The sequence below is a fragment of the Phaseolus vulgaris genome, chromosome 9 (assembly GCF_000499845.2).
Source record: "Phaseolus vulgaris cultivar G19833 chromosome 9, P. vulgaris v2.0, whole genome shotgun sequence".
Taxonomy (NCBI): domain Eukaryota; kingdom Viridiplantae; phylum Streptophyta; class Magnoliopsida; order Fabales; family Fabaceae; genus Phaseolus; species Phaseolus vulgaris.
The window spans coordinates 37,638,267-37,782,445 of record NC_023751.2 but is presented as its reverse complement, the minus strand read 5'-3'; the positions used below and the strand labels follow the sequence as shown (position 1 = coordinate 37,782,445).

The window sequence follows — 144,179 nt, the reverse complement described above, 5'->3', positions numbered from 1 at the left end:
TGAAGTACGCATTTGTGTTCTTATTTATCTGTGCATGTGGAGTCATTGCAACTCCTCCAGAGGATCCAATTCGGTGTGCTTCAAACAACAAAAACTGCACCATCACCAACACCTATGGCATCTTCCCTGACCGGAGCCTTTGCCGCGCCGCCGAGGTTATCTACCCCACCTCGGAGGAGGAGCTCGTGTCCGCGGTGGCCTCAGCTTCCAAGAACAAAAGAAAAGTGAAAGCCGCGACGCGCTTTTCCCACAGCATAACGAAGCTGGCTTGTCCTGACGGCGAAAACGGGTTGCTGATAAGCACGAAGAATCTGAACAAGATACTGAAGATCGATGCGAAGAAAGGGACGATGACTGTGCAGAGTGGCGCGTCGCTGAGACAGATCATCTCCGCGGCTGGTGAGGCTGGTTTGGCCCTGCCTTATGCTCCGTACTGGTGGGGTTTAACCATTGGTGGACTCATGGGAACTGGTGCTCATGGAAGCACGTTGTGGGGGAAAGGAAGTGCGGTTCATGAGTATGTGGTGGAGTTAAGAATTGTTACTCCTGCTGGAGAAGAAGATGGTTATGCTAAGGTTCGCACCCTTAACCAATCTCACTCCTCTCTCGATGCAGCCAGAGTTTCCCTCGGAGTTCTTGGAGTTCTTTCCCAGGTATATACGTATTCCTTTTTCCTTAATATCATTTTAGTCTGTGAGACTTTTAAAAAATTATCGTTAAAAGATTAGAATATTTCACTCTTTAATTTTAATTATAACCTATCTAGCATAGATACGGTTACAGACACAGAGATACGTATAATATCTAAAATGTAAGATACGAGGACACAGATCTATATATTATATAATACGAGAACACGGATTTATATATTATATAATTTTAAATTATATAAATTGAAAATAAATATTTATGTGCAAAAGTATGTTTCATATTCTTTTGGGAGCAGGAAGATATTTTTCATGACTAGTTCAAAAGAATTTGTTTCTTATTTTTATAATCATAATAAAAATTTATACAATAAATTTAAGTTTTTAGAAAATTATTGTATTTATACCTTTTAAAATTGTGTTAGAACCGTATTAGAATTTTAAAAAATTCAACAAATATTTTTTGAATTGAACACTTCACCGATAAATGTCCTATGAGTGTCGACACCGATACGTGTATCCGACACGGATATGTTTATTTAAGATATGTGTCCGAGCCTCATAGATTATAACACAATATTACGAAATTGAATTAAGTTTAAAGTTTATTTCTTAATATGTTATTAAAATCATTCTAATTACTATACCGTTATCGAATTATTTATAACATATCTTTTCATATACAAATTATTAGATCACTCTTTATATATGTTTTTACGTACGAATTAGTAATAGGATGTGGTGAGAGTTTAAAAAATCTTCAAATCTCAAAAAATCCAACTAGTAATTTTTTTTGAAGTAACCACGTGAATGCCAAGTCAAATCTTTCTAATTAAATATTTTCACCTGTAAGAAATAAAAAAGCCTTTCTCATCTTGAAATAATGCAGTGCAGATCAAGCCAAGAATTTCACCCTCCACCTCCCAAATAAATAAGATACAAGGGTGACCTTCAAAACATGATATATAATTATTTACATTTTACTAGTTGAATTAAAAAGACATATTTTAACTTAAAAAATATATATTAAAAAATAAAATTTAAATCTAATTCAATTAAAATTATTCTAATTTCTAATCGATATAGAAGAATATAACTAAGATAAAATTTTATTTTTTTCAAACATATATGAACTCTTATTATGTCCAAAGTAAAGTGTGTTAGGTATTCTACAGATACCAGTTTAGTTTGATCTACACTTTTATACAGGTTACCCTAAAATTGGAGCCTCTCTTCAAGCGATCTGTTACGTATGTGAGCAAAGATGATTCGGATTTAGGAGATGAAGTTGTTAGTTTTGGAAGAAAACATGAGTTTGGTGATGTAACATGGTACCCAAGTCAACAAAAAGCTGTCTATAGAATTGATGACCGTGTGTCTGTTAATACCTCTGGAAATGGCTTATACGATTTCTTCCCATTTCGTTCCACACTCTCAGCAGCATTAGCCATTGTTAGATCTACAGGTTCCATTCTTATTTTTTCTATTCTTCCATAATCAATATTAAACAACAATTCAGATATGTTTAATATTTCATAATATAAAATATAACAGAGACAGTGCATGCATGTTTGAATATGTACGTGCATATGAATACAAAAGAGAGAAAGGACAACTTAACAGTCAAATATGTTGTTGTTTATAGTAGTTGTTTTTTCACATTTTGGTTTAACAGAGGAACTTCAAGAAGCAACACGTGATGCTAATGGGAAGTGCCTTGGTGCTAAGTTGATAACTGCAACTCTGTCAGGCATTGGTTATGGATTGACTAACAATGGTACTCATTTTTCTTTTTCACCATTCTTTTTTTTTTGTTTGTTTTTGAGTAAAGTAAAATGGCAATTAATTTGGACTCAGAAATGAAAAAACTTTCAAATTCAACAAAAAAAAATTTGATTGGCCAAAAAAAAATGAATTAAATTGAACTGATACCTCAACTCTAACTCTTATATAAAGTTAAGTCAGTCAAAATCTATCTTAAAAAAAAACCTTACATAGATCAGAACACATAAAATTGAGGGTCATGACTAATGAACGTAAACAATCCCACAAATCAACATAAACTCCTACCCTTTTCTAATAGATGCATACCAAAGATTTAAAACATCCGTCAAAATATGAAAAACTTACCCCATAGTCTTTGAAATTCACCCATGATCATACCTTCACTTGCAACATAGAAAAAAATTTCAATATAATCTATACTACCACTTTTAAAAATCTTCTTATTCTTATGTTTTCACAATTTCGCTACCATAGCTACCCACACACAACCCCATATCTTATTAAAACTTTTATTCATCCTACTAATCTTAAAACTTCAAATTCAATAATATTAATAATTTTTTATCAATGAAGAATAAATATAATTAAAGACACACTTCACAAGTGTCCAAACCCTTCAACCCTTGTCCAAACCCTTCTACCCTTGTACAATAAGATTCAACAATATTAATCTATTTGTTTAAACATATGATGTAGGTGTCTTTCTTGGGTATCCTATTGTTGGATTTAGCAACAGGATGCAAGCATCAGGAACATGTTTAGATAGTTTAAACGATGGATTGATCACAGCATGTCCATGGGATTCCAGAATAAAAGGAGAGTTCTTTCACCAAACTGCGTTTAGCATTTCCCTGTCTGTAGTAAAAAACTTCATTGAAGATGTGCAAAAGCTTGTCGAGTTGGAGCCAAAGGCACTGTGTGGCTTAGAAACAGCAAATGGAATCCTTATGCGCTATGTCACAGCTTCCAGTGCATACCTTGGAAAATCAGAAGATGGTGTGGATTTTGACATCACCTACTATCGCAGTAAAGATCCATTGGCTCCTAGGCTTTTCCAAGATATACTTGAAGAGATAGAACAAATTGGGTTGTTCAAATATGGAGGATCACCCCACTGGGGTAAAAATAGAAACTTAGCATTTCTAGGAGTAATAAAGAAATATGATAATGCAGAGAAATTTTTGAAGGTTAAAGAGGAGTTTGATCCAGAAGGGGTTTTCTCGAGCCAGTGGACAGACCAAATGCTTGGACTTAAAGAAGGGGTGACAGTATCTAAGAATGGGTGTGCAATGGAAGGGTTGTGCATTTGCTCACAAGATAGTCACTGTGCACCAAAGAAGGGTTACTTATGCAGGCCAGGGAGAATTTATAAGGAAGCAAGGGTTTGTACTAATGATGCTGAGAGAACCAGAGAAGTAGATGATGTGAAGGATGAACTCTGAAGCACTATAGATCATTTGTTGCTTTTAATACTACTTCTGCTTCAAAAGTTTTCAATTTCCAAAACAAAATTCTTACTTCCTCCTTCAAGAGTGATGTCTGTCATTTAATTTGTTATCAGTTCTAGTTTATTCAGTTTACATTATAATTTACCTACTAAGGTTTTAATGACATGAATCACAAAAAACATCCACAGTATTTAATGGCAAAGAAGCAGAGTTGACAACACTTGGTTTCAGTCTATACACATGTTATAAGACATATTCACTGGTATGATATGATACAAGAATAAAGTCCTTCACGTTTTATTTGTTATACCAACTTCGACATTTTCTTTGTTATACAGACTTGAGCTTTCATTTGTGCTCACTCAGGATTCACTCTTATAAAATATTAAGTAAAAATTAATTTTAAAGATAATAAATAATTAATTATTATTTGACTAAATTAAATAATATTTTAGAAACTAAAAAAAATATTGATATCTAAGGTTTTTTTTTACTATCTTGTTTTTTTTTTTTACCAAAATGGAGTCACTGTCAAAAAAATTACGGACAAGTCGTGCTAACTTGACACGACTTTATATGTAGAAGTCATGCCAAGTTGACACGACTTTGTCACGTCAGTCTGAAGTCATGTTAACTTGGCATGACTTTTGCTACGTCAACCTGAAATCGTGTCAAGTTGCCATGACTTTATCCATGTCATATTTTTTTAATTTTTTTGTTTGTTTTTAAATATATATATATATATATATATATATATATTAGAATTAGTTAATTATAATTAAAATTATGAGTTATGTAATATTTGAAATTAATTTGATAAATAATTTTTTTATGAATGAACAAATACTTATGTAAAGAAAATGAGTAAATTAATAATCAAACTTGAAATTGAATTTTATTATCAAGCTTGTTTGTGCGGACAATTGCTTCTATTGTGACCTTCGGTTCTGCAATTCTTTGTTTATTTAGAATTGAATAATCTATTTCATTGATTAAATTGGACCTCATAAGCTTGGAATTAATATATATATATATATATATATATATATATATATATATATATGACGTGGACAAAGTCGTGCTAAGTTGGTATGACTTCAGGGGTTGACGTGGCAAAAGTCGTGCCAAGTTGGCATGACTTGCCCAAATTTGTAATTTTTTTTAAAGCGACACCATTTTGGTAAAAAGGGAAAAAAAAAGACCTTATGATGATCAAAACCCCGATATCTAAATTAGTTTCTATGATTGATAAATATTTTATAAATTAGTATCTAATTAACTACAAATTATTTAGATTCTAAAGTTGATAGTTAAAACCTGGATAACTAATTAGATACAAATTTAGAAACTATTTATTAATAATATAAAGTAATTTAGTTACTAATATTTTTTTTAATCTCTAAAATAATATCTAATTTAATCACTATAATAATTAATTTTTTTTGTGTTTAAAATTAGTTTATATTTAATAATTTTTTTTATAGTGATTCTCACTATAAATTTACTTAAATTTGCCAAACAAAAGAGGTCAAAATTCTGCTTAATCTGATTGTGAGCCATACTAGATATCCTTGTCCATTTATGACAAAGGCAAGGAAATGAGTATAGATATAAGCCTAAGATTATCTCTTGTAGCACACTATTGAGTTTCAATGTATCTTTCTACCTTCCTTTTTCCATCTCCACAGTTTGGAATCTCCTATTTTCTTGTATATTTGAATAAAGATAAAGAAAACAATGGGAGAATTAATAAAATAAATTATATTAATACAAGTAAAATTACTAACAAAATATATTCACCAAAATATTAGAAAGTGGTTATAAAAGATCTTTTTATTAATAGATATGGATTTTTTTTACATTGACATGTTTGCAAATGTTTCAAAATTGTAAAAGCACTTCATATTTTTTTTATCTAACATATAGATTATCTTTTTCCCTTTTTAAAACACTCACCTCACATGTTATTTGACAAAACTAATATAAAATATAAAAAATTATATTGTAATTTTTTTTTTCTTTCTATATTTTTTTTCATGTTCCAACTTACCATAACTGTAACTAATAATTTAAATTTTCGACCTATAACTAATAAATTTTGGCTAAAAAACATTTGTTTTAAATTTTAACTATTTTTAATTTTTGTTAACTTATTGATATATAGATAACATGAATTTAAGTTTCTTTACTGTCTAAACGAAACTTTATTGTCATAATGGAGAATTATTCACTCTCCCTAAACTTTTACCTAAAAATTATTAATCCATATACTGAAAATGTTAGTGAAGATATATTATATATGAGCTAATATACATTTGTCAATAACTTGTGATGATATAATTTTACTATTTTAATAACTTGTAATTATAAGCATTAGGCTAGTTTTTCAATTGTAGTTTAATATTTTGTAATTAGGTATAAATAACAATATAAACTTAGCTTGAAATTAAAAACATTTAGGAAATAAAGGATGGGAGCAAAACCACAATATAATAATATTCTCAGTAGTAATTTGATATTGTATTGGATCGTCCGAGTCAACTACAACGAGTCGATCAGGAATTTGACCATTCAATCAATAAATCACAATGAAAAGGTCACATGACGACACGTGACCAATCGACCCATGACGATAAGCTATGGGTTGACCAAGTCGGCAGGGTTAATTCACGGTTAAAGGTTGTTTAACACAACCCTAAACATGAACCAACCCCCTAATCTGGCCCACTAACAAAGACCCATTAAGGTAATATAAATAGCACAAACTCCAAGAAACAAGTACGTCATTATTTACAGTACTCTGACATCTGAGTGCGAACACCCTAACTGACTTGAGCGTTGGAGTGTCTTTTGCAGGTACAATCCCAGCCTGTGAGACCAGACGACCGAGGGGAGGAAGGCAAAGCAGGAAGTCAGCAGTGGTAGTGACCGACCGAAGGGAGTGGAAGAACAATTGTTCTCTAGACCCCAACACACGTTCGAGAACAAATATTATTAATAAAAAAAATATTTGTGAAGCATAAAGTGAAATACAAAGAAAAAAAATTAATTAAAATTGGGATTAAGTCGAGGAAATTATCAGTTCTAAAATTTTAAATTTAAAAGATTTTTACCTTCTTAATTATTTGTGGCTGTATTAACATTTATTTATTTATTTTATCTTCACATTTATTCTGTTTATTTATTTGTAATGACTTGATGCATCTTTAAATTTGTTTTTATAGACATTACTAAAATTCTTTTTTTTTCCAAAACATACAAACATGAATTTCCTTCAACCATTTCCATGATTGATCGAACAAAATTAAAAAAAAAAACATGCTAAGTGTAGGAAATACTAGAATAAATATTAGTTTTATTTTCACATGAAAATAAGACACTGCTATAAAAAATCATATTAGAAATTTGTTTATGAGAGTGTGAGTGAAATCACATGAATATGTAAAATGTATGGTAATGTGAAAATTGTATTAGTTCACCAATAGAAATGAGACTTCACTTGCATAAGAATAGGAGACAAGTTACTTTAAATATTACATCACATAGATGTGATTGTATTCATATAGGTGAGAGAGACATATCAAAAGGAAAAACACATGTGAGAAAGTCCTCCATGAATGTGGGGGAATTATCATCACAAAATTGGTTTTCTTTAAGTTTTAAAAGAACTTAGATTTTTATATGTCTAACACACTTCAAAATTAACTTTACACCAACAAAATTAATTCATTAGTTAGTTTTCAAACTCAAATTCCATAGATAAACTTAAAACTTAAAAGTACACTAAAAACTTCTCATCTCCTAAAAAGATAAATTAATCAAATAATAACATATAAGAATAAATGAGATGGTTATAAAGATGAAAAGAATAATAATAATAATATGAATATATACTAAAAAAAAATTATTAAATAGAAATCAATTTTTTTTTTAAAAATTAATTGTTATATTAACTAAATTAAAGATCATTTTAAAAACTATTTATTTATTTATTTTTAAATTAGTTTCTATTATTGATAAATAGTTTCTAAACAAAGTTTTTGTTGTCAAATTTAGAATATAAATAATTGGTAGTTAAAATCTTGGTAACTAATTAGATATCAATTTAAAAACTATTTATCAATAATAAAAATTAATTTATAAATTAATATTTTTTTAGTTTATAAAATGATTTTTAATTTAATCACTATATTGCAACTAATTATTTTTTTCTCTAAAATTGATTTTTATTTAATGATTTTTTTTAATGATAAGATTGAAAAGATTGAAGTACTAGAAAGTGGGAAAAAAAATGTTACATTAGTAAGACAGTTTGAAATTAAATTTGTAAAATAGAAGAATTTGGAGAAAGTTAATGTTGTAGTTTTTTTTATGCTTGTAATCCAAGACTATTATGTATAAAAATGATATAGTTTTAAGTTTTATGATGTCAAATATTTATTTTAAAAAGTTATATTATGATATTTAAATTTTATTCTATTAAATTACTCATATTTCCTATTTTTGTTTAAATTATAGCTTTTCCTGTTAATTTAAAAAATATTGTTGTTATATAATTATATTCATTTTAATATATATAAATGTACATGTAAATGTGATAAATTGTTTGCAGATTCAAAACAATATTAGGGTTACCTTTATTTTCAACTGAATCGGGCATCTTTTGATCATATGTACAATTTTTTTAATCAAAATATATTATGATCTATATAAAAAAAAACTAAAATCTCTCTATTTTCTACAAGTGAATAGAAGAATTGAATTCCTAATTATAATTTCAAATATTGCTTAATTGGTAATTTAAAAAATACTGATTTGTTAATGTATAAAATATTCTTTGGTGAACATTTTTTTTATAATAATGGTAATAAGGAAAATTTAAATTTAAGCTAGGGTAAGGACAATATCCAAAGGTGATAATTGAGTATAAAAACACGTGGGGATTGATGAATGGAGGGAGAGAGCGGGTGCAAATGAATAAAGTGAGAACGACCTTTTGATATTATTGACTATTAGGGGAATCTGAAAAGAGAGGGTTTGGCAGATAAACACATACACACATCTCAGTCTTTGTCTCTCTTTCTCTGTGTACAGGAAGAAGAAGAAGAAGAATCACAGAACCGAAACCCACCCAGAAGCAAATCCGAAAACCCTTCATTTATTAGCACTGGTACGCCATAAAAAATTCCTCCTTTTTTCATTTCCATCATAAATATGCCTCTTTTTCTTCGCCCCACTTCTTGTTTCGATCCCATCCTAACCATTCCCATAACGCCATTTTTGGCCTCCCAATCTACCAACAAACCATCTTTCTCTTTGGTATGTCACAAATCTCTGCCCTATATTCCTTGTCTTATCCTCTTCCACTCACATCGGAGGGTTTAACCCTACCCTAACCTTTCAGGGTTTTCTTTTTCACCCTAGATTTGCATGTCTGCTTCTTTTTCTCGTTTAATTTTAATAGCTGATTCAATTTCTTGCCATTCCTCTGTCCCAACATTGAACAAACACGATTTTGTCTGCATAGAGATTTCGATGAGAATATTTAAACTTGCCTATTGCCATTTTCATAGTGTAGAACTATAACTGGAATAGGTCAAGAATGGAATGAATAATTAGGTCTGAAATTCCCCCAATTAGGAGGGAAAGGAAATGAAGGGGAAGTCCCCAGTACTCATCCTCAATTTTGTCATTGATTTACAAGTGGAATGGATAGGTCTGGTAGAGTTGGTCAGTACTATCATCCATTTATCCTCGTTTGTTTCAATGATCTTGCTGCCGGTGGGAACATATGTCATCCAGATCCTCAAGGACCAGGTCTACCATTGCCTCTTCTTGTTGATTGGAATCACCAGTGGTTTGGAGGGCTGAGACAGAGGTTCCCAGTTCTGAGAAGACAAACATGGATGAGAGAGAGATAGGGTTTCTGCATCTTGCATATAAATCAGAGAGAATGAATGAGCTGGAATTTCCAAAAGTTGGCCGGGATTATTGAGTAGTTTATTTTGTTTTTCTACTCTTAAATTGGAGGAATTAGGGTTTTAGAGGGTTTTAAAATTCTCCAAGCCCTTTTCTTTCCCTCATTTTAAAATGCTCCCAACCAATATAAATCTTCCTCAAATGCCTTCCCTTCCCTTCCAAATTTTCCTCTCAAACACGACTCTTAGGATCTCAATTCAGTTGCCCACTGGTCAAATGAAAGAAATTTAGTAGTAATTTATTTTGTTTTTCTACTAATGTCTCAAATTGGAGGAATTAGGGTTTTAGAGGGTTTTAAAAATTCTCCAAACCCTTTTCTTTCCCCCATTTTAAAATGCTCCCAGCCAATATAAATCTCCCTCCAATGCCTTCCCTTCACTTCCATATTTTTTCTCTCAAAGATGACCCTTAGGTTCTCAATTCAGTTACTTACTGGTCAAATGAAAGAAATTTAGTCATGTTGCTGGGTGGTATATGTGGTTCTGCATGGCATTATGCCTCTGTATGCCTCCACTCTAACTTTCCTAGCAAAAAAAATTCCCCTCTGAAAAAGCAATTACCTAAACCTGGTGTCCTATAAATCCTAAAGTTCTGTACAGATTTTGTGATTAATTTGTGAACCTGCAGGTAGTCAGCTGTTCATGACAAAAGTCTGATCCAATCATGTCAGAAGGTGCAGAAATTGATGAGCGAGTGGACCTTGATGAGGAAAATTTTATGGAAGAGATGGATGATGATGTTGAAGAACAAATAGATGATGATGGAGTGGATGGAGGTGAAGATGAAAATGCTGAAGGTAGTGTTGAGGAACATGATGAATATGAGGATTCAACAGCAGAGGTTGGTGGGAAGGACCATTTACCTGAAGCAGAAAAAAGTGACATTGCCACTGAATTTGGTGATGATGATCAAAAACCGTCTTTCATTGATGAAGATGAGAAAGAGAAGCATGACGAACTTCTTGCCCTTCCACCTCATGGTTCGGAAGTCTTTATTGGTGGACTTCCTCGGGATGTATGTGAAGATGATTTAAGGGATTTGTGCGAGCCGGTGGGTGATATTCTTGAGGTGAGCCTTCATAAATTGATGTAATGATATTATAAACTTGTCCTTTCTGCAGGTGGGAACATTTGCTAAAAGATTTTTATTTGTTGTTTCTTTTCAGGTGCGATTAATGAAAGACAGGGACACTGGAGAAAACAAGGGTTATGCCTTTGTTGCTTTTAAAACAAAAGAGGTAGCACAAAAGGCAATAGAGGAGATACATAGCAGGGAATTTAAGGTATTTATGTACTCCCTGGAAATCTTGTTGTCTATATTTTATTTTCAAGACAGATTTCAATTAAGAATCTAATTTTGGTGAATGGTTTAAAAATTATTCACGATTTCAGGGGAAAACATTGAGGTGTTCACTTTCTGAAACCAAACACAGATTATTCATTGGTAATGTTCCAAAAACTTGGACGGAAGATGACTTTAGGAAAGTCATTGAAGGAGTTGGTCCTGGAGTTGAAAACATCGAGCTCATAAAGGTGCAGTCTCGGGTGGCTGTGCTACTAGCTTACATTAAACTTTTGGCAGGCCTAATGTTTTATTCCTACTCCTTTTGTTTTTATCAGGACCCTCAAAATCCAAGTAGGAATCGTGGATTTGCTTTTGTTTTGTATTACAATAATGCATGTGCTGATTATTCACGGCAAAAGATGTCAAGTGCAAGCTTTAAGCTGGATGGTAATACCCCCACTGTCACATGGGCAGATCCGAAGAACTCTCCTGATCATTCTGCTTCTTCGCAGGTAATTTCCAGAATTAAGGTGGAATGCAAATTAAGAGTTTCTTATTGCTTTTTCTATCATTGCATCAAGGGTTTGATTGGACATGTATCCCTTCTCCGCAATCTTTTCCTCCTTTTCCTTTTCACGCTGCAGAGCCCAATCCTATGGTTATTTTCAAGTTTCTTTATGCTTTTGACATGGATCTCAGCATATAGGAAAACCTATTTGCTGTTGGAGAAATTAATTGTGATTTAGGTGTTTTGATTTTTCGAGCTGCATTTTCAAACTGTGAATTTGAGCAAGTTGTATCATTTCCTCCAAAAGAAAAAAAAAAGGGGGAAAAACTGGCTCTCAACATTTTTTTATGGGTTAGAAAAAGGTTGATGGGGAGATAAGTTTACCTTATTTCAAGGTCAGGGCTTGTCACAATTTACAAGTCTTGCTGAGGACATACAGTTACAACAGTTGGTTTGCTGGAGAGGATTAGTTAAATATATGGAGGTAGTAAGGGTAGGGAGGGTCATTCAGGAATATAAATTTGGAGAGAATTTCATAAGTGCTCAGTTGTAAGGGACAGTCATTTGAGAAGGGAAACACTTGGCAAAGAATATTTCTGTGCTTGTGTCTGTTAATTTCATTCAACTAATATAAATCATCTTAACTTTTACTCATTTCTTCAGATATTCCTATTGGATATATTTTCCATGTGTTGACTGTCAGAATCTTCAAAATCATCTGCATATTTTATATTCAGGATTGGTTTGCAACTGCCTTAGGTGTTAAACTTTGACTTCAGCTTATGCCTTTTCTTATTAAGTCTCTGTCTCGGTTTGGAATTTAGATTATTGTTCCCGCAATATGGTGGCCCAAAGAATTCCAATATGCTTTAGTAAGTACCATAGTGGTGTAAGAGTAAGATTAAGTTTACCTATACACTTGTTAAAGACTTCTAAGAATTATGCATCTTGGTCATTGCTGTTTCTCATTCTCATGGCTTGTGTTATTAATGCCTAGGTTGTAATGTCTATTGTTCAGGTTGCTAGGAGCTATTACCACTTGTTTAGTTGGTTAATTTGGTTGTTAGTTAAGTACTGGCAATTATGAAGCTAGCCTTCTGGCACATATAAGCTCATCAATGTTTCTGTAAGCATAACATTGACCCTTTCAATCACTTTGGGTTTCTTATCATATCCCTTCTATCTCAAATTTTTCTGGTTCGTGCCATGTGTCTGAATCTTTCCTTGGCATGGAAATGAACAGATATCAGAAACATTTAAGTGTCTTTACTTACTCTCTAGATTCTGGACCATCATTTTTGGTGAAATTAATATGACTGACACTTACAGAAAGCTGGTTTGTTTAAAAAAGGGATTGATGTTGATCGTCGAAAGCATCATAAATGTTGATATGCGGTGGTTATTTTTTATTTTTTTGATCAGCACTAAAAAATAAATTGATATGCGGTGGTTATATTGATGTGTTTTTTAGGGTGTGAGCCTACGGGAACTAATTAGGTAATTGAAGTTTTGCTTTCAAACATTTTTGTATTTGGCATTTTCAGGTAAAAGCTCTGTACGTCAAAAACATACCAGAAAATGTTACCACTGACCAACTGAAGGAACTATTCCGTCGTCATGGCGAAGTAACAAAAGTGGTCATGCCACCTGGCAAAGCTGGAGGGAAACGTGATTTTGGTTTCATTCATTATGCAGAGAGGTCAAGTGCATTGAAAGCTGTAAAAGAGACTGAGAAATATGAAATTGATGGTACTTATTTTATACTATTGTTATAAATAAACGAAATTGTCCCTTCAAGTTTATCTCTTTTTCTCTTTCTTTAATTGAATTTCTCTGGAAAAAAAGGAATAAGGAGTATCCTGCATAAAAATCATTAACAAGTGTCAGTTATCACTTGTCAGTAAAAGAAGTTCTTTGAATGTTCTTAGTGTGTTCACTTAAACTTGTTTAATGTATTTGAACTGCAGGACAACTACTTGAAGTTGTTCTTGCCAAACCTCAAGCTGATAAAAAACCAGATGGAGGGTATGGCTACAATCCTGGACTGCATTCAAACCATCTTCCTCATCCTGCATATGGTAACTTTTCTGGAAATCCTTATGGCTCTTTAGGGGCTGGATATGGTGTTGGTGGTGGTTATCAACAGGTATTGACTGAGTCACAGTGTATATTTATAACTGACGTGTTTGTTTGTTTGTTTTATTCTTTGTTCTAATCTGCTTGGATATTGTGGGTTCTTGTGTACTTTTGTGCAGCCAATGATATATGGTAGGGGTCCAATGCCGGCAGGAATGCAAATGGTTCCAATGGTGTTACCAGACGGTCGAATTGGCTATGTCCTGTAAGTTTGTACAATTCATTTAAATGGTTTCGTTTCCTTATATTTGATATTAACCCATGTACGAATGATATCTAATGATTATTAATATACGATACATTTTATTTAGATAAATTTATTATGTAGAAATACTAATAAAAACATGCTCTTAAATTTAAATCATGTTATAAATTTATATGATGGCTTATTTGTTAATGTCAATTTAATTTTAAATTGCATTGCCAATTATGCACAATAGTAATTTAACATAGTAATGGAAATAGTCATATTTACCCAATATTTATTTTAAATTAGTGATGTTGTAGAAAAAGCATATTAATTTATCATTACTATGAAATGCTGTCTTATTTTCTTTTACTTCATGTATGATTTTCAATCTTAATATAAAATTACGTCCATGTTTGTAAATATAAATCATAAGTTTGTGTCGTATGTTATGGAGTAATGTTTATTTAGTATTGAATTGAAATGTGAAAATTGGCAAAATAAGTGATCTTGATGATGCTGATATGGTGCAGTCAACAACCTGGTGTACAAGCGCCACCTAGCAGACCTCGCAGAATTGAACGGAGTAATGGTCCAAGTGGGCAGCCAGGGAGAGGAGGAGGAGGAGGAGGAGGAGGAGGAGGTAGTGGCAATGATGAAGGCAATCGTAGTAGAAGGTATCGACCCTATTAGGGATAGAAGACAGATTAATGCGATCTGTCTTTTGCCCCCAAACTGTCTTTTGGTGGTGAAGGGGACTTTGGGAATCAGGGACCTGTTATTCATTTGCTATACATTCACAGAATCCCTTAACAAATCTCTATCCCATGAAAGGGAAAAAAAGAAGAAAAATATAAAGAGAAAGTTAGGATTAGGACCAGTAATATTCTATTTAACTTTTTAATGTTGGTGTCTACTGCTGTTAGATGAGTCACAGCAGAGTAATTGCCATATTTTCAGCTTGTAATGCTTGGAATTTTTTATTGACAGCCAGTAGAAAATTGTGTTAATTTGGCTTCAGAAAAACTTAACCGGTTTTGTGGCCATTTTCATAACTGAAACGCTCCTTATATGTTAGTGGCAGTTTTGTGAGCTTAAATGGAGTAGCACTTTTAGTAGTGTTAATCAATCCTTACTTCACTACAGAAAAGAGACCCAGGTCTGTGCCATTTATAAAATGCATTCGATCTAATTCAAACCATGTAAAATGAAAGAATGAAATAAACACAACTAATTCAAGGAAAAACACATACGAGAAAAATGGACAACTGAAGGATTAGGGCGTTTGGCTTGTTTTCACGAATGTGCATTGATCGCCGCCGAAATTCAAGTAATTTCTTAAATCTTATTTATATTGTTACCCTTTATTGTTTAGGTGAAGGGCTAAATCTGCTGACATCTGAGAGCGTTGATCCCTAGAAGAAATAAGCATCGAGGTGGAAAGTCGATGCATAATTTTTTGGTTTTGCTGCATCAATCAAATGCCAGCATTTAGTTCCTATAGTCCAAATTCCCATCTTTGACTTTTTAAACAAAGCCAACGAAGATTTTGCGCTTTCTAACCATTATTTATAGCCCCTGCTTTTGCATGGATACTGTAAAAGATTTCTCAAACATTGAAAATCATTGTATGTTATTAGCTCGTGCTATTCATTAACCACTACATGGTTGCTTGCAAAGCTGGTATTGTTGAATGCTACAATTTATTTCATTCATACATAAAAAATGGATTGATCACGAGAAAATTTTCAGAGATGAGGCCCCGACCCCACTAGAATAGGTTCACCGGCTTTCATTTTGTTGACGAGGGGGAAGATAGCTCAATCTTAAAGGGCAGATTGTGGTAATGGTGTCAACGAGGATTAAGCATTTTGAAGTGCAGAGTTCTGCTCATTCCCTCTGATACTCGATCATTAATACACTGCAAACTTTTTATTTAAACGCCATAATCTAACTGCAGCACCCTGCAAACTTATCAGGCAATTTTGAAATTCAACTGTGATCACCGGCAGAATATTCAAGGTAGCAAAACAGCATGATACCAGTTCAGTGTCTTTCTTTTGCAATTATCAAATGAATGATTTAAGGAGTCAATTTCAGTATTTTATGGTGAACTGATCAAAAGTCTTTTTTAGCATATAGTATAGGAATATGCAACTGTTAGAGAGGTTATTGTTTTACAGTTGAAGTTAGTTACAAGTGATCTTTCTTTCCTTTGTTGTGCTGCTCTGTCCATATATATATGAGCTTTCTAAGAGTAGACACCGTTTCTTGTTAGTTTGAAAAACAACACACACAGTACCACAGCTGTTCAGTTGTATCAACTAATTCCTAAATGCTACTGCTAGCAAATAGTAATGCATTCTGTCAACTTAGCAATAATAAAAGTTCTGTGAATGATGCAAGTTATGGTAACCTAATAAGCAATACCGGTTCCTACAGAAGATACATTACAGCAGAACCAGAACAATCTGTCCAAAAGATTTGAAAATGAAATGACATTTTCCTTCCCCTACGTGCTAATGTCTTGCGAAAAAAGCTAACCAGTCAACTCAAACATATAAGATTGGCTTCTTACCCCACCAGAACAATGTTGTTTAATGGAATTTCATCATTTTCTTTTGATTATAATTTACAACTATTAAAAAGGATTAAGTTTAATTCAACTTTACGGGAGTTTTACACCTACTACTTATATAATAAAATATTTTTATCTTTATCTGGTGTAACATCATCAACAACACAGCAAGTTAAGAATATAATTGAAAAATGGTTCAGTGTCGCCCCCAGAAGACAAAATAAACTTTGATGTATATATTAAAGGATCAAGCGTCTAATACGGATCATTAAGTGATTCTGTTGAGTATCAAACATCCATCACAACACAACTATTGAACTCTATTAACACAACCTCTTTGCTAGTGGAAAAAAACCAGGCAAGCATGAAAAACCAAATCCAAACCTAATCATCTTCAGCTTATCAGTATGCAATTTAAATATGCCATTATCATTAAAACTAAAAATTCCAAAATAATATTCTTCCAACTTGCTAATTCATTGCTACTCCATCCATTTAGTATAATACTGAAAACCCAAGTTCCAATCTTCAAGCAAAATTAAGCAACCATTTAAAACCAAACTATGCTAAATTATTACCAGAGGAAAAAAATAAATATACCTTGATGTAAACAATAAATAGTGGAATCAAATGGTATCTGAAAGCTCCCGAAGACGTTTATCCAAGTCCTCCAATTTAGCAGCCCAATTTGCATTTATGGACAGTGGACGAACGTTGGTGTAATCCACAGCAGTTTGTCCGGTGAGAGTGCCCACAGAGGATTCGTCCCTCCGATGCTCCTTCTTATTCTTCCCGTGCTTCTTCTTCTTCCCAGCACTCGCTCTCTGCAGTGCCCAAAGGATATCTGACCCACTCATATCTCCTTGTTCTGTTAGTTTCGGAATTGGAGTCGAATTGGAACGGAGAGTTCCCACAAGGTTGTGCCCCAAATTCCCACCCCTTTCGTTGGCGGTGGCGGAGACGCCGTGGCTCCGCCTCCATGAGGTGGCGGAGACGGAGGGAACAAGAGGCTTGTGAAAGGGGGTAGCGTGGTTTGGGCAAAACCACATCTTTTTTTTCCTTCTTCTCTTTTACTTACACTTCTTCCTTTTTAATTATATTATTTTATAAAAAAAAAATGTTTACAAATATAAAATAATCTAATGTTGCTTTCTTTTGAAGTGAACTTGGTTGACATTTAAAATATATTATAGTTACTAAGATTTGGATTAAATATATTAATTTTAATATTTTAAAATATATTAAATGATTTTTTGATAAAAAAAATCAATATGTTGAATAGGCTTAATCACTAATATGTTAAGAAAATAATGTTTTTCAAATTGTTTTTTAGCTCGATTCTTAATTAATATAAAATTATTGATTGTAGGAGTGTTATAAAATTTGAATATTACATCACTATTTAAATTTAAGAAAGAGTTAAATTTATAGAAATAAAAAATATTTTTAAAAATTAAAACATAAATAATAAATAAGTTCAATATTCATTTGATTTAAAGGTTACATATTTTCACATGTATTTAGTGAACTTGATTTCGAATTCCTTCTAACAGCTTAATAATATATAAATATTATATTTGAAAAAATGACAATACAATTTTGAATCTAATGTGGATGTCTTGTTTTGCAATGAGAGAGCTCTTTCAATCACTTTCTTGCTATTTGTGGTTTATAGAATGCCAATTGTCTATATGTCTTTAGTTCATAACAAGAATGAGTGTTATTTATTTTGTTCTTAAAGATCGAATGCTTTTGCCTTTTAGTGTTTATATTTGAAAATTATTTATTTTAGTTTCATACATATTTTTAATTTGTTTTAGTTCTTACATTTTTAATCTGATTTTGTTTTTACAGTTTTGAACAATTGGAACTAAAGCACGTTAAAAAAATTGTGTTTGGATGAAAATGAGTGATGTATAAAAAATAAAACATAGAAATTATGAAATATAGAAACTAAATGAACAATTAAATTTCAAAACAAAGAAGGAAAAAATAAAATATACAATAATGCTATAATATTCATATGAAAATTGAATACTCTACCGTTCGACATCTTCGTTTCTCGGCTCAATACATGCCAGAGAACACTGATCACTTGGACAATCGATTTGCAATTATCTCGACCTTTTGGCCTTGAAAAATCTGCGAGTTGATGTTGTAAAAAACACCTTGTGAATATTATCATTTGCCAATATATTTTAAAGATTAAATCATTGAATAACTCAACTATATGGATGAAAGGAAATATCAAAATCCAAAGGAAGTCCAATACTATTCATCATCTACTACTAAGTCCATCATATATATGTATAAATAGAGCATTCAATGGATAGGAAAAAGATAAGTAAACATAACATTAATAACTCACTTGGACACATAAAAGTTGACTTGAGTGTCGGGAAATATTTTTGCATGTTTTTGTCCCCACACTGTATTTCGAAAAGACATTGACGGGAAGACCGAGAATATTTCAAATCGAACATATGAGAGCAGATTGAAAATACTACAAGCTGAATATAATAGAGAAGATCGAAAGGAGGAGGTCGAGCGAACACATGAGCACAAAGCACAACATAAGTTGATTGGTATGGAGTAGTTTTAATGGATTCTTTAAGAGATATTGATGTTGATAGGTCTTCACGAGATTCTCTTCAAAAGTAAACAAAAGAGACATTATCTTGAAAGTAGAATAAATATTTATAATATTAAAAATGTACCATATGATGCTTCAAATCACATATCTCTGTCGTATGTCCAAAAGTTAGCTTATCATACAAAGATATGTATACAAGATGTGTTGCGTTGGTTAGTCAGATAAAATACTTACGTTTCTTGAGATTTGATGCTTAAAAAAATCACATTTTATATTTTGTTATAAAACAGTTAATCAAAATTAAATGTGACTTATTAGACTCTAACATGTCATCTGATAGTTTTGAAAACATTCAACAATATATTTTTATTAATATCTAAATAATAGTTAAAAGAAGATAACTCAAATATTAGAAAATAGCAATCTCAAAGGGTCGTGGTTGATAACATTTTGTGTGGCCTTTGCGGGGTGAAAGAGGAGACAACAAAGCATTTGGTATTTGAATGCATAATTGTTTGGCTTGTTTGAAATCTTTGCTATGCTTAGTTAGGGCTGAAATCGATAGACCATATTGCTTATGCCTCACATTTCTTGCACTTTAAGTTGATTGGTGCTCCTACATCTGTTAATTTAGTTTTTGGAAATGTATGGATTGTTTTGGTAAATGAAGTTTGACGACATTGGAATAAACACAGTGATCGATCATTATTAAATCTCTTCTATGGCTCAATTGAAAGTTTGGTCTTGAGTTACCTCCAAAGTTCCTTCAACCTGTTTTTCCTTTTTAGATTGGAGTATAGACCCTCTGGTACATATGTTTTCGATTAAAAACAAGTGATTTGTTTTAAGTTGATTAGGTGCTTATTTCGCTGTTTGCAAAGGATGTCGTTTCTGTTATGTTGAGCTAATTGTTAAGTGTTCATGATGTATAAGGATTGAACCACCTTTAAAGTGCCACATATTTTTTATTTTTTTACCAATAAAAAAAAAAAAGCAATCCCAACTTAGACTTCATTGAATTTTTCTTTATTGATTGCAAATAATTTCACTAATAAAAAGTTGATTACAATTATTTTCATTTTCAATTTTGGGTAACAAAGAGTTAGACCAAATTAGTTAGTTTGTTTTTAAATTACGTTTATAAGAGTATGTTGGACGATTGACAACCCTAAAATTTGAGTTAGAATTTTAAATAAGGAATAAAGCTGTGATTTAATTTACCCTAATAGCGGATTGCGTCTACCTAGGGAAATATTAATCAATGCAAAGATATTTGGATTTGCAGTAAGAATGTCAAACTACTAGACACTATTTTTGTTAAGAAATTTGTAATTAATGATCACGTAACACAAATCAGGATGACAACTAATCCCATTAGTATTATCCAACTGTCATCATGCAAGGATAATACGTTATTCATATATAATTTTTTAAGTTAGAAGAAAAAATATACAAGAGAAATAATTCTCACGTTATTCTGTCAAATTTTCCTCTATTTCTTAATCTTTTAGTTTTTTTTAGTTTTTTTTAACCATATAGTGATCGGATTCGTATGACACTTAGATATCCAACACCCGATTAAAACCGATCAAAATCTTTTCATCCAAATAGAGAACTAATGAGTTTTTTTTTAACCATACATCATACATCATATCCCTATAACACTTGGAGATTCGACACCCGATTAAGACCGCCTGAAACCTTTTTATCCAAACAGAAAATTAATGAGACTAATCAATGATCAAACACTAGATAATATATCTTTAATTATGATATAAATCCTTAATCTGACCCAATAACAAATGTGCATAATAACCATATAATTAACACAATTTTCAAGAATTAAGTACGTCGTCATCTAATACTAATAACACCAGTGCCAAATACCAAAGTTTTATTTGATCATTGAAATGTTTTTTGCAAGTACCATCCGAACCTAAAATTTACAGAGACGGAAAGCAGAAAAACGAGAGAAGTACGATGAGATCATTCAAATAACAAGGAAAAAAAAGTAGATTGACCAATCAACCGAAAATAAACACCATACAAAACCACAATGTTGTTTTCTAAGATGTGGAAGTGTAGTGTGTAGAAATGTGTTTAATTGGAATGTTTTAAATTTAAGATTAGAGATAGAAAAGATGAAGGCAATGAAGAAATTGAAGTAATAATAGTTGATGAAGTAAATAATGAAGATTGTGTTGATGGATAGACATTAATTAAGAAGTGGTGGGAAGATTAAGATGAAGGGGATAGTTGTGGATGGAATCGTCCCAGGGGTTGCCACGCCATTCAGTTAACTCCGGGATGTCCCGCACGGCCTTCCACACGGCGCTGTTGCACTTGAAACCCGACCCGAATGCGATCTGCCAGACCCGGTCCCCCTTCGCGACCCGACCCTTCGCCTCCGTGTACGCAAGCTCGTACCAGAGGGAGCTGCTCGAGGTGTTGCCGAAGCGGTGGAGCGTCATTCTGGATGGCTCCATGTGCCACTCGCTCAGCTGCAGATTCTTCTGCAACTCGTCCAACACCGCTCTTCCACCGGCGTGGATGCAGAAGTGCTCGAACGCCAGCTTGAAGTCCGGAATGTACGGCTTCACCCCCGACATCTTCAGCACCTTCCTCCGAACCAGCGACAGGAAAAACATCAACTGCTCCGAGTATGGCAGAACCATCGGCCCCAAGGTTGTTATGTTTGTCTTCAGAGCATCCCCTGCCACAGCCATTAACTCCCTCGCCAAACACACCCCTATTTTTCCGGTATCGTCCTCTTTCTGATAGACGCAGTTGTAGTTCTTGTCGTCGGCACCCTTGTGCGTTCGGACGGTGTGGAGCAGCTGGTACTTCGATCGGGACCGATCGGAAGGCTTGTTAGAGAGGAGGACGGCGGCGCCGCCCATTCGGAAAATGCAGTTACAGAGGAGCATGGAGCGGTCGTTGCCGAAGTACCAATTGAGGGTTATGTTCTCGGTGCTGAGAACCAGCGCGTAGGAGTTGGGGTTGGCTTTGAGAAGGTCCTTGGCGAGGTCAACGGAAATGAGCCCCGCACTGCATCCCATGCCGCCGAGGTTGTAGCTCTTGATGTTGCTCCTGAGCTTGTAGTGGTTCACAATCATGGCGGAGAGAGAAGGGGTAGGGTTGAACAAACTACAATTCACCACCAGAATGTCAATGTCCTTCGGCTCAACGCCCGTTTTCGCGAAAAGCGCGTCCAACGCCCCGAACATCACCTCCTCTGCCTCCAACCGCGCCTCGCTCATGCAGAGATTCGGCGGCCGGGAAGTGATTCCCCTGGGTAGGTAAGTCTCGTCGCCCAAACCCGCTCTCGTCGAAATCTTCCTCTGAAACTGAAGAGACTCTTCCTCGAAACCCCCGCTCTCTTCGGTCATCTTCAGGAACGACTCCACCGAGATTTTCCGCTCCTTCTCCGGCTTGTAGCACGCGAAGTCCACCAGATACACCGCGCCGGAGCGCTTCCACCGGAAGAGAGCGGCGAGGGAAAGGATTGCCGCGAAAGCCGCCGCCACGGTCTCGGCGTCGAGCTGGTGCGAGCAGAGTTTGGAGAGTTTGAGACCGGTGAGGGAGAAGCTGAGAGAAAGGGTGATGGCCAGCATCACAATGCTGGCTGCATTGCATGAGTAACCGTATCCCAGTCCCAGCTTCACGTACTTTATCTTCACCGACTGAAGAAAATCGGGTAGACGGCGGCGGATTCTGATGACGGCGGAAGAGGAGTCCTTGAAGTTCATCTCCGCCGTCAATCTCTCCTTGTCCATGTCTATGGTGTCGCCACCCATGGTTTGAATTTGGTGATGCAGAGGAAGTGTTGTGTTGTGTTGTGTGTTTTGTTTGATGTGGAAGTGATGGGTTTTCGTTGGCTTATAAAGCCGAGACTAGAGGGGTGTGGTGTTAGGAGGAAGCTGAACCATTATTGCACTTTCGGAAAAAAACAAAATCCAAATCCTCAAACAGTCTTCAACAAACATAAACATACTACCTTCATTCTCATCACTTTTCTTCATCTTCTTAATTAATCTTGTGCTGGTAGTTTTGAAAAGGGTTAATATATAGCTCAACAACTTTCTCAAACCAAACTCTCTTTTAAAACAAACCAATCTATTTTAACTTCAACCTGGGTTTTTGCTAATAAATATGTCTATTAATAGCAAATAATTACACATTCCATTGGATAGGCAAATTTCACTTTTCATCATATATTCTCCAATCAAAGAGTTAATATAACAACTCCAATTTTTTTATATAATCACGTTACAATTTCTAACTCAACTTCATAAAATCGAAATCGAAGACCGCTAATGTGTGAATGTGGTCCGATAAAAGGCTGATAACGGATGACCTGATAAACCTAACAAACATTCATTAAGATAGACTCGAAATGACTCTGATACTATATTATAAAATAGACTTTAAACTTAACTCAACTCTATAAAACTGACTAATAAGATAAAATATGCCTCCACTTATATATAATAAAATATTCACATCTCTAATCGATATAGAATTTCCAAAATTATATATATTTATTTCTATAAACTCGTTAACGCTCTTTTTACATTAGGAACTGTATGTATGAAAGTATGATTTTCTTTCTCCAAATAATGGGGGCTGTCATCACGTGTGTCTGTTTTGCTCTTTCTCCATTTGTTTTTACAATAAAATCTTTGCCGTATGCATTTGATTCAAACTTGATGCTCTTAACACGCAAATATGAACCAAAAGAAGAGAGAAAAAGAAAGAAAAAAGAAATTGATGTCTATTTTTGGGTGCATATATTGTATTGGCCAGTGTAGGAGATGGCGAAATTTGGAAAAGTGATGGAAAACTGGTAGTCGTTGGTGGCTAGTCATCATGGAACAATTAATGGTATTCTGCTAACTTGTCAAAACCTCAACCCCATTTCAAAACTTCTAAATAATCATCAACCATGATTTGCATGAAAATCATTGCTATTACCTCTACTTATCCATATTTACTTAATTACGTGCAGTGTTTTTTCTTGGGTTATGGAGCTTATGGATAATTTCTTTGTTGTGCACGTTTTTCTTCTTCTAAATTACTATAACTCAATCATGCAACAAACCACACAAGTTGGAAGAAGTTGGGGAACAGTAATAGAAAGTAGCTTATCTAAAATCATTCAACTGTTAAAGCCAGGAGTGGGAGTTATGAGTTTGGTAATGGACGGTGGATTTCAGAAACTGTTTGACTTTTTCAAGTAAAATTGGATTGAAATGACCCATTATCTCTATCTAAGTTGGTGGAGAAGTCATTTTAGGCCAACAAAAAAAAATTCGAAATTACATAATCACCCACTAAAAAAAATCATTGAGACAAAAAAATAATTGATACAGTAGTGCATTCATACAGTAGAGTATACTTCGTTAATTTCTATGTTGTTCATTCTTATCAGTTTAATGTTACCTTTGTTGATGTCTATGTTCTGTGGTTGAAATTTCTGACACACCATTGTCTAGAGATCATTTGTTTTTACACTTGGTGTTTCATTGATGAAGATCCTTATCCATTGGAAAACCATGGACCCTAACAAAACGTGGATTACATGCTAAAGCCATGCATATAAGGTGCATGTAGTTCACCGACCTTCTTCAACTCTTTTATTGTTTTTTTATTTGGTTGACCACAAACCATGTACTTTGAAGCTGTGAGTTTTGCAACCACAAATAATGGTGTTTATAATATCAAACCATATCATAAACTTTAAGATCTAAGAGAACACACTCTAATAAAGGAGAATACAATAATGGGGAGATATTGTGTCTTTCTTAAATGTTTACTTAATATGTACAAACACTTGTATTAAATAATTATTAATTTTAGAGACAAAAGATAATATCTACCAACATTAATAAAAAATCATTAAACATAAATAAATTAATTTTATAGACAAAAAATAGTTAGTCACTACATTAATTAAATTAGATATTATTTTAGATACCACAAATTATTGATATCTAAATTTATTTTTATTATTAATAAATAATCTTTAAATTGATGTCTAATTAGCTTATTAGTGTTTTAGTTACCAATTAATTATAGCTAACAAATTTTAGTTACCTACTTTATAATCTAATTAGTTGGTAGCTAAAACATTAATAAGCTAATTAGCCATCAATTTAAAGATTATTTATTAATAATAAAAATAAATTTAGATATTGTGGTCTCTAAAATAATATCTAAATTAATGCAATGATTAATTATTTTTGTTTTTAAAATTAAATTTTATTTAATTGATTTTCTTGTAGTGAAAATGATCTCTATTTAAATATACTTTCCAAATTAAATTTAAATTTGATTTTCATTATTTATATATCGTAAATTGATGTTAGTTTTTGAGATCTCCAACAAAATTACAAAAAATTATATTTTTCTACATCTTAATTTTTTTTTAAATATTAATAAATAAAAATTATATTTAAAATTGACACTCCAATAGTTTTTTTTCAAGCTTCTTGAGTTGTGGGTCCAGTTTTCTTTCTTGATACAATATCTCTAATTCTTGAAAGAAGGAAGCCAAGATTTGGAAACTGGTCCCTAGAGAGTGAAGGGTAAGGCTATCTCCAACTTTCAGAGTTTGAAATCTTATTTGAATTCATCACATTATTTTTCATATTTTCCTATAGTTTTTAATTCACTATAAAAGTTTGATTAAATCCACACTTCAAAAATAGATTTAAAAAGAAATGTTTAAACTTGATGGGTGTATGATTCCTATATGGAGAAAAACAAGTTATCTTTGAAGATGGTGGGTTGGTTGGAGGAATGTGACAGTTTGAAATGTGCAAGTTGATAATGGTCCCCAATAACATAAATGAAATACAACAAAGCTTCATAAGCACATGGCAATGGAGTTAGCAAGTGAGATTAAAACTTTTGGGTCACAATGTCCATAGCTTCATATATGAATTGTCATTCTCCAACTATAAACTAATTCAATCAATGTGTATCAAAATAATGACAATCATAATCATGAGCTACACCTTCTCTTGCCCAATTAACTACTCACATGCAATCATTATTTTTTTTAATCACCTTTTTGTTATTAGGGTGTGAAACTCAATCCATTTATATATTATACTCAATTCAAAATATTTTTATTCTCTCAACCTTTTATATATACATATATTATAATGGAATTATGATATTCACTAGTTAACCAAAATTAATGTTAACCATAATTAGAATGTAATATTGTGATATTATAAAAATATATAGATACTAAAAAGTAAAAATAAAAATAAAAATAAAATGTCAACTTATATTATATAATTAAGTAGATAAACATCTAAATCATTCGAATACTATTCAGATGACACCTACATAGTTAAGACTAGTAAACACTTATAATGAAAAAATAAAAAATATGATAATTACAGGATCAACCTACTTTCAAGATAACTCAAAATTGAGCAAGTGACTCAAATTCAATTTTATCCAAATTTTTAGTATATATTTTTAACTTAATGTGATTCAAAGTTGTGATTGTTGTAAGTTTAAAGTGCACCAATTATCCTTCAAATTATAATTTAATTATATTACTTAATTAGTTGTGTCTTGATTTATTAACTATAACTTTTTTATTAACATTTGATTTAAAATTGGTATTAAAACTAAAGTTATTAGTCTCATTCTCAATTAAAATAATTATTAAAAAAATATATTATAAAATGCATCAATTATACTCTTATTATGAATTATAATTTTTAATTTAATAATAAATGTTCGATCCAACCATAATAAGTTAAGTTGGTTCATAAATATCTAAATTCCCCTATGTTAAAAAATATTGAATTTAAGAAAAAAAAATTAAAAACAAAGAAAAATATATTTAAAAAGTAAATAACATTCTATAAATCAAGTAATTAAAAATTATAAGAAAAAATTATCATGAATGTAATGTGAATAAATTAACACATAATTCACTACTCTAACAGAAAACTCTAATGTAGCTTCCAAAATTTAGAGTTGGCTAAACTAACTGTAATGCGACACAATATATTTATATTTTTTTAATAATGTATAATGCGTCAAATTGTGTATATAAAAATTATTTCAAAAGAATATTAGAATTGACTTAATCCACTCTAATAATACTAAATATGTTTTGTTCAATGAATTAGTATTAATGTAATTGATATTATTATATTATTTATTTTTATTAATAAATATTTTTAAGCATCGTTCTAACCAACACTATTCTTAATTTTTGCAAAAAAAAAAGTGTGTTGGTGTTAATTAATTGAATATTATTTTATTTTGACTTCTTAAAAATTAATGAAAATATTATGGTTATTGAGACAAATATAATATATCTATTTATTTAATTTAGTGTCTTTGTCTCAAATTTAAAAATTACAAATCTATTCAATTTAATATTTATCTCAATATAAGTTTAGCCGACATTAGTATTATCTAATATCAAAAACTCAACGTAAAGAAAATCATGAATAATTTTATCAACACAAGATATTCGATAATCACAATTTTACGTAGTCTATTTGTCATTTGTGTAAGCTTTCCGTCAATATTAAGTCCAAATTTTCTTTGTAAGAATTCCAATTTCATTAGTGATCTTCTTGAGTTATTGACAATATAGATGTGAAAGTGAAAATGATTTATATAAAAAAATAGGAATATATAGTATTTTTTTTAAGAGTTGAAAATTTAATTAGTCACTTAATTTCGTCACTCTAATAATAAATAATAAACAAAATAAATGAATCAACTTGACACAATTTATTTATTTATTAAAATTACACATTTCAATGAGTTTCAGTAATTAAGATCCTTAACAAATTATAGAAAATATTGTAAAAAATGTGAAGAAGAGTATTGCATACTTTTATGGTTAGAATTATGTGCAGTAGTTTTAATAAACACAGATAACCCAAATCTAAGTGCAAGTATTATACACACTCTAAGATAATCCTACTTCTACTAATTTCTCCCTATTTACATTCTACTCTAAGATGAAGAAACAACATCATTTAACCATATAGACTCTGCTTTTCTCAACCAGACACTTCCAAGGATTTTGCAAAGCACTAGTGTTCCATGAACTGCAGGATGATAATGGCACTAGAAACAGAACACAACCGAGTTATGAATTAATGAAACAAATCATTGAAGAAGTGACCCTATTAAAGAAATGTTACATTAAATACCTTAAAGCTTCATTTTTTTCCTTCAGTATGCCACACAATGTCTTGCAACCCTGACGAGAAGATTTTGAAGAACTGCATATATAAACCAAAGAGGGTGTCATCATATTTTACTTGAAAAGCAAAGGAATGTAGTACTTAGTAGGAACTTTCACATGCCTTATGAAACTCTAGTGTATCACCCCCTGTCTTTCTCAGCTCCACCATGTGCACTGAGGGAGCCACTTCGAAAACCTGAGGACAAACACAATCAATTCGGGTCAGAGAACCTTGGAAAGAAGGCCAACGAAAATCTATTATCATATGTTCTTCTCACACATTGTGATTAAAAGGTTGAACCACTGGACGTTAAGCTTAATTCAATCTTATAAGATGAGGTTTGCACTTACTTATATATTATTAAATATTTCAATCTCTGATCGACGTGAAATTTCTCCAACAAATACGTAAGATTATACATTATGGTGATCGATAGATAGACTTTAAATATTTCTAATACCATATTAAAAAATGAGCTATAAACTAATTCAACCTTATAAAATCAATCGGCTTTTAAGGTTTGTATAGGTTCTAAATGACTTTGATACTATATTAAGAAGTGAACTTTAAACTTAGTGAACTTTAAAGTTAACTCAACCTAATAAAATCAGCTTATAAGATAAGATCTACACCCACTTATAAATTATGAAATGTTATTATCTCTAATCGTGAAATTTCGAACAAAATTACTTCAATTTATGTTCAAAATATTATTAGATACTTTAGAGTCAATATGCTACGGTTAGGCAAAAGTTGATCCAGAGTTGGAATCAAATAATTATTGTAAAAAAGTGTACTGCCTTTAGATCTCCCGTTGTCATATAAATTACTGTCACTTTAAAGCCAGACTAAAAGTCATGTCAGACCAGAATTGATCAATTTCTGTGAAATGAGATGATTTAGGTAAAGAAAACTGGAATCATTCATAACCAATTTGTGGTCTTGTGACTACGGATTCAGATCTTTTATCTTATCTCCTAATTGAATGTTAATAACTCATCAGAATGAAAGAAGTTATTGGCATTTAAGAGGGAGAGACAAATTTTTGTTCTGACCTGCCCTCCTTTAATCAGAGACAAGAAAAAGGGACAGAAAATTTGTCATATGACCACAAGCAACAAACAGAAACAAAAAAAGCTTTTTCCTAAATAAATGTTTCAGTACCTCAGTAGCCACTGAAAGGTGACCCTTCCTCCCATTGTGGTCACCTTGCAGCTTCATCTGCAGTATTTAAATATAAGTAACAATACTCTACAGCACTACAAAGTAACAGCTCTTAGGAAATAGACAATACAGACCAATGTGAAATGCATAGTAAAATTGAAGAGAATCACTGTTACCTTATAATTTTTCTTTTGTACAATAAACCCCAGTGGCTTGGCTGCTTCCTCGATTTTGCACATAATTTCATTTGCAGGGCACTGTGAAGTAAAACAGGTTTCTTGCTGCACTTCATCCTACAGGGTCGAGACACAAAAATCAGAAGAAACAACAAGCATCAACCAGAAGGAATAACATTTTATCGTCCTCTTCATGCAATGAACAAACTACTACCTTGAATTTAGATCTGATTAAGAAATAGAACACAAATTTATCCTGTACCGGTTAGGACGACCGGATGGAATGCGGTCGCCGAACAACGTGAGAGTACCCTAAGAAGATTAGCAAGACTAATCAACAACTAAATACTAGATAATACATTCTTAATCACGGTCCATATCCTTAATCTGATCCAATAACAAATGATCCATGATAATCATATAAATAGACAAAAATTTCAAGAATCAGGTACGTCATCATTTATTACTAAATACGTCGAGTGCCGAATACCGAAATCTCACTTGAACATCGGAATGCCTTTTGTAGGTACCATCAAAGTCTGGAGTACACGGAGACGAGGAGTAAAGAGGCGGAAAGAGTGCAAGGAGTTCATTCGAAGGGAGAAAGAATTGACCGACATCGTAGTCCACAAATTATCACAGGTGGTTAGTTAAATTTCATGGAAACTGACAGCTGGTGATTTTAAAACAACATTAAAAAAAGCTAAGAGATGCATAAAAACGTCAACATGACCAAAGAACAAAGCATTCTGACATACCGTTTGCATCTCGAGCAAGTTGTCAAGATTGAAACTTTGTGATCTAGAAATGAACTCAAAAGCATTAATGTGGACGGGTTTCACTTTCTTTTCTGTCCCTAGATTTTTCTACAAACCAAAGTGAATGAATAAGCAGCAGAATTTCCACATGGATGAAAGAAGAAGTTGACTACAAACGTTGGCTAAAAATGAGTACATTAGACTCGTTGAAAGCGACGGCTACATCATCTAAACTTAGGTCCTCTTCCTCACTGAAACATGTTGGTTTGTATCCTTTCTTGAACCACTCGTCTTTTAAGAGCTCAGGAATTTTTATCCTCTGCAAAAAAGCAAACAAAAGAACTTGAAGGGTACATTACAGGAAGCAATTGGCTACAAACAGAATCATAAAAATACAATAGAAATGGCCCAATAGGAAATGAAACAAACATTCAAAGCTAACCGTTCGAGGGTTTGGGTCTAGAATGCGTTTCAGCAGTGCCTTTGCCTGTGGTGGAAACCATGATGGACAAGAGAATTCTGCCTTGATAATCTGAAATATCAGAGTATTCATATGTTGAAAACCATTCACCAAATTACAAACTGATTGAAATTGAACAATTTTAAAATTGTATAGATCAAATTACAATTGTAAACTGGTCTCTTTTTGAAGTTTTTGAAGTTCTGAAGTAATGTTTTCCCAAATATAATAGTGTTTATAGATTTGGACTTGTATAAATAATGATACATTCTCATGTCATAGGTAATAAAAATCTCAAATCACTCACTTTCCTGAACAGAGCCATATGAGTTGGGCCATCAAAGGGCAAGAACCCAGCCATAAGTACAAAGAGAATGACTCCACAAGACCAGATGTCAGATGTTGAACCAGCATAGCCTCTATTATGAATCACCTGATACAAATGGCACATAACATATACCATTTACTGCAAGTTTGAGGGACTTAAGACCAATGTAGTTTACAATGTCATTCACCATGTCAAGAGTTAAGTCCTAAAGTAGATACCTCAGGAGCAACATAATGTGGGGTTCCACATGCAGTGTGGAGCAGTTCATCGTCCTGCATTATATAAGAATTTGAGGAAAGTGAGGCCAAAGGTCACATGCAAGTGAATCTAAACTAAATAGCTGAAGTGAAAAGTAAAATCAGATATTTTCAAAGCACCAAGCTATTTCTTCTACAAAACAATCAAAACCTGAAAACTTGACTGATATAAGCCTTGTAACTATTTATGATCTGCACACGAATCATGCGAGGTATGTAAATTCTAAGAGAAACAATCACAGCACCATTTATGGATTGTCAAGAATTCTAGTGAGACCTGAGATGCTATTAAGATTAAAGATTTTTTTTTGTAACTTTGGATAGTGTCTAAGTAAAAGGACAAATAACATGAAACGTGCATCAACTTAGTATGGAAGAAATTATCTTACTTTCTGCGAGTACGTACTCAATCCAAAATCTGAAACTTTAAGAACACTGTTCGAGTCCAGAAGAAGATTCTCAGGCTGCAAAATACAATGAAGATGACCATAAAATAATTAAAATCCTGATGAATCCTATATCAATCTATATTTAAAAGTAACGGTGCTTGAGAGAGAAGATTAAGGAGTTGAAAGACCTTCAGATCTCTGTGATACACGCCTCTACTATGGCAGTAGTCAACAGCATTAATAAGTTGTTGGAAATAAGTTCTAGCTTCATCTTCTTTAAGTCTCCCCTTTGCAGCCTAGAAATCAAAGAAGCATTCCAAGAATTATATGTATCAAATCCAGAAATATTTTTTTATTGCTAATAAAAAATAAATAAATAAAAACTATTTTCGAAGTGTTACTATACTTATACATAATTATACATATGGAACATCTAGTCCACAATTATCCAAACAAAAACAATAATCCCTCGTAACAGTAGAAAGAAACATTTTTTCAATCTAGAATAAATCACTTGTTTTTAATCAAAAATATGCAAAACAAATGATCAAGACACCAATCTAAAAAGGAGAAATAAACTGAAGGAATTTTCGAAGTAACCCAAGAACAGACTTTCAGTTGAATCAAATTTCGAAATTCATTTTTCTTTTAAAAATATGTTTATTCCGATGTTGTTAAATATCACTTAACAAAACAATTCAGAAATTTTCAAAAACACCAAACACATTAAAGTACATGAATGTGAGAAATGATAACACCAAATAATAAAAAAAAGACCAACATAGGTATCTAAAAAAATAGAGTAAATAAGACTTACTATTTTGTCAAATAGCTCTCCCCCATCAAGTAACTCCAGAACAATGTAAATCTTTGTTTTGCTAGCCATCACCTATCCTTTAATAAAGGACATATATTGACTGAATAAAGTGATGCAGTGGATTCAAAGAATGAGAAAACATTAGTTACATTATATCCACCATTTGCAACTCATGTAATCTAGCTAATTACAATATATATGCCTATCTATCTATGTTTAGAAGCACACATTTTTACATGAGAAGCGTGATAAAACTCTAGTTGAAAATCAGTTTCATAGAAAGAGTTTTCAGAAGAGCCAAAAACGTTAATTAAAGAAAAAAAAGAGAGTGGTGTGTGGTTACAAGTTGCTTTCTAAAGAGACTAAAGTTCCCTCAGGACCATGGAATGATTTGTATTAATTAACGTTGAACAGTTTATCAACTAAACCAGATCAGTTGTGGAAGTTCATAGTGAGTTCAACAATTTAGAATCCGATTTACAAAAATCATCAATTTTCACATGAACTTGTTGTGTCAGCATGGTTGTATGTAGTGATGATTCCATCTAACTTTGAAATTACAGAAACTGTTTGAAACTTTTAGCTATTTCGACAGTATCACGTGTAGAGTAAGTTTCATTGGATAGTGTGACGCTTTTTGTTCTTTTTGTATTCATGCACATGCTCTTTGGAGTCACCATATTTAGTATTTTTTTAAGTACTTTACGAGTACTTTTTATATTATATTATTTATCAGAAACACTAGAAACACGTTCTTTTAAGAAAAAAAAATTGATTAAAATTTATTACAAAACTAATAATCTCGTAAATTTTACATTTTATTTCATAAATCTCTTTCGTGGTTTCATAGCTTTTAATAAATTTTAATTAATAAAAAATATACTAAAAATAGTTTGTTAAAGAAATGTTCTCTCAACACACCTATTTATTATTTTTATATTTTTTCTATTTTTTTCTAGTTAAGTGTATAATAAATTTGAGGTGTGGAGTACACAGATAATTTTTATATTACTTTAGAAAAAAAAATAGGATGAGTTTGAGAGAGTTACAAAACTAAATCATTTTAATAATTGAGCATATATAATTAATTTATTATAATCAAAATCAATTTTTGTTGGATTAAGCTTACTAAAAATTTATTTTAAGATAAATAGTTTTTTTTGGATGCAATAAAAAAAATCAATGTTTACACAAAGAAAAAAAACACTTGTTGACAAAATCATAAGATATAAATTTTAAGATTGAGGAAATCAAGTTATTCTTTAGAAAAAAAATTACTTAATTTCAGTTACTATTTAAATCATCCAACTTATTCTATAAACATAATTGAAAAATGAATTTTATAATTTTGAATGAATTTAATTAATGAAAAACTAGATGTTTTTTTGTTATAAGAAAAAAAAATAATAAATATGATTTATAAGAAAAATAATATCATCTAGGAAGACATTTTTAACAACAATAGAAAAAAACTAGATGTTAAAAGAGATAATATACAAAGAAGTGTTTTTTTAATGAACAATAATAAATAAATAAGAATCACTTCAGGATAGTCCAACCCTTATACAGAAAAATATGAGATCAATCACGTAATATACTTACGAAGGAGTGTATAATATAAGAGTATGGTGTAGGGTAGTGACCTCAAATATTTTAGCAACGTTTGGGTGATTGATGAGTTTCATGGTTGATATTTCTCGCTGGAGCTGTTCCATCATGTTGTGGCGGAGGACATGTTTACGGTCCAGGATTTTGATGGCAACCTTGTTCCCGCTCTTCACGTTTCTCGCCAACTTCACCTTCGCAAAGCTTCCCTCTCCGATCGTTTTTCCCAACTCGTATTTCCCAACCACCATCCCATCTTTTGCTACCTTCACACTCATTTTTCTCTCTTCCTATGCTCTTTTCTTATCCCTTTCCTCATCTGTTATTTATGTGTACATGAAGCTCCTACGTGTTTAATCAGTTGCTTGAAACTTGGAATGATTGCACTTGGTTTTGTCTTAGTGGTGAGAAGCTGAGAGTACCAATGGGGTGCAAGCAAAGGAGATATGTATGGGGGAAAAAAGGGTAAAGGGAAAAGTGCAGAAGGTCCCACTGAACAGGTTGTGTCTCTCACTCATTCACTCTGGGTTTTCCCTCAACGCGATAATTCCACGTTTGAAAGTGTGTGTGATTTCATTTAAGAAATTAAATTAAATTAAATCAGAAATAAAAAGCATCTTATTGTTAAGAAACACAATCATATTTAGAAATGACAAGGTGGATTTGAAAAGATTATCTCACTAGTTTTGCTTAAAACATGGTTCTAGTTAGTTAATTAAATTTTTTCTAAATTTACACAAGAAAACATCGATTTTGTATGAGCCACGGACGCAAAAGTTAAAAACGGATGGAAGCAAAAGGCAAGTAGCGGGGTCAGAAAGATGAACGCATCTTGAAAAGGACGCAACACGCAGAATCTAGATGGACGCAAAACGGACGCATATGTTTGGATAAAACCAACACATAATTTAAATTTCGCTTATGCGTCGGCTAGGTCCACGCAAAATTATATCAGATATTGACGCAAATTTAAAAAAAAAACTAGTGTGGGCCATGACCGACGCATAAAGGGAAGAAATAAAAAAAACAATTTAATTTGTTTTCTAGCCAATTTAATAATAGCCAAATGTGTATGTGTATAATGGGAGATCTTTGTGCAACATTTTTTTTTATCAGCAATGAATAAATTGAATTAAAAGGGATATTTCAGGGGTATCCCAACCCATATACAAAAACCCAAGGCTACTCCTCCTTACTCTTTGTGCAACTATGTATTTCATATATGACTTCACTGTAAACTATTTCAAATTTGATGGAAGGGGTTAATATTGAGATAGATGGAATATGTTGAAACAAGAGGCATAAGTTTTGGGTTGAAGTTTTGGGACCTATAATGCTTGTTGTCAAAGTATGGATGCATGACTCATATATGAGTGTAGGTGATGTATCACTGTCAAAATGAATTGCATAAATGAAGCATATAAACCAAGGAACTACATGACAACATGAGTATTACAAAGGAGAACCAACTTAATCAACCACTTCTTATTTTTAAATGTAATCTCAATAATTGAATGTGGGGTTTAAAAACATGTTCACTATTATTAAAATATATTACGTGTGTTGTTGGCTTCATATGATGTGTAAGCTATGAAGAATTATTAGAACATACATTATATCTGAAAGATAAGTTTAATATGAGGACAAAAGTAAGGAGCTTGTGTTGTCATGTATATACGACTTTTTTTTTAATTTAATTTTATTTCTTATTGTTAATAAAAAGACGACTTTTTTTTAAAAGGATTGAAACATTTTATGTACTTCTTTCTATATTTAAATGATTTTGTTGATAAAAAAAGTTAACATTATTTTGTTGATAAAAAAGGTTAACTTAATGTTCACTTAAAATTGAATGATGATCTAAATGAATTACACACATTATCATCAATACATCATCAATATGTTATGTTACCTAATTATCTAATATTTTTTTATATCAAATTATTGCAAATTTATGTTTTGCTCCTAAGAAAAAAATAACTCTAACCATGCTCATTTTTAGAATTGGTGCAAAAGTCTCCAAGTAGTCACTCCATATATTTGAGTGAATCATTTTTTCCACCAGTCTACCCTTGTACCTTTCAATAGTTCCATTAGCTTTGTATTTTTCTGTATAAATTCATTTGCATCCATGTTTTTACTAGGTGGTAGAGTGACTAACTTTCAAGTATTATTCTTCTTTGATGCCTCCATTTCTGAATCCATGGTCTATTTCCATTTCCTATCAATTAATGACCCAAATAAAAAGAATTTATAATTGTAGTGTTTAGACTTTTGAGAGAGGTTTTACATGAAGGAGAGAATTTTTCAAATGATAAATAGTATGTTAAAGGATAAACAAGTTTAGTCACAACTCTAGTTCTTTTTATATTGGAAGATCTAAGTTCTCTCCTATTGGCTCGTTACAAGAAAATTTATCATGGTTAGTGGAATTAAAGTTTATAAGTTCATATATATTTACTTTTTACAGTGGTAAACGATTGAACTCTTGGACATGTTTAGATCCTGGAATAACTTTTTCCTCTATAGGTGTATTCAACATCATGTGATCTAATAGAATCGCTCTAGGAAGATACCACTCTTTCCCTCTCAACAATTTCAGTTTCAATGGTATTATTCTTAGGAAATATAAAATCATTCAGAGGCTCATCATCTTCTCTTAAATCCTCCTCTAAAGACGAGGATGGTAACTTGTTTATTGAAAATGGTATCTCTTAAGACAATTTTTTTGAAACAAGGATGAAAACACTTATACCCTTTTTTACTCTAATAAAATACATTTAAGTGTTTTTTCTTTATCAGCAATGAATAAATAAAATTAAAGAGGATACTTCAGGGGTATCCCAACCCATATACAAAACCAGAAGTGGACTTCCTAAGTCATCCACAAACGAAACTCTCCTTTATGGTTGGGGTAGACCAACCTTAAAGTGAGAAAATCATCCCCAACAAAAAATAACCAACATCGGCGACCACCGACTACACATGTTGACCTTGTATAACTACAACAACCTCCGACTACACACAACCGGCGATCATGTTGACCTTTGCATACCTACGGCGACCACCGACTACACATATGGAGAACGCCGTTTCATCAATAGGCGATCATGTTGACAGAGCGCCGCTTCATCAACCGGCGATCATGTTGACATTTTCATACCTACGGCGACCACCGACTACACACATGGAGATCGACCGGCGATCATGTTGACCTTGTATAGCTACAACAACCTCTGACTACACACAACCGGCGATCATGTTGACCTTTGCATACCTACGGCGACCACCGACTACACATATGGGGAACGTCGTTTCATCGCTCGGCGATCATGTTGATAGAACGCCGCTTCATCAACCGGCGATCATGTTGACCTTTGCATACCTACATTTAAGTGTTCTTGGATCAAGTTTTACCCTATGCTGTTTATGAACATGGATAATTTTGGAGGATTATTTTGAAAGAGAAGTGCTCTAATTTATTCTAAAAGATGTCCATTTTTTTATTTAGAAATTCCATTTTGTTGGGGTGTATAAACAAATGAGGATTCATGAATTATCCCTTCATTTTGAAAAAAAATATTCTAATTTATGATTAAAATAATATTTAGCATTATCATGCTTAAATTTCTTAATATCCACACCAAATTGATTTTTAATTAGTGATATAAATTGCATAACAACAAAACTAACCTCATATTATTTTTTTTGAGAAAAGTCGTGTTACCTTTGTAATTATCAAAAAAGTAATAAATCATTTAGTTCCTGAAATATTTGAATTATTAAAGGGACCCCACACATTAGTATGAATTAGATAAACTCAATTAGAACTTATTTTATTTTAAGTAGGAAAACTTATTTTATTTTAAGTAGGAGAAAACATAACATAACATGTTTGTCAATTCACAAACCTCACAATAAAGATTTTGCATATTTGAATTCAATTCCTTAAAAAAAAAGGGAAATAAAAGTTTTTATAACAAGAAATGAAGGATGTCTAAAACAACAATCATAGAACTAAATCTTTTCATGATTGTGTATATATTGAGGATTTAGTCATAAAAAAATATTATTTTTTATAAGTAAAGAATTAAATGAAATTAAAAGGGATATTTTAGGAGTTTTTTTACCATTGTGGGATTATTTTTTTTGCTTTATTACCAAAATGGGATTCGTTTAAAAAATATACAAAAATGAGGCAAGTCGTGCCAACTTGCCATGACTTCATATGTAGAAGTTGTGCCAAATTGTCACGACTTTGACACGTCAATTTGAAGTCGTGCCAATTTGGCACGACTTTATTATAAATTTTATTATAAATTATTATTAATATTAAGAAAATTATTATAATTATTATAATTTTTTAAAGATTATTTTTATTTTTATTATCATAAATATCATTATTAATTTAATTAATAATATTATTATATAACTCTTAATTCACATTTTGACGGATAAACAAAAATATTATATATTTTTTTTATTTTTCATATCTATATAAAATCATTTAGTAATTGAGCATAAATTAATATCATCGATAAAATTCATCAATAATTAAAAATTATCGATTACCACAAATTAATCGGTAATTTTCTGTAAATAAATTAATAATTTCTTCAAGATATATTTTTTCTGATTTCTTATATAATTTTTTTTATCTATGATAGTTTATGTATTGTCAACTACTCTTTGTATTTTGATTTTATTCCTTCTTCCTATTTCTTTATTTGTGGTAGTTGAACAATTAATAGATACACGTATTCAAGATTCATTAAGATTGAAGTCATAAGAGCAAATTAGGAAAAAGAATAATGAAAGTAGATATAATTTTCAAAATGAGATAATTTATTTTTGAACAAATTGCAATGATAAAACTGTAGATGATTTGGTAGGGAAGGAGAACTTTTTATCCTTAAAAAACGTCTTTTATAAATTTCAACAGAAATAATGATTATGCTGTCATGTCCTTAACAATCATACGAGATTGTATAAGTAGTAAAAAAAGTTTAAGGGAATTTTTTCTAAAAATATTTCACAATACTTAACAAAATTGACAACTTCTTACTAGCTAGATTAATTTAATTAATTTACGAATGATGGTTGTTTTGTTAAAGAGATTAAATAATTTGTAAGGATCAATGTTAAAATTGAAAAAAAAAACTAAAACTAATTAATAAAGGAATTCAATAAAATTTCCTAAAATCTTATTAAAAAAATAAAAGAATATGTACTTCAAATTAGTTGAGAAGAATTTGAAAAAAAAATTAAATAATATTTGTAACAGCGTTTTTTTAAACACAAACACAGAGACATCACACACGGTTTCTTTCTTTTCTTTCTTCCTTATCTCCATTTCTCTCTAGATTTCTCCCTTCTCTCTTAATTTTCTCTCTCAATCTTCATCTATTTTAGAATCTGATCGGAACGCTGGCGAGTTAAGGAAAATTTCTATCCGATCAGATTTTCAAACAGAGTAAATTCATTTTTACTCTAAAAATCTTTTGTTATATATTTTTCCTTAGAATTTAGTCATCAATCTTGGTGGGGTCAGTTAAGAAGTTTAATCTTCTCAACTTATTCTATTATATACTGAATTTTTATTCTATTTGGATAACTTGCATTAGGCCCATAAATCTTGAAGCTTATCCAGACTGTGAGGAATAAAAATTCTAGAAGTTGCTTGGAAAGCAAACAATTATGGTAAGAGAAACTAAATTTAATTTTTAATAGCACCCTAGGATAGAAGATCTGAATAAGGAAGGGACGTGGTCCCAATATTCAATTTCTCTTGCAGGGATGTTGTGTGTTTATATATTGTGTTGTTTGTTTATATATTATTTAAATTTGTAAACATATTAGATTTTGATGGTTTAATATTCAATGTTGTTTTTTTATGTTAATTACGCTTTTGAATGTTGTGGATCGTGTTTGGAATGATATTGTATGATGAAATGATGTGGAATTGAATTCATACATTTGGGATAATGTATGGACTGATGTTTGCTGTGTATTAAGTATTGATGCCTATATGGTAACAAAGATATCTGAGCTTCACTGATGATCTAAGTCACATAGACTAAGATATCAGGTAGTCTGATGGGGGTTCATGCACACCGTGACATATGAAATGCACAACTTGAGTTGTATTGAACTTACCCTGATCCTTTCTATTGGATTCGCTGGTAATCTTTGGATCAGGTGTTAGTCTCTGGTAGGACTTACTTAATACGATTCTTCCAGAAGATGTGGTTTGTTGAATATTCTGGATGTGTAGATCCACGTGAGATTTATGTGATTGTTTTATGTTAGAATTTGAAGAAAATTGAATAATTGAGAAATTGATCATGTAATTTGATTTTCTCTTTTAATTTAATTACGTATATTATAAAATTTTATTTTCACTAGCTTACTCTTGTTTTTCGTGTTGTGTTTGAATTGCGATGACGGTACTATGTACACGAGCAGATGATCATACAGGTACAGGAGAGTCTTAAAGGTTTCAGAGTTTTATTCTGAACTACGAATATGTAAATATTTGTATTTCTATAAGTCATAATCTTGTAATAGAAATATTTTGCAAAACTCTAAGTTTGTATAGAAATAAGTAGAACATGTATTTAAATAGTTAGATGTTTTTCGGGGTATTGCAAGTTTTACTTTTATTTGTTTCATAATATATTAATCTGCAGTAATTTACAATTTCTATTTAATCTTAGTTTTATTAAATTTTCTTAAAATCATTTTAACTTAATTAATCGAGTCTTTAAGTTGGTTTTCAAGCTCTTGCCAATTTATACACTTTTAAAAATAGAGTGTGTTAAAAAATAATCATTATAAGAGAATTTTCAACAGATGAATTTATTCTGTAAACTGAATAATAGAAACCTAATATTCTGAATCCGAAATTGAAAGCATGTAAAGAAGAAGAAGAAGATATATATTGGGATTAAGATAATAGATATATTAAATAGACCATAAGAGTGATAACTCTACATTATTTATGGGTTTAGGGTTTATAACACAACAGAACATGAACATGTAGTAGATCATGCATGTTGCCCCTTTTATCAAACACAGATAAAATAACTAGTAATAACGTGGAACATAGTGGTTGTTTTTTGAGGCATTGAAGCCACCCTTGATAGTGCCACCGTTACCGTTACCGTTGAAAGTACCAGAATTATTGAAAACCTGTTCATCGAAGTGCTCAGAGTGGTTAATCCTGTTACGATTCCCAGCATTTTGGCCACTGTTGATGGTTGCACCCTTGAAGTCCTGGGGGCCACTGCCATGGTTGTTGAAGGCGTTTGAAGTACCATTGTTTGATGAGCCTTTCCCTGCTTGCTCAGCCTGAATCAGTTCCATGATTCTCTGCATCAAGTCTCCCATTCTGATGATGATCTTCTCTCTGCAACTCAACTTGTTTTGTGAATGGCCTTAGGGTTACCTTCTAACTCACCCAAGTATATATACATGCAAGCAGAGGAATCCAATTCTTTTCTGGTTTATGCAAAGTTATGGTAATATCACATTTTAGCAATTTGTGCCTCAACTAGATGGAGAATATATCCATTAATATCAAGTGTTGCAAAGAGAATATATCCATTTCGAATTCTACTCCTTTTGCAACTTGTCTTTAGATTGTTTGTTTCAAACTATTGGATAGACTAACTTTAATTAGGATAAATACAATAAAAAGTTTAAAATCTTTTTTTTTTTTTTATGGATCAAAAGAATAATATATATATATATATATATATATATATATATATATATAAAAGAAGTACTTATAATATATTTCTAGTTTGAATTGAATTGGGGATTGTTTATGTTTGTCGGTTGTTTTTTTATATTCATCTCTGAAATATTCTTATTAATTTTAATTTATTATTTATTGATAAAAAAAAATTCTCAGATACTATTCTCAATTTTTGAGAATTCTCTATGGTTGGCTTTGTATAATCTTGAAATATCTTAATTTAATTTTTTCATTTTTCTGATAAAAAAAGAAGTTGAAAACTAGAAAATCTTCGATTATATAAATCCAACACACAATTTGATACTTATGATATGTCTCTTATCTACAAAATACTGAAGAAAATAAGAGTATTTGGTGAACATAACCATGCTTTGAATGGAGCATATTTATAGATATTGCAGCAAAATTACTTTGTTGAATACAAGTTGTAACAATAGTAATAATACTTACAGAAATTTGTTGAGGAAAATTAGGAAGATAATTTTTTTTATAGGACAAAGAACAATTTTGGGACCGGAGACTTGATTTATAATTCGAGTATTAGGTCCTATTGCTGCTACCCATATTTGGAAAATACATATGCTTATTGCTGGTAGCATATGTATGTTTATAGTTTTAATTTTTTATTTATACAATTTTTTAACTTTTTTATATGGGTTGTGTATCTGTGTGGATGTCAGGGTCAGAGTAATGTTGATCCACGTCGATACACAATTGTCTTCGTGCCAGCAGCTACCTAATTCTCCAAGTCCTTCTTCTTTCCTACGCTCGTTCGTCCGGTCGGCGGGGTACCTGCGATTGCACTCTGACGCTCAAGTCAGTGCTAGTGTTTAGTTTAGTCTATCTGATATTATGAAAACGTACCTTTCCCCCTTTCAGAAGTTCCTTTTATAGGTTGACTTGGGCTTTGGTTCGTGTGGGCCAGGTAACCGGTTACTAAAAACATGCGTAGTGGTCCTTATGTTTAGTGTAGTGGCTTCCTGATATTAAGGAAGTGCTTCTCGAAGTGTCTCTAACTTATTCAACGCTAGTTGTAACCGTTTCCTTGCCACATATTTACTATATTAGATTATTTTAATGTATAGATTCGATCGTCCGGGGCCGATCGGTACACCTGCCCCCCAGGCTCGAGGACATGATTGGCCGAAGAGTCGTATAAGATGGACGAGACTTTCAAGACAGTGCTTGATAGCTGGCACATTAAATGTGTAGCAGAGACGTGACGTTTGGCAGAGCCATCATATTAGTATATACTGCTTCATCCAATGACTTCAACGGTGGGGATTTCGTGCCGTTTCGAATGCCAGATGGGTTTAGCCGTTGGATCATCTTTGATCCAATGGTGCTGGATGATTGATGGGGAAATTTTTCTCTCACTTCCTTGCCTATAAATAACACTTCATTTGCACGTAGAAGGGTTTACAAGCTTCTTCTACTATCTGAATTTCGCGCTATCTGCTCCGAGTGCCGAGTTCACTACAAGTTAGTCTCGTCGTCGAGTTTGCTTTAGTCAAGGTTAGTAATGTCATCCTCTGTAGAGTCTTCCTATAGTGTGGATTCATCCTTGACTCGTACTTCCTTTTGTTAGAAAAGATGGCTTTAAACTAGAGGGGGGGGGGTGGTGAATTGTTTAAAAGAGTTTTCGCAAACTTTTCTAAGCTAGAATGAATTTATCTTAGAAACCAATTGATTCAGCAATTCAGTTAGCCAAAACAGCAAGCAAAAGCTGTAATACCAGAAAAACAATCGGTTGTTTACACCAGTCAAACAACAAATAAACTGAATTTAAAGAGTTAGAAATAGAGAGATTGTACACAGTTGTTTATACTGGTTCACTCCAAACCAGAGCTACATCCAGTCTTCTCAGAAACCCTGAGGATATCCACTAAGCAATCACCACTTGATCACTTACACAATAACCAAGAGAATGACCTTGAACACCTCAAGAAACACACTCTCCTTGGCCAACACTAAGATTGCTGATCTTGAACACCTCAAGAACACACAACCAATCTCAGCAAACACAGAAACGAAATGTTCAACAGATTACAAAGATTACACTTGTTACAGATGAATATCTGAAATCAATACAAGTAGAATCCTATTCCAGCACCTTGATCAATCGCAAACTCTTAAGCAATCTCAGCACTTTGAAAAACTCTTTAGAAAAACTTTGTCAAAAGATTCTTAATTCTTAAATCTGTTTTTCTGAATTTATACAAAGATATAGTTTGTTATCAAATCTTAACAAACTCTTAAATTGCTTTAAAAGATTGGTCAAAGCATTTAATGACTGGAGCGTATTCAGTTAAATCATTTAAAGCTCAGTCAAACACAAAACAGTTTTTCTGTTATGGTTCCAAAACAAACAATCGGTTGTTTCCTCGAATCAATCGGTTGGTTTGGTACTTAATAGTTTCAACCATTCAAAAACAGTTTTCAATCTTTCTCAAAACACCTAAGTATAAACAATCAGTTGTTTCGACAAAACAATCGGTTGTTTCAACTTAGTTTGAAAAACATTTTACTTTGATAAGGATTGAGATGCTAATTGCTTGAGATTTAATACAAGGGTGGATTACAACATATAAACTACCCCAGAACAAAGCTTAAACCAACACAGCAACAACAAGCAAAGCAGAGGCTTCAACATCCTTCAAAGGATTTGGATTCTTCAAAACATTGAACATCACAAGGTTCAACACCTTTGGTAGTGCAAGTCAGTCATCGGACGACCCAAGCTATGATTGGATTGATCCGTCCGTCCTTAAAATTCCTACTAAAATTAGGTCTGCTGATGATTTGGATGAGTTCTTTTTTGTAAATAAGAACTTTCTAGAGTCTGACTGTCCGACTGAGGCATTGGCCGTGGACTTTTGCGGCGTAACCGATCGTGTATGTCACGATCGGGAGAATGCGCCGCACGACTTTTACTTTGTGTATAGCACATTCTTTTCTCACCTGAACATAACTTTTCCCTTCGACGATTTTACCATGAGAGTCCTTCGGATTCTTAATGTCGCACCTACCCAGTTGCATCCAAATTCGTGAGCAATTTTGCAAGCCTTCCGAATCTTGGGCCAAATATTTGGCCTTAACCCCACCCCCGAGTCGTTCCTGTATTATTATAATACCCACTCGACTACTCCTGTGGGCTGGTTGTCATTGTCCAGTCTGCCCGGGAATGTACGTTTTGCTGCTTTTACCACTTCCTATAAAAATTTTAAGGAATATTATTTTAAAGTTTTCGTTGAGCCGGACGGTCGAGACCTTTTTTATAATGCCGATGGAACCACCAAATTCCCTTTCCATTGGACTGAGAAACCTACCCCCCTTGACAACCGATTTTGGAAATCTTTATCCTCTTTCAACAAAGAAATATTGTTGATTGTAAACCAGTTGCCATGTAGACTTCCTACTCGAAAATTGATAGCTTTGTATGGGTCGTCCAAGAAATGGGAAGATCTAAATGGTACAAGTTTATTTGCTTTCGGTCATTCTGCTATTAGTTTTTAATGTAGTTTAATTTTACATGTGTTTTGCAGATATCATTTTCAAGATGGATCTGAGTTTGAGCAAGTTCATGAAGAGCCTGAAGAGGCAGGCTGAGGAGCGCAAAATCTCTATTGTTGTTGGGGTTGCGCCTCAACCGACCGCTATAGAAACTGTGTCGCCCGAGACCACTGTCGTTGCTCCGGTCGTGAGCAAGAAGAGAGGACGTTCGTTAAAGGCGCAACGACCGGAGGTGGGTACCTCATCCGGTAGGCCAATAAGTATGTTGGGTTTAGGGATGAGGATCGCTCCCACTATGCAATTTGATCTTCGACCGGAGGACGAAGGTATCTTGGCAGTTGTTCCCACTCTAGATTTGATTGAAGAGATGGTGGAACTCCAGTGCCGGGCGGTAGTGGTAAGTCGGGCTATTGGTGACGAACTCAAGAGGGCTGAGTCGGTCGTGATTCCCAAACTGAAACCCCAGCTTAACGAATCGACCCTCTCCTTGAAAAATGCCTTGGAGGCTGCTGACAAATGCCAAGAGCAGAGGCAGAGGGAGAATCGGCTGGCTTGTGAAGAACAAGAGGCCCTAAAGGCCACGCTAGGTGATGGTCGAACGGGACAACCTTATGAAAGAAAAAGTCGGGCTGACAACCGAGAAAGAATCCACTACAACAAAATCATGAAATTGAAATCAATTTTAGAAATAAAAAATAATTAGTTGTTATAGTGATTAAATTAGAGACAATTTTAGAAACTAAAAAAAACTTTTGGTTTATAAATTAGTTTATATGATTGTTAAATGATTTATAAATTGGTATCTAATTAACTACCAAAGTTTTTGCTACCAAATTTAGAATTTGAATGATTGGTAGTTAAAACCTTGTAACTAATTAAATATCAATTTAAAAATTATTTAAAAATAATAGAAACTAATTTTTTTGTTAATTTCTAAGATGGTTTCTAATTTAGTCACTATAACAACTAATTATTTTTTGTCTCCAAAATTGATTTCTATTTCATGATTTTCTTGGTGATCCTTTAATATGTCGTCTATTGTATATGTGTATTTATTAATTCTTCGGATTATTTAAATATTAGAAAGGTGATCTTTATATTTTGGTTCACTTTAAAATTTTATTCAAGAAGATCTTCTTAAAAAATGTACATGTATATATAGAGAAATAAAAGAAGTTTAGCAAAATATCTTGTTATTAAAGTAACAATGTGCAATAACTTTTTTTATTGAAAGGAAAATATATTTGTTGCACCACTGATAAATTTCAACTTTAACTTTACTTAGAATCGATCATTAAAAGTTAACGTAACATAAATCGATATTCAAACGTCAATACTAATAAATTTGTAGTAATAATTTTATAATTCATTATATGTATGGTGTAAAAATTTTATATTATTAATTAATTTATATGAACTTTTACTTATTAATGCAAAATTTTGATATTATTAATTAATTTATGTCAACTTTTACTTATTAATGTATGAAACAACGTTAAATGCTAAAAAGAATTCATAAATATCTTTGTTTATTTAATTTATTTATTGATGATAAAAAGAATATATTATTTGGTTTTTTAATATGAAAAAATGTTTTCATTGTTTCCAACTAACTTCTAATTATTAAGTAGCAGTTTGAGAAAAAAAAAATAGAGAAGTCCTTTGTTTATGTGTACGAGAAAATATAAATAAATATTTTTGTATACGTAACTGATTGAACAATTAACTTCTTCTTTTTTTGATGTCTTTTGCTTCTACCTTCCTTCGTTTTTAATTCTTAAACTTTTACTCTTAATCGAGAGTGTGTCTAAAAAAACTATTGTGATGCTCAAATAAATGTTCATTATTCCATGTATAATGAGTGTTATATTAATTATGTATTTTTACAATATTTCATGAGTTATAATGTGTAATGAATAAAAGTATAGATGCAAACAAATATTCTTAGTTTTTTGTTATTGGATTGCCTTAACATTATCTACTAATTAAGCCAAATGTACAGATTCTCGCAAAGAATCAAATTCTTTTCTGGTTTATGCAAAGTTATGATGACATGACATTTTATAAGAAGCTGGACAATAGGAGTTTCATAAAATATTATATATCTCTAATCTGAACCAGAAGCCGTTGGTGTCAGAAGAAGTTGTGCTTGAAGGTGAAGTTGTTGGAAAATATATCTGAATGATTTTAGCGTTGATTTATGTAACATTAAAAAATATAATATAATTATAGTCAGATGATTATACATCCCTTCTAATAAATCCAATAATAAAATTAATAAATAAATATTTAAAATTTATCTACAATTAATAAAGTTAGTCATTAAGGTGAAGAATATATATATCCATTAAGAAGTGTTATATAATTTGTAAAGGTCCATTGCAATTTGTGTGTCAGCTTGCATTACAATATACGAGGTTCAGACACTTTGCATTAAGACTTATGAGGTTTAGACACTTCTCTTAAATGGTGTATCCGTGTTGGATACATGTATTTGTGTCGACACTCCTACAACACTTATCGGTGAAGTGTTCAATTTAAAAAAAATATTTGTTGGATTTTTAAAAATTCTATAGCACAATTTTAACACAATTTTAAAAGATATAAATACAATAATTTTCTAAAACCGCAAATTTATTGTATAAATTTTTATTATGATTATAAAAATAAGGAACAAATTCTTTTGAATCAGTCATAAAAAATATCTTCCTTTTTTCAAAAGAATCTGAAATATATTTTGGCACATAAATATTTATTTTCAATTTATATAATTCAAAATTATATAATATATAGATATGTGTTCCCGTGTTCTATATTTTAAAAATTATACGTATCTCCATGTCCGTCCGTATCGTGTCAGTATCCATATCCGTATATGTGGTACATAGCTTAAGACTTATAGCATAATAACGTCATGAAAGCAACAATATCCACTAGTGCAAAATGGACGACAAACAAAACTTGATATAATTAGATAAATGCAATTAAGAATTGTATCAGAATCTCTTTTTCACAACTGGCGTGAGAAATATATACGATTTATGGATAGATCAAAACCTATGTGGGTACTCACGGAATAATTTGAGCTGCTAAATTCTTTTGTATGGCCTATTTTATATATATTTAAGGATTTGTTTATTGACATGTAGAATCTGATGAATTTGTGTAGATAGATCACGTGTTGAGTAAGTTTGTTCTAACTATTTTTTTTATAACGGTTAGGAAATTATGAAATGTTTCATTTTATTTATTTTTTATTGATAAAAAAAAAAGTCACAATCACGATTCACGATCAAGATAAAAAAAAAAAATTCGAAACTCTTCTTCTAATTATATGCATAGTTTTTTCATATAAATATTAGTCATATTGAATGAATAATATATTTATAAGTCTTAATTAATTATTAATTATCTTCTAAATCTTAATTAATATAATTCAATCTTTAAAATTCTTCTCAATTAATTTTAAATACCATAAAAAAATATAATTTTGATTAATTATCTTTTATATTTTAAATTTTAATTAATATTATTTAATTTTTTTTAAATTCTTCTCAACTAATTTGAAGTACATATTCTTTTATTTTTTTTAATAAGATTTTAGGAAATTATATTTAATTCCTTTATTAATTAGTTTTAGTTTTTTTTTTTCAATTTTAACATTCTGATCCTTACAAATGATTTAATCTCTTTAACAAAACAACCATCATTCGTAAATTAATTAAATTAATCTAGCTAGTAAGAAGTTGTCAATTTTGTTAAGTATTGTGAAATATTTTTAGAAAAAATTCCCTTAAACTTTTTTTACTACTTATACAATCTCGTATGATTGTTAAGGACATGACAGCATAATCATTATTTCTGTTGAAATTTATAAAAGACGTTTTTTAAGGATAAAAAGTTCTCCTTCCCTACCAAATCATCTACAGTTTTATCATTGCAATTTGTTCAAAAATAAATTATCTCATTTTGAAAATTATATCTACTTTCATTATTCTTTTTCCTAATTTGCTCTTATGACTTCAATCTTAATGAATCTTGAATACGTGTATCTATTAATTGTTCAACTACCACAAATATACTCATTGAAATTAATTAGACTTAATATAATTATTATAGTCAATAGTTCTATTTTAGAAAAAAAATTAAAAAATAGTTGTAGTTATTTTTAATGTATGTGTAAAAACATTAGATAATCTGAAAGGGAAAAGTAGTATTTTTTTAATAAATTTTTGAGAAAATACTAAAAATGTATATATATGTGTTATAAAGGAGAATGATAGAGTTGAATAGTTGTTTGGTTGGTGCAAATCCATGCTTGTGTTATCATGTTTTGTACTTGCTATTATCACCGGGCTTTCTTGTTCTTAGGAGAAAAAGGGTGGTTGCGGGAATTACTTTTTGACTGTTATCAATCTTGGTGTGGACTCTTTTTTGGGCTTGGAGGGCCTCTAGTTTCCTTTTTGTGGTTGGGGTTATGTTGGGTGTTTCCTCCTGTACTGCAACAATTTTCTCACTGCACCTCATCTTTCTTGTAAAAGACTATTTTACCCTTTTTTTAAAAACAACTTCTTCATTGCCCTTTTCTTGAATGTTTTTGGAATATATTTTCCATAACATATTTTATGAATTATGAATTTATCATTTCAGGTGTTCCAGGAATAGGATTTATCATCCTCCATCCTCCATAGCTTTGCAAATATTCTCCCAACCAACCTATGATATCAGTGTGTGATCTCTTTCCAATGTCCACATAAACCTCTTCTGAATACTAACACTACAAGAAAATCATGAAATAGAAACCAATTTTTAGAAACAAAAAATAATTAGTTGCTATAGTGACTAAATTAGAGACTAAAAAATTTTGGTTTCTAAATTAGTTTCTATTATTGTTAAATAATTTCTAAATTGGTATCTAATTATCTATCAAGGTTTTAACTACCACTTATTTAGATTTTAAATTTGGTAGCAAAAATCTTGGTTGCTAATTAGATACCAATTTAGAAACCATTTAACAATAATATAAACTAATTTAGAAACCAATTTTTTTTTAGTCTCTAATTTAATTATTATAATAACTAATTATTTTTTATTTTTAAAAATTAGTTTTTATTTCACGATTTTCTTATAGTGTAATAATTCTATTACACACCGGAGCTTTATAAAAAGAGAAGTAGAACCACGATAAGGCTGAAAAAACAAACTTAAGACACAATCTCCCCTTAAAAGAGAAAAAAAAGTCCATTCCAAGTACTTAGTCTCCTACTTATCTTATTCAAGATTGGCTCCCAAAACTCTTTTCCTCCTTGTTTATTCCAAATAAGTGAAAGTACCCTCATTAAAGGATAATTTAGCGATTTTGCATAACATTATATTCCTCACAATATTAATACCACCCTTATAAATAAGATTAATGTTTAACATTATGATAATTCAAGAGCATCTCATACATTTTCATTATTCGTTCTTATCTTCTTGGACATAGATTCTTGATCGTCGCGTTGGCATACCCATCGACCAAAGAAGTCACAACAACAATAATCTAGCAAGGTTTTTTTTTATTTTCATATAACATTTTTGTGTGTAAATGTGCGCAGAAGGTGGTGAGAACAAATCGAAGGTCCCAGAACAAAACCCTACTCGCATTTAATCGAACACATTCCAGTTATGGCTCTAGTCTAACCTAAATCTTCCTCAAACCTTCCTCATGTGATATATACAAACTCAGATATATAGAATGGGAACCGTTTATAGTAGATCTAGACAAACCAACCTACTAGGCCAATCCACTACCTTCCAAGCGAGCTCCAGTGGCACCAAAGCTCAGATGGGAGACAATTTTGAGGTTTCCATGGCAACCTGGAAAGGAGGTAAAGACACAAATGTTTGGTGTGTTCAATACATAACAAGTGAGACAAAGAAGCGCACTTGTCGTTTTATACTGGAGGCAAGTCGTGAAAACAAAAGTGTTAAGAGCATTAGTTTTATGCTAAGTGATGAATTCGATAATGATGTTAAATTGGTTTTGGATATCAAAAGGGTTGGACGTGATCGTCTGCATGGAGGGATAACAGCGTCTCGTTATTCTGGTGTGGGGAGCTTCAGGCCAATGTTGTTTGAAAGGGAGGTGCAAGATCTCTGTATAGAGACGCATGTTACACCGTACGGTTGGTCACAACAAGGAGGTCTTGTTGTGCTGGAGAAGAAGAAATTGCTATACTCTCACGATGCTTTCATGGTGACTGTGGCGCACTACTATATCAGCGATGAAATAGGTGTTTCTGTTGCAGCCAAAGTTCGTCGCAGTAGAGATCACGGTTTTGTTGTTGAAGTGGAGGGTCCTTTCGTACATCCAGGTGCTGATCTGTTTAAGGTTGTTGAACAAACATGTCGCAGTGGTGTATGGTCGCCTGGTGCGTGTTCTCATTGCAACAATGGAGCCAGCAGCGGCAACGGCTCATCCTTGAGCGACAAGCAAATAAGTGAAATCCTGAAACGTCTTCCTTCCTTCGGAAGTGTGGGAGACCAATTCACAGGCATTATCAATGCCGCTGGCTACACTAATGGTTTTCTAAATAATTGTGTCATCTTAATAGATTTTAAGTAGATTAGGTGTTGTCTGTGGGGTTTTCTTCTCTAGTCCCACTTTCATCTTTATTTTTCACCAAAACTTCTATCATACTACTTATTCTTCTTTTCTTGTGTTTGTGTGAAACCAAATATCTTCAATCAAGTTTTTCTATTTTCTATTCATCAATTATCTATTCATCAAGTTGAGGTGTTTGATATGTCTATTTGGATTTTGAGATAGAAAGTCATTATCTTTTATCATATAATCTACCTTTATTTATACTTTTCTACTGGATTTTATGATTTATGAAAATTAACACGAATCCAATAATTTTTTAATCATACTTTATTATTCTTAATTTTTTTTTCACTTTAATTAACCGTTGAGAAACATACCAGAACGTACGAACCGGTATATTAATATACCGGAATATACAAACCGGTTTGTAAAGGTGCACGAAATGAACAATTCAATATATATAATGAAAACAAAAAAAATAGTGATAAAAGCACACAAAACTCATCTCAACTAGACTTCACTACCTCTGGCCACCACTTACAGCCACCACTTACAATCATAAACACCAACAACAACCCACAAACAACAACACAATGAAGGGAAAAGTTCAAAATGAAGAAAAAGTGACTCGGACAAAGTAAAAACTCTCAAATATACTATCAAGGGTATATTTTCCATTTAAAAATTATATGGAGGTGCAAGAAGGAGACATTGAGGTGTAAGGAGAATTTGCTCACAAAAATGAGACCAAACGCCCTCAAACCCAAAAAACACCCTAAAATATAACTGAGTGTTTCTTCTTGTACCCCTACATTCTTTGAAATATTTACCTTTAACAGTTTTAGATAATTTTGGAATAGGGTGTTCCATAAGTAAAAGGTGTTCCTGGAATAGAGATACCATATTATGAATTATTAATTATGGAGGATGGGGGCTGGGTATTAGAGATACAAGAGCTTTTAACAGTGCTTTGTTAGTAAAATGAAGGTGGCGGATGGTGAGTGGTAATCAAAGCAAGTGGAAAGACATTTTGATGTCCAAATACGGTATGAAAATGGATTGGAGGCAAACATCAGTGAAATTTCAATCACGATGGTGGAGAGACCTGTGTATTGTCTATGGAGATGGAGAAGAAGACTACTGGTTTCAAAAAGCAATTCGATGGAAAATTGGATCTGGGGATAAAGTAAGATTTTGGGAGGATGTTTGGGTTGGTACAAATAACCTTGCCAACATGTACCCTAGGCTATACTCCTTGTCATTGGATCAAGTTTTGACAGTGGGAGAGGTAGGTAGGTGAGAAGAGTTTGTGTGGCATTGGAGACTGAGGTGGAGGAGGGTAAGGTACGACTGGTAATCTGAAAAAGAACTTGAATTACTAAGCTATATATCTAGGGATGCTCTAGATAAGGAGAAATTAGACAAAGTAGTTTGGGCAAAGGATATCTCAGGGGAATTCTCAGTTAAATCAAATTTTGTATGTTTGGCTAATTGTGGGAGTGGCCCAGGTGATGGCGTTTTTAATCAGTTGTGGCAGAGTAAAGCACTGCCTAATGTGTTAATTACTGCCTGGAGAATTCTCTTGTATAGATTGCCAACAAATCCAATCTTACAAGAAGAGGAGTGGAAGTGAGATTGATGAGTTGTGTGCTCTATCAAGCTTCATTAGAGTCTGCTCAACACTTATTTTTAGAATGTACATTTGCACAACGAGTGTGGTCTATTTGCCTTAAGTGAATATGAGTACTCTTCGTCCAACATAAGGACTTGAAGTGCCATTTCGAGAGTTTTCACCTAACTTTCTTGAGTTTCAAGCATAATCAGGTTTGGAGAGGGGTGTGGGCGACAATTGTAAGGGGTATTTGGGAGCAAAGAAATTCGATTATCTTTAAGCAAAGGGTAGCGGACGCAGATGAAACTCTCCATTCGACTCAATTGAGGTCATGGTTATGGATGAAGTACAGGGTACATTCTTTCAATTATGCTTATTCTAATTGGCAATTGAATCCTGTCATTTGCATTAAAAGTTGTTGCTAAATCTTGAATGGTGGAAGGTCAGGGGTTTATAGGGGGTTATGTAGGTTACAACTTGGTGTGTTGTTGTTGAAGTACTTAAGATGGGGTAGTAATGTGTCATCCTTGGTAATGTTGTTGGTGATTAGATTTTGTAGAATGGAAGTGTGGAAGGATGGTGAGTTTTTGCAGGAAGAATAGGTTTGGTAGAGATGGTGAGGAGATGAGCAAAACCTGCTGCATAATTATATAGCGATTTTCTGGTACATGTGAGTTAAGAGTGGGAGGATTTCAGTTTGAAAGAAGTGTGTACAGTCCACTCCTTAACCATATGGTTGTTCATATCTGGTATGGGTTTTATAAGTTTTGTTTTGGAGACTACAAGGTTCAATACTGATGGAAGAGACCCCAACACCAACTCTATTGAAAGGCCACCAACATGTCAAATGGAGTCAACCACTAGAGTTATGGTCAAGATGAACCAAGGGGACGCATTTTACTAGAGTTATGGTCAAGATGAACCAAGATGACGCATTTTACATGCCATAAACTCTAGTATAGAGTTGCATTTTATTTCTTGTCAAAAATTAGCATAGGAACTTTATTTGTAATTTTTCTTAAAATTTGGCACCTAAAACACCAACCTAGGTAAACTTAGAATTTCTAAAAACCTCTAAATTTACCTAGGCCGGTCTAGAAAGCCCATGGAGGGGGTGAGCATACAAACTAGACACACCCCTCCTCATGTGCTCATTTAGGCTCCACTTTTGGGAGGGAATTTATTTGAATTTTCCTACACTTTCTTTTGAATTTCCAATCCTCTAAACACTATAAATAAGAGGGCTTGACTCATGTATTTGCAAGATTAATATACTTAGTGAATTGTTGTCAATTTGTGCCAATTTCAATTATTGCCCAAAACCTCTTAGGTTAGGCTATTGATCTTCACAAATTTCCCCTTTCCAAGTAGAGTTGGCCTCACTACTCTCAATCCCTACCTTTTATGCACCTTCAAGAGAGTTATTTGTTTACTCTCTATGGTGATTAGCAACAGAGTGTTTGTATAAGGGTTGAGACACCTTTTAAGTGTCTCCTTTTAATTCATTTATTTTGTGCCGATAAAAAAAAGATCCACTTCGTATATAACATTCTTTTACCAATATTCAACATAAGCAAACACAACAAATAATGCACTACTAATTAATAAATAATCAATAATAACACATGTATTTTTATAATTAAATTTTTATAAAATTAAATTTGATATTAATAAAGTTATAGAGATTGAAAATAAATTTAAATCTAATGAAATTGTTGTTATCTATGTAGCACAAATATTGATACAACACAGACACGGAAATACGTATAATCTTTAAAATGTAGGACATGGGGATACAAATTTATATATTATATAATTATGAATTATATAAATTGACAATAAAGACAATAAATATTTATTTTATAAATTGTATACGGGTTGGGATACCCCTAAAGTATCCCCCTTTAATTATTTTATTCATATTGCTGATAAAAAAAGACAATAAAGATTTATGTGCACTATGTTTCAAAAAAAATTTGGAGCATAAATGACTAGTTCAAAAGAATTTGTTCCTTATTTTTATAATCATAATAAAAATTTATACAACAAATTTGAGTTTTTAGAAAATTAATGTATTTCTCTTTTTTAAAATTGTGTTAGAGTCGTGCTAAAATTGTCAGAAATACAATAAATATTTTTTGAATTGTACATTTCACCGATACTGTGTCCTATAAAAAATCATAGAGTCTCAATGTCTGATACGTGTATCCAACATGGACACGCTATTTAAGAGGAACCTACTATCATATATTACACTATAAAATGTAGATTAAAAAGTTCTTAAATTTTTTCTAAAGAAAGTTCATACCAACCAAAGTAAATTCAATAGATAAACAATAGTTATATACGAAACTTATTTGTCAAACGTTCAACTCCATTCCCACTTTTTTATGTGGATATTAAAAAAGAGGGATAAAAATAAAACAAAGGAATAAAAAATATCATAAATAATATGATGAAAAAGTAATACAGATATGAATAAAGACACCATAATATCCTTCTACCCGAAATGGGGTAAGTAAGAGAGCTAAGAAGAAAAATAGAAACTGTAGAGAAAAAATTGCATATAAACTTGTTAGAAAAGAAATAAATAAATAAAAAATAAAAAAACATTAAATTATAAGAAAAAGTTTACTTTAAAAAAAGAATATAATTAAAATATTAATTTATTGAGTTATTAAATGAACTTTTCAGTAAGCATATATTATTCATTGTTGCAGCACTAGATAATGAATAAATTCTCCAAGACTTTCGGTTTAATTATTTTTTTTTATTTGTTTTCATAAATTAAGAATTAACTATGAAATCAAATAATTTTTATATATTGATCTGATAAAATAAGTATGACATGTTCAATATATTCATTTTGTAATATATCTTTATAATATATATATATATATATATATATATATATATTTAAGCTAATTAAATGTTAGATTAAAAGTAAGCATATAATTGGAAAATAATAATTTTTTTATTTATGTACTTCTTAGGCCATATATTTGATACCTTGGAATAACTTTTAGATTATATAGTGTTGAAGAAAAAATGAATATACAGTCCAAAATAATAAATACATAAATATGAACTACTTAAAGATTAAATGAGAAAAATGTAAAAAAAAATAAAAAAATAGAAAAGAATAAAACTTTGATATGAACGAATAACTTTTAGACTCCAGTGTTCCATTAAAAAAAGCATATATACTCTCCAAAACTCTTATATCCAACAATATGAATATGTTCCTAATATACCCTAGCCACTATAAAATGTTTTTATTCTGTTTATATTCATTTTAAAAAACCCAACTCTTCCATTCTCCTTCATTGCTCCTCTTGCCTTCATTGCCATCATATTCTCCAATATTATTCTCTATAATGATTTGCTCATTAAAAAATAAATATTTCTATAATACTTAGAGCAAAGGTTCTATGATTTTATAATATATAAATATAGTGCCGCTAGTGCTCACAGTAAAAAAAATAAAAATATACTTTTTTTTAATTGTTTACAAAAATATTCTTACACTATTAAAAAATTATTAAATAAAAACCAATTTTAGATAAAAAAAAATAATTAGTTACTATATTGATTAAATTATTTACTATTTTTAGAGACTAAAAAATTATTGATTTTTAAATTAATTTCTATTATTGATAAACAATTCTTAAATTGGTATCTAATTAGCTACCAAGTTTTAACTACTAATTGTTTAGATTCTAAATTTGGTAGAAAAACCTTACTTACTAATTAGATATCATTTTAAAAACTATTTATCAATAATAAAAATTAATATAGAAAAACCAATTTTTTTTTAATCTCTAAAATAGTATCTAATTTAGTTATTATAACAACTAATTATTTTTTATCTCTAAAATTGATTTCGATTTTCTTCTAATCACAAACTCATTTTTATTTATTTAATTATTTACTAATAAAAAATTAATTTTAATATAAGTAGTGTTCATTTTATATATAATATATTTTTATACTTCAAAGGTTTTATTTACTGTTTTTTCTCGAGTACTTAAAATCTCATATATATATAATTATGTAGCCATGAAAATACTGAGACTGATTCCAAGTGCTCATGGCTCTGCTATAACCTTCTTTGTCCAAATTTAGTTACTGGTATAGACAATGGGAACTGGTTACAGTAGTCACACTAACCTTGGAAGCGAATGTAGTTCTTATGATGCGGGTGAGTCAGGTAGCATAGTACGTTTGGGAGACTCATTTGAAGTTTTAATGAGCCATAACAAAAATGACCACACAGAAGTTTGGGGTGTGCAATACAATACAAGTGATCAGAAAAAGAACAACTGTCGTTTTAGTCTGGCGGCAAGCCATGACAAAAATGGTGTTGAGAGCATAGAACTCGGATTACGCGACCATGCTGACAACAAAACCGATTTCACCTTGAATATCACAAGGATTGGTCGTGTTGGTCTCCAAGGAGGGATAAGTGGCATCATTTCTTGTAATGGCACAATGTCGTTCACAAGGGCAAAACAAGATCACACAATAGAGACAACCATTGTTCCTTCTGGTTGTTCCTTCAGAGAGGGTCTTTTTGTTCTTGAAATGAAGAAAAAGGTTAACAGTGAGCATGCTTATATGGTGAATATGGCACACTATTATGTCACCAAAGATGTTGGTCTTTCTGTTGAGGCCAAAATTTATCGCAGTAAAAAGTGTTTTAGAGTTGAAGTGGAGGGTCCTTTCATCCACCCCAGTGATGAGTTGCGTTGGCTCCTTGTGAAAACACGTAGAACTGGTATTTGGTCACGTAGTGCATGTTCTCATTGTTACGTAGCAAAGGCTAAAAGTGGAGAATCGAATTCATCTTTGAAAGCAAAGCCAAGTGGTTTCTCCAGCAGTATCAAGCAACAATACAACAGAGGCCTTATCAATTCAAGTGGATACACTACAGGTTCTCTAAATAATTCTGTATTCTTCATAGACTGTAATTTTTAAACTGCTGTTTTTGGGAAATATATGAGGTGTGCAAATATTTTACTTAATGTATTTAAAGATCAAGTATTGAAATAAGAGAGCTTGGTACTGGAAGTTATGTACAAGCAAATTGATTGTTGGAGTTGGCACAAATCTCTGCAACAGGGATTATGATGTTGTATCTGTAGAAAGTAATTTTCCTACTATCCTACAATTAATAACAAGTATGTTTTAGTGTACAACTTTTGTAGATGAAAACAAGGATGATTAATGATTGAATTTTTAAAAGTTTAGGGTAAATTACTTTAAGATAAACATTCTGTTTGGTTTTGAGTTACACATTCTTCTACTTTAACTGGTTTTTTATTTATTGATTTGTATGAGATTGATTAAATAATGTAATTTTGTCGAATAATACTAACTAATGTGTTATGAAGATTAACAAGATATATAAGGATTGAATCATTCTGATTCATATTTAATTTATTGTTTATTATTGAATAAAAACCTTTAAGATAAACATGATTTTCATTTTTTTTTACCATGATTTTCATTAAGAAGTGTGTATATCGGGATATGGGTAATACGTTTTTAAAACTTAAAAGTGCAACAATATGAATATGTTGCTAATTTATGTTAGAAAATTATTGATATAGATTTGTGGGGTCAAGCAAAAGCATTGGATTTGCTTTCTTGCATCTATATATTGGCTTAGTTCTTGGTAACAATAAGGTATAGTACAAACACGAAGTCAACTTTTTTGGTTTTCTTTATACATTTATTTATTTTTACTTTTCACTTATTCAAATAATTTAAAACCAATCATACTCGAAAGAATACTTAATAATATTTAACTTTGATTTTTAAAATATTAAAAAAAAATTAAAATGAATGACTTCTTATGATTTTTGAAAGTTGGGACTTTAATTATGATTCCTTTAATTTCAGGAAAAGTCTTTCAAAACTCTCTTAAATACCATGAGTTTCAAAACATTCTTAAATAATTCATTAATCTTTAGTTTTGACTGAGTTTCTGACCTAAATGACAATGTTTAATATATTTAAATTTGAATGTTAGGAATAGATTTGAAATGTTAATTACTATCAACATCTAACCGTAATATGATAAAGATTTTTTTTAAATATGCGAGAAATTGATATTTAGGAAACTCTTTTAATACTTTTATATGCGAGAAATCGATATAAATGAATTTTATATGAACATCAATATCAATCAAATGATAGAATATTACTATGTTTTTATTTATTTAAATTTCATGCAAACTATTGTCAATATCAAATTAAATTATTGTACATATTCTTATACTTAGTAAATGTAACTATCACTACAAGACAATCATGAAATATAAACTAATTTTTAGATACAAAAAAATAATTAGTTGCTACAGTGACTAAATTAGAGACTAAATTTTTTTTTTCTAAATTAATTTCTATTATTGTTAAATAGTTTCTAAATTGATGTCTAATTAGCAACCAAAGTTTTTGCTACCAATTATTTAGATTCTAAATTTTGTAGCAAAAACATTGGTCGCTAATTAGACACCAATTTATAAACCATTTAACAATAATAGAAACTAATTTAGAAACCAAAATTTTTGTAGTCTCTAAAACGATATCTAATTTAGTCACTATAGCAACTAATTATTTTTTGTCTCTAAATATTGATTTTTATTTCATGATTTTCTTTTAATGTATTCAGATTCTAAATAATTGTTTCTTGTGGATTCGATATCCGTTCTTATAAACAAATTGTTATTTCTGACTCGATAAAAATCATAACACTTCCTATTTTTACATACTACCATATTATGGTGGTGCAGCAAATGTGGTGAACATGAGAGAGGTGCAGTGTTAGTTTATCTCATGGGTTTAAATTTGTGCTATAATTGTTCATACATGACTCTAAATGAAGCTTGTTAGAAAAGGTTAGGAAATAGAAAGTAGGGAATGCAAATGCTCTGCTTTTTGCTCTGTCCATTCTTTGTTCATGAAAAATCCTTGCTGTATTTTCTGGTTTAATGCTAGCAAAAGTTTGGGAAGGGTTATGTTTTTGTTTTGCAGATTTGACCATATGTCATTGCAGCACCTACCACTCATGCAATTGGAGTTAGTCTGCATCAACAAAGTTCACATTTTGGAAGAGTGTTGGATTTGTAGCTATAAAGAAGGTAAGGAAAGTAGTAGAGGAGGCAATGGACCAAATGGAAGACTATTGCAGAGAATAAATAGCACGAGACTTTTTAGTGATACAAAATGAGCAATGGAAGTAATACCTAAACAATAGAAAATAGAGCAAAAAGATAATGACACCAAGAATTTTAAAAGTGGACAAATTTCATCAACTTCACTGCAAGAAAATCATGAAATAGAAACCAATTTTTAGAAACCAAAATAATTAGTTACAATAGTAATTAAATTAGAGACCATTTTAGAAACTAAATAAAATTTTGATTTCTAAATTAGTTTATATTATTGTTAAATAGTTTCTAAATTGGTATCTAATTAGCAACCAAGATTTTAGAGACCAAATTTAGAAACTAAATAATTGGTAGTTAAAACCTTGGTTGCTAATTAGATACTAATTTAAAAACTATTTAACCATAATAGAAACTAATGTAAAAACCATTTTTTTATTTAGTTTCTAAAATGGTATCTAATTTAGTTACTATTGCAACTAATTATTTTGGTCTCTAAAAATTGGTTTCTATTTCATGATTTCTTGTAGTACTTGAAGAGTAAAATTCACAGAACTTAATCCATAAAATATCTCTAATATAAAAGCAGAATTACAATATTGATTTCTCTTATTTTTTTTTTTATAATCTTACTCAATAAAAATATAATACAATTTATCTCTAGAATCTCACTACATCCTTTCGGGCAAGAAAAATTGTCCTTATTATACCATCCCAGGTTTCTTTCTATAAAAGAAATAAAATCAAAATATGACTCTAATCTTATTTTCACTTCTTTAAGTCGACTTAAATTCAATTCTTTTTACAAAAATAGATGTGGTATTTGCTTTCATTTGTATAGTTTGGTTTCACGAGTTTATCCTAATTTTATCGTGATTTCTTTTCTATTCTACTCTATACGTTCTCTGCATGTCAATCTTATTGGAAAAGAAATAAAGATTAAAATAAGTCTACCTGAATATGTTTTGACACCTAAATTCTCTAAAATCTTAAAGTTGATTTTCTAGATCGATGGAATAGGTGATGGGAAAACTTTCTTCTTTTAAATGGGTTCACTAATTTTACTTAAAATTAATTAAGATTTAACGTTGGCCTCCAAATATTTGTAAAGTGTGTGACAAAATCACTTGTATTAATATTTTCAGGAGGTGGTTATTTGATAAAGAAGTTAAAGTGTGCTGTGTAGTTTAAGTTAAATGCTACGTATATATAATTTTAATTGTATAAATAAAAATTAAAGCTTAAACTTAGAGACAAAATTTAAAGTTTGGTTTTTCTTATGTAAGATTTTTTTATTTATTTTTAAAGAATAAAATCTTTAGTTGAGTAAGATTTTGATGAGGAAGAAATTTCACTGATCCAAATAGAAATGTCAGTAAAGAGAATTTATTCTGTGACCACACACATTTGAAATATGATAAAGGTTTATAAATGTTTGTCCTAAGACTTCATGAGAGAGAGGATTGATGCAATACCCAAGCCACTATCAAGTGTTTGGTTTCCATGATTCTATTCTGTTTATATTCATTTTGAACCACGTAGAAAAGCCAAGAACCCAACTCTTCCATTCTCCTTCATTGGTCCTTTGCCTTCATTGGCATCATATTCTCCAATGACTATTTTCTATAATCATTGATTTATTCTTTTGCTGATTAAAAAATAAAAATTTCTATGATGATGCTCACAATAAAACAATAAAAAATGCTTTTGAATTCTTTTACAATAATATCCGCTTTAGTCCATCCTGCATAATTTGCAGTCTGCGCGGGTTAATAGCGGGCAGGGCGGACTGGTCCGCTAACCAAAAAAAAAAAAATAAGTTTGTGTGTTGGCAACTTGACACACTGACAGAGTGAGTGTTATTCTCTTTTATGGTCACTTTAGGTTTTCCATTTTAACGCGCACACACATATCGTTGCTCTCCTTCCTTCCTTGCATTCATTTCACCACAATGCATGGTCGCTCTGCTCCGTTGTCAGCCTCCACTGCACGCATGCACAACCACCACTCCACTACACGCATGCATGACCTCCACTCCACACAGGTTGTTCTGAAAAAAAAAAAAAAAAAACGAATGTGAACTGATCCTTATATGAGGCGAGACAGAGAATCCAACCTACGTTCATTACATGGGACGGACCACCCCAACTCGCATTTTGTAGCCAAATACGGAACGAGTTAACCTGTTTTACCATCCTTATATATAGACAGATATTTAGTTCTTTAAAGATGTAATTGAATACTGAACAATAACATAAATGTATACACAATTTTTCAGACATTTTTCTAAGATTTAATATAATAATAAGTGTATTTTTTCTAATAAAACTAATGTGCATTTTATATATAATATATTTTTATGCTTAAATAGTGTTTTTTCTCTACTAGTGCAATTTCACCTAGTAAAAATGCAGTTAACTCTAAATGTCTGTACTCTCACTTGGTCTTGTACGTTCTGGTTTTGTTTGCAATAAGAGACATTGAGACACCTCTAAATTATCTCATTTTATCTAATAAATATATCTAATTTATTTATTAACGATAAAAAAAATATTTAAAATCTCATTTCGGGCTGTATATATATATATATACATCATATAATTATGTAGCCATGAAAAGACTGAGACTCATTTGAAGTGCTCATATGGCTCTGCTATAACCTTCTTTGTCCAAATTTAGTTACTGATACACACAATGGGAACTGGTCACAGTAGTCACACTAACCTTGGAAGCGAATGCAGTTCTTATGATGCGGGTGAGACAGGTACAATAGCACGTTTGGGAGACTCGTTTGAAGTTTCAATGGGCCATAACAAAGAAAAAGACAACACAGATGTTTGGAGTGTGAAATACAAAACCAGTCAGAAAAAGAACACATGTGGTTTTAATCTGAAGGCAAGCCGTGACAACAATGGTGTCGAGAGCATACATTTCGGATTAGGCGACTTTGCTAACAACAAAACCGAATTCGCCTTGAAAATCACAAGGGTTGGTCGTGATGGTCTCCAAGGAGGGATAAGTGGCATCGATTCTTGTAATGCCCCAATGTCCTTCACAAGGGCAAAACCAGATCACACAATAGAGACAACCATTGTTCCTTATGGTTGTTCCTTCAGAGAGGGTCTTTTTGTTCTTGAAATGAAGAAAAAGGTTAACGGTGAGCATGCTTATATGGTGAATATGGCACACTATTATGTCACCAAAGATGTTGGTCTTTCTGTTGAGGCCAAAATTCAACGCAGTAAAAACTGTTTTAGAGTTGAAGTGGAGGGTCCTTTCAACCACCCCAGTGATGAGTTGCGTAAGGTCCTTGTGAAAACTCGTAGAACAGGTATTTGGTCGCGTAGTGCGTGTTCTCACTGTAACGTAGCAAAGGCTAAAAGTGGAGAATCGAATTCATCTTTGAAAGCAAAGGCAAGTCCCCAGAAGAGCCATGAAGTGGTTGGTCAAATTGCTCATCATGCTTTCTCCAGCACTATCAAGGAGCAATACAACAAAGGCCTTATCAATTCAACTGGGTACACCTCAGGTTCTCTGAATCATTCTATAATCTTCATAGATTGTAATTTTTAAACTGCTGTTTCTGGGAAATATGATTGTAATTTTTGCTGTTTTTGGGAAATAAGTGGTGTGCAAATATTTTACTTTATGTATTTAAAGATCAACTATTGAAATAAGAGCTTGGCACTGGAAGTTAAGCTAATTCATTATTGGAGTTGATACAAATCTCTGGAACAGGGATTATGATGTTGTATCTGTAGAAAGTAATTTAGCTACTCTCCTACCATTAAACAAGTATGTTTTAATGTACAACTTTTCTTGTAGATGAAAAAAAGGATGATTAATGATTGGTTTAAGATACAGCATGATTTTCATCTCCTTTTTTCTACCATGGTTTTCATTAAGAAGTGTGTATATGGGGATATGGGTAATACGTTTTTAAAACTTAAAAAAGTGCATGCATAATGTAAAATGAGACGTCAATGTTATATTTTTAAAATAAAAGAGGAATTTATATAGAATTTTAAACAAAGTGAATATCTGTCTAATTTGTGAAATCACATCAAAATATATATATATATATATATATATATATATATATATATATATGTGTGTGTGTGTTTTGTTATCTTATATGCAGTATTTTTGGCATTTTGACTGTGGAATTGCGAAATTGTAGAATAGCTAAAGAAAATGTTGGTATGGAAGAATAGCTCATGAAAATGGTTAATAGGCTTTTTTTCTAGTTTTTAGGTGGTAATAGGTTGTATTGCTGAGTGTTTTGAAGAAGTTTAGTTGCTCTGTTTTGTACTCAGAGTCTTCTTCCAGGATTTGTGGATGTTTTGCTTTTGTCTAGGTAATGTTTTACGGGTTTTGATGTAGGTTTTGTTCGAAATATATACTAAATTATATTAATATTTTAATGTGATTTCTCATATTACACAGATATGTGTTGAAATAAAAATATATATATCACTAATTCGAGCTTCTAGTAAAGAATGTGTTGAAAGTAGTGTGTTGTTAATATTTCTCTACTTTATATATTTATGTGTCGTGATAAAAGAATTAAAGAATTAATAGGGTCAATAATTTGGTGAGGAAAGTTAGCAACTTGATTTATATGATCATTATATAGTTTACCAAATCTGAAATTACAGAAAAAGGTTACGTGGCCTTCCAGGTTTTCTACTAAAATAAAGCATAATAAGTGAATATGAATATTATCTAAAAATTAAATAATTGATTACATATAATATATAATATCTATTAAAATATAATTAAATATTATATATAATTATAATATTTAATTATATTTTATTCTAATGGCTTCGTATTTATCTCTTCTGAGCGACCAAAATGTATAAGCTTCTTATAGAAAGAACAAACTTAAACGAGTTTGAAGGAGGCAATTTCTCCCGTATTATTTTTATATGCATGTAATATAAGTTTTATTTGCTTATGGATATCGATATTTAGAAATCATATATTTAGTTATGGATATTGACATCTAGAAATGTCAATTGAAAGTGTCATATTTATTTACGGATATTGTCATCTGAAATTGTATTATTTGATTACGAACATCGATATCCAGAATTAGAATGTTTATGGATATCCATATTCGAAGGCAAAAAATTAACTTTAACTTTTCAGGCATAAGCATCTGGTACAACTCCGGATATACACGGCTAGAATAAAAAAAACACATCTGGATATAGATATTCAAAAGTCACAAAATTTATGAAAACTTACTGCACTGCATATTAGTCTCCACAATCACAACTTTTCTCCTCCTCCGTGAACGACGGCTCTTCTCCTCCTCTCCAGTGTCGTGCCTTAGGAACTCAGGTGTGTGTTGGGTGTCGTCGTACCTAAGGTAGTGAATGTTGGATGCTTAAGGTTGGATGTAGGAAACACATTGATGTAGTAGAAACCTAGCTTTTATTTCATTAAAAATACAATAGATATTTCACATAAAGGACACATAGAACATTTTACAGAGTTCTGTTGAGTGTAGGTAAAAAATGGTATGGTGGAGGGAGAATCTGCTTTTTGGAGGATATGGTGATGAAATTGGGTTTAGACCTTTTGTTTTTGTTTTTTGTTCTCTCATGGGTTTGGACATATAATATTGAATCGTGCAACAACAACCGAAAGTGTGAAAAAATTCCAATTTCAGTGCCCAATAATATAAACAATGCAATATTCCAAATAAGTCTTCCAGAATCATAGCTCTCTCTTTCTCTTCCACACAATCAAAAATGGTTTAACTTAAAGTATGTGATTCGTTACGCTTGCAAATTCCATTTTCCTAAAAGTTTTTATAACTCATCTGCTTCCACACCAAAAACATGGACCACCTTTGCCAGTTGCATACTTTGAGTGAATGAAAAATTTCTTATATAAAGAATTATAAAAAATGATTTTCCACTTCAGCTCACGAGTATCATAAGATTATTGTATTCCTAATTTCCTACGGCTGAAAATTATATATCTAGTTAATTATATTACAAAAATAACCGACACTCCTTCTCAAAAGAACAGAGACAATGTCTCCCTACTGCTACTATATACCATAAAACTTTCTACAACTGCATGATATGGAGAATTGTGTTTGATCAAATAACACTTTATGCTCCCTTTTCTAATCAACAAAGTTTTTTTATTATCAATAATAAAATAAAATTAATGGGAGTATTAGAGTAGTCCAATCCATATAAATAGGAGTAATCCAATCCATATGAAAAAACTTGTTGCACCAATCAAAATACAGCCAGAAGGCACACTACTACTCAAATACGCAAATGAAAGTTGAGATCAGTTTTTTTTATCAACTATGAATATGAATATCAGGAAGATACCAATATGAAAAAAAAGAAAAAACAAGCTAAATGAACTTTGAAGGTTATAAATATTTCTTAAAAAATTAGAATCAAAGAAAAAGTTACCCATAATCTGATCTTTTATTGAGCTAAAGAAAATATTTATAAATTTAAAAATGTGTTTATTTTGATGTCTTGAAATCTCATTTACCATGCAATTCAGACATTTTTCATAACTAAATTAACAAATGTAGGAACAACATGTAAATTAAACTAAGAGATCTGAGGCAGAAGTATGATAGTTAACCAAGAATAACAAATGTTCCAAACAATTCTGCAATAAAAAAATAAATAACTTGTTTTCTCCTCTTTCGTCCCACAAAAATAAACATAAAATGCTTTCAACCACGATTCCACGTCTCACCAAATTGACCTCATCATCTTTATACTCCTCAATACACAGTAGATCGCATTATCTCGATAATCCATAATACATTGATATCGGATAGTTCTCGGTACTCCGCAGTACACTATGAGACCAACATGTTTGTATTCAGTAGTACAAGGCACTTTTCAATTTTCTCTCACCCAATATGAATCTATAAGAAAAAGGAAATGTATAGAATTCATCTATGATGCAATGGTATCAACTCAGACGCCCTGTAGAAAACAGGGGTCTAGCGCCGGAGTATAAATACTGTTTGGGACTAAGTGGTAGCAAGTAGACATGTGTAAGTAGTAGGAAACAAGGGCATGAAGTCTGTTCGGGAAGAGAATGAGGTTAAAATGGATATTGTGGACCTCTGTTGGTACAATCCAATATAATCATGCAAAGGGAGTTCTAGCACAGGGGCCTCTCCAACTGGTTTTCTTGCACATGAGGAAGCTAGAAGGCAATAATCAAGAACAAGTGAAGCATGCAGGAAGCACTAAACAGTTAAAGAGCAAATAATACAAGGAGTTATGCAATAAGAAACAAACTTATGAGCTGCTACTTGTTTAGAGATAGTGGGGCATTGCAATATATAGCACCTGAATATGTGGTTTAACAGCTGATAAAGAAGTAGTAGATGTACGATTTTTAGCTCGTACATTCTATATATGTTGTTAGACGGTGTTGCTAAGCAAGCATATGCATAAATACGTACAACAAAGCATGTTAAACTACATGATGTCCGTGTAGAAAGGATTGTATATGACAATCATGGAAGGTATTAATACAGGTTCATATGTTGTATGGGTTATCTTTTGATTCTTTTTTCAAGACTCTTTCCACGAATGTTGATGTTCGATCGGGATTGGTTGACCTGAGAAATACACTCCAACTATTAAGTAAGTACTCTCTGTCATTACTGATAAAAAAAAATAAAAGTACTCTCTGTAAAAAGTCTATGTTGGTAATTGATAAAAACGTACCTTACCCTTCACATAAAGATTATTTATAATGTTTAGTCATGAGTCTTTGTTGTGATGGGAAGATCAATGTTTAGTCATGAGTCTTTGTTGTGATGGGAAGATCAATGTTTAGTCATGAGTCTTTGTTGTGATGGGAAGATCAATCAAATATCCGTTGTTAACTGATTTATACCATCATCCTTGATTTATAGGGAAGTATATTAGTATATTGGACTGTCTGAAGTATATTGGTATATTTAATCCGTATTTAGATGATTTGTCTGGAGATATTTTCTGCATATTTCAAAATATGAATACGACTCATTAAGTGTTATTACAATTGTCGTTATTGTCATTTATTACTTGACTTAAAGGTGTTTTTTACTAGGTTTGTCGGTTACCCAAGTCGAGATTGGTTCGTCCGGTAAAAAAAGTAATATAATTAGCTAAAAAAATGACTTTATTATGATATCGAAATAACATGTAGATAACAAAAGAGAGGTGTCTCATATTATAGTTCCATCTTTACAAACATTCCAACCTTGAATCCAAAAAAGAAGGGAAATCATTTCACACAAACAACTCTACTGTCCCTTATTTTTGTGGGTGGAGTTTGTCGAATAAGCTTTTGACAACATTACATGTAACATTAGGGTAACTGTTGCAAATAACAACTTCATAGTTCCTTCATCCACTGAATCCAAATGAATACTTCTTTTGTTTGTCAGGAGAGAAGAGCCCAAAATGTTTCTCTCTCTCAGGACTCTTCTGATTCTCATCGAACATAGCAAACACATAGATCTCTGTGGGTTTTGAAGGCCTTCTAGGGCTACCTGTTTCAGCACGACGAATCAAGTTATCTAAGTAGGTGTTTGCATTGTCAAAAGTAGCAGCAAACTCTCCTCCATCCGATGGCCATCCACTCTCGGACACAACAACCTCCACATCACCAATTCCAGTGGCATCAACTGCAGCATGCAACGAATCCAACATAGCATCAAACAGATTCTGGTATCCGTATTCACCATCCGACACAACAACGTTTGGGGAGGTGAAAAGAGCATAGGGAAGTGATATGTCTGTAGGGTTATCAGAGTAACTAAAATAAGGGTACACATTGGCTAGTAAAGGTGCATTTGCATACACCAAGTACCCTAAAATAGGGTCTATGTATGACCTCACATCATCTCTGAAAGAGCCTTGTGATGGGGGGTAAGACTTTCCTAAGAGGCTCAAATCAATGGCTGTTGTGACCTTAATTTGATCCTGAAGGCCTTGAGCCCTAATAGCTTGGTATATGTTTTGGATTGCAGGTAGAACATGTGGGGCAAACTGAGAAGACGCTTCAACGGGATTCACTTCGTTGCCAACTGCCACGTACTTGATTTTGACACTGGGCCAGTGGTTCAACACGTTGGTTTGCACCCATTGAATGGCAGTGTCAGAGCTTGTAGCAAGACCTTCAAGGTCCACGTTTGGGACCCCGAGAATGAGCTCAATGGCTGAATTTGCAAGGGCGTCTAGAGCATCTTGATTAGGATCAAAGAGTCTCATTCTTGCTATGTTGTTTGATTGGTAAAGGCTTACGACTTCACTTGCGGGAGGTAAATTGTCACCAATGTGCCGTAACACACGCCAATCTCACCATCTGCTACCCAAACACATCAAAATTCTCATCTATAATATTCTTGGTTAAACTTATCATAAAATATAAAATGATTAAAAAGTAAAATTATTTTTTTTCTCAACAAAGAATAAATAAAATAAGATGACACACTTCAGAAGATTATGTGTCTCAACCTATACAAATATTTTAAGGTATTCCAATCCACACTTTAAAAATGTTTGATCTTCATATAAAAATAGTCAAAATCAAACATACTACCGACTCTATATACAACAAAACAATCAACAAAAATCATCATCTAGCCATCAGGATCATTAAACACCTTTTAGAAAACAAAACAAGATAAATATTGGCTTAATTTATAAGTTAGTTTAACTCATTTAAATAACATGATTTATTTATATAAAAAAAAGTATATACAATTTTAAATAATAAATAAAATTATTAAAAATATTCAATAAGAATTTAATTATTTTAAAAAATAAATCATAAATACATAAAATATATTTTTTCTTAAAAAAATGTATATATATAATAAAACTTATGTAATTACATCATTTTGTATCATTTTACATTTTTCAACGATTACCAAACATTTCGAATCCAATAAACTACTTTATTAATCCCTAACTTATCATTTAAAATATTTATCTGCTAAGAGCCAAACTATTAAGTAGAAGTTAAATTATTAACAACAAAGACCCAATGTTTTAAGTATGGCAAGATACATAAATTTTTTTAAGTTATTTTAACTAAGATGCATTTTTTTTATAATTCTGTTGTGAGGATCGTTATTATTAGAAAAATTGCAAACCTTAGTAAATTGTTTTACATTATGAATTATATAAATCATAATCATCAATTAAGATTTTTATCATGTTAATTTCCTATATATATTAACTCTATTATTGTATTCTATATTTTGGACATCTGCGGGTGCTTATGTCGGATGGAATGTTTCATAATAATATATTATAATTGAAGAACAAAAATTTGATGCAGTTGATAAAGTCACTTCAGAAGATTTATCCTCAGAAATATACTTATCATATACATATATGAGAAATTGATAGAGAACAATGAATAAATGTGGTGAAGCTTATTTGAAAGAAATGTTATATTTTGTTAGGGTTAAAATAAAACTTATCATTTGGAAAACAAAAACAAAAAGCAATTCCTGAATTGAGTAGGATTAAAAGTGTTATTTTCTGATAACATATTATATATGAACTACCATTATATAGCAATGGTGGAAGTAAATGAGAGAACCTGCAGTGCGAAGGTTGATTGTGAATAGCTGAAGAAGAAGAAGCATGAGAGTAGAGAAAGAGAACATCTTGGCAGTGGTGAAGAGAGAAGGCATTGATGATCACACTTTGTTCCTGTGTTCGTTTATGCTTAAAACTAGAGAACTGGATAATTCTGGTCTGCTTCCTTACTCTGTTGAAGATGATTATATGTATAATACAAAAACTCTCCACAATATCTCTTGTTATTAAACAAATATTAAATGTTAATTATAGAATAAATCTCTAGTATAATATCTTTTATAACCAATTCAATTTATTTAATATATTATACATAATCAATTAATATACAGATCTCACATCTTACATAATGAATTAATCTGATCTCATTTTAAATGTTATAAATGGTATATAACCTAACATATATAAGTACCAAAACTATTGGAATCTGTTTAAATACATGAATATTCTTTCCAAACACATACGTAAATGTATTTATATCACATATATTATTTATCTCTTGTCGTTCACTAATTTACATTAACGACTTCTTCTTTTGTTATTTCATATATTACCAAATTTATCTATATCACATATCAACTTTGTCTCGTTGTTATTGTTATTATTATTATAATTATTATTATTATTATTATTATTATTATTATTATTATTATTATTATTATTATTATTATTATTAACTTTATCTTCATACGAAATAATGTATGATATTAATAATATTATTTTTATTAATTAATCATAAGTGTACCTGTATAGACAAAGAAGGTATAGATAATAATTGGTTGTACAAGTCTTGATGTCTCAGTTGCCTTTTCACCTTTAATTGTTGGTGTTCGGCTGGAGTTGACCTGAAAAAGATACTTCGACAATCAAGTAAGTAGTGTTAAGAGTGTATAGTGAAAGTTGATTAAAGCATACCTTACACTTCTGGAGATGATTTATTTAAAGTGTTTAGTCATGAGTTTTTGTAGTCATGGACTGAATCTATCAAATATTAGTGTTAACTGATTTCTAACATGATCCTTGATTTACAGAGAGATATATTGATATGTTATGTTTGTATGTTCGTATATTTAAAGAATATCTTAATAAATCAATTTCTTCCACTGAATCAGTATTAGTTGATTTTTCGAGGATGTTATCCAAATTCAGTGGGACACGATTATGATTGGTAAAAAGTTTCCATAATTGTTATTGCTGTCATTTACTAAATATTTTCAAAATATATTAATACGAGATCGGTTCATCAATGAGACCGAATGATATGTGACTTGTCAGATATTAATTAATACAATAGAAATAACAAAATATAGAAAGTTTGGTATTCTTGGGAGCAAGGTTAAGTTGAACTTAAGAATCTAATTATGTCTTATAATTTGTATTCTTTGTATATAGTATTCTTTGTATGAATCATACAGAAAATGATAATTAATATATATTTAATTAAAAAAATAAACTAAGTAAAATTTTAGTAGTTGACATTTAATATATATTTTAGTCCATTAACTTGCTAATACAATTATTTATTATTTCCTATGAAAGATGTTTTACTTTTGTACTGCATGTGTACGAGAATGTGTTTGGAGATGACTAGAAAGTCGTGTTTTAATATGAAAATACAATTGAGATTATTGTATTTGTGGTACGATACAAAAATATAAAATAATTTAACTTTATACATATTTTAGTTTATTTTGTATACAACCTGAACACTCTTATAAACAGAACACGTACTACATTATCTTGCATATAATGATATTTTTTTATCATGCACCCCACCAAATAAATCAATAAATATTAGAAGAATTAGAAATTATGAATAAGTAGATAAATTATGAATGATGATCTTTAGTGGCGGCTATGGAGTTGAATATATCTTGTAGGATTGTAGCTATCTATGATAACAAAAACTACTGAAGCAGCCATTGACCATGATTAAGACTCTTCTCCTTTCAAAATGTCTTAGTTCAAAGAATACGTAATCAATTCATACCAATCAATTAAAGTGGGTAAGAAAACTAAGAAAATACAACATATCTATTTATATTTGTAAAATAAAAAGTTATGAAAAATAATTAATGATTTATCTTACGATCTTGTGATTAATTAAACATATATAAATCGTAATTATTTGTTTTAAAGTGGATTTCGTTAATTTTAAAAAATTTAATCCTCATTAAATGCTTGTTTTTATAATGAAAGTGAATGATGAAATAAAACAAGAAAACTAAGATAAAAGTGAGTGTAGGTTCACTTTATTATTAACAACCAACATACTTTTTATCCAAAACCAAAGGATAAACATGTTTTACAAACATAAAATTCTGTCTTATTTTGGTGGAATATTACAACAGACTTTGAGAACTAGGGTTCCAACCTTACATGTCACTCTTAAGGGGATATGTTGCATTGAACTCATCAACAACAATCTTTGCATCCCTTTGGGCACCAAATCCAAAGGGGTACTTCTTCTCTTTGCTGGGTTTAAAGAGCCCAAAATGTTTCTCTATCTCAGGACTCTTTTGATTCTCATCGAACATGGCAAATATATAAGTCTCTGTAGGCTTCGAAGGCCTTCTAGGGCTTCCTCTTCCAGCACGACGAACCAAGTTATCCAAGTACACACGTGCGTTGTCATACGTGGCACCAAACCCTCCATCTGAGGGCCACCCACTCTCAGACACAACCACCTCAACGTAACCAATCCTAGTGTTATCAATGGCTGCATGCACTGAATCCAACATAGCATCAAACAGATTTTGGTACCCATATTGGCCATCCCTCACCACAACATTTGGTGAAGTGAAAAGAGCATAGGGAAGTGATATATCACGAGGATTACCAGAGTAACTGAAATAAGGGTACACATTCACTAGCAAAGGTGCACTTGCATATAGCAAGTACCCTATTATAGGGTCTAGGTAGGATCTAACATCACCCCTGAAGGAACCTTGTGATGGAGGGTAGGAGTTTCCTATAAGGGTCATGTCAATGGCTGTTGAAACCTTGATTTGATCATGGAGGCCTTGAGCCCTTACAGCTTGGTATACATTTTGGACAGCAGGTAGAACATATTGGGCATACCAAGAGGAACCTCCAACAGGACTCACTTCATTGCCAACTGCTATGTACTTGATTTTAACACTGGGCCAAAAGTTCAACACGTTCCTTTGCACCCATTGACGAGCAGTGTCGGCATTTGTGGCAAGACCCTGAAGATCAGAGTTTGGCACTCCAAGAATGAGTTCAATGCCTGAGTTTCTGAGTGCTTGCAGAGCTGCTTGATTGGGATCGTAAAGTCTCATTCTTCTTATGTTGTTTGATCTGTAAAGGTTTATAACTTCATTGGCTGATGGGAGATTGTTGCCCATCATGCCATAACACACCCCGATTTGAGCATCTGCTAACCAAATCAAAAATCATATCTGTCAAATTTGATGTGTTGATATATTCTGAGGGTTGTCAAAGTTAAGTTTTTGTGTGTGTGATATTCTTGAATTTTAGGTTAGACGATAGTTTATTGTGGGATCGGTTTTGATTGGGATGAGATTTTATCTTATTTTTCTTTTTATTTTTTATGAGTTATTAGGTCATCTTTGAAATGATTATTTCTCACGATAAAAAAAATTGTGTCAAATTAAAACTGCAACCACATGCTACATATGATTAAGGGATATTGGTAAGTAATAACATTGAATAAAATTGGTGAAGCTTATTTTAAAGAAATAGTCAATAGTTTATTTACATTAGCTTGACTTTAAAAAATCTTTTGGAAAATGATAATTTGAGAAAAAAAGGCATTATAATGTCCCCTAACATTGAAAATGATATTTTATGGATGTATAAAATATGATGTAATATTAAGGATGATAAAATAAGTTAGCTTCAAGAAGCTGGTTCTCTGCTCAAATTAAATAACTTTCTCTAAATTTTGTATCTACTTTTCTATTTCTTCAATATTTTTTTGTCAGGTCAACTAAAACTACTAATTTCATTTAATGTTTATGTATTATGTTAATTGTCATAGCAAAACATTATTAAATAGACACAAAAAGACATAAAATAGAGTCATTATCCAATGAACTGGATAGTTGCAAAAACATCAAACACCTAGTTAGCATCTGGCAATGGAAAGCTAAGTCAGGTTGACTTGTCCATCTATTTTACTGATGGAGATTTTGTAAAGTTTTTAAACTTAAGACTTTATATATATATATATATATATATATATATATATATATATATATAAATTTGACCAAAAAAATATATGTGTGTAAAGTTTTTAATTTTATTAAAAAATTAAATTTACATTGGCTATGGTTATTAGTTTATTTAATAAATTCAACCTCTTTAATATCAATAAAAAAACTATGTTTAATATTTAGACTAAGTTGTCAATATACAAATAGATTTTTAACTAATTTTTTGAATTAATTTTATGAAATAATAATTTGATTTTTCTTTTTTCTTTTTTGTTGATTTTGAAACTGCTCAGTGTACTGTTAATAGATAGATTGATATATACATTTAACTTATCCAGAACAAAATGGTGAGGAACCAATCTTGTCTGAGAAACTAGTATTACATATCAATCTATGAGCAAACTTAATAAATGAATGGAGAGAAACTGACCTGTTGTGATAAGGTTTACTGTGAATAGTTGAAAAAGAAGAAGGAAAGCAGCAAATGAGAACCTCTGGTTTCTGGGGAACTGAGAAGCCATGGTGGAAAATTATAACACACCACAAAATGGTGAAGTGAAGGATTAGCCCTCAACAGAGGCTTTGAATTGATTTATTAAACTTCATTGTTTCAGTGTTCTTATAAACACAGCTAGCTCCTTGACCAAGTCATAGAACAAATTTCAATTATTAATATAAATCTTGATGTCCATGTTTACCCACCCATGATGAAAAGTCTTGGTCTTGCCAATTTTCTCTTCCAATCTACATTTCAAATAACTCTCCTACGTATATATCTAAAAACACATTATGCATTAATTTTGCTATTAAAACATGTAATAAAACTAGTCTAAAAAATTATCCATACATATACACCATACTAACACTAAAAAAAAATATGAAATACATAATTAGTTACAATAATAACTAAATTAGAAACTATTTTAGAAACTAAAAAAAAAATTCTAAATTAATTTTTATTATTGTTAAATAGTTTCTAAATTGATATCTAATTAGCAACCAGAGTTTTTGCATAGAAACTAAATAATTGGTAGTTAAAACTTTGGTTGCTAATTAGATACTAATTTAGAAACTATTTTACAATAATAGAAATTAATTTAGAAATCAAATTTGATTTTAGTTTCTAAAATCGTCTCTAATTTAGTTATTATTGCAACTAATTATTTTGATCTCTAAAAATTGATTTCTATTTCATGATTTTCTTGTAGTGTAATTATTATAATATGTATATTATAATATCACTTAAATAAAAAAAATTCGGAATAAAACTCTCAAAATTATTAATGTAATTATGATAGACACTTTATATATAAACATGAAAAAAAATAAGTATTCGGAATACTATTGGTACAATAGTTAATAATTCTTAAACAAACTTATGTTATTTTCTTCTAAGCATTTATTGTTTAAATTTTTTGTCTCATCTCAGTTAACTGGAAACCACAAAATCACATCAATTAAAGAAAATAAAACTTATACACCTTATCAGTGATTAAAAATAATTTCTTAGTATTACAACTAAAAAAATTATTAAATAGAATTAATTTTAATGACTAAAAAAAATTAATCATTATATAATTAAATTATATTCTATTTTATAAATTAAAAATTATTAATATTTAAAGTAGTTTTTAAATTTTTAAACTAGTTTTTAAATTGGTATTTAATAATTATCAAAGTTTTAGTTATTTATTATTTTAAATTTTAAAACTAATAACTAAAATTTTGGTAATTATTAGATGTTAATTAACTAATTGAATATTAATTTAAAAATCATTTTAGATACTAATAGTTTTTCTAATGCCTTTCTTTTTATAATTCTTCAGTTTTTTTACCACTCCTATCATATTATTTATTTATTTATTTTAGTTTTCGTTCTATTTCTATATCTTATCCACTTTTGCAAAAATAGTCATAATAATATAATTCTTGGCAAAAAAATAAAATGATGTAGACAAATATATATAATAGTCAAGTGATGATAGTGCATGCACTTGGAAGAGTGGGACAAAGTAGATGATGAATATATCTAAATGCTTAGCATTTTCAACATAGTTTAAAGCTTTTCCTATCAACAACTTGGTATTAAGGGCCCACGTTAACAAAATACCAAAGAATTCAATTTCCTTAATAGTCTTCTACTTGATTGCATCTACGCATGGTGTTATATAAACCCAAGATAATAAGTATATGTGCCCTACAAAATACATTAAATATTTATATTAATAATTAACTAGCTTCTCACCGCAGCCATAAAAGCCAATTGCCTTTTCTAAATGATGATAGGGCTGCTGCACCTTCTGAATCAACTTCAAATATTAGCCTAACTTTTGTCATGTGCAATTTTTGAAGTGTTCAACATAATATAACACGAATTTAATATATAGTATATTCTATAATAGAATTAAGTGATTTATTTGAGCATATATCAGTTAATTTTACTATGAATAATATTTGGATAGCATTGGTTAAAGAGATTTGGAGATATAGGAACAATTGTTAGCTGACCTGGGGCAAGTCCGAGTGAAACAAGAGGCGATTTTACAGCAAAAAGCAAGATTCAGTTGGTTAAGTTAGGGGGATTTGAATACAAAATTTTATCATTCAAGCATTAAGTGGAGGAGGATGTTTAACGGGATTAATGGTCTCAAGGTCGGAGATCAGTGGTGCGAAGACCCAACCGAAGTAAAGGTTAGAGTGAAGGAATTTTTTGAGGGCAGATTTAGTGGGGGGGAAGTCCTCTGGTTAGATTGGATAATGTTCAGTTTAAGGTGATATCTAGGGAGGACAATGTAACGTTGGTTGGAAGTATTTCAGAAGAGGAAGTTAAGGAGGCAGTATGGAATTGTGACAGCTCCAAAAGTCCTGGACCGGATGGTTTTAATTTTGGCTTTATAAAATTCTGTTGGGATTTTTTAAAAGAAGATGTTGTGAGTGCGGTACAAAGGTTTGCAGAGGGTGGAAGTTGGCCGAAAGGTTCTAACGCCTCATTTATTACCCTGGTTCCAAAGGTTGCAAATCCACAACAACTGAATGAGTTTAGACCGATCTCTTTGGTGGGTTGTGTGTATAAAATTATCTCTAAAATCCTTTCTTCAAGGTTAAAAAGGGTACTAAACAAAGTTATTGATCCCAGACAGTCTGCTTTCTCTTGGAAGGAAGAGGTTTGTTGGACAGTGTGTTAGTGGCTAACGAGACACTGGAGGAGGTAAAAAGGAAAAAGAAAGAATGTGTGGTGTTTAAGGTGGACTATGAAAAGGCATACGACTCAGTTAGTTGGGAGTTTATTTACTACATGATGGGAAGATTGGGTTTTTGTGGTAAGTGGATTGATTGGATAAAAAATTGTTTAGAATCATCCTCAATATCTGTGTTAGTAAATGGAAGCCCTACAACTGAGTTTAAACCTTTGAAGGGCCTAAGACAAGGGGATCCTTTAACACCGTTCCTTTTTCTAATTGCGGTTGAAGGTCTTGCAGGGGTAGTTAGGCAGGCGGAAGAAAAGAAGCTAGTAGAAGGTATTGAAGTCGGGGAAAAGCGAGTAAAAGTGTGCATGTTGCAATATGCAGACGACACTCTTTTCTTCTGTAAAGCCTCAATCCTAAATGTTCTGACACTAAAGGCTATTCTGAAATGCTTTGAACTTGCTTCTGGTCTTAAGGTTAACTATTCCAAGAGTAAGGTTGGGGGAGTGGGTGTGAATATAAATCAGACGATGACTTTCGCCTCAATTCTTAACTGTGACATTATGAAGGCACCTTTCAATTACTTGGGGGTGTTGGTAGGTGGGAATCATAAGAGGTGTGTCTTTTAGGAAGGTGTGATCACTAAGTTACGGAATAGGCTGAGTGCGTGGAAAGGGAAAACCCTCTCTTTGGCAGGCAGAGTATGTCTTATCAAATCGGTGCTTACGTCCCTACCGCTTTTCTATGTCTCCATTTTTTATATGCCGGTAACTGTGATGAGGGAAGTGAAAAGGTTACAAAAAAACTTTTTGTGGGAATGGGGGTCAGAGAACCGGAAAATTGCTTGGGTGGCGTGGGATAAGATTTGTCAATCGAAAGATAATGGCGGATTAGGGGTCATTGACATAGAAAAGTTTAACTTGGCTCTTCTAGGGAAATGGATATGGAGACTTAAGTCTGAAGAGAGTGGGTTTTGGAAGGATATTATAGAGTCTAAGTATGGTGGGTGGAGGGGTTTAAGATCTCAAGATCAGTCTTGTAAGGATTCGATGTGGTGGAGGGACCTCAGGAAAGTTTGGCACTTAGAGGGGTGGGGATGTGATTTTGAAGATAGAGGTCGGTGGGAAGTAGGAGATGGGAAAGAAATCAGATTATGGGAGGATAAGTGGTTGGAAAACATCCCTCTAATGCATAAATTCCCTAGATTATATTTAATCTCCTTGGATACTGGTTGTACTTTGTCACAAGTTGGGAGTTGGAGTAATAATGGTTGGTCCTGGAAACTACGGTGGAGAAGAAATCTTTTTGTGTGGGAATCCAGTCTACTTGATCTTCTAATGCGAAAGTTGGATACCAAAAGGTTAACAAGAGAAGGTGGAGTTAAACCTGATAAATGGCTATGGAGGGATGTGGATCATACGGATTTCTCTGTGAAGGTAGCATATAAGTGCCTCATGGGGGAGGAGTCTGTAGTGGGGGAGGATCTGTTCGCGAATTTCTGGACTTTAAAGACCTTACCTTCGGCACATTTTTTGGCTTGGAGGGTGTTACGTAATGCTATTCCTACTAAGGACAATCTTTCGAGACGCGGTATACCTTTGATGTGCGATCGGTGCCCTCTGTGTGGTGTGGAAGAAGAGTCGGTAAGACATTTATTTTTTGAGTGTAAGATTTCTTGGAGAATTTGGGGTATGTGTCTCACGTGGTTGGGTTTCCCGTTGGTGCTACATTGTGATGCACAAATGCACTTTAGGATGTTCAAACCTCTTGGTCTGAACCACGCAGGTACCAAGTGTTGGGGGGGGTATTTGGGTAGGTTTTGTGAGTGAAATTTGGAATCACAGGAATAAGGTTGTGTTTGAGAATGGGCGGGTGGATCTAGTGGAGGTTTTTACCGTGGCACAAAGGAAGACTTGGTCTTGGGTCACAGTAAAAGAAAAATCGGTTGCGTTCTCTTACTCAGACTGGTGTTTGGATCCTATTTGTTGTATGAGGTATTTGAAAGTCTGATTTTTTGTCTTATTAACTAACGTTCTTTCCTAGTTTTGGTAGTTGTGGTGTGGTTTGCGCAGGTTCCTTCGGTAACTCCTATATGAATGGCTAGACTGAGGCTTGGAAAGCTTTAAGTGGTTGTGCAGGTTGTTTTGGTATTTCCTATCTGGCAGGGTCAGATTGATGATTCTGCTCTGTATTGCGGTTGTCTTGGACATTTTGTTTGGCAGGGCCGGACTGAGTTCTTTGCTTAGAACTGCGATTGGAAGCTGTTACGTTTTTCTTGCAAGCAATATCTGGTCTATGTACTATCCTCGAAGGATCGGTTTGTTGATGTTAGTTTTTGGATTTTTGGTACAGTTTGCCTGTTACAAAGATTTGGCTTAGTTGTTGGGTGATGTGTCTTTTATTATCGAGTTTGACCCTTGGTTATGGTAATTCAGCCTGATGGCAAAAACCTCTTGTATATCTTTGTTTGAGGGTGTGACCTTTTTTGTGGGTTGATGTAACTGTGTTTGTTGGGTTCTTATATTTTGTACTGGGATTGTGTATTGTTGGATCATTAGTTGGTAGGGTACTAGAATACTTGTATTTGGGGTTTTGTATAAGGGTTGGGACACCCCTGAAATGTCTCTTTTTATTTTATTTATTCTTTGCTGATAAAAAAAAAATATGAACAATTGTTTATTTAAAAATGGAGTTGTTGATCATATAGAAGTGTTTTCTTTCTTCATTCAGTTTTGAAGCCACTCTAACAGTGCTTTTCTGATTGTTAGTGGTTCCGATTAGCTTTAAGGCATATGCTAGAATTTTTTGCTGTTGTTAGTAGTCTTTAGGATGTTTTACTGCATTATTCAGCCGGTTTTGTGAGCCTTGTAGGTGCTATCTCGTGGTCAAGAATCAAAGGCTTCCGTTGTATGGAGTTCTTGACTGTTGTATACGGGTTGGAACATCCCTGGAGTGTTCTATTTTTAATATTATTTATTCTTTGCTTATCAAAAAAAATATTGAAGTGTTTTCTTTGACACAAGTTAAAGTTTGGTCTTGAATCGCTTCAAACAGCTTCTCATTCTTTGATTGGTATATAGAATCTTTAGTATGTATGTACTTGATTTAATATTCATTTAAAGGTTGATTCTTCATCTTTTGTTGGTATTTACGATAGTGTACAATTTCTTGGTATTTATGATAGTGTACAATTTTCTATTGATAGAATTTTGTCTCCTTATGTGATTTCTTAAAGTAGGGTTTTCTTAATTATGTGTGTTCTTAAAGTAGGGTTTTCTTATGTGTTTTCTTGAAGCAGGGTTGGCAAAATGAATTGAGTTTGCTAAGTTATCTTGTCCACCATCAATTTAATAAACTCGATTGATATTTTTATTTTGTTAACCCAGTTTTAACTCCCTAGCTACTCGCACCATATATGGCAAAGCTGGGTAAAGGCCTATTTGCAACCCTTTGTGGTACCAAAACTTTGTAAACACCACTATAGTGATTTCGACCATTGTGAAGATTATCACAGAAACTCACTATGGAAGCTCAAATTGCTTACCAAAAGTTTTTACACAATTGTAGCAACACACCACCTTCTCTATTCGCCTTATGAGTAAACACTATCACTCAAACCTAGCTAAATTCTGGTGGGAGGGGAGACAAAATTTACCTAGACTGGCGTATAAGCAAAGATGTAGGGAAAACGTATTACTACTAGAAAAATCATCAAATAGAAACCAATTTTAGAGACTAAAAATAATTAGTTGTTATATTAACTAAATTAGATATTATTTTAGAGACTAAAAAAATTATTGGTTTCTAAATTACTATTATTGATAAATAGTTTCTAAATTGGTATATAATTAGCTACCAATGTTTTAAATACCAATTATTTATATTCAAAATTTGGTAGCAAAAACTTTGGTGGCTAATTTGATACCAATTTTGAAACTATTTATCAATAATAGAAACTAATTTAGAAATCAACAATTTTGTTAGTCTCTAAAATAGTATCTAATTTAGTCAATATAGCAACTAATTTTTTGTCTCAAAAATTAGTTTCTATCTAATTTTTCCGGATGAGTACAATGAAAAGGCTTTATGCAAACTCTTTCAAAGATGGGGAAGGGTCTTAGATATTTTCATTTCCAGGAAATTAAACACCAGAAAACAACATTTCGGGTTTGTTAGGTTTCAAAGGGTGGGGGACACACATGTCTTGGAAAGAAAATTGGATTCAATATGGATAGGAACTTGGAAGATGAGGGTTAACATACCTAAATACTATAAGAACGAGTTTCCAAAGAACAAAAGGAATTCTAAACCAAAGACGAAGACTGTAGTAGATCGGAAAGTTTGGAGCAAGAAGATTCAACAACATTCTTTTGCACAGGTTGTTAAAAGTGGGAGCGAGAGTTTTTCCCAGGGAGCTTCAGAAGATGACATGTTTCACTTAGGGTCAAGGTGGAGTCTTCAGAGTGGTTGCAGAATTGTTTTGTTGGTAGAGTTTCCAAGGCAACTAATGTGCAGTCCATCAAGGAAAGCTTCCTTTTGGGACGGTTCAATTTCGTTAGAGTAAGATACCTTGGGGAAAAGTATGTGTTTTTGTCATGTGAAGATGAGAGCATAATTGTGAAATCTATATAAGAGAATAAAAAATGGTTTGACAGAGTCTTCGAATCAATCATCCCCTGGAACGATTCATTTGTGGTAGTTGACAAACTTGTGTGGGTTCGTTACAGAGGTCATCTGTTGGCACTTTGGATTAGCTAGTGTTTTGAGCGTATAGGGGCTCTAGTTGGTACATTGTTGAAGTCAACGAGGCAACTGTTACAAGAGAGGTCTTAGAGTATGCTAGATTGCGCACTAGAATTCCAGTGGGAAAGGCAAAATCTATGAGGATCAATGATACATTGTGTCAGGTGTCACTAAAAGAAGAGATATGTTTTTCAGGTCACAATAACTAGGGTGTCTTCATACGAATTGGGGAGCGCTCTCTGAAGACCTTCCAAAGGCTCGAATGGCGGATAGTGTCGGAGAAGAGCCCCTTGAATCTGAGTGTTCTGACTGCGAAGAAGGGAGGAGAGGAACAAACTATTCAGTTTCCTGCTGGGAGAGAGAAATTCTAAAGGTGGCGCATGCAATAACTATGGAGTTAATTCCTTTTTAGAAGTCAGAATGTCACTTGGAAATGAAGAAAGAGGGTAGCATCATTATTGGAGATGTGGAGGGGATTAAGTCTAACGGGCACATAGGTTTTAATCTGTCTAAAACAACTTTCAAATGGGCACTTGATGACCTAATTTGTGGTGGGTCACTTTTGGCCCATTTGCAAGTTGAAAGTTAGGTAGGGGAGTCTACTGGTTTGGGCCCATCTGACGTAGTAGAACAATTCGAGCACATTGCACTTGGAAAGCACCCATGCATGGATTGTGGACGTGACACTGCTAGTGGCGGCTATGAAAGTGAGGGTTCGCAACTGAAAGACGCTCAATTTTCCTACAACCCCGTAACAGTGGTGCCGACGAATAACATTGTAGTGAAGGTCTCCATTTATTAGTCTTTTAGGGACTAATTTAGAATTTAAAATATTAACAGTTAAAACTTTGGTAGCTAATTTAGATACCAATTTTTATTTTATAAATTTTTATTAATAACAAAAACCACTTTAAATACAATTATTTTTTAGTTTCTAAAATAATATCTAATTTAATGAATATAAGGACTACTTATTTTATATCTTTAAATTTAATTATTTTTTTATAGTAATTATTAAGACGACTTTACTTGATCAAAATCATTTAACTTTAACACAAATTTTTCATAATAAATAAAATCATCTCACATCCATACGATTTTTTCAACCTCATAACTTTTTCAAAAGCGATCATATTTAAGTAATAAAGAGGAAAAATTGCCCCTTTCATACAAATACCTTCCATTGCTACATGGATATATATCTTTCTTTTTGTTTATATATATCTTTTTAATTTGTTTATTAATTTCCTATCTTTTGTACATATCATTTAGAAAAGTCAACTGCATTTATGAGAAATTTAGTATTCTTCTATGCATTGAAATATAGTCTCACATATGTGGTACATGCCATAAACATTGAGATTAATATACTCAATTTATATTTTTTGATATTACATGTATTTCATTTTTTTAACTCTAGATGATATTTTAAATCTATATAATACTAGAAAAATATTATTATAAAAATTGATAAGTTCTGAAAAATTGTATAAAATAAGTGAATCACTTATTTATTTATTAGAAAAAAAAGTGAATCACTTATTAACATCACGACTCATTCAAGATGTGTAAAGGCAGTGTAATATGTGACAGTATTACTCCATCTTTACATTTTTTTGAAATACAAGAATTATTTTTTATAATTTTGGAACAGAAATTTTGTAAATGAAAAGTATTCTCAGAATAAGAATTTTGTAAGCAAAAAATATTTTCAGAATAAAAAATCTTTTTTTGAAATATCTTTTCTGAAACACATTTTTTAATTTCTAAAATATTGAAGTAACTTGGTAATAATATAAGAGTGCCCCTACAATCATTTTTAAAACTAGGATACAATTGAAATTATTAAGAAATACTCGATAAGATAATTAAGAATTTTTAAAATGATAAAATGTTAAAAAAATAAAAATTTAAGTATCCTTTTCTATCATGATTTTAATGTAATATTTATATATAGAAATCAATGTATATTCTTTATTTGAACTGTGGTATCTTTGGATGATGCCAAGGAAGGAACAATTCTAAATGAATGAGTACAAAGTTCTTGAACAACTCTACTTTCACAGAGCATGGGCCCACACGTTCTTGTTTAAGCCCAAGAAGCCACCAACTATAGGGGGGGCATACTCGTAATCTACTGCCACCTTTAGGTTTTTTCACCAAACAAATAATTTTTTTTTTCAAATTTATCAAAATGAATAGATTTTTAAAAATTATATAAATAAATAAATCATATTTAAGAAACACGACTTCTGATTAAAATAGAAATACATGATATTTGATTTTAATTTTTGTTTTTAGTGAAGTCATATTTTTAATGTACTACTTTTGTTTTTCTAAAAGAATATTTTATTATTTTAGAAGTCAAATTCTTAATACACGTCTTCTCTTTAATGAAAAGAATGGGTAGAGAGGAGAGATTGAGGAAGAGTATGTTATTTATTTTACAAAGTAGATATTAACAAATGTCGGCTGCACCCCTACATTTTTCTTTCTGTACCCCCATAATTTTGTAAATTCCGAAACTGACCTCACATTTTCGAGATCTGGGAGTGTGTTACGGATTCATCAATCCGGAAGTGAATCATGTTGCATTCTGGATGAGGGGGTGTTCTGGAAGCAAAGTTTGCATAAATTATTGATTTCCATATTGCTGAATCCGGAAGCCTAATGTCTATTACGGATTGGTGGATCCAGAATGATTTTTTTCAATTATGGATTTCTGAATCCGGAATGCATATTTTGAATTACGGATTGGCGGATCCAGAATGGTTTTTTCAATTATAGATGTTTTGCATTTTTTTATTTTGGATTAACACTATCATTCATGTACTACCAGAAGCATCAATCTGGGAGATTACCGGATGCGCCAATCCAAAAATTTACCAGAAGCGCCAATCCGAAAATTTACCGGATTTCATAATCCGGAATACAAAAAAAAAATATACAATTTATATAGGGACAGTTTTGTCTTTGCGCAACTTTGTGGGGGTGAAGGAAGAAATGTAGGGGTGCAAGAAGAAACTGCCACAAGTGCCTCAAACACCTTGGGCTCTATTTTCTTAAATTGTACCCCTTTGGGGGCTGCTTCTTCCTGCATACCTTCTTGTGCCACCCCCATAAATTTTTCTTATTCCAAAAATACCCTTTTCAATATTCCGGATTACATAATCCGGAAGTCTTTTTCTAGATTCAGAATTAGCTTCCGAATTATGTAATCCGGAAGTCTTTTGTGATTAGATTCCGGATTACATAATCTGGAAGTCTTTTCTATACATAAGATTAGCTTATGGATTATGTAATCCGAAAGTCTTTTTTTCATATGTGTTATTAGCTTCCGGATTACATAATCCAGAAGTCTTTTCTAAATATGAAATTGACTTCCGGATTATGTAATCCGGATTCCGGATTACATAATCCATAGGCTTATTTTTTAAATTCAAGGGGGTGAAAAAAAAAAGGATAAAATGGTATTTTCATATTTAGTATGGGGTGGCACAAGAAGGTATGGAGGTGTAGGAAGAAAGAGTCCCCTTTGGGTCTTTGGGGTTTGAGCCTTTGGGCTCTTCTCTCTACCTTTAGGCTTTTTCTTCTTGCACCCCATAACTTGTTACATCTCATACTTCTTAAAATATTAAAAATACATTTTATTTTATTAATTTTTTCATTTTAGAATAGATGGTCTACAAAAAAATCCAGATTATAGAATTCATAAGATATTTTCATATTAGAAATACCTTTCGAATTCTATAATCCAAAATGAGTTTGTTTAAAAAATATACATTCCGGATCATAAAATCTATAAGGTATTTTCAGATTACAGAATCTGGAAAGTATTTCTGGACTCAGGAATACCTTTTAGATTTTGTAATCTAGAATGTACTTTTTTCAAGAAAAAAAAATTATTCTGGATTGTATAATCTGGAAGAACCTTATGTATTATACAATCCATAAACCTTCTATATTATACAATCCATAAACATTCTAGATTATACAATCCAAGATGTGTAAATAGAAAAACATACATTTCCATATTTTAGAACCCGAAATGTATTTTTAAGGACAAAATGATCTTTTGCTTTACTTGTGGGGTGAGAGGAGCAAATGAAGGTGTAGGAAGAAACAAACCTACCTTTACCATAGGGATATTCTCCAAAAGTTCTACCAAGAAAGCCGAAGGAACAAGAACGAGTATTTTCTTCCCACTTTCATGACAAACTCATTTATAATCATATTAAGGAGTGAGAAAGAGACAATGCGGTCTTACCCTAGAACCGCATTTATAAATCAATTTAATTACAAAAATGCCACCGCGTTTTTTACAAATGCGTTTAAGCGCAAAGCCGCACTAAATAAAGGGTCGTTGTTTTCATATTTTGTACTAGTGTGGGTTGCGAAAATTAAACTACCCCATAACAAGATGAGAGTGTGGTTCGCCACCTACAACATCGTCGAAGTTGTCGTCTATGTTTATGACCTCAAATTTCATTATCCTTATTACGGTAAATGAAAGAAGAAGCAAAATTATGGCACTTGAAATATTCTCAGTATACATGTTAAATTTTGAATCTCACTTAACTTATGCTCATAAGCACACATACTTTAATTTTCTATTTTTCCTTTGTTCTTATTTTGAAGCACATATGTGCTTTATAAAAAATAAAATAAAAATTGTGCATTAAGAGCACGACTTATATAAAAAAATAAAATAATTTTTAAAATCTAAAAAGTGTATTAAGCATACGATTTTACTAAAAACAAAAATAAAGTAATAATAAAAATTTGTGTATTCAAAACACGACTTCTATTTCAATATAAAAGTCATTTTTTAAAAACACAACTTCTTATTTTGAAGTCTTGTGTTAAACACAACTTAACAATTTTATAAATTTTTTTAAAATTTATCCATTTTAATAATTTTGAAAATAAATTACCCAATTTAGTGAAAATTTGTCACCTTTATTAATTATACGCTTGTAATATTTTTTTAGACCTTCATTGTTCCCTTAAATGCATGGAGTAACATAACACTATTATGATGTTGATGTTACAATGGCCATATTTTTAGTGTCAATGAAAAAAAAACATGTGTATCTCAACCACCTAGAGTTAACTATGAAACCATGTACCAACACAAAGTAAGAAACGAACTCCTATGGCAATGAGTTATGTTGAGTAATTAGAATTTAGGAAAACGAAAGTACCTCTATCTTATTGTCTATGACAAAAAAAGACAACTAAAACACTAACAAGTTGTGTAAAATAGTTAAACAATGACTAAAAATGATGTGAATCACAAAAGAAGTGTCATATTATGTGACTTATGTCCTTTTGTATTTAGTGTATATACGACAACGCCTTCAATAGAAAGCGTTGTCGTCTTGGCATATGACGAAAATTCATACTGAAAAATAATTTTACATGTGTTATTTATACTGTTTTATTGTTCATTTTTTCACCATTTTTCTTCTCTTCTTGCTCTCTTGTTGGAATTGTGTTACTTCGTTTCTCTTTGCCTTGCATTGTGATTCCTTGGTGGGTTAAGTATTTTTGCATTGTGTCACATTATAAGGTCTTTTCAATTGATATATATGGGTTGTTTTCGTGTTGTGGTCTTGGTGGCGGTTCATGATGGAGTAGTGGTTCATGACTTTGTAGTGTTGGTTCGCGACTTCGAGTGGCGATTTGTGTGGTGCATGACTCGTAGTTCCTAATTCATCTTTATATTCATGTCGCATTATCAATGTAGTGATATTTTTGTGTTGTTAAGAATGATGAAAATATGAGTTTAGATGTTTTTCAACCTTTGTTTGACAATGATACATTGAAGTTAAATCTGATTATTTCGATATGTGAAATCTACAAAAAAAACAATCATAAAAATGAGAAATAATGATAAATGTGGTTATGTTTTGTTAGGGTTTTTTGGTAGCACATGTATGTAGGTTACATTAAATAAAAAAAACAAGTAAAATGATACTTTGACAAGTTTTTAGACATTATCTTATATTTTGTTTTGAATTTTGCAACTCAATGATAACTTGTGATTATTTAACTTTCTTTTTATGTCCATAATTTAGATGTTATGTTGTCAAAATTTCAGTAAAATTATAATGCATTGAGTGAATCTTAATGTCCCATTTGAGATTCGATTCAATACTAAGAAAGTATTATAAAATGTTCATATTTCTTTTATATAAAAACAATATAAGGTAGTACTAACAATAGTTGAATTGAATCTTGAATTGTTCAGTTGAACGATTTTATATGTTTTAATCACATTTTATATATTGCATAACTCTTGGTTGATTACATCTTGTTTTGATCCCATAATACATATTTGATTGTGGTAGATTTGATGTCACGACTTTCATGTTGTGCCACTTGACAGATTAATGCGAAATGATGTTGATTTTTTGTGAAATATAAGAAATGTTGATTAATGATTATGTATTAATTAACTATAGAAAATGAATCTTCTTGAATGGGTAGGAACACACATTGGTTAAAAAAGTGAGATTGCATTGAAATGTTCATCTCATGCCTACATAACCTAGTTAAAGATCAAAGTTGGATTAATAAACATTGTATAACTTATAAGTATGGGTATATGGGTGGAGGATTTTTTTGCAGTTTGTTCAGCAAAATAAATGGAAGAAAGGTGGGGGTTGAAGAAATCAAGGAGCATCTTTTGTGCAATGAGTTTCTTAAAAGTTATGAGACATGGACATGGTATGATTAATTGTTAGATTTTTCAAATGTCAACGAAATTGATAATTCAATTGATTCAAATTTGGAGGATCGGTTGGAGAATATGATTCATGATTGAAGTATAATTGTTTTCACAAACACATGTGCATGAAAAAATGAATACCAATGCAAAGACTCTGCTTTATCCTAGTTTGACTAAGTTCACACGGTTGTCAGTGGTGTTAGGGTTGGTGAATTTGAAGGCAAATAATGAGTGAATTGATAAAAGCTTCAGAAAATTACTCCAGTTGGTGAAGGACATGCTTCCAAAAGAAAATACACTATTCAATTGTAAATATGAGGCCAATAATATACTTTGATGGACATGAAGTATAAAAGGAGAGTGTAGTGTCGTTAGCAACTACTTCTCGTATTTGTATTTGTTGCTAATAACATTATTACATGATTTTCTCTTTGTACAAGAAGTCCTTAACTAACTTAAGAGCAATAGTAAATGAGTAAGTAATGAATGTGCATTAAATCTTAATGTATTATGCTAAGAAAAAATTGTATGTCATTAGTGCTTACATTAAATACAACATTATGAGTGGTAGGATTATTGTAAGACAACTAAAGTTCATATGGATGCAACTTTAGGTATTTGAAATGCTTTCATTTTGTAGTATTTTTTTCTTGTCGTTTAACACTTCTTATGACATATCACTCTCTTTTATACACATTTTTGTTTTTCAATTTATCAGTTGTTTTCCTTTTTTTACCAATTAGAAATCACGAATGAATTATAACTTTTTTTTTTTCTGCGTTGACCTATAAGAAACATGTACTTTATTTTGAAATCATTTACTACTTCCACCCATCACAGTTGTTCAGGACCTTAGAAAGTCTCATATATTTTCTTTATAACATGCCAATATCCATTATAATAAAATGACATTTTGAACAAGAAAGTGTAAGAAAACTGAAGTACATGAAGATAGAATGATATTAATTATTTCAATTATAATCCATTTAATTCATTGCTAAATTAATAGATGTATTAATTATTCTAAAAGGAAAGAAATTGTTCTAACTACAAACATGAGGATTAGACTCAAGAATGGAACAATGAAAGTTTACTTAGTTTGTATAAGAAAACAGATATGAACATGACTTAGAACTTTATTATAGATTCCTTAAACAACCTCCTTAAAAAAGAAAAGTAATGATTATGTTTTTTTAAAGAAAATCTTACATGATATTCATTTTCTATATATTTTTTTCTAGTAAGTATAGTCACAATATTAAATGACTCAAAACAAATTGGTGATTAAACTTTATAAAAATTAAAATAATCAATATTTTATTTGTGTGAATTTTATTAGACTTTTAACATTTAACACGATCAAGTGTTAAAATATAGCTATGAATCTATGATAGGAAAGATGTGAAGAATCAAACAAGTATATGAGAATTATTTGAAGTAAAGGATTTTCAATTTAATGTTGCACTAAAAAGCTTTAATTATTTTTAATTACTTTGCTTTACTTTCCTTATTGTGTATTCTCATTTCTCTTTTTGACACATATTTTGACATCAATTTTTGATTCTTTTATAATTTTAACTTTTATTTTGGTTTAATAATAGTTAAGAGTCTAAAATTTTAACTAATCTAAAACTAAAACTAGTAGAAATGCAACTTTCTAATCTTGTTTATGAACAAATGAATACCAAGTCATGAAATGCTGATTTCATGCAATCAACAAACACTACAGTATACAAAAACCCAGTTAAAATCTATATGGAACAATAATCAAATTAATTCTTGAACATTTATGAAAGTCTAAAAGAAGAATACATACTTTGAGAAAAAGATAAGCTTACATATTTTGTTTTAGTGTTTCATTTTTTTTTTTAAAAATTGACTCGTGTTTCTTAAATTTATATATTTGTTAGTTTTAAATGATAAAGGTTAAAATAAATAATATTTTTAAATAATTAAATTATTTACATATTATTTTTAAAAAATATTGTCATCCAATTATAAAATTTCTTATAAAAACATACAAAATTACACTTTTGTACAAATATCAATGTATTATAAAATAAGTAAATAATTATAAAATATATAATTAATTTAACTAAACCATTATTATTTTAGATATTTAATACATACATTAATATACTATAATTTTAATATAAATATAAATATAATTGTTAATCATAATACAATTAAAATAAGTGTAAATTTAATTTTTAAAAAATCAGGAAATAAATATAATTGAAAAAATTATGAAATGAAATTTTTTCTATAGTAAAATTTATTATCATAATTATAATTTTAAGATATAAACACGGTAACTTATTGTAAAATAATAAATAAAATAATTAAAATAAGTTTAAAATAGAACATGAATTAAAATATTATTACTATTTGATTGCTATATATAAAAATTATTACTTTTATTATATGTATTTAGATATATTTAGATAAGCATACTAACACATTCAAGTTTTTTTTAAAGTATCTTATTTTCTGTTTATTTTTAAGAGTTTTGTTTATTATCATCACAATTACAATGATTTGTTTATTATCTTAATTTTTTAAAAGTTGTATTATGTTTAAATTTACAAAGTATATGTTAGATTATAAGTGAAACAATAAAATGTTTCGGTGAAATAACAGAAAAACTTGTTGAGATAAAAAAATTATATCGTAATTGAAAAATCTCATAATTTATTTCAGTAAATATATATAAATAAAATTTTGTTTTCAATAATTTTCATATAATTTAGTTATTTTTTATATTTTAAAATATTCAAATTCTTAATTTTAAAAATGTTCTAATCATTCTATTATTTCAAAATTTAAAATCATTAATAATATTTATTATGAATAATTTTAAATTTTTGTTTACAGTCACAAATATTTATTTATAATACTTAGTATTAGTAAACAAGAAAAAATATTTATATATTATTTTATTTTATAGATAAAGAGAATAAATACTTTAAATAAAATATAAATATTTAATGTAAAAAAGAGTTCCTATAACTTTTCAAAGCGTGAAATATTGTCCGTTTCCTTCCCACCGGTTAGTTATTAACTGAATTATCAATTGTCAACTTTTAACACGCAAAAAAGTCAATGTTATTTATATAATTTTTATTTTCTCAAAATTTAATAAAAAAGATTTATGTAGTTTTTTTTTATTCTAAAAAATTGTATTTTTTGACTGAATAACTTTATCCAAATACATGAAGCAAATCTAAACAAAATGTTGTATGGAAACATGTATGATTTTTTTTGATAATACTGCTAAACATTTATTTACATTTAAAATATTTAGATTTTATCATTTATTCAGTTTTAATTTTCAACACCACTGAAATCTTTCACAATTAACAGAGTTTTTTTTTTCTAATTTTGTATTTTTATCATTATTTATTTTTTAAATTACATATTAAACTAGAATTAAATTTACAAGATAATATCTAAAATTATTATTTTATTGAGACATGTACTCTTAGGCTACGAGAGGCACCGAAAGGCATAAAACGCATCGTTTGGTTCAATCCCTTTCCTTCTTTCGTCGTTCTCTCTCATTCTTCTTCTTTTTCCCGTTCTGTTCCTGTGCCTCTCTACATTATACTTCTATCGTAAGCACTGAAAAAACTGTAGGCATAGCACTGCAGAGAGCTTCCTTTTGAATCTTAATTTGCATTGTGTCGATTCACATCCTAATCCTAACACGTTCCTTCTGCCTAATTTGACTGGCCCAGGGCACCATTACTGTTTTTTCGAATTTCACTTCTCCAACCTCTCAAGGTAGAGCAACTAAGAGTAACCTCTTTATTTATCCTTGTTTTAATAAAAAATGTTTGTTTTGGTTTTACAATTTGGAAAATTTTGGTTCTAGATTCTACAGGATTGATGTTTTTTTTGGCGTGTGTTGGATTTGCTGTGATTGGTTGTTTGTGGTCATTTTTGTTGGGTGTTGTGGTTGGTTTCTGTGGTTGTGAAGTTTTGTCATGTTAAAATTAGGGTTTATTTTAATGGTGCAGAGGAATGTGTGATGGATTCTCTGGAGGGTCAGGGTTTCAGAGGTGTAGATGAGAGTTTTGGAGGGTGCTTCTCTGGTTGAACTTGTCACTCATCTGTAAGTTTTTTTTTCTTTGAATTTTAATTACTCTTTGTTTTGATTGTGTGTTTGATTGATGCTGAATGGAATTTGAGTTTATGTGGGAGTATTGCTTTGAAAATCTGAGTAGGGTAGGGGTTGAGTGTTTGTTTTCATTTAATGTCTAATGTTGCAGATATTTTGTTATCATTTGCCTTTATTGGAGTAGTTTTTGAGTGTGAACGCAGGACTGACATTTTGGTGCTTAATTGTTTGTGTGCTGACCCTTATTTTCGTTCTATGTTTAGACTTTTTGTGTGTGTTTGCTGGATAGGTTTTGTGTTGGGAAATGTTCTGGATTTGATGGCAGACCATGCACTTGGGTGAAATTTTCTGTTTTTAACTTAAATATTTGAAGGGCTAGTAGCTTTAGGCAATGTGTTACTAGAACAATTAAGGGCTTTCTGTTGCTGGAGCATTGCCATATGTTGCATATAATGAAGGTAAGGTATGCTAGATGAGGGATAAAGAGGGCAATTCAGTTGATGAGGCAGCTAGTGGGGTTTGGGGAGGGTTGATGTATGCAACCTTAATTATGAATGCGGAGCAAGGAAGAGGGATATGGAGTGGAAAATGGCCAGAATGCTCAGAGTATCAAATTGGAAGAATGTGCTTGTTGGTTCATCTCTTTGAAAGTAAAAAAGATTATAGAATTTGAATATCTTCTTTGTACTGTTGTTGAGTTACTTATGGCTTTTACAAAAGTGCACCTGCAATTTATTAAGAAGTAGATTTAAGCCTAATTCAATTTTACAAAATTGACTTGTAAGGTAAGGTTTGCTTCCACTTATATATTATAGTTTGACCTTATATTTAGTGGATGTGAGATTTCTAACACACCTCTCACACTAAGGATTAAACATCTCGAGTGTGGGACAAGATATTTGTTGGTGGTTCGATATCGGGTGACATGATAGGCCTAACAAACTTTGCTAGGATAGACTCTGATATCATATTTGGAATTAGGTTTAAGTCTAACTCAATCTCACAAAACTGACTTGTAAGGTGACCCCACTTACATACTGTAATTAAGCCTTACCTTTAGTTAATGTGAGATTTTTAACACAATTTCATTGAAAGTGCTGACTTTCAAAGGAGGTTGATTTCTTAATGATAATTTTTTGATAGCTAGATCACGTACTGTGAAGGATGTTTTGACAATTTTAGCAAAGCAGGCACAACCAATTATTTTTAGACCAGCACTAAAGTATTGGGGTGGTTACTGTTGACTTGGTCAAAACTTTCAAACTCTGCCCTACTTTCATCTTTTTTCCTCCTGTTCTATGTTTGTAAGGGTAGTGTGGTCTCATTCTCACTGTTCTCTCATTTCATTACACCTCCCAACTTGTAACAATTAACAGATCAACAAATTTGTGAGCAGATGATTACTTGGTTTATATTTGGATCATACTTTACGTGCTTTGTGATGATCTTGATTTTTATTTGTGGCATTTCATTTTATTTGTTCTCTTGTCACTTCCAGAAAGGCAATCTTTGTCTCTGATGGAGATTACTCTCTTCTGCAACAGAACCCTTCCTCTGAATGGCATTGTTATCTGTCTTGGGGATGAGGATAAATAAGCTATATTTTCATTTAAACGGTTTTTTTTTTCTGATGTTATTCCTATATTGTGGTTAAGCCTTTGTGCAATTGCAAGTTTTTTTCTTTGTGACTTGGACTTCATGGATTTTGCTTGTGGGAGTGAGGTGGCATTCATCTGCCCTTGGGAGCCTTGTGCATTGGGAAGCCCTTGTGTGATTGTTACAACTGTGTTGTTAAGGATGTTAGTATTAGACAGGGCTGGTGGTTTTAGTTGTTATTTAGTCATGTCTCTTGCTTCACTGCTTAATTTTGAGATAAAATTAAAATTTGTATATGTTTGGGGGTGAAGGTATGATACGATGGAAGGTGATAATTATCATTATTTTTTCTTGGGACAGTGGAATCATGGGAAACAAGCAGGCAAAAGAAAGTGTTACTAATGTTTTATCCTATATTCTTTCTTTATAAATGAATTCAAAATTAGAATATTGGCCATTCTTTGTTTGTTATCTTTTGTTTAATTTTTTTCTCCGTTATTGTCTTTAATTTTATTATCACTACTTTTCTCAACTATAGGTACACAATTTATAGAATTAGTGTTTTATTTGTTCCTCTGGTGCTTTACAGGAATATGGCTTTGCAGAAGTATGCTCCTTCTGGCCATGCACCTTCCATTAATATGAAACATTTGACCTTTTCCAGTAAGATGCCTAAGAAAGCTGAGCATGACAAGGCAAATCAGAATCATAACATGGATGTGGATATTGACCTTAGGGAAGTTTATTTTCTCATTATGCACTTTCTTTCAGCTGGGCCATGTCATAAAACTTATTTACAATTTTGGAATGAGCTTCTTGAGCATGAACTTTTGCCTAGAAGGTATCATGCGTGGTATTCAAAGACTGGAGCATGTAGTGGAGACAAAGATGATGATGGTCTATCATTCCCTTTAAATTACAATATGTTACTGGAGAGGTATTTTTATGCATCCCATCTCCTTTATGATTTTTTGGTGATTTATAATTAATTATTAATTATTATACTGGTCCTTTTATGCTCCACTCTTTATAATATCTTCTTTGATGTTGTAATTAATTATTATACAGGTATCCACATATTGAAAAGGATCACCTGGTAAAGCTTTTAAAGCAATTGTTATTAAATACAGCCACCCCATCACTGGGTATGAATCTTGGAAATGCCCCAAATGCAGCTGATGTCCCTACACTTTTAGGAAGTGGTTCATTTTCACTGCTGAGCTGTATGTGTTCTTCAATTTTTTTTTCTTCTTTAAATCATGATCAACTTTTAACACTTTAGGTTGGTTTCAAATCGTCACTCTGAATTGTGAATTTATTGATAGTTAATTATGAAAAAAATGAAAGTTTCCTTCCGTGTAGTAAATTGCTTGGTGCTTTTGGTGAAAATTGGGTTTGCCCTAAGGATCTCCTAAAGTAACTGCATGTTAATTTAGAGATTTTGGCACCAATAGATGCCAAAAGGCTTTGGGGTTGTTCTTGATATGCTTTTGTTTGGTGCATATGGTTGTAAATGATTTTATAAATGTAATTGACTGAGTATTGCTTTAGTTCATTTGTGATTATTTCTCTTATCTTCTTCGTGGTGTTCTACTATTGGTCTTTTAATGTGGGGTCTGTTTGTTAGATCTATAGAGAGATTGACTTTGTCTGCTGCATTACATGTGTTGTGTTCTTTTTCTTTTTGGCTTCTTTATCTTCTGCTTATGGGTATTTTTTATGGGGTGTCTTTGGTATAGGGTTTGGCTCTGGCTGCTGCATTACATGTGTTGTGTTGTTTTCCCCCTCCCTTTTCATTCTTGGTTTAGCTTATGAGAATTTCTCTTCCTTTTGCATTTGTATCTATCATTTCTTAATAAATTCTTTGTTGATTATATTGCTTCTCTACTACAGATGATAGGGATAAAATGAAAGAAGTCAAACGGCCACCTCCTCACATGCGCTGGCCTCATATGAAAGCCAATCAGGTTCATGGGCTTAATTTGAGGGAAATAGGGGGTGGTTTCCCAAGACATCACCGTGCACCATCTATACGTTCTGCATGCTATGCCATTGCAAAACCTTCTACCATGGTGCAAAAGATGCAAAATATCAAGAGGTTAAGAGGACACCGCAATGCTGTTTATTGTGGTAGGCTATTTTACAGAGTAGTAAACACTTGAGCTTATATTTAGACCTATTTGTGTAACTTGGTAGTACACTTGTTGAAATGATAATTATTCTTGTTTCCTTTCCTTTCCCTTTAGTGATTATAGTAGACACATCTATTGGTTAAGATTAATTAAAGCTCCATCATGAAAGTAAAGAAACTAAACCAGGGAGAAAAATTAAGCAAAACAACAATCTCATAAAAGCAATAAAGGTGATTTAAATTATCTGCAGTATTTTAGGGCTTTTATTAAGATTTGGTGGAATATATATGTAAAAGATGGGCTTACAGGAGTTTGTGATTGTTACAACACACATTCAATCTTTATTTATAATCAAAGGAAAATAAACAAGTTATAGAAAGAACTATAGAGATTACAATTCAATCATTACTCTATCAAACAGTGAATGATTTGCTTACAATGTAACACATTTTTACTTTGACAACTAACAGCTTCAACCTCTTGTCATGACTTACATAAGACATCTATTTATACTATATGAATGTAACAAACTCCCCTAAGAGTCATGCTGTGTATCACATATCAAAAGTTGTGACATGTGCAAAATGTGTTTCACACTTAGACGCAATGATGAAACACATTAGATGCACTATATGGCAGCAGATGGAGTTCGGCTTAAAAGATGACCTTCCACCATTAGACAGGTAGACGAGATGCTTTTCACTAGTAGACGAGGCACTACTACAGGACAAGTAGACTAGACGCTCCTTACTAGATGAGTAGACAAAGATGCTCTTTATGAGACACTCTTCATGTAGGTTACTAGAAGCTTTCAATAGGCGACTCTCAAAGAGTTGATGCATATGTACTAGCAGACGACTTGTATGCAATTGTTCAGATGGACGATCTTGAACATATTCTCCTTGAATCAATTTCTAGAATGTCTTTGTTTTTTTACATTGCTATGGTTGTATAGTTGTACTGTAGATAATTCACATTTAACCAAACAACTTCCAAATGAACAATTTGTCATTGAAAAGAATTAACAAGAATTGGTTATTAGGGTAAACTATGGTGCAATCAAGTGTCAATGATTTGTAATTAAAATGTTGTGGTATTGTGAGATAAGTTGTAGCAAACGTGCAGGGATTGTTGGTTACGCATCTGCACACTCCTTTTGTTAAGTATTTTGTTAGACCTATTCTGTGATTCCATCTTGATTTCTGAATTTATTTCTTTTTAAGAAAACCTTTGTAGAGACCCAAAACTGTGCAGTTCTCCACCAGCAAGAAATACATAGGAAAACTGAGTAAACTTTGCAGTGCCACAAAATTGTGCCCTTCTGTTTTCACCAGAACACTTAAAATGAACAATAAACTGCTCTAAAATAACACTGGCGATTCTTGTTTCCCCTCCTTCCAAATATGTCGGATATTTTGAATGAACTCAATTACTGTACCTTTCCAAGATTGGATAAATTTCATACTGCCCTATCTTACTGTGGGTATTCCATTTGATTTTTTCTTTGTTTTTGGAGGCATGCTGCTTCTTGTCAACTGAGTTTAGCTTAACATGTATTCTACAGCTATATTTGATCGATCTGGAAGGCATGTGATTACTGGTTCAGATGACCGCCTTGTAAAGGTTTGGTCAATGGAAACTGCATATTGTTTGGCCAGTTGCCGTGGACATGATGTGAGTCTGTTTTTGTACTATAAATATGTATCCTTCAGTCTGTGTAGATATATGCCTTAATGTTCGTTAGCCGTTAGATTGAACTACATTCTATATTTAATAGGGTGACATCACTGACTTGGCTGTGAGTTCAAACAATGCTTTAGTTGCATCCTCATCAAATGACTGTGTCATTCGAGTTGTAAGATTTCATGTTACTAAGCAAGTTTCTTGTTTTTGTCTTTTATCCCAACTCCCCAGGCTTTTTTTGGCTACATTATGTTTGACAATTTCATTTTCATAGTGGCGCTTGCCGGATGGGTTGCCAATATCAGTTTTGCGGGGACATACTGGAGCTGTTACAGCAATAGCATTTAGTCCCAGACCAAATGCTGTATACCAGCTTTTATCGTAAGTCTTCTGCATAGAGAAAAAAAGAGTTGATAATATAATCTTATTCCCAGCAATGTGAAGGCTATGTCATGTCAGTAACATTGAAAGTCCCAATTCAGTCATGATGTATATTTAATTTAACTACAATTTCTTGAAATAACATGCAAGCTTTCTCAGTGCAGTAGACATGCAAATGTGAACTGTATATCACCCTGCTATTATTGCATACAGTGAAGTTCGTAACTGTATCTATTTGTTTGTATCAAATTCTTGATGAATGCTCTCCTATTTTTCCTTTTATTTTAGGTGTTAATAATTGTTTACTGAGAGATGATCCGTGTAAGTTGGATTGATCTACCAATTGATTATAATGATTCCTTGATTTCTTCTAATGATGCCTTGAACTGCTGATGCTATGCTGTGTGATTATGACACTGAAATTTTCCCTTTCAGCTTCAGGCTACATGTTTTTGTATGCATTCAGTATTCTTGCATGATTTATGTGAATGATCCTCACCCTTGGGTATTCCCGGTTTTCTTTTATAAATTAACATGGTGATATTTTGTTTACTTTGCAGTTCCTCTGATGATGGAAGTTGTAGGATATGGGATGCAAGGTATACCCAGTCAAGTCCAAGATTATACATTCCGAGGCCTTCGGATTCTGTTATTGGTTAGTTGATTCTTTTGTGAACTATTGATTGATTTATTGGTGAAAATAACTAATTTGGAATACCTTATTGGCTTTAGGGAAGAGCAATGGCCCATCTTCAAGTACTTTACCACAGAGCCATCAGATTTTTTGCTGTGCATTTAATGCTAATGGAACTGTCTTTGTAACTGGTAGCTCTGACAATCTTGCTAGGGTATGTGTGTTTGCGTGTTTGTGTTTGTAAGCACTTATCTGTAGTTAGAAGACATGCGTTAATAACTATTTAATATTACTGTTAAAGGTAACTGTTGGTTCTATTTGCTTTGTAGAAACTAATAATCTGTATTTATTTCTTACACTTTTGTTCTTTAATCTTTCCTTTTATATAAGTAAAAGTCTCTTTTTATCCCTGTTCAAGCTTTTAATGTCCATTTCCAATAAGCATCACTGCATGTTGATTAGTGCTACTTGATCCCTGGTCCCACTTTTTCAATCATTTGGTAAGGCCTGTCTGTTAGTGATGACCTTCTAGCCTAGCCTTTAACCATTTCTGGCCACCTAGAGATGGTTACTGGCCATTTTCTTTAGTGCTAACAATACATCCGGTTGGTTAATGTTTACTTGTTTTGGACCTGAAATTTACCCTGAAAATAGTTTGAGGTGTTTGAACCTTCTTGGCATGTAATATTTATCCATCTGTTATCAAACATATTGATGACATCTAAATGCATCTATGGTGAGTGTAAAATGATGAAAACCATACATAAATTTCTTTGAGAAGATATCCATCTTCACAATTTTTTAAGCTAACCTAAAAGGTTTTGCAGGTCTGGAATGCTTGTAAACTTAGCATGGATGACAGTGACCAACCAAATCATGAGATAGACGTGCTATCTGGGCATGAGAATGATGTGAATTATGTGCAATTCAGGTTATTATGTTGCACTAGTAGGTTGTGATAATTGATAAGTGAAATTTTTGCATGCTGATGTCTGCCACTCCTTATTTTGCAGTGGATGTGCAGTCCCATCTCGGTTTTCCTCAACAGAAACTTGGAAGGAGGAAAATATTCCCAAATTTAAAAATTCTTGGTGTGTTTGTCAATTAGAAGTAGCTTCTTAAATGATCTAATTGTTGGCACCCTTCTTTACTTTTCACAACAAGAAATGTTATATTCTTAATTCTCTGGGCCTTTTCTATGATCTAATATCTAAATGACTATATTTTATTCCAGGTTGAATCATGACAACATAGTTACCTGCTCTCGTGATGGGAGTGCTATAATATGGATTCCTAGATCACGTAGATCACATGTAAGTCTTCATCCAATACAATTTGCTTCTACTTATGTTATCTTTCTCTTTAACAGAAAGTGAGAATTGGTAGCCTACTTTGTTATTCAAATTGCAAAAGCTAATGGTTATTGGATAAAGAGTGATACTTTATATTTCAATTTGTTAAAATTATTCCATTTAGGGAAAAAGTGGTCGCTGGACACGTGCATATCATCTAAGAGTTCCACCTCCACCTATGCCTCCTCAACCTCAAAGAGGTGGTCCTCGTCAGAGAATTCTACCAACTCCACGTGGTGTAAATATGATTGTTTGGAGCCATGACAACCGCTTTGTTCTTGCAGCTATTATGGGTAAGTTGGTTTTGTTTCTACTCCTAGGGAATTAATATTTAGGATAGCTAAAAGGAAAATTTATGTATTGTGGCTTATCATATCCATTTTAGTTACATTGTCTAATTTTTGCTCTTAAATGTAATTCAATCTGAATGATTATAAGTGTGGTAGTGGGTTCAACCCCATTTTGCTTGTCTCCTATTTTGGTTGAGTTTCTGGAGCTGTCTGCTGCCATTCATCATCCTCTGCCACTGCACTGTTCACCATAGTGTTCATCCACTGCAATAGTGAGATCAATGAGTTTTCCCATCAACCTCCTATATCTCTTAGGGTTCGAGAAACTTTAGATTTGAGTTCACGGGACTATCAATGGGCTTGCAATTTTTGAGGCTTGCTTCCTACAAAATTTCAAAAACATATTTTCTTTGTGAAATGATAATAATACCTTCTTTTGATTGAGCCACTTCAACGCCAAGAAAATATTTTAGATAGCCCAAATCTTTGGTCAGAAATTGGCTGAATAAATGCTTTTTTAATTAAGCAAATCTAGTGATATAATTTCTTGTAATAACTATCATCAACATAGACCATAAGATAAACACACTCCCCTAGAGAAGTATGACAATAAAACATTGAATGATCTGCCTCGCTCCGATTTAGTCTAAAAATCTGCACAATATTACTAAATTTACCAAACCAAGCTCGGGGTGATTGCTTTAGGCCATAGAGAGAGAGACCAATGCAATTTACAAACTACCTATGAAAAACAAATTCAGGTGGTTGCTACATTTAAATATCCTTCACCAGGTCACCATGAAGGGTGAAGAGGCCAGTGGTGAATGGCAACTATAGCAAGGAAAAGACGAATAATGCTGATCTTAACCATAGGAGAAAAAGTATCATAGTAGTCAAAGACCATAAATCTTAGTGTATCCCTTAGATAGTAAGTGAGCTTTGAGACGTTCTAATTCACCAATAAGACCAACCTTAGTAACATAGACCCATCTACAACCCAAAGCTTCCTATCGGACAAGCTCCCAAATGTTCAAGTTCATGTATTTCATCAATCATGGCTTGTCACCATCCAACGTGACCAAGAATCTCAGTAACATTGTTAGGAATAGTAGTGGTGGAAAAGAAGAAAACAAAAGAAGAATGCAAAGAATACAATTTGATTATAACTTGATATATTATAAACAGGAAATGGATAACTAGAAGATTGTATACCTTTTGCTAAGAGCAATAGGCCAAACATGATTTGAATCAAGAAAGGGTGAGGAGGATAAAGGATCCATGGTAATTATTGGAATAGAGTGGGTAAGGATCTTAAATCATGAGGATCTTCAAGGAAGGATTATGTTTTATATGCCTTTAGCTATAAATATGATAACAATATCTGAAATCATTTTGTTTTTATTTTATATTTTCATTAAAAGATTTCAAAACCATCACATTGTTTTCAAGTTATTTTTGTTTTTAGATATTTGATTTAAATAGGAAATAATGAAAACAACCTTTTGGTGTTTTCATCCTTTAATGCACAAATATTTGAAAACAATTAGCCTCTTTTGTAATCTGTAATAGGACAGGTGATTAAAATGTAAAATCATTTTCTTTACTAAACAAACCCTTAATTACTTGTTCTTGTTATCATACCACTCTTGTGCAAGTGTCAAGATAATGCTGTAGCCATTGTAATCTTCTTTCATGGTTTTGAAGCTAGAAGACTATTATTTTATCTGATTGCATGATATTCTTGCAGATTGCAGAATTTGTGTTTGGAATGCATCTGACGGCAGCTTAGTACACTCATTGACTGGGCATACTGAATCTGTAAGTGTTTAATTTTTTGGTTTTGGTTTATTTTCTTACTTTGGTTTGATATCATTTTTACCCTTTTGTAGATCATGTATGATAACTCTGGCTTTTTATGTAATAGTTAACTCAAGCCTGACATCTGATGCTGAGTGTTGTGTTTCTCAGATTTTGTTTCAGACGTTGCTTAGGATTTAGAGTTTAATTTGATTAATGTTTTAAATTATTTGTCTTTTTTATTTATGATTTCCCTATATAAGTATTTGTTTTCTACTAGTTTGGATACAAACATAAACTTCTTTTGCACGGTTACGATGTGTGCACCACCGGAAGAGATTTATTGATGTATTTTCTGAACTCTATGTTTATCCAGCCTCTTCAAACCAAGTTTTAAGTATTCATTGCAAGCTTTAGGAAATGAATGTAAGGTCTGTTAGAACATCTAGGAAATGTCTTTATAATATCTTCATTTTACCTTTAAACTTATCTTTTACTATGTTGGATGATCTCTTAAGAGTGGTTTCTAGAGTTCATTATATTTCCTAAAGGGTTTCTCTATTGTTGTGAATTGTGTGTTTAGTCACACATGTAAGTCCTTCATTTATAATCATTCAAAGTATAATGTAAGTAGGCAAAGCCTAATAATGGCTAACAATGGGGAACATCCATAACTCTTAGTTGTACATATTTCCCTTATTACTAAGATCAAATTATATCTTTTACACTTATCTTCAAGTTGAAGCATATATGTCATATCAACCAAGCTTATTACAAATGTGATCATTACAAGAGCTCTTCAGGGATTTAGTGAGCATGTTTTCAAGTTGGTCATTGGAGCTCAACAAAGAGCATCTTCTCTCACAAAATGACAATCAATTTCTGTGTTTAGCCTTCTCATGGAAGATTGGTTTTGATGCAATGCGAAGGACAACATCATTGTCACATTAGTGGAGTATATTGTGTATCTCCATATTTTAATTGATGGAGAAGTTGCTTAAGTCATGTAATCTCGCTTGTTGCGACTTCAACACTAGATCTACCGATTACTTTCTAGGTCTTGCTCCTGCAAGAAATCAAGTTCCCACCAATGAGAAGACAATATCTAGAACTGAGACCTCCTATCTAACCGTGATCGTACGCAATCAACATCAAAATAACAAACAATCTTGGAATTTCCTTCATTCAAATATATTAATCTATGATCTGGTGCATTCTTGATGTATCGAAGGATGTGTATTGTGAAAATAAAGTAAAAAGAGGTATAGGATTAATCCCTTGTGTATAATGAATGCATAGGGTTATGTATTTATATAAGAAAAATACAAAACGTATGGTCTAAGTACATTACATCTAACACTCTCCCTCAAAAGTATAAGATGTACTTTAGAATGTGAATTACATCATACGAGATGGAGAAGTCAAAAACTGACTTACCACATTACCCACACAAAATATGTCAGGGCAAGTGAATGTGAGGCAGTTTAGTTTCCCAACCAGATCTACCAAACTATGTTTCGAGAGATTGTTTAAGATCATATAATGAGTAGACGACATACCAAGTGGGAAGAATCCCTTTGAGCAGTAAAGCCAGGAGGTTGTTCCATATAAATTTCCTCCAACAAATCACCGTGTAGAAAGGCTTTTTTGACATTCAACTAATAGAGGGGCCAACATTGAGGAGCAATCTTCTTGGACACTAGAGAGAAGGTGGCGCCATAGTCTACCCAAAGATTTGAGTATAACCTTTGGCAACCAAACGTGCTTTGGGCTGATTGATGGTACTATCAAAGCCAACTTTGATGGTGAAACTCATCGGCAACCAACAATAGATTTCCCAAAAGGTGGGGGAACAAATTCCCAAGTACTCCTATTCTAAAGAGCACACAGTTCATCAAGCATAGTCTTTCTCCATCCAAGGTGGACTAAGACATCAATTGTAGTTTTAGGAATTGAAAGGAAAGGGAAGAGAGACAAGTATAATGGGGATGGAGACAACTTGTGATAACTTTATAATGATGAAAACGATTATGAGTAGAGTGTGTGCCTTTACAAAGTACAATAAGACCAAATAGAAGAGGAGGGGTCGTAGGAATGAAGGAGGTGGCATCGAAATAGAGTCAATATTGAGCCCAATGAAGGTGGTGGGCCCGATGGCACACCAAAGATGTGGGTGGTATAAGAGACAAGAGGGGTGGTGGTGGTGGTTGAGATAGTCTCAATAGGTAAGAATTGGACCCAAAGTAGTGAATCAAAGAAGGTGATATCAACTAAGATCAAATAGCGACAAATGGAGGGTAAGAAACATTTATACCTTTTTTGAGATAGGGAAGCCTAAAAAGACACTTGTGAGATTGTGTTCACAATTTATGAAGTTCAATACTAAGATTGTGAACACAAATCGTAGATCCAAAGACTCGAGAAATTAATTGGTGGCAAGAGGAGAAGACTAGAAATAAGTGAGAAACACATTTTTCGGAAAAAAATTGCATCGATGAACAATAGGTTCACCAAGAGGGAAAGGATTCGCTAGGTTCTAGATACCCTGGTGAATACAAGATGGATATTCATGTGGATGAATCCTTGTGTGTTTGAGTACAATTAAGGAAGATGTTATATATAGATTGTACAAATATATTATAAGGAGACAGGCCTAAGCCATATGTTGAAATACATTTAACAACGACAATATCATCAACATATACAACAATATAGATGCACATGCCGGACGTAGAATGAAGTGAAAAAATTGGGTAATCGGCTTCCCAATGAGTTATAATACTAAACTCAAGCAAAGTCGGACATATAAGGTTAACTAGGCACAATGTGATTGCTTCGAGCTGTAGATTGAATGACAAAGCCTACAAACAAGACATGAGTCACTAGAGATTGTAAAACCAAATGGTTGATCCATTTACACTTCTTGCAATTCACCATGCAAAAAGACCTTTTATTTTGTCTAATTGGTGAAGAGGCCAATGGCGGATGAAAACCATGGAAAGAAAATGGCAAGACAAAGGTGATTTTGGCCAAAGAAGAAAAAGAGAGACAAGTATAATAACCCTTAGTCACTAAATGAGCTTTTTAAAGATCAATTGTACCATCGAGTGCGATCTTCGTAATGACACCCAATAGTGGTTTTGTTGGATAGCAAGGGAACAAGCTCCCATATGTTGGCCATCCAAATCGATCATCTTGGCCAGCATTGCCTGGTGTCATTTGTGGCCAGCCATGGCTTCACTTGTAAATTTAGTAATAGACACATAATTGAAGGAAGAGACAAACGGTCAGTTTAGAGCAAAGGGGACAAAGGTGCATGAGTTAGATTAAAAGAAGCTGAATTAAGAACATTTTTCTTGTGATACTTTGGAAGACGAGACTCATGCAAGAAGAAGAACTTCAACTTCTTAAATAGGAAGGGGTTCAGACTTACTTTTAATAACAGTCTTGAAGGAAGCCCTTAAGCAATAACATCAATGTGTTACTAAAGAGAACCCAAATCTCCACCAGAAGCAAGACAATCAACCAAAGCTTTTTATTAAGAAGAAAATCACCCATTGAACTATCATGAAGAGTCATGGAATGAAGTTCAGTGCAAAGCTGCTGCACTCTTGCTCTTGTTTGTTTTTGAAAATAATCATGCACTGTATCCCTCACGTAGTAAAAATGAATACATCCAAGAATGCATGAAAGAAAGGATCTTGATAGAGTGGATTGTAATCATGTGAACAACATTTGGTCTTGTTGTTCCCATGAAATATATGCTGGATTAATTTTTCCACATTACCGATCAGTTTCATTGAGAAATCGAAGAGGAATAGAAGGGTTTACCACAAAATGTTGGAGATGCGATTTTATGCATGGTTCTACTTGTTGACGCAAAAGAAGTTTGAATCATCAAGTTTTTCAGAAATCTTTACAAAGGTGGAGATGGAGGAGGGGGATTATTTTCTGAAGCCATGGATCACTAAGCTCTTGACACCATATTAGAGTTCAGGGGAGAGTGAGAGAGAGAGAACAAAAGAAAAGAGAAACTGAAAAGGTAATATGTATTGATGATTAGTGGCATACAGAATAACAAGGGTTCTCTTTGTATACAGAAAGAAAAGAAACAAAGCTGTAATAGAACAGCTGATAAAATGCCTATTACAAACTTAATACAACACTCACATATGTCTACAATGGACTTGAAATAATTAGAGTATACTGAAGCTGTACTCTATTTCAAGGGAAAAATATCAGTTAGCAAGGGTAACAAGGATCAAACATGTTAAAACACGGTTGACAAATTTTTTAATATTATAACTCGAATTTGATCAAAGTGAGCTTTTATAACTCGAGTTTCAGTGTCAGTCTTTGATTAGCCTCTGCTTTCTTGCCACTTTTCTGTTGCTTAGTTTACCGCTTTTTTCTCTGATGACATGCCAAGTTTTTTCTTTTAGTCCTACGACAAGTGCTGGAGGAGGAAACTTCATAATTTTAAATGCATAGTTAACTTTTTTTCTTGGGTCTATCTGGTTAAATTTGCTTTGGTTCTTTTCACTTTAGACATATGTTCTGGATGTTCATCCTTTCAATCCCCGGATAGCTATGAGTGCTGGATATGATGGAAGAACTATTGTTTGGGATGTGAGTCTTCAATTACACCTTTATCTCACTTTTCTGTCGGCTTTCCTCTATATTTTAAATAACTTAACGTTTTCTGACTTTAGATATGGGAGGGCATGCCTATCCGGATATATGAGATATCACGTTTCAAGTTGGTGGATGGAAAATTTTCTCCGTAAGTACACAATGAATGAACTAGGCTCATAATATTTTTTTGCTTAAATTTTTTTGGATATTTTTTTATTTTTTTCTCAAAAGTTCTCAAATCACAATCATTTACAGTTGTTATTTTCAGATACTCATGGACAGAATTGTGTATTTATTATTGTTTACAACAATTTATTATGTGACTTTCAAAATCATTTCTAATCCCTCAAAATATTAAATTTAAATTACTTTAGAGATGAAATATAAGTTAGGTATTTTTCTGAGAATGTGGCTTTTGAGTGATCTTTTTTGGATCACTCCATAAATACATATTTATTATAGGGTAAATTAAAATTTTTGTCCCTATATTTGGATATCATTTATTAGAATCCTTTTTTGACACTAATAAAATTGACTTGTTGAATTTCCAATGCCTTTCCCACTTAAATCAGTGCCTGTTGAATTTGAAATCATTGCTGTACTCAGTACAGGTTGCAATTTGCAATATGGTGCTAGATCACCCTCTGGCTTTGAATGCTGTTTTCTAATAAATTAAATGACATTGACGGGTGAATACATCATGATTTGTTGGACTCAATCTTCTACTTTTCTGATTTATAAACACTCATTAGATGTAGCTATGTTACGTGGATTGTTCTATAGCCTTTTTGTATTGCTGTGAGGTGTTTCACCAATTCATTGTATACTGCCTACATCAGCTAAACTTTGTTATTTGTTGAAATCTATTTTATTATCACCTAGAGATGGAACATCAATTATACTTTCGGATGATGTTGGTCAACTATATATATTAAGCACAGGTCAAGGCGAGTCCCAGAAAGATGCCAAATACGATCAGGTACATATATTACCTGCTATTATGATTTTCTCTTCTCTTTGCTACTGCTTTGTTACTGATGTGGTCTGCAAAATTTCTGCAGTTCTTTCTCGGTGATTATCGACCTCTGATTCAAGACACCCATGGTAATGTACTAGACCAGGTTAGTTGATTACTTGTTTTCTACTCTTTCTTTTCATTTATGAAACTGTTAGATGTTAGATCCTAAGATGTACAGATACAACATGAGTCACAGATAAAATGACATTGGCAAAAATATGGTAAATTTTAAAATTATAGGATACACAGCTATAATATAATATATAAAATTAATCTAAAATTAACAAAATAAAAATTTTAAATCACAAGAGAAATCATGTTTAAAAAATGATCATAAGTCATTCTAAACACAATACAAAAAGATATCTAATCTAACTATTGTAGTATTAAGGTCAGTATTGGGATGAAAATGTAAAAATTATAAAAATACAATAAAACTTATTTGAATTGTTCATGTAGAATCCAACATGCATCTGAATCTGATACAGCCAAGGCATAACACAGCTACTATTTAGTAGTGTAGTGTTAGTATTTATTAGGTTAGAACATCTGTTTTAGGTTGGTTGTGTACCTATGTATTTTTGTCATTTGGGAAAATTGGGAAGTTATATATCGGATGAAATTGATTAAAAATACATTGGATGGAATTTTGTTGAAATGCTTGTAAATATATATACGGTGTCGTTGTTTGAATATGGACTGTTAATTTTTCAAGTTATGGTTATAACTCCTCATTTTTCCCTCTAAAGTGATTCCCTCAGTGTTAGTTAAGAGGAGCTGAACTCTGAAGGTAAAAAGGAGTATTTGGGTTCAAAATGACATCTATTCGGAAGGGGAAAAATTGTAGTCTTAAAATATAAAAGCCTTATGTAAAGCTGTTGTTAACGTGTAGTCAAGTATTTAATTTTCACACTGGCACATATTAACTTATGCATTCACTGGCTCTACTTGTGATACATATTTAGAGGTATACTACATAAGAAGTGATTTTGATGGGTGAGCCCTTTTGTTTAAAATGGCTTTATTTGATATTGTGGGTTTAGTTTTGAATGTATGCTTTATCTACTATCGTATACATGTGTTTTCTAATTTGAAGTACTACTGAAATTTGACTCAGGAAACTCAAATTGTTCCGTATCGACGGAATGTGCAAGATTTGCTTTGTGATTCAGGTTACTTGTTTTCTTGGATCTGTTTACATACACCTTTTTCCTTCTGGTATTTCTTAGCCATTTCTTTATTCCTCATGTAATCTTATTAATTGTTGGTTATCTATGCTGCCAAACTTTCAGCAATGATACCATACCCAGAGCCATATCAGAGTGAATTTCAGCAAAGAAGATTAGGAGCATTAGGCCTTGAGTGGCGTCCATCATCGCTAAGGCTTGCTGTTGGTCCTGATTTCAGTCTGGACCCTGATTATCACATGCTTCCATTGGCAGACTTGGATTTGGTTACAGAACCACTGCCTGAGTTTATAGATGCTATGGAATGGGAACCTGAAGTTGAGGTGTTTAGTGATGATGCAGATTCAGAATATAACGCCACTGAAGATTGCTCTTCTAAGGGTGAGAAAGGATGTTCAAGCTCCAATGCTTCTGGTGATTCAGGGTGCAGCACAGACAACAGCGAAGGGGAAGACACTCGCATGGAAAGCATTCGTAGATCGAAGAGGAAAAAACAGAAGACTGAGGTAAGTACAGATTTGAAAATATAAAGTGAACACTGCTTGTTAATTTTGTAACAACTTTAAGTCATTCCGGTTTCTATATTTGTTTTGTACAGACTGAGATCATGACTTCTTCTGGGAGACGTGTGAAAAGGAGGAACTTTGATGAGTGTGATGGCAATACCATTGGCAGTAGCCGAAGTAGGAAGGGAAAAAGTGGCCAAAAAACATCAAGAAGGAAATTTTCGAAATCTAAATCTTCCCGGCCTCAAAGGGCTGCTGCACGCAATGCTCTGCATCTATTTTCCAAAATTACTGGTACACCAACAGATGGAGATGACGATAGTCTGATTGGTGATTTTTCAGATAGTGAATCAACATTGCAAGAGTCTAATATTGACAGTGATGAATCTGATGGAACTTTACAGAATGATCAATTGAATTATTCCAAGGGAAAAGAAGTATCCTATTATGAATCAGAGGACACAAAATCTCATGAGTTAACTGAAACTCATGTGAATTCAATGAACAAGAGGAGGTTGGTTCTGAAGTTGCCAATTCGTGATATATCTAAGTCCACAAATGAGTTTGATTACCAGGCTGAGTTGGCTGGCTCATCATCAAAAACTATACCAGAAGTTACTGATTTTAATGGGAACGGACCAAGTTTTAAGGATTCAGGGTACTATTCTGGCAGTACAAGTTACCCTGCAGTTGAAAGAACAGATCAAGCAAAACCTGGCCAGGTGAAAGACCATGTAGACTTGCTGGGGAAAATTAAATGGGGAGTGGTTAGGGCACGATCATCTAAACCGTTGAGAGTGGAAGAACCTGTACCATCAGAGGAAAATCCTTACTCTGGAAAATGTCCTAATCATCTTGATGAAAAAGAGAATGTAAGTAGTGGGAATGAGAAAGAGGAGAAGAACTTTAGTGCACCAACTCCTGAGTTTGAAACCCAAAATGATGGCAATCTGGGAGATGGTTTGATAGAGATTAATGAAATTTGTGCTGGTACTATCACCTCACAGCCTTTTAATCCCACTGTTAATGGAGGACAGATCACAGGTTCCAGCAATTGCAGGGACAAAGATGAATCACTGATTCCTACATATGTGATTCCCCAGGATACTGTTCCTGCTTCAATCAGCTATAGTGAGGTTGACCAACTACCTGAACCAAATATTGGTTTTTGTTCTGTTTCAACGAAACTAAGGTCGAAAAGGGGTGCAAGGGATCCTGAAAGTCCATCCAAGCATGAAGCAAAATCTTCCATTCTAAAGAATAGTGCGTGCAGCTCTAATGATAATGCTCCTTTGAACAATGAACAGCGTGTGCTTGTGGATAGCAACAACACTAGAGATAAATCTAATCTGGGAGAGAATGGATCTCAAGAAATAGATCCTCAGATTAGAGAAAATAGTACTTCTCAGGATTTGCTAGAACCACAAACACAAAGAGATAAAATGTATAAAGCGGTTTATAGAAGATCAAGATCACATAGGGCTGTGACTAATTTAGCTGACAGTGGTGGCCAGGGTGAATCTACTTCAAATGGGAGCAACAGTAATTTCAACACAACAGCAGACTTCAGTAATGGCACAAATGAGGCTAATCATACCAATGGATCCATAGAGTTGGAACCAATTAGTTGTGACCCAAACTATGAGCAGAATAATTGCAAAGTGCTGCAAGGACATGGAGATTCTATGATTAAAAGTCCACAGAATGTTTCTACAAGTGGAGGACAACTCACAGAAGAAGAAAGGGGTTCTAGTTCAAAATTGACTGTTGGTTTGAGGTCCACTAGGAGTCGGAGGTCTAGTTATAATATTCGTGAGACCAGTCCTGTAAATAAAAGGAAATCACTACAATCGACTGTGAAAGTATCATGGTTGTTGTTATCAACCCATGAAGAAGGATGCAGATATATTCCACAACAGGGAGATGAAGTTGTATATTTGAGACAGGTTAATCATAGCTTACACGTAATATTTATCTGATAGTATATTTTTAAAACTTTTACATATGTGATATTTTTGTTGTTTTAACCTACAAAAATATGTGTTTCAGGGGCACCGGGAGTATATAGATTATTGTCGTAAAAGTGATTCAGGGCCTTGGGTATCACTTAAGGGACATATACGAGCTGTAGAATATTGTAGAGTTCAAAGCCTAGAGTATTCCCATCTTGCAGGGTCTGGTGATAGCTGCTGCAAAATGACCCTTCAGTTTGTAGATCCTAATTCAAGTGTTGTTGGAAAATCTTTTAAGTTAACCCTACCTGAAGTGACTAGTTTCCCAGATTTTCTTGTTGAAAGAACTAGGTTTGATGCTGCTATGCAAAGAAATTGGACACGCAGGGATAAATGCAGGGTTTGGTGGAGAAATGAGGATAATTCCTCTGGTAATTGGTGGGATGGTCGAATTTTGTGCGTGAAAACCAAGTCTTCTGAATTTTCAGACAGTCCATGGGAGAGTTGTACTGTTCGGTACAAGAATGACCTAACTGAAACGCATTTGCATAGTCCTTGGGAGCTTTTTGATGCTGACACTGTATGGGAACAGCCTCACATTGATGATAGCATGAAAAATAAACTGCAATCTGCTCTCACCAAATTACTGCAGTCAGGCAACACAGTCCAGGTATCTGTGCAAACATTCCCATAGAATGTTGAATTTGTGTGCAGGTAAACGTAAATACTCACTTCTTGGTTATTAATATCCAGGATCGTTATGGAGTGCATGAACTGAAGAAAATTTCAAGCAAGTCCAAATTTATAAACAGGTATTCCATCTATATCCTTTTTGCACGAAACTATGAAATGTATGAATAACATTCTCACTACAAAAAATCATTAAATAAAAATTAATTTTAAAAGACAAAAAAATAACTAGTTGTTATATTAACTAAATTAGATATTATTTTAAAGACTAAAAATATTATTAGTTTCTAAATTAGTTTTTATTAATGATAAATAATTTTTAAATTAGTATCTAATTAGCTACCAAGGCTTTTGTTCCCAAATTTATAATATAAATAATTAGTAGTTAAAACTTTGGTAGTTAATTATATACTAATTTAGAAATCAATAATTTTTTTAGTCTTTAAAATAGTATCTAATTTAGTCAATATGAGAACTAAAAATAATTAGTTTCTATTTAATAATTTTTTAGTAGTGTCTCTTTTTTAGTTAAACTAGTAAAATGTCCTCCCGTTGTTGGATGGGAGACAAAAATAGCAAGGATTTTAGCTCCCTCAATTTCCCCTCCAGTCCAAAATTTTGAATCAAACAAGAAAATTAAAATTTTTATCCCCTCCCCCTTTCTTTCATTTTCCTCCAATCAAACACATATTAAATATTTCTATTTAATTTGCAGGTTTCCTGTTCCTATATCACTTGAATTGGTGCAGTCAAGGTTGAAGAACAATTACTACCGTAGTATGGAAGCTCTGCAGCACGATGTGACAAATTTACTGGCTAATTCCACTTCCTTTTTTGAAAAAGATGCAGATATGTCAGTAAAAATCAAACGTCTATCAGAATGGTTCACACGAACATTATCATCTCTATAGCTCCTGCTTTTCTTTCTGGGGCCACTGGCCAGCATTAAGCCCAAAGCATCCCAGCTGGTTATTTTCCCCCACATATTTTTTGTAGATATATATTTTTTAATTGTACTTTGGATTACTTTTTTCTTACTCTCTGAATTAGCTTCTGAGGATAGACATAGGAATATCGGGATAAAGTAGCATTATGCTGTGGAAAATTTCTGCAGCTACATTCATTGTTTGTACAGAGACAACACATTGATAGCAAATGCATAATTCGCATTTAGAATTTGTGGACCCTGTCTTCTGGTAAGGTTGAGGTATTTGCTACCGATACTATACAATTTTGATAATTGTGCTGATAAAAAAAAAACAATTTTGATAATTGTAGTACCAAGACAAGACATAAGTTTAATTTTTAGTCTTAACTTTTTCTTCATTTAGTCTAATATTCTTTTGTACTTTATTTTGGTGTTTACTACTTCAATTCTTATACATTGTTTTGTAATTGGAATATTTTTATTTAAGAAATAGTATCTCTTATAAGTTTTATTAGGTGTGTTCATGGATAGCATTTTATTAAGTTTCATTAATTTTTTACTTGACTTGATTAAAATAGTTTGAATTGAATTCCATTGGTTTGTGATATTCATCTACTAAATTTGAATCCAACCAACTTAATTGTTAATAGGTTAGGTTTCCTTAAAAAAATTAATGGGCTAGGCTGGATGGAGTATTTCAAAAACTAAATTTATTTTTATAATTTTAAACATTATTGTTTTACCGATGCATTTTGATATAACTTTTTAATTTTTTTTTATGAATAAATAAGTTAAATCAATAAGAATTTTAAAAACTAAATTAATGCAGTGACAGGTTGGGACAAGAAAAGATGAAAGATGTCTCCTTTTTTTAACATACAACTTATAAATTAAAATTATATTATTATTTTAAAACGTGGGTTGGATTTGTAGTTTCAACATTAAAACCTAATAGTTAATGTAAAGAATAATAGGTTTAATTAATTTAATTAAAATATATAACACATCGATTCAAAGTGTTTGAATTAGGTTAGATTAATTTGAATTTGTGGTTATTCTAAGCATGAACATTCTTAATATCTATCTTCAACCAACGCAGGGATTAAATGATGTGTAATCAAAATTGAACAAAATGAAAACATGTATTAAAGGAATTAAAAGATTATGTCTCATTCTAAAATAACGTGCTTTTATTTTCAACTGATCTAAGTGACAACTAAGCACATCCTTACCATTGTCTAAGGTTCTGTGTACAAAATATATCTGTGAAAACTATCTTAAAAGCAGAGACTTGTGAGGCTAATTTGTTTGAAAATTAAATCCTCAAATTTAAACTTTTAACATTGTGAGTCAACTTTATCACGATATATATTTTCATCTATATGACATTATTTTATGTTTTTTTATGAAAAAAAAATAGAAGTATTTTAGAAATATCTCAACTCTTATAAAAAAATAAAGACATACTCCACTCGTTTTGGAGGCTTGAAGAAGACTGCGTAGCACAAACACCACTATGTTTACCCATATCTAAAGATACAAAAAAAACATCACCTCTACCCTTAAAAAATCATGTTCATCCCAACTTTCCTCTTCTAACTTTTCCCATTTTTGATAGATCTCATGCAAAACAATGAAATTATTTTACATATTCTACAACAAAAACTTTTAATTCTTTACATCTTTGTTAACCGATGATGGGTAAGTTGTTTAGAGACAAAAACAAAATAAATAGGAAAAGCACATTAAGCTAAACCTAAGAAAGTGTTCATTACAGTAATTGTGTATTAAAGGTAGAATATTAACTAAAACTTGTGGTTTTAATATGAATTAATTTTTAAAGTAGTATCACCTATATAATACAGTAATAAAACTTGTGTCAATAAGGTATGTCAACCTCAAATTGACCTTATCACAGGGACTAATATTCGACCCAAAAAAATGTATCTAAACACTAAACTGCATTTAAGAACCATTGTATCAAATACATCTTTTTATAAACCCGTGAACAATTTTCTTGTAAAATGAGCATGTTACTCCATTAATATAATTAAAAGTAACTCATTTCTCCCCGTAGGACATTTTAGTGTTTTTGAATATCTGAAGTTCAAATTTTTAATTTTATTCATATTCGGGTTTGTATTTTAGAAAATAGGGAATCATGTTTCCAAGAATACATTTTAGTTAACTTTTTGGTGAAAAAATTCCCCTATTGGAAAGGTGGAAATAACTTTTTTGAATTAATCTTTATGTTATAAATACATCATGTTTGTCTTATTGAATAATTTAATATGACAACTAATTAATTTTTGGTGAAAACACTACGTTACTATTTAACTTTTAGGAAATTTATATAAATATTTTTAAAATAATTCATCCACCAAATAAATTTTAGTCATCTTTAAGAATAATAAAATCCATTATTTCTGGATATGAATTTTTTTTTTCATGGTACCAAGGTTTTCCTAATGATAAATATATAACTTTGTGTTGGTTCGAAATAAATAAGAAAAAGGAGAAAAAAGTCGAGAAACTATTAAATATAATAGAAGAGAAATAGAAAGAAAACAATGTAGAAATAAAATAGAAGTGTAAGTAAATATATGTGAAGTATTTTCCTAACACAATTTTGGTATCAGGAAAAATGACACCTCGTTTTTAGATTTAAAAAAGTGTTGAGTATAATTTAAAAAAACATGGCACTTTGTTTTAGGCCTATCCATAAAATTTATCAACTTTGACCAGCAACAGTTTGTACATTGAACTATTTTAATCATTAGATCAGAAACTGCAGTTAAAACACAACTTCAGTATCATTTTCTCCTCTTCAATTAAGTTTTTCAGATAACAAATTCTCTCCGCTGTCACACAGTAGACAATAGACCCCATTTTGTTTTAGCTTAAATTTTGAGAAGTAATTTTTGTTTTCCAAAAGTTTTTCAGAAACTTGACAAGAAAAAGAAAACAATTAACTTTTCAAAATAAGCTAAAACAAATATTGGATCTCCTCAGTATTGAACCTTCCTCTGAAGAAGCTCAAATATCAGTCTCTCCATCTGTATCCACAGTTTGGATTGCAGCAAACGAAGAAAAGTGTCATTCCTTCTTCCCCTCTTGCTGTTGCCTGAATACATAAAAAAAATTTCGATGTTTCATGAGTAATTAAAATGCAGTTTGAAATTTTTGCCAAAAGTGCATTCATAAGGGTTATAATGCACAACATTTCAAATTCAAAAGGTTATACTGAATTATGCTTTCTTCTATTCAATATAACTGCATCATTTATAATGACAGATAGACATGATTTTAGAGTTTAAAGTGTAGCATAATAGCATAGACATTTGCAGCCGATCGTGGGTTCCTCATCAAGGTGTGTCAAACTAGTGTGTAGTGTTCAGAGAAGAAATCAATTTAGAATTTGAAGTAAGAAGCAAATAGAATTGGAAGACCTACTTTCCAAACCATGAATCAAATCTTACCATGATCAATGATTGAAAAAGAAACATTTGAAATATGAAGATATTAGCCTTTTCAAGTCAACCAATCAGCTCGTTACATTAAGTTTCATATATCACTAAAACAATGACTATTGAGCAAAGAAAAACACCCTTTGTTTCTTATTTGACAAAAGACTGCAGGGACAAAAAAAATCACCCAGTACTAAATATCATCAATGTTTTCCCAGAAAAAGAAAAGTCGAAATTTATTCACTGCAAAAATCTGCCCAGAACCATGAATACTACAATGATGGACAATATGGTAGCATCACAAGCCATGCTGAATAAAAAGTCAAACTAGTTCAAGTTTTAATCATTCTAAGGTTAAGCTGCATAACATTCCAACTAAGAATGTTATCATACTATATCAATGTAAAGACAAGAGAAGGTTCACAATCTACTTATAACCTATATCTCATGTCTCCTATCTATGCAATAGTCAATATACTTTCACAACCCTAAACAGACTCACTTGGATTTGATAACTTAAGCAGCACAGCATAATATCTGCACAGCTATACACATTACCGAAATGTTAAGGCTCAAATCTCTTTATTAGTTGCTCTCCTTGTGCAATCCACTTCTTCTAAATAAAGGGGGGTGAGAGTAGAAAGAGCAGCATAGTGTTCAACACTGAAAATTGTGCTATATGCAAAAAATAATAAACTTATAAATATTTATCCTCAAATCCTCACAGTTCTACCTCCACATCGCTCCATGTACACAAGGAAGAAGGGGATACTCATCCAACGTGGAACCAAATCAGAATCTTGCAATATGTCCCAACCTTGGCAAGGAACATTGTACAACCTAAATTCTAATACCAAGATAGCAAACTGCAAAAATAACAAAACAATTTCTCTGTTTCAAACATAGAACAGGGACTTTACCTGGAAAAAGACAGCTTCACCATGATTGCATTGAGTGCAGCGAACAGACTTGGTTCGAGGAAGAGTTGGATCTGCAGCTACATCCTGTAACACTTGAGTGCGCTCTCCAACAGAGTGATGTATCTCATTCCTATAAACACAGAAGTTATCCGCAACCTCCTGAGCAACAACAACAAAAACAACAACATTAACAACAAACAACTACTCAAACAAGCATGTCCCATCAAAATTACTAATATCAGAAATGCAAAGAACCCCTCTCAACACTTTCTGCAAAACAAACACAACCAACATTTGACCCATGATTGGGTACAGCTTAAATCCAGAAAATAATCGCTATTTTCTACTAAAAAATCAAACTTTTTTGGTCCCAAAATAAACCAATGCAAACTGGCACTTGACGTGGCAAAAGCATGAAGAGAATTTTCAGCCCGTCACAGTTTTACACTTGAAAACAAAAATTAGGAGTAAAGGGTACACGAAAAGAGGTAAAAGAAAAGGAGAAGAACCTGATGGTCGCAGTTGCGGCAAGCGTAGAGAAGAATCTTCTGATCCCTGTCTTCCTTAGGGTAGAGAATGTTGTTACTGAAGCAAAAGCAATGGATGAAGAAAATGAATTTGAAAGAGGGAAAATTGAAGAGGAAAATGAAGAGGGGACCAACCATTCACGGCAAAATTTCATAGTACTCATCTTGGCAACGATGATAAGGGAGTAGGAATCCTTCTTCGCTCCTTTTGTGTCTGCTCTTTCTTCTTTCCCTCCCACGCTTTTCTCCCTCTTATAAAATAGAGTAATCATAGATTGAAAATACACAATTTTTATATAATCATATTACAATTATCAATATTATTATTTTAATATTTTTTTTATACTATTTAATTACAAATTTATATCAAAACATTATTTTTCTATAAAATAGATACTTTAATTGTCACTATTCATAAAAATAAATTCCTTTTGTTGTTGTAACAAAATAGCTCCCTTACTATTTGTTGGTTATATTTCATAGGTGCAATATTTTGTATATCAATTTAAAATAAAAGAAAAATAATTTTAAGATTGAAGTGATCTCTCTTTCTATTATTATTTTATTATTATTTTGATTTGGAATATAATTTATAGATACCAAATAACTTTTAGAGTTCTATAAAAATGCTTTAATAGTTAAAAATTTAAAAAGTAATACCACTAAGTATTCATTGAATCTTTAATAAACTTTGTAATTAAAGACATTATTCACTTAGAGTACTCGTGGGGCCTCATCTAGGATATGTTTGAGTTGTGATATTTTGACATTCATCATACAAAATACATGACTACTCCAAATAATAATATTTTAATTATATTTATTTTATTTTTAATTTAAAATTATAATATGAATTATTATATTATTAAAAATTAATTGTAAGGTTGTGATATTTTTACATCCATCTTACATAAAATACACATTTGATATCTCAAAATAATGATATTTTATTTATATTTTTTTTAATTTAAAAATTCTAATATGTATAATTACATTATTAAAGTTGGTTCTAAGGTGAGTATATTTTTCTTTTTGAAAAAAGTTTTAATTTTGGAGATGTTTATCTTTTTTTTTCTATTCCACCACAATTATATCTTATTTTCATCATTGGTGAAGTATGTAAACAAAATCTGGGAGAAAAATATATTTTGCTGGAAGGAATGTTTTTCGAGGAGTTACAATAATAACAATAATAATATTAATGATAATACTAATAATATGATTAATAATAAAATTAATATTAATAATAATAACACTAATAATATGAATAACATCGAAAACAATATTAATAATAACATTATATATTGAAAATATTATTAATATTAATTACAATACTAGTAATATTAATAAAAAGATTAATATTAATGATAATAATAATATTTCTTAATAATATAATTAATAAATTAATAATTTTTTTAATAAAAATAATATTATTAATATTAATCATGCATATAGATCCATGTGTAAATTTATATGTAGATGTATTTGTAGGTAAATATCTATATGTGGATAAATATGTAGGCTCAATTCCCTATCTAGCACCATTTACATCTTTATTTCCCTATCTAGCACCCTTTTGTTTTTATTTCCCTATCTAGCACTCTTTTATTTTTTATTTCCCTATCTAACACCATTTTAAAAATAAATAAATAAATAATAATTTTTTTTATAATTTTAATTTTGAATGCATTAAAAAATAATTATTTTTAATGTTTAAAATAATTAGAAATATAATTAATGAATAAATAAATGAGTTTTTACAAAATAAAAATAAAAAAGTAATAAATTAAAAATGTTTAGTTTAAAGTTATTTTTTTTAAAAATGAAGAAAATAAAAAATTAAACTATACAACAACATAAAAGTTAAATCTATAAACATAAATTAACATTTATTTTTATTATTATTGATGATATAATCATGTTAATTTCAAGTAAAAAATACAGGACATAATTATAAATAAACCAAAGTCAATTAGTATTAATTAATAGTGAACACATAAATAATATTGAAGTGTCTACCCTAAATGCAAAATTCTAAAAAAAAAGCTAATACAAATGCTACACTTAATGCTTAAAAATGAGACCAAAAAAATGCAAAACTAAAGAAGTATAGAAAATAAAAACAGCAGCAATAAAATAAAAACAAAAAATAAATATAAATAAAGAATGACAAAAAAAAAAAAACAACTAAAAACATAAAAAATATAAAATAAAGGCAAAACAAAATAAGATAAAGATAAAAGATATAAAAAAAATTCAAACAAGATAAAGATAAAAGATATAAGGCGATATTAAATAAGTATATGTTGATTATAAAAAGGAAAATAAATAAAAGATGATCATTCATTTGATATTTTCTTCAGTGGTACATTAAATAGTTTGTGCAAAATGAAACATAATTAATGACGAGAATTGCACAATCCAGTAATTTTTTTTATAATTTTAATTTTGAATGCATTAAAAAAAATATATTTTTAGTATTTAAAATAGTTAGAAATATAATTACTGAATAAAAACATAAATAGAAATAAATAAAGAATGGCAGAAAAAATAATAATATTGTCAAACACCAGGACACACAAGAAGAACGTGTCCCAACATTACTACACCATCTACTTTTCGTCATTAATTATGTTTCATTTCCCACAAACTATTTAATGTACCATTGAAAAACATATTAAATGAATGATCATCTCTCATCTATTTTCCTTTTTATGATCCACATATACTTATTTAGTGCCTTATATCTCTTATATTTATCTTGTTTTGATTTATTTGATTTTTTTTATATCTTTTATCTTTATCTTATTTTGTTTTTCCTTTATTTTATACCTTTTATGTTTTTAGTTATTATTATTTTTTTTGTCAATCTTTATTTATTTATGGTTTTTGTTTTTATTTTATTGTTGTTGTTTTTATTTTTTAGACTTATTTATTTTTGCATTTTTTCTTCTCATTTTTAAGCATTAAGGGTAACGTTTGTATTAGTTTTTTTTAGAATTTTGCAGTAAACACTTCAATATTATTTATGTGTCCACTATTAATTAATACTAATTGACTTTGGTTTTTTTTATAAATATGTCCTGTATTTTTTACTTGAAATTAACATGATTATATAATCAATAATAATAAAAATAAATACTAATTTATGTTTATAGATTCAACTTTTACGTTGTTGTAGAGTTTAATTTTTTATTTTCTTCATTTTAAAAAAAAATAATTTTAAACTAAACATTTTTAATTTATTACTTTTTTATTTTTATTTTGTAAAAACTCATTTATTTATTCATTAATTATATTTTTAATTATTTTAAACATTAAAAATATTTATTTTTTAATGCATTCAAAATTAAAATTATAAAAAAATAATAATTTATTATTTATTTATTTATTTTTAAAATGGTGCTAGATAGGGAAATAAAAAATAAAAAAGTGCTAGATAGGGAAATAAAAACAAAAGGGTGCTAGATAGGGAAATAAAAACAAAAGAGTGCTAGATAGGGAAATAAAGATGTAGATGGTGCTAGATAGGAAATTGATTTAGGGATAAAAGTGAGAGATGAATTATTAAAATATGTTGTTTGACGTTGAAGTAGTTGGATTTATAGTTCTCCATTTTAATATTGCAGTTGTTGTGAGAACCTACCTCCCATACTACTTTGTTCGTTATATTTCATAGGGTGATATTTTCTATATCAAATTTACAATTTAAAAGAAAAATAATTTTAAGATTGAATTGATTTCTTTTTCTATTATTTTTTTCCTTTTGATTTAGAATATATTCGTTAGATAACAACTAACTCGTAGAATCCTTTAATACTTTAATATTAGAAATGCAAAAAAGTACTATTAATACATACACCTGAAAATTTCAATAAACTTTACAATTAACCAATACATTATTCACTTAAATTAGATAATAATATATTTACAAACTATATTTTTTATACAATCATGTTACAATTATTAATACTATTATTTTAATATTTTTCTATACTATTTAATTATAAATTTATCTTTTATTATATATATATATAAATAAATAAATGTATGAAGTTGTATATAGCATGAGAGCTTAACTGGAGATGTTTGAGTGATCATATATTTTGACATACATAAAATACACACAACTCAAAATAATAATATTGAAAATATTGCATTTATTTTACTTTTTAATTTAAAATTCTAATATGTAATATCATTTTGTAAGGCGATTGAGTTTTCCTTTTGTTTTAGGGTTGGGTTTCGAACTGCCATTGTTATACCCTTGCGCCCGGTCTCAACGGCGTCGTTACTTGCCTCAATCGCAGTCCACATCTTCCTCTCCGATCTCGAAACGACGTAGTTCACATACTCCGTCGTAAGCTTCACTGGTCCATCCACTTCAACATTCAACCCTTTTTCTCTTCCACCATCATCATACCCTATTTTCACTTTCACGTGCATGGTCTCTTCGCCCACGATGAAATCGTGCGTGGCCTTCACCCTCACCACCACACCATACTCGTGCTTCTTCTTCTCCAGAGTGAAACACCCTCCGCAACCACTCTCAAGACTATAGTAACGAACCACTTCTCTCTCAGGTAAAGGTGGCGCGTAGTAATGATTCTTAATCGAATTATAGGACCCCCCGAACGTAGTGTTCATGAAATTGCATAAAATGCCGTACCTCTTGTTTTCCGAGAGTCGCAGGTTCAGATTAGCGAAAGAACCCTTGCCACTGTTCTCGAAGAGGTCGATGTAGACTTGTTTTACACCACCGGAGGAGCAAATCTTTTCGGTTATCTTCATAGTTACGTGGGTGTTACCGAGGGAGTATGTGAACTCGGTGGTTCCATCTTCATCTTCCAATTTCTGCATTTTGGTGTTCACTTCCAACGGATAACCGCTAGACATGAACCTCACAACGCTCTTATTTCCTGCCATTGTCTTTAACGTCTGCTCTCACTCTAACCTTTTTTCTTTCTCTCAGCTCTCTGACTCTAATCCGGTCTTCCTGCATGCATGTTCCTTTATAGGTAAAACTGAACCTACACACAGATTCCAAGTGTTAAAAGAAGGCAAAGAATTATATGTTAAAAGAACCACGAAGAGCATCTCTAATCGTAGACCTAGAAAATCTTATCCATTGGATGTATTTAGCAAAGTTATATTTTTTTATGGAGATATTTAATGAAAGTTTGGAGGTTTGAGGAGGGAAGTTTGAAGATTGTCGGAATTAGAAGGTTGGAAACGGGAAAGATGTTCAGTTTTGGGGTCAGATAATTGGGCATGGGCATTCTCAAAAAGACTTCAAAAGTAGATGTAAAAGACTTCAAAAGTAGATGTTATTTTTCTTATCGAGGCAAATCTATGTGATTCTCAAAATATGGGTTAATGCTGAGAGTGGAATTTAAGGTGGAGAAATGGTTTTTTTGCTTGGGAGGAGGATCAAGCAAGCCAACTTTTAGAGATGATTTCCAACCAGAGGCTTGAGTTGGAAAAAGCAGACAAATGAGTTTTGGAAGAATAGTGAGTCAGCATAGTTTTTAGTTAGGTTTGCTTATGGATTTTTAAGGGGAGAGGGATGCGAGGAAGACTCGAGAAGGTACAAGTTTTTCAGGAGGATTAAGGTGTTTCCTTTAGCTCACGTCTCAACTAGGGGCTAGAATTCTCGACCCGCCCCGCATAAGAGTTGGCCCGCGGGTTTGCGGGCCAGCCTGCGTTTTTTTTTTTTATAATTTTTTTGTTTACATTTTGTTCTTAAGAAATTATCAAATTAAACCTATATATTTGTTACTATCAAACATAAATTTTTTTTCTTCCTTTTCAAACATAGTCAAACATCAAAACATTAAACATTAAGATAAATATCAAATATCACTATTCTTCCACTTCCAAAACATTAAAAATACCTAATTCCAAAACATTAAACATAAACATTAATTCAAAAACATTAAACATAAACATTATTGACATTCTTCCATTTCAATAACATTGGATGCCGTCTTAGAAGAACTTTCATCCATTTTTTTTCTTGCGGGTTAGCGGGTTGAAAAGGTTAAGCCGCCTCGCGTTTTTTACCAGCGGGCTGCGGGCCGGCCTGCACGGCCCGCCTCGCTTTGTCATCCCTAGTCACAACTTGGAGAGTTATTGAAAACAAGGTTGCTTGTATGGTAAATCTGAAGAGACGAGGTATAGGGGTCGAAAGCAATCTTTGTTGCTTGTGCAGGATACCAGAGGAGTCAACAAACCATTTGTTCTTCGGATGTAGAGTTGCTTGGCTAATTTGGAATAATTGTTATAACAGGTTAGGGGTGCGTTCGGTCGACCTTATTGATCCTGGGTCTCATTTTGACCATTTCAAGATTCTAGATGCGTCTACTTCAGTTAATTTTATTATGGACAATGTCTGGATTGCATTGGTTAGTGAGATTTGGAGACACATGAATAATTGTTTATTTAAAGGTGTGGAGTGGTTGATCATACTGAAGTTTTTTCCCTAGCACAGGTTAAGGTTTGGTCCTAGATCTATTCAAAGATACTGTCAGCGAGCTTCTCGTTCTCTGACGGGTGCCTAGAACCCTTGGTATGTATGCATTTGATTTAATGTCTTTATAAGGGTTGATCCTTGATATTTCTAATTCTACTTTAGTTGGTAGTGTTGAGGCAGACAGTAGGAGGTTACATTTTGGTTTGATATGTATATGGAAAAGTACTCTTTGAACTCTTGTATTCTGTATAAGGGTTAGACCACCCATGAAGTGGGTCTATTTAATTGTATTGCTTCTTGCCGATAAAAGAAGAAGTGACCATGTATTAGAGTTTTTTGGGGATAAAGGTAACCTTCATCTCACTTCACAACATGGAGGGTCATGGAAGATAAGTTAGCGACTAAAGCGATTTTGGAGAGAATAAGGATCAGTATAGTAAGTAACATTTGCAGTTTGTGTGGGGAGGAAGAGGAAACAATGTCCCATGTTTTTTGCACTTGTAGAGTTGCTTGACTCATGTGGTCTATGTGCTATGAGTGGATAGGGTTAGCGTCGACAAATCATTGGGAACCAAAAAGGCATTTTATAAATTTTAAGTTGAGTGGACTCAATAAAATTGGTAATCAGATTTGATAATGTGTGTGGATAACAGTGGTAGACGAATTGTGGAAGCATAGGAACAATATCATTTTTAAAAATGGTAGGATAGACCATATTGAGACTTTCATAATGACACAATTGAAGGTTTGGTCATGGGTGACTTTCAAGGTTCGTCTTGCAAGCTTATCGTATTCTAACTGGTGCCTTAAGCCGCTGATATGCATGAAATCTATCATAAAGCTTTAGGTGGTTGAACAAACAAAAGATGGGTTTAGATGAATTGCAAGGTATGTTGATAGATATATGTAGTTAGTTTGGATTAGTTTTTGTGTTGATTTTATTTTTGGATGTTAGAAGTCTTAGGTTGTTATGATTGTGCTACTCTAATCTGATTTGGAATTCTGTCTTTGATATGTTTTATGTTTGGAATCACATGATGACTTACTTGTATAAGGATTGAAGTATCCTTGAAATATCTTTATTATTTATTTATTTTTTACTGATAAAAAATAATTATTTTTTTTTTCTTATCTTGAACAAAGTGATGGTGTTTTAAAATTTACTTATATATATATATATTTAAAATAGTCAAATTAAGATAGGTAGAAAGTTATCAAAATATTTTTTTTCTAAATTGAAAATAATATATTGTATCCAATAAAAAAAGAGAATCGATCCTATATTATCAATATAGAATAATACATTATAATTATCAATATCATGCTAGAAAGGAGCATCTATCCTTTATGATCTTAATAGAATAATCACAGTGGGAGTATAATTCTTATATTTCTTTTCTTCTTATTGCGTTTATTCTCTTTCTGGCTAGATGAGAACTTGATATTTAATATTTTAATTTCGGAAAATTAAAAGGAAGAAAACTGAATTATTTTTTGTTTTCCAATTAAAGAGAAACGTGCATTCATGGACTTAGATTTTCCATAACGACATAAAATAAAATATTATTACAGGAAAATCATTTAAATATAAATTAATTTAGAAATTATTTATCAATAATAAAAACTAATTTAGTTAATATAATAATTAATTATTTTTTCATATAAAATTGATTTCTATTTAATGATTTTTTATTTGAAAATACTTACTACGATTTTTATGTTAGAAAAAACTTTTATTAAGAACTGAATTTTAAGACTAACTCGACCTAATAAAATCAGTTTATAAAACTCTTCATTACTACTTTGTTGTTTATATTTCATAGGTGCAATATTTTGTATATCAAATTTAAAATCAAAGAAAAATAATTTTAGGATGGAAGTGATCTTTCTTTCTATTATTTTATTATTATTTTAATTTAGAACATATTTAATAGATAGCAAATAACTTTTAGAATTATTTAAGAATGCTTTAATAGTTAAAAATGTAAAAAAGTAATACCACTAAATAAGTCTTGTATACACATTTTTTTTATTAGCAATAAGAATTGAATAACAGGAACCATTTAAGGGGTGAGTCAACCCTTATACGTACCTATATAATATGAATCAAATTTCAGGTCTCCTAAACCAACAAAATGAGAGAGACAAAAAAATCTACCACTAAAAAACCCGTACAAACCCGTACAAACTCAAAACAAACCCATACAAACTCAAAACAAACCCAATACAAACTTACTGCAACCAAAACAAGGGGCAAAAAGAACAACAACCCACGAGTCATTAATATCCGAATCAATACTCAAACCTCTAATTTCTTCAAAAAGTTGGTCTACCTGAGACTTCTCCCAATCAAATAAATTTCTTCTCCACCCAAACTTCCAGTTCCACTCTCCTTCTTCCCAGACCCCACAACATTCCAACAACTCATCTTCATCCCTACAAAGAGAGTATAACCTTGGGAATTTGTTTTTCAACTCCAAATCGCCCACCCATTTATCTTCCTAAAACCTAATTTCCTTCTCATTACCGACTTTTCAATTGAAACGGTCGTCGAACTCTCTCCCCCATTCCTCCATCGACCAAATCGCCTTTAGCTCCCGCCACCAAAGGGACCCCATCGTTTTTGAACTTGGCCCTTTCAACTTTCTCCAACCCCCGTACTTAGATTCTACCACCTCCTCCCACAGACCACCTTTGGAAAAACCCAACCTCTAAATCCATTTCCCCAACAAAGCAATGTTGAAAAATTTAATATTAATAACCCCGAGACCACCATTTCCACGGGGTTCGCACACCTTCTCCCAAGAAGCCCACGCAATCTTTCGCCCACCTGACCTCCAACCCCATAGGAAGTTTCTTTGAATTTTCACAATCTTCTTCCTAGCAATAGCAGAGATTTTAAACAAAGACGTATAGAACAAGGGGATAGCAGAGAGAATAGATTTAATCAGACAAATTCTTCTTGCCATCGAGATAAATCTGCCTTTCCATCTTCCCAGTCTTTCCTTTATCTTCTCAACCACCCCATCCTAAAACGCTTCCTTTTTGTGACATCCCCCAACAGGAAACCCAAGATACTTGAAAGGATAATTCATCACTTCACAGTTAAGCATTTTTGCGAAACAACTGATCGTGAAAGTATCAACCCCACACCTCCAATACTACTCTTCAGAAAGTTCACTTAGACCTGAAGCCAGCTCAAAGCAAGTCAGAATAGATTTTAAACAGAAAACACTTTTGGTTGTTGCTTTGCAGAAGAACAAGGTATCATCTGCATACTGAAGCATATTAACCTTAACCTTATTCCTCCCAACCTCCACACTCTCCACCCAGTCAAACAAGACAACATTCCTTACCACTCCTGCTAAACCTTCAGCTACAACAAGGAAAAGAAACGGAGCCAAAGGATCACCCTGTCTCAAACCCTTTGAAGGAACGAATTCCTTAGTCAGACTGCCATTAACCAACACAGATACCGTTGCAGACTCCAGATAAGATTTAATCCAAGCAATCTATTGTTCACAAAAACCTAATCTTTCAAGCATATAACTGATGAAATCCCACCTTACCGAATCATAAGCCTTCTCATAATCCACTTTGAAAAATAAGCAGTTCTTCTTCCTCCTTTTTGCCTCCTCTAAGACTTCATTGGCCACCAACACACTATCCAAAATTCCCTACCAGCTAGAAACGTAGACTGTCTCGAGTCAATGATTTTACTCATCACCTTTTTAAGCCTCAGAGATAGCAACTTCGGTATGATCTTATATAGACATCCAACCAGAGAAATAGGTCTAAAATCACATAAACTTTGTGGATTCTCCAGCTTAGGGACCAGACACACGAACGACGCATTTGTCCCCCTAGGCCATTTTCCGACTATAGCAAAATCGTTTACGACCAGCAGGATATCCTCCCTAATAAACTCCCAACAAAACTTGATGAGCCCAAAGTTAAATCCATCCGGACCAGGACTTTTCGAGCTTTCACAATCCCAAACAGTCTCCTTGACTTCCTCTTCGGAGAAAGTACTGACCAACATCTCATTATTAGCAGCAGAGATAGAATTGAAAGGCACATTATCCAACCTGACTTGAAGCCCATCAACACTTTCAAATCTGGCATTGAAGAAGTCCCTAACCTTACCTTTAACCACCTCCTTATCTTCACTCCACAACCATCAACTACTAGTCAATTAATTCCGTTTCTTGCCCTCCTCCATTTAACAGTCGAATGAAAAAACTTTGAATTAAGGTCACAATTTTTTAACCACTTAAGGCGAGCTTTCTGATGAATAATTGTTTCTTGTCTAAAAGCATTTTCATTTTGTTCTGCTAGCAAATACCTCCTCTCCACTCTGCCTTCCTCATCTAAGACACCAGCATCATCTCGAGCATCAAAATCCTCAATTTTCTTTTTTAAAATCTCCCCTTTCAGATTAACATCTCCGAACACGTCTCTGTTCCATACTTTTAAATCATATTTTAGCTTCTTCAATTTTTCTTTGAAGACAAACAAACCCCTACCGTAAACTTCATAACTAAGCCATTTACTTCGAACAAACTCTCGGAACTTGTTGTCTTTTTGCCAGACATCCAGACTGCAAAAAGGTTTCGGACCCCAATCTGGACAGGAATCTTTAATTACCAAAGCACAATGATCTGAAATAGATATACTAAGTACGAACTACTTACTGTTCGACCACTCCTCCATCCATTCCTTAGAGACAAGGACTCTATCAATTCTACTTTTAGCAGTACCATTCGGTTTATACCAAGTGAATTTCTGACCAACCATCGGAATGTCTATTAATTCAGCCTTTCCAATAAACTCATTAAAATCCCGCATTTCTCTATTATAATTCAAGCCCATAGCCAAACTTTTCCTCTTCTCCTTTGTTCTGATTGAGTTGAAGTCCCCTACTACACACCAGATCCTGTTTAACTGACACGCTCTATGAGCATTAATTTCATCCCAACTCGCTTTCTTTTCCTTCAGAGAACCTGAGCTATAAACATTCACAATAGTTACTCTTACTCCGTCACCAACCTTCCATACCCCTTCAATAATCGAGAAATTATTCCCATTAACAGAGCTTAATAAATGGAAACAACTCCTCCTCCATAAAGTAATAATCCCACCAACATTATTGATAGACCCAATTTCAATCCAGTCTATTTCATTAGAACCCCACATATTGAAGCAATTCTCTTCTCCGAACTCAGAACACTTAGTCTCTTGAATACACACCATTCCTACCTGTTCTTTGAAAATCAACTCCTTTAGATATCTTCTTTTGTTACTTCCTCCTAACCCCTTCACATTCAAACTAATTATTTTCATCATCAGAAACTACACTCTCCTTCCTTTTGAGCAACATGTTATCTCTGTCCCGAGCTTCCAAGGCTTGCAAATTTTTAACTACCACTTCTTCCTTCCCAGCAAACGAAAACCCCAAAACTTTTCCCATGTTCCAAATTTTTTGGGCTTTCGATTCCTTATTTTCCAGCCAATAACGATTATTACAGTTCCTTACATCATTGTCAGAAATAGAAGAGACAGTAGTTTCTAACCTTTTACCCGCCAGCGAGGACAGAGCGACTTTCTTTCTCATATTCTTAAGGCTGGTTTTAGATAAAGTGTTGCCAAGTCTTTTTCCACCTGCTGCCTCCGTCGAAAACACCATCTCAACCGCCCCTACTGACTCCTTCCCGACACTCCTATTAGCACCGTCAACTTCTCCTCCGTCCGCCGTTGCAGACAAACCCTCCACCGCCGGCGAACCACCCAAATGCTCGTCGTAACCTAGACCTCTTCCGCCGGTGACCTCGAGCCCTTTGTCTCTATAAACGGGTGCCGCTGCCACCTCGTCACACGGCGACGCACCCAGTAGGTGCCCAAGAGGCGTCGTCACTATTATCGTTGACGTAACTAACGGTGTCGCCGTCAACCTTCATCTCCGCTTTATTCGACCACCCCTTCGTAGGTAGAGTATTTGACATTGTCAGAGCCACCGCGTCGTCGCTGGCTGGCGTACCACCAAGGGCAACGCCGCTTGGATACACTTCTCCGCCCACCCCAAAGTCGCATGTTGCAAGGAAACCTACATGGTCTGCCACGTCTGCAAATGGGTCTGAAACCAATGGCTGCTCCGCCCCACCAACCACGTGTACTTGGGCCAAAGTAGGCCCAACACAGAAAAACTCATCAGACCACCCCCCTTCTTTTCCAGAACTACTCTCATTTACACCACTTGACACATGGTTTTGGACCCCCTTAAATGCGCCGCCCATCTCCATTCTTTCCCATGCACGGTTTTGGCTTCCCAACCTTTCCCACTCATTGTTTTGGCTTCCCAAAACAGTCATTACTCCCTCTTTTAGGTCTACACCAACTTTAGAAGAAAAATCTATGAACTCTGGATCTTCTAATAAAACTAAGTTGCCCTTAGCTCCATCATCTTCTCCTCCAATGTCCAAAAACACGGACTCAACCACATCTTCATCATCAGTGACTAAGTAGCGTGCCTCCGAACTCCCCTCAGACAGTTGCCCCCATTCCATGCACTTACTGCAACCAAGCTGAGAAAAACGATGACACGTATCTTCTTCAAAGGTTATCCGACACCGATAATCATTTATAATAATACTTTTTACCACATTTGCATTCCCGCCCGCTGGAATCTTGATCCGTAATCTAGCAAACTCAATAATCTCTCGTGCCTCCGTCGCCTCATCCACCTCAATAAACTTTCCTACTAACTCCCCAATGAGTTCAAAGCATTGTCTATTCCAAAACATCAATGGTAAACCCCTAATTCGAACCCAAGCAACTTTTACCAGAGACGGAGAAAGAATTATCCCATGGGACAAGAGAATCAAAGATATCCCTTAACCACTCTTTGTTATCATCAATGACCTTCGCGACAGAAATCTCACCATCACCAGCTAGCAGCATAAAATTCTCTCCAAGATAGCTAAGACTTAACGAACCATAACCACCCACCACAACACTCTCCTTAACTGCCTGAAAATTAGACAGTTCCAAGAACCTCCCAATAAAACAACTCTCGAGCAACAATGATGGCTCCACGTCCACCTTAAAACAAGGCAAATCAAATTCGAGCTCCTTTTGTTCACCATCACTCTTTTTTCCCTGAGGCAAACTCGCACTCCCAGACATAACCACTTTTGTGAATGAACGGTGCATCTCCTTCTGGCTCCAAACTTTTTTAGAGCCCTCCACCCTCCGGTTCTGATTACGCGCTTCCTTTGGCGGTTCTTTCTTACGGTATCTGGCTATGTTCACACGTAATTTCCATAACCCAATCCAAATAGCATCCAACCTTCTTTCTAACTCACAAACATCCCTCACCCCTTGGAACCTCACAAACCCGAAGCGTTGTTTTCTATAATTAAGTTTTTTGGGTATGAAAACATCCAAAACTCTACCCCGTCTTTAAAAAATATTCCAAAGCTCCTTTTCTTCATGACCAGGCAGAATATTAGTGAAGAAAAACGAAGTATCAGCCATGAAGACAACCTTACCTTTCCTTACCTTTCCTTACCTTTCCCTCTCCCACTTGAAAACCTATTAGTGTAGCAAAGTCAAACCCCTTGTATACACATTGAATCTTTAATAAACTTTTTGTAATAAAAGACATTATTCAGTATCATCAGACCTCATCTCGGAGATGTTTGAGTTGTTATATTTTTACATTCATCATATACACATTTGACAACTGCAAATCATAATATTTTAATTATATTTATTTTATTTTTTAATTTAAAATTTTAATATGTATTATTATATTATTAAAGCTGTAGTAAGGTTCAGAGATGTTTTAGTTGTGATATTTTGATTCATTATACAGAAAATACACATTTGATAACTTAAAATAATATATATTTTTTTAATTTAAAATTCTAATATATATTATTATAGAGAGATATTTTGTAAAGGGAGGAATACTATTTCTTCAAGAGTTATAACAATACCAATAATAATGTTGATATTATTATTATTAATAATAACACTAATAATAATATTAATAACATTGAAAAATAATGACATAAAGATATTTAAAATATTAGTTAACATTAATTACAATACTAACAATATTAATAAAAAGATTAATATTAATGATAAAAATAACATTTATTAATAATTAATAAATTAATAAAAAATATTATTAATATTAGTCATGCATATAGGTCCATGAATAAATTTACATACAACTAGATTCGTACATAAATTTATCTACATAAATCCATATCCTTGGATCTTTATCTTTGGAGTAATATCCATGGATCTATATATATGGGTGGATGTATATCTACAGATAATACCCATTGATTAATATCATGAGTAATACCCATGCATTGATATCATTAGTAATTCAGAATCCAAATTCGTAGATAATATTCATGCTGAATGCAAATAAGTGAATTTGTGCTTAAAATAAAGAAGGGATTGGTTTAAGTGAAAAAAAAAAACCTTATAAAAAACCAAAAGACTTCATACAGTGATCGAGAAGATGAATGAAACGGAGAGAAGAACTATTAAAATATGTTGTTAGATGTTGAAGTACTTGTGTTCATAGTTTTCCATTTTAATTTTAAACTTGTTGTAAGAACCTAACCCCAACACTACTTTGTTGGTTATATTTCATAGGGTGATATTTTTTATATCAAACATTTTATAAAAAAATAATTTTAGAATTGAAGTGATCTCTTTTTCTATTATTTGTTTTCTTTTGATTGAGAATACATTTTATAAATAACAAATAAACTAGTGGAATTCTATAATACTTTAATAGTTATACATGCAAAATATACACATTGAATCTTCAATAAATTTTGTAACAAAGATATTATTCACTCCCTTAAGGTATTTTTTGTTATTAGGAATACAGGGTAATCCATTCCATTTACATATATCTAAACTCACTAAAAGTAATCCTGAGATGTTTAGTGATTATATTTTGACATACATAATAAAAAAATACACACGACTCAAAATAATAATATTTAAATTACATTTTTTTTACTTAATAATTTAAAATTCAAATATATTTAGTTTAATTATTTTATAAAAGATTTCCACTCCCTACTCTTTAATGTACGGAGCATATTTATTACAAGGGACAACAGTGTGTGGTTCTATTTCCAAATTTGTTAGGGCGTCCATTTGTATTCTCTTGCGGCCGGAGTCAACGGCGCCGCCGTCTCCATCGGTACTTGCCTTCTCAATCGCAGTCCACATCTTCCTCTCCGATCTGGAAACGACATGTTTCACATACTCCATCGTAAGCTTCACTGGTCCATCCACTTCAACTTTCAACCCTTTTTCTCCTCCACCATCAGCATACCCTATTTTCACTTTCACGTGCATGGTCTCTTCGCCGACGATGAAATCGTGCGTGACCTTCACCGTCACCACCACACCATACTCGTCCTTCTTCTTCTTCTCCAGAGTGAAACACCCTCCGCAACCACTCTCAAGACTATAGTAAGTAAGCACTTCTCTCTCAGGTAAAGGTGGCGCGTAGTAATGATTCTTCTTCGAATTATAGGACCCCTCGAATGAAGTGTTCATGAAATTGCATAAAATGCCGTACCTCTTGTTTTCCGAGAGTCGCAGGTTCAGCTTAGCCAAAGAACCCTTGCCACTGTTCTCGCAGAAGTCGATGTACACTTGTTTTACACCACCGGAGGAGGAAATCACTTCGGTTATCTTCATAGTTACGCGGGTGTTACCGAGGGAGTATGTGAACTCGGTGGTTACATCTTCATCTTCCAATTTCGGCATTTTGGTGTTCACTTCCAACGGATAACAGCTAGACATGAGCCTCACAACCTTCTTATTTCCTGCCATTGTCGCTCAAATGTTTATCACTGTTTTTAACGTCTGCTCTCACTCTAATCCTTTTTTCTTCTTTTCTCAGCTCTCACTCTAATCCGGTGTTGCTGCATCTTCATTTATAGCAAAAACTGAACCTACGCACAAGCAAAAACTGAACCTACGCACAGATTCCAAGCCCTAAAAGAAGGCAAAGAATATATGTTAAAAAGAAAAATAATAATTTTTTTTTATCAGCAAGAAGGATTGAATAACAGGAACCACTTAAGGGCACTTAAGGTAGTTTAACCCTATACATACCTATATAATATGAAGGTCTTCCAAACCAACAAGGGGTAGTTCAACCCTTATACATACTTATATAATATGAAATAAAGGAGCAAGACACCAGTCAGAAAAGGAGAAACAGATATTTTACTTATGACCAAGCCTTCAATTGGAGTCAAAGTGAAGATTTCATAATGATCCACCACACCTCCTTTAAAAATAACCTTGTTCCTATGACACCAAATGATCAATGGAAGCTGCCGACGACACTCCTAACCACGCGGAACATTGATCCCAAACGAGCCAGACAATTCTACCGTCAAAGAGTGTAGATTCCTCCTTCAACCTGCAAAAACAGCAAACTAAAACGTCAGTCTTCACCCCTCATCGTGCCAAGTTGACTTTAGTAACAATCTTGTTTTCCAACACCCTCCATGCTAGAATCTGAACCGCAGGCAAAGCCGATTTAATCGACAGAGCCGATTTAATCGACAGAGCCGATTTAATCGAAAAATTAGTATGCATACCATCCTTCCAAACCCACGAGTCATCAATATCCGAATCAATAATAGTTTGTATATATACATTTGTAATGATATGAAAAAATATATTAAAATAATAATATTAAAAATTATAATTTGATATAAAAGATAAGATTGGAGTTTTCAGTGTATCATTATAAAAGAGCCACGAAGACCATCTTTATTTCGTAGAACTATAAAATGTTATCCAGCATCTTTTTATGGTCCCATATTTGGATGTATTTAGAAAATTTATCATATTTTTTTTAATCAGAAGGTACCATATTATTAATTACTAGTATTTTTTTTACGTTAAAGATAGTCAGTTATATATCTTATTATAAATTTAAATTTAAATGTGAAAGAGTGTAATTATATAGAATTATTTATATGTGACTGATAGTAATGAGGTTTTGAGCATCTCACTATTCATAACTTTTAATATTGTTTTGTCCAAAGCCTAAATCAATATCTGATCTTTGAAAAGACTGAAGTATTATTCATTTTCTCTTCCTTATCTTGAATGGAGTGGTGGTGTTTTAAGTTTTAATTTGAATGACGAAAGGGACTTCAAATATTATTTTTTATTAATATAATCATAGATAGAAATTCATATTCCTTTATAAATTAAAAACAATATGTATCCAATAAAAAAAGGATCGATCCTATATTATCATTATAGTATAAAGATAGAAATGACAGTTTATGCTACATTTGAAAGGAGCATCTATCCTTTATTATCTTTTTTTAATCATATTCTTTATTATCTTAATAGAATAATCACAGTGGTGGTATAATTCTTATATTTCTTTTCTTCTTATTGCGTTTATTCTTTTTCTGGTAGTTGACAACTTGACATTTCAATATTTTTATTATTATTTGCGTATAGGTAAACGTGGAGTTTCCATGTCTTGTGATTTTAAGTTCTCAATCCGAGTGGTAGATTAAAGGATTTAGGGTTTATCCTATATATATTATCATTATAAAGATAGAAATGATAGTTTATGCTACATTTGAAAGGAACATCTATCCTTTATTATCTTAATAGAATAATCATAGTAGGAGTATAATTCTTATATTTCTTTTTCTTATTGCGTTTATTCTTTTTCTGTGGCTGACAACTTGACAATTTAATTATCTTTATAATCTTATTTTTAAAGTAACTAATTTGAAAACTATATTTGATAATAAATAATAGGCTTTATTACTTCTTTGATCCATGTATTGAAATTTATCAAATGTAGTTCATATATTATTAAAAGTTTCAATTCAATATCTCAATTATTTATTTTTAATTGCTTGCTGTAAAAAAAATCTTAATTTTTAAAATATGAATTTGATTATTTTTTTTTATCAGCAAAAAATGAATAAATATAAAATGGGACACTTCAAAGATGTCTCAACCCGTATACATGAGATATAAGTGCTCCTAAACAAGATGAATTGTGGCTCTTGAGTACCAACTAACACCTTCAGAGCAAAATACTTGTTTTGCTACTAAGGTCTACACACTGAAAAACGGATGTGGGTTAGAGGATAAATTTGCACACATGGATAACGAGGAAAGAATCAATTTATTCAAGATAACGATCCGTTGCAAATGAGTGACAAAGTACCAGAGTTGCATAAAAAGAAACGAGTTAAAAATCATCATTGACCTGAATGTTAGGAGCAAAGCCACCTTCGTCACCAACATTTTTACTGCATCTTGGCCACTTTTCTTCTTAATCACAAACTGAAATAAAATGAGCATAGCCTTTCGTTAATAACTAAGACACAGTAGTACATATCTACAATCAAGTTGACAAGCCATCACAGCATGAAAGCATTCATAGATAAGCACCAGGCCTAAGAAGCAATGAGAACTTTAAAACGTTATCTATTACATTAAATGATATCCTAATTTGGAAAAATTTTAAAAATACATGTGGGAAAAACTAAATGGATGCAACATGCAAACTAACCTTCAAATTGTGATATACTTCTACGCCCCTCTTCACGGGTTCCTTGAAAGAGGAGGCTCCCACAGGAAGAACCATAAACTCCTGCATATTCATAGTATTACATAAATATTAGAAACACATGTCTTGCTTCACCTCTCACAGACAGAAAAAAGTGTTTAAAATCATGCCTGCATAGCAAGTTTGTTTCCAGCATGTGATCCACCATTAATGACATTGAAAGCAGGAACAGGCAAAACCAACTTTTTGTTACCAAGAAGATTTGCAATGTGCTGCACCAAAAGAATGGAATGCCATGTCGATATATGAAAACTACAAGATAAAGAGCTTAAGGCTTAGTTTTACCATAACACAAATTGATGGCTCTGGCAAGGGATTGACCTGGAAAATTTGTGGTGTGAAGTTTGGTTAGATAATGTGCTATTTGATAAAGTAGTTACCGTAAATTTTTTAGGCTTTCTGTGATGTTGGTGCAACCTTGGGATGCTGTTCCAAGTGGCTCTAGCTACATGCTTAGCTCCTCTTGCAAGCGTGTAGTTATAAGCCATAAGAAGAAGTAACTATGTGTTTTGTATACGGGTTGGGATATCCCTAAAGTATCTCATTTTATTAATTTTATTCATTGCTGATAAAAAAAATAAAATATGAAAACAACAGAAAACCACATTCAAATAAACATTCTATCTTTGTAAGAGAACAGTTGTACACAATGTGATGGTAAAATAAAACCTAGCTATCTTGTTAATCTTTAAGACCGGGTTTCATAAAATTTAGGTGGATTGTAAAGAAAACATCAAAGTAGCAAATATTTTTATTGTCTTTAGACATATCACGTATTTATACAAACTTTCAGGACAGCTTCAGTTACACAACGGATCTGAAGGACCAGTTACATCAAAGATATATAATCAATTTTTATTTTTTTTATCGACAATAAACTATTAAATTAAATCGGTTCACTTAAGGGGTGATCCAACCCTTGTACATATAACAAAAGATAAAAGTTCATTTCCACCATCGTATCTAAAATTCACATATTAATCATCTACTTCCTTTCCAATACTAATAGCTATAACTGAAGAAAAAAACAAATAACACACCAGTATTAAATCGAGTACATACATACCAAAGGTTCAAGACACTATTCAGAGAATGAGAAACTCACTGACGGTATCTTTGAGTTTATCCAAGACCAAACCTTGACCTGTGCCAGAGAAAATACTTCAGTACGATCAACCACTCCTCCTTTAAACAAACAATTATTCTTGTGTCTCCAAATCTCACTGACCAAAGCTATCCAGATATTACCCATAGTAAGATTAACTGAATGAGGTGCATCCAAAATTTTGAAGTGTTCAAAATGTAACCCGGGAATGATAAGATCAACCGAATTAATTCCTAACCAGTCATAACATAGGTTCCAAATTTGACAAGCTACCCTGTAATCAAAGAATAAATGATTTGTTGACTTCTCTGATAACCTGCATAAGCTGCAAAGATTACACTCAATCTGTATCCCTCGTCTCACCAGATTTACCTTGGAGGCTACCTTGTTTTCAATCACCCTCCAAGCTAATCAAATGCCACAGTTCACGAATAATTACCTTGTAAAGAGGAATTTTCAGAACGCTGGCACCAGCTTTGCAGACTGCAAGAGATACTGCCAATATGGCACTTGCTCCAAGCTAAGTTAAGCAGATTACTTAAGTTAGGTTCAGTTAGTCTCCAAGTGTATCTTTGCCTATATATTTCATAACTCTGTATCAGTTTACATTGAAGTGAATATATGAATATTTTACTCTTTTATTTCTCTATGCCTCCACTCATTCTCTCTCCTATTAACATGGTATCATGAGCCTTTTTTTTTTACACATGTCTTCATCCCCAACTGCCTCTTCTTCCTCTTCTGTTTTCCTTTCATCTTCTTCTCCGATGGCCTCTGTTCAGCAATTCACCACTCCCATAAACCTCAAACTTGATGAAGACAATTTTGTTCTCTGGCGTCATCAAGTTCTTGCCACTATACGTGGTCTCAAACTCTTGAAGTTTCTTGAAGGAAATCAGGTTCCTTCTTCGTCCCCTTCATCTTCTCCCTCTTCACCATCAGAGGAAGTTCTTCAATATCAACAACAAGATCAGCTTATCATCGCCTGGCTTCTTGCTTCAATGACTACACCGATTCTTACAAAAGTCGTGGGCTTGGATTCTTCGGCGCAAATTTGGAAATGTCTTCAAGAACAGTTTGCCTCTCATACGCGTGCTCAAATTCAGAAGATGAAGTTGCTGCTCAAGACTCCCAAGAATGACAAAACAATTTCTGTTTACCTTCATGACATTAAAAAGGCTGTCAACATGCTTGCTGCAATCGGCTCCCCAATTACTACTGAAGATCATATTGAAAGTATTCTTGAAGGGTTACCAGAAGAATACAATGCATTTATTGTTGCTGTTACGTCACACACAGATCCTTACTCAATCAATGAGATTGAATCCCTTTTACTTGCTCAAGAAGAACGATTTCAGAGGTATAAGCTTGCTCACTCTTCTTTTCAAGCTAATGCTACTTTTGTTCATTCTCAGTATCATCAAATCCCATCCTTTCGTCCATCGTTCAATCAATACTCCCGTGGTGGTCGTTTTCCGCATAAACCCTCAAGCGGGTATTCTCGATCTAATGGACCTCGCTCTTTTCACCGTGATTCTTGGACCCCCTCTCCTTCTGGATCCTGCAAACCTAATCGGGTTCGCTGTCAATTGTGTTCAAAAATTGGTCATCATGCGTTTCAATGTTGGCATTGGACTGGTAAATCATCTTCTTCCAAGGTCACTGCCAACACATCCCCGTTTTCTTCTCTATCTCTTGATGATGGTGAACCATCGATTCTTGGCACACCTTCCATTATCGAAGATCCGCTATGGTATCCGGACAGTGGGGCTTCTCACCATATGACACACGACTCAACTCTGTTTACTGATAATCAAGAATATCAAGGCTCTGCAAATGTTAAACTTGGTAATGGTGCAGGTATGTCTATCTCTCATATTGGTTCTGCATCTTGTGTTTCTCCTGTTACTAACACTGTTCTTTCTTTACAAAACCTTTTACATGTTCCTACTCTCAATAAAAATTTGTTAAGCGTTTCCAAATTTGCCAAAGATAATAATGTTTTCTTTGAGTTCTACTCTGATTCCTGTTATGTTAAACATCAGGTAACCAAGCAAATTCTGTTTCAAGGAATCATTAAAGATGGTCTATACGTTTTTCCTGCTCTAAGATCCACTGCTTACTCTGCTAATTACACATCCTTTAAATCTGAAAAACCTGCTCTGCAGTTGTGGCACAACAGACTTGGTCATTGCAATTTTAATGTAGTCAAAAACATTTTAAATCAATGTAATATTGCTTGTACTTCTAAATCTGGTTTCTGTGATGCGTGTGTTCAAGGGAAAGCTCATAAACTTCCTTTTTCCTCTTCTACAACTGTTTATACTCTTCCTTTACAATTGATATACATTGATATATGGGGTCCTGCTTCTATGCATGCTACAAGTGGTGAAAAATATTATATTTCGTTTTTAGATGCTTATTCCAAATTCACTTGGTTGTATTTGTTACACTCTAAATCACAAACGCTTGTTGCCTTCAAAACCTTCAAATTATTGGCTGAAAATCAAACTGGTCTTACAATTAAAACTATTTAGACTGATAATGCGAAAGAATTTCATTGTTTTAAATCTTTTATTAATGAATCTGGTATACAACACCGCTTCACTTGTCCACATACACACGAGCAAAATGGTGCTATTGAAAGGAAGCATAGTCATATAGTTGACATGGGCCTATCTATGCTCTCCGCAGCTTCTCTTCCTATAAATTTTTTGGGTGAAGCTTTTCTCATTGCTAGTCAGATTATCAATGTTCTTCCATCTTCTGTCATACAGGGTAAGACTCCTCATGAACTTCTTTTTCACAAGAAACCTAATTATACTATTTTTAAAAGTTTTGGTTGTGCCTGTTATCCTCTCCTTCGTCCCTACAATCTTAACAAATTAAATTTCAGGTCTACTTGTTGTTTATTTCTTGGCTATAGTCAATGTAATAAAGGCTACATCTGTCGTTCACCTGATGGTAGAATATATATCTCAAGGCATGTAGTTTTTTATGAAGATATTTTTCCATATTCTATTTCAAAATATGGTTTTTTACCTAACACTGATGTTGCCCCTGTGTCTCAAATTACTCCTCCTGTTTTAATTGTGATCTCTTCCTCTCCCTCTTCCATCCCTATTTCTGATTCCATTACTCTGCCCACAACACCTTTACACAATCACACATTGTCACCTGCTGTCACCACTAATGAGTGTTTGGTTCCTTTTATCTAACCAAAATGTTCATTCTATGACTACTCGGGCTAAGTCTGGTATTTCCAAGCCCAAAATATATACTGCATCTCTTGTATCTGTGCCTTCTGAACCTGTCAATTTCAAAGCTGCACTCCAATCTCCTCAATGGAATCAAGTCATGCAAGATGAATACCGTGCTCTGATTGCCAATAGAACCTGGACTTTGACTCCTCTACCATCAGGAGCTTGGCTGTAAATGGATCTTCACGAATAAGTATAATGCAAATGGCACGTTTCAGCGACACAAAGCACGTCTTGTGGCCAAGGGATATAGTCAAACTGAAGGTCTTGATTATTCAGAGACTTTCAGTCCTGTAATCAAACATACTAATATCAGAGTGGTGCTTGCTCATGCTGTGTCTGCTCATTGGAACATTCATCAAATCGACATCAACAATGCCTTTTTAAATGGTGATCTGTAT

The 144,179-nt window shown here is 32.2% G+C and overlaps 9 protein-coding genes, 1 long non-coding RNA gene and 1 pseudogene across 22 annotated transcripts in view; 4 read left to right on the top strand and 7 right to left on the bottom strand.

Annotated features, from left to right (window-relative positions):
* Positions 1–4,098, top strand: part of LOC137820210 (probable L-gulonolactone oxidase 6) — a 4,197-nt gene extending 99 nt beyond the window's left edge. Inside the window, exons 1-4 of the mRNA XM_068624149.1 lie at positions 1–653; positions 1,857–2,112; positions 2,323–2,424; positions 3,129–4,098. The exon at positions 1–653 is cut by the window's left edge and continues 99 nt beyond it. Coding sequence (XP_068480250.1) covers positions 1–653; positions 1,857–2,112; positions 2,323–2,424; positions 3,129–3,874 — 1,757 coding nt within the window. The 3' untranslated portion in view covers positions 3,875–4,098. The remainder of the gene's footprint in view (positions 654–1,856; positions 2,113–2,322; positions 2,425–3,128) is intronic.
* Positions 4,099–8,857: 4,759 nt separating this feature from the next.
* On the top strand, positions 8,858–15,029 carry LOC137820208 (heterogeneous nuclear ribonucleoprotein Q). The gene is made up of 9 exons (XM_068624145.1): positions 8,858–9,050; positions 10,487–10,927; positions 11,025–11,141; positions 11,251–11,391; positions 11,479–11,655; positions 13,196–13,400; positions 13,619–13,797; positions 13,907–13,992; positions 14,508–15,029. The coding sequence occupies exons 2-9, from the start codon at positions 10,523–10,525 to the stop codon at positions 14,665–14,667; spliced, it is 1,470 nt and encodes a 489-aa protein (XP_068480246.1). The 5' UTR covers positions 8,858–9,050; positions 10,487–10,522; the 3' UTR covers positions 14,668–15,029.
* Positions 15,030–15,590: 561 nt separating this feature from the next.
* Positions 15,591–17,637, bottom strand: LOC137820209 (uncharacterized). Of its 4 annotated transcripts, none has more exons than XR_011082581.1 (2): positions 17,021–17,636; positions 15,591–16,885 (listed from the first exon to the last, which is right to left on the bottom strand). XR_011082581.1 is itself a non-coding variant. In XM_068624147.1 (2 exons), exon 1 carries the CDS (start codon positions 17,599–17,601, stop codon positions 17,179–17,181), a length of 423 nt encoding a protein of 140 aa, XP_068480248.1. In that variant the 5' UTR covers positions 17,602–17,637; the 3' UTR covers positions 15,591–15,945; positions 17,153–17,178. The 4 variants fall into 4 exon arrangements, 3 of the variants coding, with proteins under 3 accessions (XP_068480248.1, XP_068480249.1, XP_068480247.1); XM_068624147.1 differs by having other exon boundaries at positions 15,591–15,945; positions 17,153–17,637; XM_068624148.1 differs by having other exon boundaries at positions 15,591–15,928; positions 17,153–17,636.
* A 3,667-nt stretch (positions 17,638–21,304) lies between these two features.
* On the bottom strand, positions 21,305–23,216 carry LOC137820206 (3-ketoacyl-CoA synthase 1). The gene has a single exon (XM_068624140.1). It carries the CDS (start codon positions 22,940–22,942, stop codon positions 21,365–21,367), a length of 1,578 nt encoding a protein of 525 aa, XP_068480241.1. The 5' UTR covers positions 22,943–23,216; the 3' UTR covers positions 21,305–21,364.
* A 4,776-nt stretch (positions 23,217–27,992) lies between these two features.
* LOC137820207 (CBL-interacting serine/threonine-protein kinase 9-like) lies at positions 27,993–35,020 on the bottom strand. Of its 9 annotated transcripts, XR_011082578.1 has the most exons (16): positions 34,377–34,858; positions 32,734–32,805; positions 32,105–32,212; positions 31,917–31,991; positions 31,489–31,542; positions 31,250–31,375; positions 30,925–31,014; positions 30,679–30,801; positions 30,483–30,590; positions 30,226–30,263; positions 29,939–30,036; positions 29,725–29,841; positions 29,549–29,605; positions 28,505–28,579; positions 28,349–28,420; positions 27,993–28,262 (listed from the first exon to the last, which is right to left on the bottom strand). XR_011082578.1 is itself a non-coding variant. In XM_068624141.1 (14 exons), the coding sequence occupies exons 1-13, from the start codon at positions 34,614–34,616 to the stop codon at positions 28,358–28,360; spliced, it is 1,308 nt and encodes a 435-aa protein (XP_068480242.1). In that variant the 5' UTR covers positions 34,617–35,020; the 3' UTR covers positions 27,993–28,262; positions 28,349–28,357. The 9 variants fall into 9 exon arrangements, 4 of the variants coding, with proteins under 4 accessions (XP_068480242.1, XP_068480244.1, XP_068480245.1 ...); XR_011082577.1 differs by having other exon boundaries at positions 29,987–30,036; positions 30,226–30,590; XR_011082575.1 differs by lacking the exon at positions 29,939–30,036.
* Positions 35,021–57,864: 22,844 nt separating this feature from the next.
* On the top strand, positions 57,865–59,005 carry LOC137820205 (uncharacterized). The gene has a single exon (XM_068624139.1). It carries the CDS (start codon positions 57,952–57,954, stop codon positions 58,786–58,788), a length of 837 nt encoding a protein of 278 aa, XP_068480240.1. The 5' UTR covers positions 57,865–57,951; the 3' UTR covers positions 58,789–59,005.
* A 10,383-nt stretch (positions 59,006–69,388) lies between these two features.
* LOC137821645 (glucan endo-1,3-beta-glucosidase, basic isoform-like) lies at positions 69,389–71,691 on the bottom strand (annotated as a pseudogene).
* Positions 71,692–73,821: 2,130 nt separating this feature from the next.
* On the bottom strand, positions 73,822–76,541 carry LOC137823024 (glucan endo-1,3-beta-glucosidase, basic isoform). Of its 2 annotated transcripts, none has more exons than XM_068628093.1 (2): positions 76,226–76,541; positions 73,822–74,993 (listed from the first exon to the last, which is right to left on the bottom strand). In XM_068628093.1, exons 1-2 carry the CDS (start codon positions 76,314–76,316, stop codon positions 73,972–73,974), a joined length of 1,113 nt encoding a protein of 370 aa, XP_068484194.1. In that variant the 5' UTR covers positions 76,317–76,541; the 3' UTR covers positions 73,822–73,971. The 2 variants fall into 2 exon arrangements, with proteins under 2 accessions (XP_068484194.1, XP_068484193.1); XM_068628092.1 differs by having other exon boundaries at positions 73,822–74,996; positions 76,226–76,435.
* A 17,429-nt stretch (positions 76,542–93,970) lies between these two features.
* Positions 93,971–115,607, top strand: LOC137820276 (uncharacterized). Its single transcript, XM_068624261.1, has 26 exons — positions 93,971–94,070; positions 94,194–94,239; positions 94,476–94,570; positions 96,762–97,109; positions 97,241–97,395; positions 98,066–98,302; positions 99,869–99,978; positions 100,082–100,159; positions 100,262–100,368; positions 100,929–101,023; positions 101,101–101,216; positions 101,830–101,933; positions 102,016–102,093; positions 102,237–102,315; positions 102,479–102,647; positions 104,392–104,462; positions 108,990–109,070; positions 109,154–109,224; positions 109,959–110,055; positions 110,138–110,197; positions 111,212–111,266; positions 111,387–111,787; positions 111,880–113,733; positions 113,837–114,409; positions 114,493–114,551; positions 115,145–115,607. The coding sequence occupies exons 3-26, from the start codon at positions 94,524–94,526 to the stop codon at positions 115,338–115,340; spliced, it is 5,241 nt and encodes a 1,746-aa protein (XP_068480362.1). The 5' UTR covers positions 93,971–94,070; positions 94,194–94,239; positions 94,476–94,523; the 3' UTR covers positions 115,341–115,607.
* A 2,453-nt stretch (positions 115,608–118,060) lies between these two features.
* Positions 118,061–120,542, bottom strand: LOC137821813 (DNA-directed RNA polymerases II, IV and V subunit 9A). Its single transcript, XM_068626575.1, has 4 exons — positions 120,407–120,542; positions 120,254–120,329; positions 119,745–119,903; positions 118,061–118,481 (listed from the first exon to the last, which is right to left on the bottom strand). The coding sequence occupies exons 1-4, from the start codon at positions 120,433–120,435 to the stop codon at positions 118,401–118,403; spliced, it is 345 nt and encodes a 114-aa protein (XP_068482676.1). The 5' UTR covers positions 120,436–120,542; the 3' UTR covers positions 118,061–118,400.
* An 18,469-nt stretch (positions 120,543–139,011) lies between these two features.
* Positions 139,012–141,042, bottom strand: LOC137821728 (uncharacterized). The gene is made up of 4 exons (XR_011082872.1): positions 140,958–141,042; positions 139,524–139,625; positions 139,357–139,437; positions 139,012–139,127 (listed from the first exon to the last, which is right to left on the bottom strand). It is a non-coding gene; the product is annotated as an uncharacterized lncRNA (long non-coding RNA).
* Positions 141,043–144,179: the final 3,137 nt, after the last annotated feature.

Excerpts from the sequence above, each read along its gene's own strand:
- LOC137820208 (XM_068624145.1), top strand. The coding sequence starts at position 10,523 with ATGTCAGAAGGTGCAGAAATTGATGAGCGAGTGGACCTTGATGAGGAA. Across the intron at positions 11,142-11,250 it reads TACATAGCAGGGAATTTAAG|GGGAAAACATTGAGGTGTTC; the intron begins GTATTTATGTAC and ends TCACGATTTCAG. Across the intron at positions 13,401-13,618 it reads TGAGAAATATGAAATTGATG|GACAACTACTTGAAGTTGTT; the intron begins GTACTTATTTTA and ends TTTGAACTGCAG.
- LOC137820209 (XM_068624147.1), bottom strand. The coding sequence starts at position 17,601 with ATGTGGTTTTGCCCAAACCACGCTACCCCCTTTCACAAGCCTCTTGTT.
- LOC137820206 (XM_068624140.1), bottom strand. The coding sequence starts at position 22,942 with ATGGGTGGCGACACCATAGACATGGACAAGGAGAGATTGACGGCGGAG.
- LOC137820207 (XM_068624141.1), bottom strand. The coding sequence starts at position 34,616 with ATGAGTGTGAAGGTAGCAAAAGATGGGATGGTGGTTGGGAAATACGAG. Across the intron at positions 31,015-31,249 it reads ATATGGCTCTGTTCAGGAAA|ATTATCAAGGCAGAATTCTC; the intron begins GTGAGTGATTTG and ends CTGATATTTCAG. Across the intron at positions 29,842-30,482 it reads ACTTGCTCGAGATGCAAACG|GATGAAGTGCAGCAAGAAAC; the intron begins GTATGTCAGAAT and ends TCGACCCTGTAG.
- LOC137820205 (XM_068624139.1), top strand. The coding sequence starts at position 57,952 with ATGGGAACTGGTTACAGTAGTCACACTAACCTTGGAAGCGAATGTAGT.
- LOC137823024 (XM_068628092.1), bottom strand. The coding sequence starts at position 76,316 with ATGGCTTCTCAGTTCCCCAGAAACCAGAGGTTCTCATTTGCTGCTTTC. Across the intron at positions 74,997-76,225 it reads AGTAAACCTTATCACAACAG|CAGATGCTCAAATCGGGGTG; the intron begins GTCAGTTTCTCT and ends TGATTTGGTTAG.
- LOC137820276 (XM_068624261.1), top strand. The coding sequence starts at position 94,524 with ATGAGAGTTTTGGAGGGTGCTTCTCTGGTTGAACTTGTCACTCATCT. Across the intron at positions 101,217-101,829 it reads GCTCTGACAATCTTGCTAGG|GTCTGGAATGCTTGTAAACT; the intron begins GTATGTGTGTTT and ends AAGGTTTTGCAG. Across the intron at positions 102,316-102,478 it reads CTAGATCACGTAGATCACAT|GGAAAAAGTGGTCGCTGGAC; the intron begins GTAAGTCTTCAT and ends TATTCCATTTAG.
- LOC137821813 (XM_068626575.1), bottom strand. The coding sequence starts at position 120,435 with ATGAGTACTATGAAATTTTGCCGTGAATG. Across the intron at positions 119,904-120,253 it reads GCCGCAACTGCGACCATCAG|GAGGTTGCGGATAACTTCTG; the intron begins GTTCTTCTCCTT and ends GTTGTTGCTCAG. Across the intron at positions 118,482-119,744 it reads GTGAAGCTGTCTTTTTCCAG|GCAACAGCAAGAGGGGAAGA; the intron begins GTAAAGTCCCTG and ends TTATGTATTCAG.